Genomic DNA, 144,179 nt, shown 5'->3' on the forward strand with positions numbered 1-144,179 from the left:
CACTCATTCTTCACATTTCTGTTCTTATAAAATTCTGCTTTTACATCCCACAGTGCATGCTATACAGCTCTATGCATTCGAATAAAAATGCTCGCTCGTCTTGCTTTGCGCTCATGTCAAATTTACCATGGTAAACTGAGAATACAAACATGCTCAATGTATAGATACATAAGGAAAAGCCCCAACAAGCCATGACGAAAATTTAAAACCGATGATAATAATTATTAGTGTGGCAGCTGTAAGCATTGATAAAGATATATGTTGCTACGCCGGAAGGCGAATAACGAATGATAGAAAAACTCCTTTCAATTTTTTTGTCAATCATTAGAGAGACTCTGTCTTTAGTTCTCGAGCAGAGAAGATGTATTTTTGTAAGGTGTGTGAGGTAGCCAATTGTGTTGTTTGAATAATAATTATTATTTGTGCAAAACCAAGAACGTTTTCTTTTCTTCCGTGCATTATCTCAAAGTCAGGTCCACAAGCAGCCTGCATTCGGAAGAAGAAGCCTGATTAAGAACTGCTATAGACACGCTCAACAGATAAATATTCATGGCGGAAGAAGATGAATATAACCAAGGACATCAGAAGTAAGTTCACGTTAAAATGGACTCAAAGGAAACAAACTATAAAAATCCAAAATTTGAGTATTAATTGAAAATAATTTATTACTATTAATCTCTTTATTTATGTACCCCTTATTATTGTCATTGCCATTTATATATGTGTATATAAATTTGCACAACTGGCGACCTGGTGACATGACATTGAGAAAGCCATGAAACCAGTTGTGTAAATTATTCAAAATTATTTATGACATTGTATCAGATTTTTTTTCACATTGTCATGTACATCATCATGACTGGGAGCAAAATAGCCAGAACCAAAAATTCTTGTGGAGAAAATCAGTTCAAAAGGGAATCAAAAGTGAAACCGGAATTTATAGAAAATTTTGGAAATACGCTGTTTGTTTCATCGCAGCAAAGGTAGGACCACTATGCAACCGCTTGCTTAGCTATGCTTGGTAGCATCTCCTGCGTAATAATTAGAAGAACCTTTCCTTGATGAAATAAATCTCATGTGAACAGCCTGGTATGAGTGTGCATAGGACACAGGCTGTTCACCTGAGATTTATTTAGTCATAAAACACGCCTGAAGAAATTGAAGAATCACAGTACCTTTCCTTAATTTCCTTTCCTAAATGCATTGTAGTGATTTTTTCAGAAATTTTTCGTAATGAGTAATGAGAGAAAAGTTTGAAGTTTTTTGTGTTACAGCATTTCGTGCATCATAAAAGTAGATTAATAATGCTTGATGACACGTAAATTGTATGTTTAAATTCACAAAATAATATATTTAAATTTTCTGTTTTTCAAAAATTTTAATTGTGATATTCAAACAAAATGGCACAAAAATCAGTTTCCATTATTGTTGACAATGGCAAAAGTGCAATGAGCCAAAATGGCATACAATTGCAGGATAGAACATCTGAAGTACCAACTCCATGTCTTCCAGAATTAGACATATTAAATAATTCAGAGATGAACATGACCGAAATGAAAAGTGCTAGTGAGCTTTCGCAGAGCTCTAACTTTGATGATACATTGATGACAATAGATGAAACTACATCACGTATCTCCACGAGCAAACATCCTGTTCGCACAGAAAAACATAGAAAGCACAGATGACACGATTTTTGATGACACTTTACCGTCACCCATCACACAAAGTTCAAATATTGATTTGCAGAGTGTAGTTGTCAACAACCAAAGTACATTAAATAGCAACCAAAATGACGAACTTGCCGTAATACTTCAAAAACTGGATAGTATGAACACCAATTTCCAAGCAGACATACAAAATACAAACATCAGTTTGCATGCAGAAATAAAAATATAAACACTAATTTGCAAACAGACATAAATACAAAATTTGACAGTTTGTCGCAAAACCTTACCGTAGTCACACAAGACATAAACCCAAGGCTGGCGCAAGGCACGTGTGAAACGTGCGGCCGCACGGGGCAGCAAATCTGCCACCTCCCCCACTTTTTTTTTTTTTTTTTTTTTTTTTGGGGGGGGGGGGGGGGGGGGTTGGGATGGGGGGGGGGGGGGGGTAACTCACCATTCATGCTGAAGAGGGGATTCAAAACCAAACCCCAGAGGGAGTGGCTTCGGGAACTCTGGCATGTCGCCTCGACTACGTGCCGGCCGCCCCTGTTGCACAAGCGAAGGGAGGACTAATTTCTTTCTCATCACTGTGGTAGCACTGTCATGCTTACGCCGGAGGAACAGAGAGGGGGAAGCAGTCTGGCATACATGCCAGTATTCTTATGAGTGGAGTGCTGAGAGCCTGTTCTGCACTCTGCGTTTACTCACAACTAAGTTTGCAGAAGAGGAAATCTAATTCGTAAATTCGAATGCAATGTTCGATATTGTGGTTACATGTTAACCCTGAAGCAATTTTGCTAAGCCCTTCAATGGCAGTTTCCAAGTGTTTTATTCTCCCCGCATTATGGAAAAAAATGGTTGAACATTACTACATCAAACATGTCCAACACCTACTATGGCTAAAAGTATTCCAAATGGGTAAATACGCTGTGAGTAATTACAAGGGATAAAGACATTGATAATAAGCCTGGCATAAGTTTGGTTTCGATGTATTTTTGAAAATTTTTGCTATCTGTTTCTGAGTGATAGTCGGACGTTTTTATTTTTGAGCCATGAAACACCTGCCTCTGTCTGCGTGAACAACAATTAAACTCTGACCGGCACTTTTGTTTGACAATACTACTCACACACTATCACTTTGCCAACATTTATATACTGTATAATGCGTATGAATCCATGTTTCATCTTAGTAAACTATTGGTCGCTTTGATTCTGATGAAAACCTGAGAAAGTGTGGTCTTTTAGCAACAATGCCCTCTCGTCCGCACAAAACAAAAATCCATAAATACAAAATTGCTTCTAAGAGTTTCCTTGCTAGCTTTAAAGCCCATTTCTGTTTGACAAAAGTTGTGCAGTTTTTGCAAAGTTAGTATTTCTTTCTACTGTTCGTAATGCCATAGAAATTGCTGCCTGATAATTCTGTGAGATCAAAAATTCAGTATAAATTTGAAAACTTAATAAACCACAGAATAATGTAGATAGAGAGGTAAAAATTGACACACATGCTTGGAATGACATGGGGTTTTATTAGTACAAAAAAAAAAAAAAAAAAAAAAAAAAAAAAAAAAAAAAGTAAAGTTCACAAAATGTCCGACAGATGGCGTGTGAAAGATCTCTTGCGTGCGTCATTTGATGGTGATCATATGCTCAGCCATCGCTTTCGTCATGCTTGGCCTCCCAGGTCCCCAGACCTCAGTCCGTGCGATTATTGGCTTTGGGGTTACCTGAAGTCGCAAGTGTATCGTGATCGACCGACATCTCTAGGGATGCTGAAAGACAACATCTGACGCCAATGCTTCACCATAACTCCGGATATGCTTTACAGTGCTGTTCACAACAATATTCCTTGACTACAGCTATTGTTGAGGAATGATGGTGGACATATTGAGCGTTTCCTGTAAAGAACATCATCTTTATTGTCTTACTTTGTTATGCTAATTATTGCTGTTCTGATCAGATGAAGCGCCATCTGTCAGACATTTTTTGAACTTTTTTTTTTTTTTTATTCTAATAAAACCTCATGTCATTCCAAGCCTGTGTGTCAATTTGTACCTCTCCACCTACATTATTCCGTGATTTATTCAGTTTTCAAATTTATACTGACTTTTTATCACCCAGTGCATTTATCCATATCATCGGTCACATATTGTGAGCTTCTTGCTCCTTCTTCTTGGGCGCTAGTTTAACAGTAGCCTCACTGTACCTCGTCACGTGACCTAGTTCCTGGCACTACCACGTCACCACTTCGCCTTTCCATGCAATAGGTATTGTTGTTTTCTCTATGACAAAAACTACAAAAATTCGTTTTGGTAGTTGGCCGAGGGTGCAAATTTCGTGCAACTTGGGATGTAATAGGTAAGTGCTTTTCATATAACGTACAATTAATATTGCACATGCACATTACTCATAAGTCAGAATCAAGATTGCAGAATAGGAAAATTTATTTTTCTGATGATCTGTTACTTCAAAAATTGGCAAGTCAGCAAATAAGCAGGCATCGTCCCAATAGCTAGAATGAAAATAAAGCGAAGAAAAGTGAAGTGATACAGCGATGACTAATTTGTTACCCCTTATTCCATAATCAGACATGAAAGAAGTGACACATGGAAATTATGACAGATGTTGAGTGTCAGTTCTTTGAAATGAACAACCGCAGTGCAGTGAGTTAATATATTTCGACTAGCATTAGTACCCGTCAATGTCTGGGTGTGTATTTATTGTATTATTATGTTACTCCATTTCCTAATTCTCCCTGTCTCCATTTTCTTCTGCCCCACTCTTTGACTGTTTCACCTGCGTCTGTAGTGAAATTCGGCCTGATATTCAATTTCACGCGGCTCAATTCTTATGACTTCATCTTCTGGACAGTGTATCCTGCAGTAATATAATTTTCCTTTTACGTGCAGTCGAATATCAGGAAACTGTCAACAGTGAAAAGCTTGTATGACTTCTTCTCATCCTCCGTTCGACGTTGGGATGTCTTGAGGAAGTATCTGCCTAACCTGTCACTGAAGCCACTGAGCGATACTAGGTGGGAAGTCACATCGATGCACTTACTCCCCTGAGGTTTCAAATTGGAGGCGTTTATGGTGCACTGGTTCAGATACCAGAAGAATTCGATGGCATGACTGCTCATGAAGCAACGTCACTTGTGAATCAAATAGAAAATTACACCTTTCTCACTTCTCTGGTAATCTGGTATGACGTTCTGCTACACATCAGTGTAGTCAGTAAGACCCTCCAGACCATTAACATAAAAGTTTCTGAGGCCGTGGAAATGCTTGAAAAACGAAAGCATATTTTGAGACCTGGAGAACATAAGAAAAGTTTGTGTCTTTCTTGACAGATTCCAAAAAATTGGCTACGGAATTATGGCTAGAAGATCTAATGTTACCACGCATAAGTGTTTCCCGGCGACGAAGTAAGAAGCCAATACACTTTACCTATGAAGGAAGGGATGAGACAATAGATGACCCAACGTTACAAGATTGAATTCTACTATTATCTTTTAGATATAGTAACCACATCTTTGGATGAGGGATTCAATCAACTGAAATTTCATTGTGATTATTTTGATTTTCTCTACGACATCGGCAAGCTGAAGAATCGCCTCCTGACAGCCTGGACACAAAGTGTAGAAACCTCGCAGCGATTTTGCAAGAGCATGAGTCACGCGACATTGATGCACTGGAGTTGTGGGAGGAACTAAAAGTGCTTTCAACATTGTTGAAACCTGAAATAGGTCCAAAAGAGACTCTGAAATTTATAGGAAGACATAATTTTTGCCCTATGTTAACATTGCTCCGATAATTCTCCTAACACTCCCAGTGGCATCTACATCTACATCTAAATCTACATCTACATTTATACTCCGCAAGCCACCCAACGGTGTGTGGCGAAGGGCACTTTACGTGCCACCATCATTACCTCCCTTTTCTGTTCCAGTCGCGTATGGTTCGCGGGAAGAACGACTATCTGAAAGCCTCCGTGCGCCCTCGAATCTCTGTAATTTTACATTCGTGATCTCCTCGGGAGGTATAAGTAGGGGGAAGCAATATATTTGATACCTCATCCAGAAACACACCCTCTTGAAACCTGGTGAGCAAGCTACACCGTGATGCAGAGCGCCTCTCTTGCAGAGTCTGCCACTTGAGTTTGCTAAACATCTCCGTAACGCTATCACGGTTACCAAATAACCCTGTGACGAAACGTGCCACTCTTCTTTGGATCTTCTCTATCTCTTCCGTCAACCCGATCTGGTACGGATCCCACACTGTTGAGCAATACTCAAGTATAGGCCGAACGAGTGTTTTGTAAGCCACCTCCTTTGTTGCTGGACTACATTTTCTAAGGACTCTCCCAATGAATCTCAACCTGGTACCCGCCTTACCAACAATTAATTTTATATGATCATTCCACTGCAAATCTTTCCGCACGCATACTCCCAGATATTTTACAGAAGTAACTGCTACCAGTGTTTGTTCTGCTATCATGTAATCATACAATAAAGGATCCTTCTTTCTATGTATTCGCAGTACATTACATTTGTCTACGTTAACGGTCAGTTGCCACTCCCTGCACCAAGTGCCTATGCGCTGCAGATCTTCCTGCATTTCACTACAATTTTCTAATGCTGCAACTTCTCTGTATACTACAGCACCATCCGCGAAAAGCCACATGGAACGTCCGACACTATCTACTAGGTCATATATATATATTGTGAAAAGTAATGGTCCCATAACACTCCCCTGTGGCACGCCAGAGGTTACTTTAACGTCTGTAGACGTCTCTCCATTGATAACAACATGCTGTGTTCTGTTTGCTAAAAATTCTTCAATCCAGCCACACAGCTGGTCTGATATTCCGTAGGCTCTTACTTTGTTTATCAGGCGACAGTGCGGAACTGTATCGAACGCCTTCTGGAAGTCAAGGAATATAGCATCTACCTGGGAGCCTGTATCTAATATTTTCTGGGTCTCACGAACAAATAAAGCGAGCCGGGTCTCACACAATCCCTGTTTCCGGAATCCATGTTGATTCCTACAGAGTAGATTCTGGGTTTCCAAAAACGACATGATACTCGAGCGAAAAAACATGTTCTAAAACTCTACAACAGATTGATGTCAGAGATATAGGTCTATAGTTTTGCGCATCTGCTCGACGACCCTTCTTGAAGACTGGGACTACCTGTGCTCTTTTCCAATCATTTGGAACCTTCCGCTCCTCTAGAGACTTGCGGTACATGGCTGTTAGAAGGGGGGCAAGTTCTTTCGCGTACTCTGTGTAGAATCGAATTGGTATTCCATCAGGTCCAGTGGACTTTCCTCTGTTGAGTGATTCCAGTTGCTTTTCTATTCCTTGGACACTTATTTTGATGTCAGCCATTTTTTCGTTTGTGCGAGGATTTAGCGAAGGAACTGCAGTGCGGTCTTCCTCTGTGAAACAACTTTGGAAAAAGGTGTTTAGTATTTCAGCTTTACGTGTGTCATCCTCTGTTTCAATGCCATCATCATCCCGGAGTGTCTGGATATGCTGTTTCGAACCACTTACTGATTTAACGTAAGACCACAACTTCCTAGGATTTTCTGTCAAGTCGGTACATAGAATTTTACTTTCGAATTCACTGAATGCTTCACACATAGCCCTCCTTATGCTAACTTTGACATCGTTTAGCTTCTGTTTGTCTGAGAGGTTTTGGCTGCGTTTAAACTTGCAGTGAAACTCTCTTTGCTTTCGCAGTAGTTTCCTAACTTTGTTGTTGAACCACTGTGGGTTTTTCCCGCCCCTCACAGTTTTACTCGGCACGTACCTGTCTAAAACGCATTTTACGATTGCCTTGAACTTTTTCCATAAACACTCAACATTGTCAGTGTCTGAACAGAAATTTTCGTTTTGATCTGTTAGGTAGTCTGAAATCTGCCTTCTATTACTCTTGCTAAACAGATAAACCTTCCTCCCTTTTTTTTATATTCCTATTAACTTCCATATTCAGAGATGCTGCAACAGCCTTATGATCACTGATTCCCTGTTCTGCACTTACAGAGTCGAGAGATTTGAGCGCGCACGGTGGCTTTCTGGCAGTCGTTCTTCCCACGAACCGTGCGCGACTGGAACAGGAAAGGGAGATAGTGACAGTGGCGCATAAAGTGATCTCCGCCACACACCGTTGGGTGGCTTGCGGAGTATAAATGTAGATATAGATGTAGATGTAGAAGAGTGTCAAATTTCTGTTTTATATCCGTAATGTCATTGTTTACTTCGGAAAGTACGTCTTGTTTTGTTGTTTTTTCCACGTCTTTAAATTTTACATTCACCTCCCTGGGAAAATTCTTTGTCAAATCACTGATCTGCTGTGTGACTGTATCCTGAAAATCTCTTAAAACTTGTTTCTGCTCTTGGTGTATGTGGTTTATGCAGGACCGGCGCAAGCCCAAGCGCCGCCCCGTGCGAGGTGCTAAATTGCCCCCACCCCCTGTTTTTTTTTCCCAAAGCATTTGTGGAATTTTACTAAAACAAATCTGTAGGAAATGTCAGCAATCAATTGAAATTTTTGTTTTTACTTTTCAGACCTACCTAGGATTCGGCCACTGAGTGGCCAGTCTCAAAGCTTTTAATATGTGCTTACATCTAAACCGTCATGTTCACAGTTACGTTCTACATGAAGGTATAGATGTAAACATAACTCAAAGCATTGAGAATAGCCACACTGTACCCGAAATCTATGTAGATCTGGAAAATAAAAACAAAAATTGTGACTGATTGGTGACATTCTCTACAGATTTGTACAAAGCAGTCACTGGGCACTAGCTCAAAAATGGAGTCAAACCTAATTGAAGAAATCTAGCTAATTTTAATAAGTCTTGTGAATTTACAAAAATGTTCAAATGTGTGTGAAATCTTATGAGATTTAACTGCTAAGGTCATCAGTCCCTGAGCTTACACACTACTTAACCTAAATTATCCTAAGGACAAACACACACACTCACGCCTGAGGGAGGACTCGAACCTCCGCCGGGACCAGCCGCACAGTCCATGACTGCAGCGCGTACGACTGCTCGGCTAATCCCACGTGGCGTGAACTTACAATTTACGTAAATAAAAATTTTTTAATTATTGTGAACAGATAAAGTATTCAACGGAAAACAAAATATATTTACAATTTAACGATAATTTGTTTTGAACAATAATATTTACAATAACTATTTAATGTTGAACAAAATAAGAAACAACACAGTAAATAACCAAGACACTGATCATAATATAAAAATTTAAAAAAATACTAGACAAATCGAACCTTCTTGGCTTTTGCTTGAGCAAACTCTTTCACACGATCTGTGTAATTTAAGTCCTCGCAAGCTCGTGCTCAATCGATATTGCTGCAAGATTATTCAAACGAGTTTGGCTCATTGTTGATCGAAGGTATGTCCTTATCAATTTCAGTCTTGAGAAACTCCTCTCTCCACTCGCAACTGCTCCCTGCCACCGTTAGATGAGCAGTTGCAAGCAGAAAGTCGTATACTCCTAGCTCACTTATTTGTTACATAGTTTAATTCTTAATTTCTTTGCGTGTTTTTGGTACTTGCATTGTTTAATTCATAAATTTTGGGCATATTATAGTATTTGAGAGTTGTAGCAACACGTTTTAGTACCTGAATAGTGTAAAATCGCATAGTCTCCTTCCGCCGCCGAACGGTGTGTCAGCAGTGCGCAAGTAGCAGCATTACTGCATATACTAGGCAATCTCGTATTTTAATAACAGTTTAAATTTTGTGTTGATTTGTTTGTGCTCTCTGTACATTAGTTCAGACGTTCTTTGCACAACAGTTTTTAGCATGGATAGGGACTGCAACTGCTGTGTTTGGATGCAGGCTGAGTTGGCATCCCTTCGCTCCCAGCTTCAGGCAGTGTTGGCTTCGGTCACACAGCTTGAGGCTGTTGCCAATGGGCATCACTGTGGGGGTCCGGATGGGGGTTTGTTGGGGACGGCCAGCTCGTCCCACGTTTCCCCCGATCGGGCTATGACTGTGGCTGCCCGGGATACTGCCCACATTGTGGCTGATCCCTCACCTGTGGTAGAGTGGGAGGTCGTCTCGAGGTGTAGCAGGGGGCGAAAGACATTCCGGAGGGCTGAACGGAAGGCCTCTCCAGTTTGTCTGACGAACCGGTTTCAGGCGCTGTCTCAGGCTGATACTGATCTTCGGCCGGACATGGCTGCTTGTCCTGTTCCAGAGGTTGCCCCTCAGTCTGCAAGATCCGGGCGGTTGCAGAGGGTGGGCTTACTGGTAGTTGGGAGCTCCAACGTCAGGCGCGTAATGGTGCCCTTAGGGATATGGCAGCAAGAGAGGGGAGGAAAACCAATGTGCACTCCGTGTGCATACCGGGGGGAGTCATTCCAGATGTGGAAAGGGTCCTTCCGGATGCCATGAAGGGTACAGGGTGCACCCATCTGCAGGTGGTCGCTCATGTCGGCACCAATGATGTGTGTCGCTATGGATTGGAGGAAATCCTCTCTGGCTTCTGGCGGCTATCTGATTTGGTGAAGACTGCCAGTCTCGCTAGCAGGATGAAAGCAGAGCTCACCATCTGCAGCATCGTCGACAGGACAGACTGCGGACCTTTGGTACAGAGCCGAGTGGAGGGTTTGAATCAGAGACTGAGACGTTCTGTGACCGTGTGGGCTGCAGATTCCTCGACTTGCGCCATAGGGTGGTGGGGTTTCGGGTTCCGCTGGATAGGTCAGGAGTCCACTACACGCAGCAAGCGGCTACACGGGTAGCAGGGGTTGTGTGGCATGGACTGGGCGGTTTTTTAGGTTAGATGGCCTCGGGCATGTACAGAAAGGGCAACAGCCTCAAAGTGTGCGGGGCAAAGTCAGGACATGCAGGGACCAAGCAGCAATTGATATTGTAATTGTAAACTGTCGAAGCTGCATTGGTAATGTACCGGAACTTCAAGCGCTGATAGAAAGCACCGAAGCGGAAATCGTTATAGGTACAGAAAGCTGGCTGAAGCCAGAGATAAATTCTGCCGAAATTTTTACAAAGGCACAGGTGGTGTTTAGATTGCATGCGACCGGTGGTGGCGTGTCACTGTTAGTAGTAGTTTATCCTGTAGTGAAGTAGAAGTGGATAGTTCCTGTGAATTATTATGGGTGGAGGTTATACTCAACAACTGAGCTAGGTTAATAATTGGCTCCTTTTATCGACCTCCCGACTCAGCAGCATTAGCGGCAGAACAACTGAGAGAAAATTTGGAATACATTTCACACAAATTTTCTCAGCATGTTATAGTCTTAGGTGGAGATTTCAATTTACCAGATATAGACTGGGACACTCAGATGTTTAGGACGGGTGGTAGGGACAAAGCATCGAGTGACATTATACTGAGTGCACTATCCGAAAATTACCTCGAGCAATTAAACAGAGAACCGACTCGTGAAGATAACATCTTGGACCTACTGATAACAAACAGACCGACTCTGTAAGCGCAGAACAGGGTATCAGTGATCATAAGGCCGTTGCAGCATCTCTGAATATGGGAAGAAGGACTGCCAGAACGCCTCCGTGCGTGCTCAGATCTCTCTGATTTTACATTAGTGATCTCCTCTGGAGGTATAAGTAGGGGGGAGCAATATATTCGATACCTCTTTAAGAGCAGAATGATACAGTAGAGCAACAAATAAAAGCGATTAAAGACACACACACACACACACACACACACACACACACACACACACACACACACACACACACACACAAACTTGGAAGCTACACAAATACAGTTAACTTCCGCAGTAAAGAACATCTCTACCATAGTAAACAAACTGGACAAGGATTACGAAAATATACCAGCAGCAATAGATGAACTCACTTTGAAAGTAGCATCAGTTGAAATCGAATCACTCTGTGTCAAAAAGGAAAGAGACAAAATTAATGAAAAGTTATCTGACGTAGTTTCACAAGCTGAAGCAGGTACTTTAGACAAAACCAGTACTGCAGCGGAAAAGGTAGTGAAGGAATGTAAAAAAATCAATAATGTAGTTGAAAAAGTTATTCAACAAAAGGAAAATGACATTATCGACAAAGTGAACGCCAAATTGGAGGCTACAGAGCACAGGATACGCAACTACTTAGGTGAAACTGATACAGAGACACAAGTTGTACACATAAACAAAGTGCCAGCCACAGCAAACCAAAGTAATGTATGCACACAGATCATTGCAAACCCAACAAACAATGCAAATAATAATGAAAGACCACAAAGTGTAAGTTTACATGGCATGACACCAGAACCAGTAACTACAAAAAGTGTAAACAATTATGACAGCTATGCAAACACAGCACAAAGTGCAAACAGCTTGTCCACTATATTTGCTGACGAAGGCCTACTAAGACACCGTCAATTTCAAACATTTACAAGCGAAAGTAAGAAGATGAATCCTGTTTTGTTTACTAGTGCTTTTCGACATGTGTTTTCTAGAAATTGGGCGGAAGCGCAAAAGATCAGGTTTGTTGCTGAGTACACGCAAGACAATGTACTTTTGTGGGCGACCAAGGTAGCTGAGCGTTGTACCACATATTTACAATTTGAATGGGCATTTCTTGACAAGAAATGGTAGGAATAAGAGATTTAAACAAAACTTTCCGTATAACAGGAACGATTACCATCCACAAGCTAATGTCAATCCCTCCTTTCAAAATCATGCCCCGCGTGTAAATGAAAACAGTCAGCCGCATCGGTGACCGGCGTGCGGCAACAACAATAACATTCAACACGCTGTACCGCAGCCAACCTTTGTGCACCAAAATAACAATACAGCAACATTTCACAACAGCCATATGAACACACAAGAAAGCGTGATGCGAACTGGAAATGACACACACCGGAGAAACAATCACACAGTACAACCGACAGAAGTTGTCCCGTGTACCAAAGTAGATAAGACTACACCACGGGAAAACGCGAATCGGTTGTAGTTGAGCCCCATACTATAGCCTTATAAGCGATGGGGGCAAACCAGATTTGCAAACATGTTTTGTACGATTCGATGAGCAAGGAGACATAAAGGGCGGTGTATACTAACATGAACTAAAATCAGCAAAAAATACACTGGAAGCACAAGTGCAAGCAGTAATAAGAGTGAAAATTTTTGGTATAGACACTTGATGCAGGATCCACGACTAATTTAATGTCTGAAGCATTTTTCACTGAATTAAAGAGACAAAATAAATTTCCTGTTCTGCCAGTGCAAAACTGCAAAATACAAACCGCTAAAGGGGGCAAAACCAAATTAGTAAAACACCAAGCTCATATCACCGTGAACATTGACAAATTCTCTGTGCAGTATAATTTTTTAATAGTAGACAAACTTATAGTCAACTGCTTGATAGGTATGGACACATTTATAACCTACAAAGCTCAAATAGACATACGTAATGAAGGACCAAAGATTTTCTATCAGCCTCATTACAACACCAGAGAGGTATGACAAAGTTAACACAGAACCCCATGTCACTGTACAGTATTCATATCCCACCATGTATTTTGTGAACAAATGTGATAACGAACACAAGACCAACAATGAAGTTAACCAGAAATTAGTAGAACAAAAATTGAATGAATCAAATATTCTAGATGCTACACAACAACAGGAGCTTTCTGACTTCCTTTTTAAATATGCAAGTGTTTTTAATAAGAATCCAGGAGGAATCAAAGAGTATGAACATAAACTTAATGTCAGTCTTCACAAAACATTTTGTGTTATGTGTTACCCTATACCGTCGGCAAAGCATGAAGCAGTTAAGCAGGAAATCAATAGAATGTGCAAATGTGGAATCATACAGCCATCATTTTCTCCATACTGCAGCTCAATTCTACCAGTTAGCAAACCTGATGGATCAGTATGACTAGTTTTAGATGCTAGAGGCATAAACAAACTCCTTGTACCAGTAAGAACAAAACCAGATAACTTAGATGAACAACTGCTAAAATTTCATAACACTGAATATTTCAGCACCCTTGACCTTAAAAAATCTTACTGGCAAATAAAGTTACATGAGCAAAGTAGAAAATACCCAGCATTTATCTGCAATGGCAGGAGTTATGAATTTCAAGTTCTACCCTTTGGCTTAAACACTAGCGCAGGCATATTTATATCAGTTTTGGACAAGGTCTTAGGACCTGAATTGCTCAGTAAAGTTACAATTCATGTTGATGATATGTTAATAGCCACATCAACTTGGGCAGAACACATCAGTATAATAGAAAAGGTATTTCAGAGATTTACAAAGTACAGAGTAACAGCAAATCTAAAGAAATCTAACTTTGGCAAAGAACAAGTAAAATTTTTAGGACATGTTGTATCAGAACAGGGTACATTACCAGACCCATAGAAACTAATTGCCATGCGTAATTGAAAGCATATCTAGGACTAACTTCCTTTTTCCGAAAATTTATATCACAGCAGCTTATGAATAGCGACGCCCTACTTAACCTGTTGAGAAAGAATAACCCTTGGTTATGTGATGAGAGGTGCCAGTAGGACTTTACCAAAATTAAAAATGCATTAATATCAGCACCCCTCCCCCATGAACCATGGACCTTGCCGTTTTGCCGTTCGTGGGGAGGCTTGCGTGCCCCAGCGATACAGATGGCCGTGCCGTAGGTGCAACCACAATGGAGGGGTATCTGTTGAGAGGCCAGGCAAATGTGTGGTTCCTGAAGAGGGGCAGCAGCCTTTTCAGTAGTTGCAGGGCAACAGTCTGGATGATTGACTGATCTGGCCTTGTAACACTAACCAAAATGGCCTTACTGTGCTGGTACTGCGAACGGCTGAAAGCAAGGGGAAACTACGGCCGTAATTTTTCCCGAAGGCGTGCAGCTTTACTGTACAGGTAAATGATTGTGGCGTCCTCTTGGGTAAAATATTCCAGAGGTAAAATAGTCCCCCATTCAGATCTCCGGGCGGGGACTACTCAAGAGGACGTTGTTATCAGGAGAAAGAAAATTGGTGTTCTATGGATCGGAGCGTGGAATGTCAGATCCCTTAATTGGACAGGTAGGTTAGAAAATTTAAAAAAGGAAATGGATAGGTTAAAGTTAGATAAAGTGCAATTAGTGAAGTTCGGTAACAGGAGGAACAAGACTTTTGGTCAGGTGAATACAGGGTTATAAATACAAAATCAAATAGGGGTACTGCAGGAGTAGGTTTAATAACGAATAAAAAAATAGAAGTGTGGGTAAGCTACTACAAACAGCATAGTGAACGCATTATTGTGGCCAAGATAGACACGAAGCCCATGCCTACTACAGTAGTACAAGTTTATATGCCAACTAGCTCTGCAGATGATGAAGAAATTGATGAAATGTATGATGAGATAAAAGAAATTATTCAGGTAGTGAAGGGAGACGAAAATTTAATAGTCATGGGTGACTGGAATTCGAGAGTAGAAAAAGGGAGAGAAGGAAACACAGTGGGTGAATGTGGATTGGGGGTAAGAAATGAAAGAGGAAGCCGCCTGGTACAGTTTTGCACAGAACATAGCTAACATTTGGTTCAAGAATCATGAAAGAAGGTTGTATACATGGAAGAAGCCTGGAGATACTAGAAGGTATCAGAGAGATTATATAATGGTACGACAGAGATTTAGGAACCAGGTTTTAAATTGTAAGACATTTCCAGGGGCAGATGTGGACTCTGACCACAATCTATTGGTTATGAACTTTAGATTAAAACTGAAAAAACTGCAAAAAGGTGGGAATTAAAGGAGATGGGACCTGGATGAACTGACTAAACCAGAGGTTGCACAGAGTTTCAGGGAGAGCATAAGGGAACAATTGACAGGAATGGGGGAAAGAAGTACAGTAGAAGAAGAATGGGTTTCTCTGAGGGATGAAGTAGTGAAGGCAGCAGAGGATCAAATAAATAAAAAGACGAGGGCTATTAGAAATCCTTGGGTAACAGAAGAAATATTGAATTTAATTGATGAAAGGAGAAAATATAAAAACACAGTAAATGAAGCAGGCAAAAAGGAATACAAATGTCTCAAAAATGAGATCGACAGGAAGTGCAAAATGGCTAAGCAGGGATGGCTAGAGGACAAATGTAAGGACGTAGAGGCTTATCTCACTAGAGGTAAGATAGATACTGCTTACAGGAAAATTAAAGAGACCTTTGGAGAAAAGAGAACCACTTGTATGAATATCTTTTCATCCTTCGTAGTTGTGTTTATCCTTATACTATATACCTCTTTACTTCTGTATGCATCCTCTTTGGTTTGAAGCTGGCACAGTACTTACAGTAGAATATATTTGGCTTCCCTCTGACAACCATGCCTCCATCCTTGCTATCCTCCCTGTTTATGTTTCCCTATTGCTTCATAACCTGGGTTGTGAGTAACTGAATCCACTTTCCCTTCTTCCCTTTTTTCCCCTCTCTCCTCCCTGACGAAGGAACAAAGTTCCGAAAGCTAGGAACGTAAATTTTCTGTTCTGTTTTGTGTATCTATCGACTGTACTGAGCTAAGGTAAGTACTGGCCAGCCCCTCTATCTCTTTGTTAGTATTTGTTTCACACCTTTATATGAGATTTTCCATTAATCATTTATAAGTAATGTCATAGTTTTATAAGTAATAAATTGTAATATGTATATTTTGAATGAAACGTGTATAGACTCAAGCAATTTTCCTGTTTTATAAGCAAAAAGAGACATTCAACAAGTGGGAAGTGTAAAAACAGAGCTTCATGTGAAGCGAAATGCAAACTGGAGCTGTATATGAATCAGCTGTGCGTGCTCAACAATGCATGTTCACATCAGTACTAGGGAAGGAACCCTGACATTGCGCAAGCGCAACAGGCTAACTCGCAGTGCAATCAGCTAGGAACACGAAGCTACACAAGTGTCAAACTCAATTTCAAAATAAATGTTCACACGTAACAACTACATTTACTATCAGGAACGAAGGAATACAATATTACATTTACATCAAAACGCGAAGTTGCGTCAATACTAAAATATATACATTATAACTAGAATTAAAAGAAATGAAACATGCAGCTAACAAAAGGATAAGATACTGTAGAAGATGGCAAAGTAACTTTCTTTGCAGGGTAAAGGAATAACAGGAATAAAAATGCAAGTGAATATATATATGAACAAATAAGAATGAATTATGAAAAAACATCTGCCAGCGAATGTGATGACCGAGTATATGAGTAGCCTATGAGCTACGAAACACAATTAGTTTTTAAGTTAGTTATAAGTTTTTTATATTGCAGTGACCAGTGCGTTGACACGGCGCAGAAGAGGAGATTTACGACGGGTGCTATAGGTACCAAATGAAAAAATGAGCTGCACCTCAAAGAAATGATTTAGTTATTAGTATGTCTGTGTGTATATTTAGGTCATCAAGCAAATGAAGAATAAGAATATACACCGTCACAATACAACCACGAAACATTTTTCCAATACCTACTGACTACAAAGTGCACATAAACACAGAGGCATGTGACCTCAAATAAAACTAATCAACTCATATCGCATCACATACGAATATAAACAACAACATTTCCACATAATCGTAAAGAGGTAAGCATGACGTAATGCAAAACCTTTTGCATTACAAACACAAAGCTACACATAAGCAATCATAAGCAACACTATGGTATATAGTACATGAGTGGTTAATACATTTCGGTTCCATGAAAAGGGAGTTCCCTGATAAGTGATTTAAGAAAGGACAAACAACATTTCCTTAGTAATACATAAACCAGTAGAGTAGAATTCCTTATTCTTTCTCCAATACATGAGGAGTTGCCAAAGTGTAGTTAGGCCAGCAACGCATAATGTAGAATCATGATGTAAATGCCTTTCCATGTTTCTCCCTAGGAAAATATTAAACTCTCATAACTGATGTATGCATGACCAGAAAATAAAATGTGGATACATTAACGCATATGTAGCAACAGAATATAATGGAAATTTGTATTTATGTACAAAGAATTTTTTTTTTGAAGCTAACAAACTATACTAACAAGCAACTGTAATTGAAAAAGGAATTTTGTAATGTTTTAGTATTTAAGAATTCTCTATGTTTGATGCAAATAATGGGTGGAGTGTCAGCCTTAGATGTAAGCCATTGTAATATGCATTGTCATGTCAAAATATTTGTGTGAATTTTGTGTTTATATCAAGCCATATGTAAATGATGAACTTGAAGAACTATCTAAAAGGGAAAAACCTCAAGGACTAAAAGCAATTCTCACAACAAACTGAACGACGAAGTATATAGTGGGACCCAAATGCATGTGCAATAGTGCAACGAAGCAATTATGGTAATGTCATGCTATGCAACATCTGATATATTAATCAGCAAACTACAACTGTGCAAGCATCGCTTACCTTGATGTCGGGTGTTGATGTGCAGTGTTCACCCCACTGAAAATAAGCATATGACAGAGAAGATCCTTCCCGAGGTGTTTCAAAGGTGAATTATCTGCTGCAGCATCAGTTCTTGGAGAATAAATGCACTTGCACTTGCATGTGATGGGTGCATTTCAAGTTCGGAGCATAACTTTTAACAAATGAAGACTGAGAGATGCAAGGCATTAAGTGGACCACAGATGATCAATAATATTGCACGATATTTCCTGAAGCGTAGTAATATTGAATGTGTAGGTGTGAGATTGAGAAACTCTGCAATAATATTGAGAATATCAAAAACTTTTGAAATATTTTGCACTGCCCGGAAATAGTGAGCCATCTGTGGGCAGTACTGGGCAATCTGTCTCATTTGCTCTAGTCTTTGGTGTGCAAATTTATATATACATATACATATGTAATAGAGGGAAACACTCCACGTGGGAAAAAATATATCTAAAAACAAAGATTCTGTAACTTACCAAACGAAAGCGTTGGTACGGTGATAGAGACAATAACAAACACAAACACACACACACACACAAATTTCAAGCTTTCACAACCCACGGTTGATTCATCAGGAAAGAGGGAAGGAGAGGGAAAGACGAAAGGATGTGAGTCTTTCCGCTCCTGGGATTGGAATGACTCCTTACCCTCTCCCTTAAAACCCACATCCTTTTGTCTTTCCCTCTCCTTCCCTCTTTCCTGATGAAGCAACCGTGGGTTGTGAAAACTTGAAATTTGTGTGTGTGTGTTTGTGTTTGTTATTGTCTCTATCAACGTACCAATGCTTTGGTTTGGTAAGTTACAGAATCTTTGTTTTTAGATATACAGGGTGTTACAAAAAGGTACGGCCAAACTTTCAGGAAACGTTCCTCACACACAAATAAAGAAAAGATGTTATGTGGACATGTGTCCGGAAACGCTTAATTTCCATGTTAGAGCTCATTTTTGTTTCGTTCTTTCACCTACGCTCAATGGAGCACGTTATCATGATTTCATATCGGATACTCTACCTGTGCTGCTAGAACATGTACCTTTACAAGTACGACACAACATGTACCTTTACAAGTACGACACAACATGCACGATGGAGCTCCTGCACATTTCAGTCGAAGTGTTCGTACGCTTCTCAACAACAGATTCGGTGACCGATGGATTGGAAGAGGCGGACCAATTCAATGGCCTCCATGCTCTCCTGACCTCAACCCTCTTGACTTTCATTTATGCGGGCATTTGAAAGCTCTTGTCTACGCAACTCCGGTACCAAATGTAGAGACTCTTCGTGCTCGTATTGTGGACGGCTGTGATACAATACGCCATTCTCCAGGGCTGCATCAGCGCATCAGGGATTCCATGCAACGGAGGGTGGATGCATGTATCCTCACTAACGGAGGACATTTTGAACATTTCCTGTGACAAAGTGTTTGAAGTTACGCTGGTACGTTCTGTTGCTGTGTGTTTCCATTCCATGATTAATGTGATTTGAAGAGAAGTAATAAAATGAGCTCTAACATGGAAAGTAAGCGTTTCCGGACACATGTCCACATAACATATTTTCTTTCTTTGTGTGTGAGGAACGTTTCCTGAAAGTTTGGCCATACCTTTTTGTAACACCCTGTATATACATATACATACATAAATAGCAATAACAATAATAAGGGGTACATAAATGCCCAAATTTTGGATTTTTATAATTTCTTTCCTTTGAGTCCGTTTTAACGTGAACTTACTTCTGATGTCCTTGGTTATATTCATCTTCTTCCGCCATGAATATTTATCTGTTGACCGTGTCTATAACAGTTCTAAATCGGGCTTCTTCTTCCAAATGCAGGCCGCCTGTGGACCTGACATTGAGATGATGCGCGGAAGAAAAGAAAAATTTCATGGTTTTGCACAAATAATAATTATTCAAACACACATCTTACAAAAATAAGTCTTGTCCACTCGAGAACTAAAGACAGAGTCTCTCTAAAGATTGACAAAAAAACTGAAAGGAGTTTCTTTTATCATTTGTTATTTGCCTTCCAGCGTAGCAAAATATATCTGTATTGACACTTATAGTGGCTGGGCTACTAATTATTATCGTTGGTTTTAAATTTTTGTCATAGCTTGTTGGGGCTTTTCCTTATGTACCTATACAATTGCCTCCGCACTGTGCGGTGACATGCAATGGAGGCGCAGTGTTTTGTATACACTTGTAAAGCTTAAATTTAAGTTTGTGCCGAAGGGGGTACAATGACCTTTATTTGTCAGCGTATTTCTCTTTGTATTTTTGGGTTGGATATGTCAGCTTGTTTTGATTATACCTTATCTTAAAGGAAAACACATGACTTAGATATGGAATAATAATTTACCAAATATTTACATGAGGGCGCTCCAAGAGCAGTTACTTGTGTCTTTGGCAATATTGTTAGTGTTTGTACGCATGTGCGCTAAATATGTTTGTTGACTGTGCAACAACTGTTAAATGTTCCACATATTATTGGGTACGGTCATCCGCACTTCCACTTGCACTTTTCGTGTAATTTTCTCTCTGAGTACCATACTATCAGTCGAATAATTTGCTGTGGCATGGTCTTCCAGTCAATATTATTGATCATCTGTGGTCCACTTAATGCCTTGCATCTCTCAATCTTCATTTGTTAAAAGTTATGCTCCGAACTTGAAATGCACCCATCACGTGGAAGTGCACATGCAAGTGCATTTATTCTCCAAGAACTGATGCTGCAGCAGATAATTCACCTTTGAAACGCCCCGGGAAGGATCTTCTCTGTCATATGCTTATTTTCAGTGGGGTGAACACTGCACATCAACACCCGACGTCAAGGTAAGCGATGCTTGCACAGTTGTAGTTTGCTGATTAATATATCAGATGTTGCATAGCATGACATTACCATAATTGCTTCGTTGCATCACGTGCAAAATTTCAGTGGGCTGGGTACGTAGCATACTACCAAGAGTCTGAAAGCAAAACAAAGTGAATTCAGTGTGCAACATATTAGGTAAAAATTCGGAATGTGAGCTTCAGGTGAAAGTGAAGGAATTTGGAGTCAAACCTGATCCATACATTTATCAAGAATTAAAACAGTGCAAAACCAGGAAAGGGTATACAAATTTTCAATGGGGCAGAGCATCATACTATGTTTAACCACTGTCACATTTCCCAACACTTAAGCACAAAAAAAAAGAAAAAAAATGTTCAATGTGGTGCATCATTTACATTGCATGTATGCAAGTATCTGTATGAAGATCAACAAATATTGCATGCTAGCGTCACAAGTACTTAAATCACCATGGAGGCTGCTCGATTTGCTCCTGTCAGACAATCACAGGACATGACCCATGATGTCACAGAATATAACTGTTTTGTTGTCCAAACTTGTATACACCAATGAAAAATATTAAAAATCTCAAGTTCAAAATCGAAAATACTAAAAGTATTGCACATGCAGCAAAGCTAACGTAAGCTGCATTAAAAAATCTGTAAGATTTTATTTGGAGTTAGCTTTTGTTGTTATCTAGTAGTTGTTTATGAAAAAGAATGGAGATATAATGTGTAAACAGTTTACAGCACCCCATTAGGGAAACCTCAAACTGCACCTGATCCAGCCTAATGGAGAAATCTCAGCACTTGAAACTGTAAATAAAAATTTCTAGAAAATTGGTAACAGTTCCTCTGGATTGTCAGTGAAATTTGGACCAAAACACTACATGCAGTTCTATACTGCACACCATCTGGTCACATTAGTAGAAATAATGCAATAGTACTAATCAGTAAATGAAACAAAATATTCTAAATGTTTATACTGCTAAGTATTTGAATTAGAAATCAGATTTTACATATAATCTTAAACGCTTAAGCTCTGTAACTTTTGCATTATGACTACTAGTATACTTTGGTGATGAAAATGTAAAGTAGTTCACATTTCCTACTTTCATTCATTACTACCTTATGATAGCATTTTGAGGCAACTCTTCGTTGAAGAAGAACATGTGTATCCTACAGAAGATTGTAATAAAGGCAATATGTAATGGCTAGTTTTGTACCTTTTCCAGACAGCTCAACAAACAGTTGTGCTTGCTGACAACGGCCTCAATACATTTACTGCTTTGAAGTTTGTTAACAATGAATACAATTAGAGGAAAATAGTAACATACATCACTATAACACTTGGAGAAATAACCTGCATTATCCATCACTCTGTCTTTATGTGGTACAGAACAGAGTAAGGTACTCAGCCATAACAATCTTTGCAATCACTCAACCAATGTAAAATATAGGTTGGAATAATAACAATATAAGGAAAAGGATAGACTACTATTCACTCTAATGATGATATGCTGAGTTGCACATAGGCACAATGAAAATACTAAACAATGGAAATTCCAGGTAGGAAAAGATAGACTGCTACTTACCGTAAAGAAGGCATGTTAAGTTGCAGACAGGCACAAGTAAAAGACACTTACACAAAACTTTTGGCCACAAGCTTAATCAGCAAAAGAGAAACACACACCATTTGTACACACAAGCAAGTACACTTCACGCACATATGACCGCCAACTCTGGTGGCTCGGCCAGAATGCAACTATTTCAACGGATGGAAGGAGTGACCTGGAGGGGGTGGGGAAGAGCTAATAGTGTTTGGGTGGGGTGACAGTGGAATGCAGGGACTAGAATGCCAACAGGTTGTGGGGCAAGGAAGTGTGGAAAAGCGGATAGGTGCACTGGCAGAGGGCAGCAAACAAAGAGTGTGAGATGAGAATGGGGAGCAGATGATAGGACAGAGGGATTGAAACTATTGGTTGGAGGGTGTGGGGACAGTATGTTACAGCAGGCTGAGGCCAGGATAATTATAGGAGTGGAGTATGTATTGTAAGGACAACTCCCATCTTCAGACATGCTAGTGGTGGAACCCTAAAAGAGACAAGCCTGGATCTAGAGCACAGGCTGTTCACATAGTGACAGTTGCCTTTGTGAGAATTTCTGAGAAGTCAGTCCGTAGAGATTCACGTGAGCTGCAGATTCTGAAGACATTAGTGTGCCACATCCTACATAAACAACTTCTTTTCCATGCACACCAAGTTCAGACTGTGCAGTCCATCCAAAACATGGATTACAGGCTCATTATGACTTAGCTGTTGCCATGCTGGCTGAGATTGGGGTAGATGATGACTATGTGGAATGTGTCCTTTTCTCAGGTGAGGCTACATTTCATTTGAGCAGCACTGTCAACCAACACAGTCCTACGATCTGGGGATCCAAAGATTCACACGCTGTTTTTGAGACCATCAGAAACAGCCCTAAGCTGAATGTGCAGTGAGGTCTTATGTACAGCAAAATCATAGGACCTTTCTTCTTCAGTGAAACATCACAGCCAATACTTATGTTGAAATGTTGCAGTTATTTGTTGTGCTACAGATTCAGGATGTTCTGGACTTAATTTTTTAACAAGATGGTGCACCACCCCATTGGAAGTTAGATGTCTGTCCCTATTTGGATACAAAATTTTTGGGAAGACGGATTAGGCATCATGATTCTCAGCAACTGGCCTCTGCAATCACTGATATAACATCATTGGATTTCTTCCTTTGGCATTATGTCAGGGACCAGGTTTACCAAACAGCAGTGAATGGTGTCGCAGTATTACTGGTGGTGTAATATCTATGTCTCACGAAATGTTGACCAATAGATGGGTGGAATTGCAATATTGCCTGGATGTTCTTTGGGCAACGAAAGGAGCCCACCTCAAACAAAATGTACACAAAACTTTAACACAATACATGCACTTCGAGATAAACGTTTTGTGTGTGTGTGTGTGTGTGTGTGTGTGTGTGTGTGTGTGTGTGTGTCATACGTTATGCATGTTTGTAATCAGGGAAAGACTTCTGGGACACCATGTATTATTCCTACTTTGGCCACTGTCAGTTACTTTGCTGCCCAAATATCAAAATTAATTTAGTACTTTTAGTTCTCATTTCTTTATCGAACTACCGCAGCATCGGCTGATTTTATTTGACTACATTCCATTAACATGGTTTTACTTTGGTTGATGTTCATCTTAATTTCTCTTTTTCAAGACACACACAAAAATTCTTACAGGTTCTTTGTCAGCTCTGCCAGAATTATAATGTTCAGCATATCTCAAAGTTTTCATTTTTCCTCCATAACCCTAAATTCCACTTCCAAATTTCTCTTCAGCTTCCTTCACTGCTTCTCAGTGTGCAGATTGAATATCATTGGGGAAAACTATATCCCTGTATCTCTCCCTATCAACTACAACTACCCTTTCATCTCCTCTCACTCTTATAACTGCAGTCTGTTTTATGCACACATTGCAGATAATCTTCCAGCTGCGTGTATTTTATGTGTTTCATATGGAGAGGACACGTACTCGTCATCACCAAATTTGTCCAAATTTATGGTACATGTAGGGTGTGGTGAGCCATGAAAGTGCCCCAAGTGGAAACTCCAGATGGCCAAGCGTTTAGGAAATAAAAGGAATTTTGATACGGATCTATCACAATATGCACCTTATCAATTGTCCCTGTGACAATGTGTTTAGGAGGCAGAGTTGGGCTCAGCAGTAAGAGATCGGATTCGCATTGAAAGGGTCACAGCTTCAATGCTGCCCGGTGGCAAATGTTTTTGTCCTCTTTGGCAATGCGCATACTAATGTCATCGCTATTAACCGCAACATCATATAGGTTATTTTATTAATTTATATAGGGACAAAAAGTATAGGCAAAGGATGAAATGCAGGACTGCGAACATTTTCGACCAAATCTTGCGCATGTTACAAATGCTGCCTTTTTGCAGTGACATGGTTTTTTTATTGTCTCCATAAAAAAACGAACTTGATTGACATTCTGAAAACAGCTTCTTTCTTCACACAGTCCAGCAGCAAACCACAAGTAATGCAGCATGTTACTGAACACGTGTGAGGATAGATGGTGATGTATAATGAAATGTAGTTTGATGCAAGCATCTCGGGAAGTGATTTCTTATTTCTTCTTCTTCTTCTTTCTCGATGAAGTGCAGTTTTGACATTTTTTATTGGGTTTTTTACCTGACAATAAAATATACATCCCAGGCATGCACTAGTTGCATACATTTGGGGGGCGTGGAATTACTTTAATACTGCACAATGGCAATCCGACTTCATCTTGGAGCAGTTCATCATAAATTTGCCAAGGGGCACGAAAATATTTGCCAGGGTGGAGTTGAACCCGTGACCCTTTCAATACAAATCCATTCTCTTACTGCTGAGCCAAACACTGCTTCCTAAACATCTTGTCACGGGGACAACTGATAAGGTGCACATGGTGATAGATCTGTATCAAAATTCCTTTTATTTCCTAAATGCTTGGTCATCTGAAATTCGCACTTGGGGCACTCTCATGTCTCACTACACCCTACATGTACCACGAATTTGGACAAATTCAGCAATGGTGAGCAGGCATCCTCTCCTTGTCAGGTGTATTCCAGTCACGATTGTCAAAAGTGTTCTCTAAATCTGCAAATGCTATAGACACAGATTTGCCTTTCTTTAACTTACCATCTAAGTTAAAGCATAGGGGCAGTACTGTATTGCAAGTTGTTATATTTACTTGGAGCCCAAATAGATCTTCCCTGAATCTGGTTTCTACCAATCTTTCCACTCCTCTGTAAATAATTTGTGGTAGTGTTTAGCAACCATAACTTATTAAATCAATGATTCTATAATATTCACACCTTGCAGTGACTTGCAGCTGTAATTACTATGTTAGACTTGAAGTCTGATGGTATTTCTCCTGTCTTGTATTTTGCATATTGGGTGAAATAGTTTTGTAATGGTAAATTCCCTCTAAGATCTCAATGATATCATCTCATCCAGATGCTTCATTTCAGTTGAGTCTTCCAGTGCTCTGTCAAATTTTTCTCACAGTATCCTACAAAACATCTGATCTTCATTTTACTTGGTCCATCACTGCTCCTATACAGTAAGGGAATATCTAGAAAAAGAAACTGCCTCACCAATTAAGACTGTTTTTATGAAATGTGTAGAGTAAGAAAATATTACATAATTTTATCTTTTGTTAAAATGACATGTGAAAAAAAAGAAAAAAAAATCAAGGAATGTGTATTGTAATTAATGAATGATCCAATATCTTTTGTACACTGTTCAGTCCTAGATTCACAGGACCAATAAATAAATAAATCTACTTCCTTCTCACTTACCATAACATTGTCTTCCAAGTTTGTTTCCTTTCTATGAGTCATCATATGTAAAACAAAAAAAGGTAACTTTAGAGTAATATAAATGATCACCATGTTGCCTTATACACTACTGAGAAAATGTATTATAACTGCAGACTGCCTCATTCCAAATCACAGTGAGAGACTGCAATCATAATCCATTAAATATGTGACTCATTAAACAATTTTTCAGTTCTCTGGTCAGGCGAATAATATTGTAGTATATTTATTAGTAAACCAATTAAATCAGTTTCCGTATTGTCAGGGATAGCTTAGGGGTAATTAAGTGGCTACTAAGATGACAAAGATTGATTTTTAGAAGTTCCACATATAAAATAATTGTGTGGTGTGACAGAACAGCAGCAGAATGTGAAATGGTACATAATCTTTAACTTCTCAGTGTTATGAACAAAAGTAAGTATGAAAATTATTTGAAACTGTAAGCTCTCCCATTTGAAATTTGGATGTATTATTGTTTATTTAGTTGTTTGGTGATTAGACTATTAAGGGAGATGATTTACAGCACATCACTTCAGACACAGAAATAAACCCTAACTATTGTTTGTAAAGTGTCTGTAATCAATGGCCATGAACTTGCTAACTATACTTGGTCAGGTTCTGTTATAAAAGACAACACAATGTATATACATCTACACAGGAATGGCCCAATTCAGCACGTTGAAACATATCCCAAAAAGTTTCATGCAGGTACAATACACTGAAAGAAATGCAATGGCAAAATTTTAACTGTTAAGGCACACTGTAGTAATTTTAAAACATGTTAAAGTTACTCATTTTTGATGCTCAAAGAATCACAGTCTGTACAGTCCTTCCTGCCTGGCACTCAAATCAGCAAATAAGTAGTTGCAGCCATGACAAGAGGACGCACAATGTCCAAAGTACAGACTCTTAAGCACTTAAACCATTCAAAGAAAGTCTCATTTCATTAATTTTTGGAATAAATTGCAATTCATACCAACAGCTAAAATGTTGCAGAAGTAATTGTTACATAAGTGACTAGCAGAGAAAAGAAAATCAAGGCAGAGTATGATTTTACATTACAGACAACTTTCATCAATTGGAACATTAATTTATTGACATTAAATATTTTATAACAATTCCTATAGCATAGTTCTTATGATAAATTTTGAATAATGTATATTTCACTAAAAAGGAACAGTTCCATGTTTATTTCCTGTAGTTGTCACAAAAATGTGAAGTGTCTATTGGATGAAAAAAACAAACATTTTCCTTACACCACACACATGTGATAAAAGAAAAAAATCAATACATTTAAGCACTTTGCAGTAACTATTAGTTCTATTTTATGGAGTAAGAAATGGTCATGGATGTTGTTCTGTAAATTGTGCTGTGTACCAAGCATATTTGATGAAATTCGTGAAATGTGGTGATGCAAACCGACAATGCAGAAATGACTTGAGTTTAATAATTCTGTTCCACTGATAAACCTGAAATGACAAAGAGATACTGGAAATTATATTGTCTGACAATTTCCTGAAAAATGCTTTACACTGTTGAAAAATTTTGTTGAACAGAGGCTGAATCACACTATTAGTTCCAGATGTAATCTGAATTATATTAACAGTTTCATTGGCATCATCCTAAAGATGGAAGAATTATGTCCAGGTCAAGATTCCAGCAGAAGCAGTGAATTATTCTCTGCGAATGGTGAGAAGACATTTAGGATGTAGCACTGAAAATTATTCTCTCCCATTTTTCCAGATTTTGCTACATTGATTACAAGTCTCTTGTGAGTAAACAGTGGTTTTTAAACATTCTTGGTCCTAATTTGCATTGATGTTCTGGAAGACAGAGATAAAGTTGCAGAAACAGTAATTTACTGATACTTATCACTGGCTTTGTTGTGTATGTGTTTCATTGACTGCTCAAGTGACTGTCTTGTCTTTGCTCAAAATGACAAAGTGCAGTTTGTACGAAACCTGAATGACTGGCTATATATGCAGCTTTTAGGGAATAATAAGGAGCTCCATCTTCACATCAGCTATGAATTTCTCTAAGATATTACCTATTAATGACATCTCTATGCGTTTACCTGAGGTAAACTTCATAATTTTGCGACTTCCTCTTCCATACACTTTACCAAGTCTGTTTAACAAGATCAAACAAGCCTGAAATCAGTAATGTTCACATCACTTGCAACTCAGAGTGCCCATCTCATAGATCTTCCTTGGTAACCGTGCACTGACTCACGAGCAGTTCTAAATCTTTTGAGTAGTTTCTCTTTCTCACTTTTGTGAGTTTCATTTTGATGCATATTTAGTACTTCGCGTAAATCTTTCTTCCATTTATTCAATTTGTATTCAGATTTTACTACATGAAACCAGCTTTGCACACCGCTTAAATTTAAGTGTTCTCTCCCTCCTTCATTTAACAAAAACTCTGCATCGTTTGTCACTGAAAGCTATTACTACAAACATTTTCTTTTGTTTTGGAAGGTTTTTTAAGGGCTTTAATTAGCACAACAATCATCATTCTAACCACAATTCACAGAACTGTCCAAGTTATTTCCTGTTTCTTTAATGTTACCACAATTTCTAATGAAGTGTCAAAATCATAAGAATGAATGTCTAAGAAATTAACTAATAAATAACACATATGTAGGTCTAGAGTAAAAGTGGGTGATTTCAATTGCATACCATGTTTATATTTTAGCTTTGGAAGGTTGAAACTTATCAGTAGTGAATGCACATGCATCAACAAAGAAAAACGAGGATACAATTAAAGAACAGTTCTACGAAGACTTGGAAAAAGTATGCTGTGCAGTATCTAAATATGACCCAATGCTAGTAATAGGAGATTTTAGTGCAAAAATAAGGAGGAATGAACATCCACATGGAGTTTCTGGAAAATATTTATGACATGAAGAAAACAACGAGAATGGAGACTTACTATGCCAATTCACAGCATGAAATAATACGATTACTAAAAGTATCTGCTTCTCACATAAAAAGATCCATATGGGTACTTTGACGACTACACTCAATGGAGTAATCAATCAGATTGACCACATTTTAGTGATTGTACACCACTCCACATCAATTATGGATGTACAGAGCTGCAGAGGACCAAACTGTGACAAACTATTTTGTCATAAAATCGGTCATGAGATAGAAACTGTCACTAACAAATGGTAACAGAATAGGAAAGAGGATGAAATCGAATACTGACAAACTGAAAATCCCTAATGAGGTAAAAAAAAAAAAAAATACCAAGTAACACTAAGCAGAAAGTTGAGCAGTGAAGAGACCGCAGTAGGAGTAGACAAAAAGTGGAACAAAATTGAAAAAGTCGTTAAAGATGCTGCAGAAGAAATAGAAGGCATATGAAGGAACAGAGGAACCCAGGACTGGTTTGGTGAAGACTGCAGGTCAGCAATAGAGGAAAAGAAGAGGGCAAGAACAAAAGTGCTACAGAGAGAAACCAGAAATAATGTGAAACAATATAGAGATTTAAGGAGAAGAGCTAACAGACTGTGTAAAAGAAAGAAAAGAGAGTGGACTAAGAAGAAATTTCAAGAATTAGAAAAGTTAAAGGAACAGAATGAAATAAGAAAGTTCTGTCATGCTGTAGACAAAATGAATAATAGATTCCAGCCAAAACTAATGGTCTGTTTCAGTAAAGATGGAAAAATGATAAGGGAGGAAGAACGGATAGTGGGAAGATGGGCAGAATATTTCAAAGATACACTAAGCACCAGCCTAGAAGATGAAGAGACAGCTGCATAGGAGGGAAGAGTGGAGCTGGAAGTAGACAATGATGCCAATGAGGCAAGAAAGCCAACACTACAACAGGTCTCCCAGGCTGTGCGCAAGTCAGAAAAGAATCAAGCCCCTAGGGAAGACAGCATAATCCCTGAATTAATAAGAACTGGTAGTAAGGCCATAACAAATGAACTGCACCCATTAATATCAGATATATGGGAAACAGAAACTATGCCAGATGATTGGAAAACTGAATAATAATCCCCATTTATAAGAAACGGGACAGAACAGCATGCGAAAACTATAGAGGTGTGACACTCCTAAGCACAACTTATAAGATCTTCACAAGCATATTAAACAAAAGGCTACAGAAGTACACAGAAGTGCGTAGAAGGCATATTAGGGTAATATCAGTGTGACTTTCAACCAGACAGAGGAACAACTGATCAAATATTTGTGATAAGACAAATGATGGAAAAGTTCTATGAATATGAGATAGATCTGCATTTCCTATTCATCGATTTCAAACAAGCCTTTGACAGCACAAACCAGCAAGAACTATGCAGAGTACTGGAAGAAGTTGGTATATGTGCTAAACTAATAAGACTAATCAGAATGACAATGACAGAGAGAAGAGCGAAAGTAAAGGTCCTTAGCAGAACAAGTGAAAGCTTTGACTTTAATAAACTTGTGAAGCAAGGTGGTAGTCTCTCCACTGTCCAATTCAATATAACCCTGCATAGATTATTAAATAAAATCAGCAAAAGAGGCACCATATTTATGAAAACTAACCAGATATGTGCATACACTGACGGCATTTGTTATAATAGGAAGAAATATCAACACACTCCAAGAAACATACCAGGCAATGGAAACAGAAGCCTTAAAAATTGGCCTCATAGTAAATGAAAACAAAACAAAATGTATGGTAATATAACAATCTGAGGCCAGAAGAACCACTAAAGACCTAACAGCAATGGGAAATGCTTCAAAGGAGTATCCCTCTTTAACCACTTGGGAGCCATGATAACAAGTGATAACACTATTGGAAAGTCTATAAGGGAAAGAATACAAGCAGGAAACAGAGCTTACTTAGGAAATATGCAACTTTTCAGAAATAGCCTTGTTACAAGAAAAACAAAACTGCTAATACATAACTCCCTAGTCTGGCCAGTTATCACACATGGGTATGGACGTTGGCAGAACATGATAAAAATGCACTAAGAACCTTTGAGCAGTAAATAATACACAAAATCCATGGGCCAATAAGGGAGGAAGGAGGCTGGAGGATACACTACATTGCCAAATTAAAAGAGTTAATACAAGGTATGGACATAGTAAAATTTGTGAAATCACAGCGAATACAATGGCTAGGACATGTGGAGAGAATGGCAGGGGATATAATTCCAAACACAATGATGAAAGGTGTGATCCATTCAGTTAGGCGAAAAGGGAGAGCTAGAAAAAGATGGATTGATGACATAATAGTGGATCTCACCAGTATGGGAGTCCAGGGGTGGAAAAGAGCAGCAAATAACTGAGAAGTGTGGAAGAAGATTATTGAAGAAGCCAAGGCTCACCAAGGGCTGGAGCACTACTGAAGAAGAAGAAGAAGAAGAAGAAGAAGAAGAAGAAGAAGAAGAAGGTTGAAAACATTAATTGTAAACCACATCACTGTGAAACTCTGGAACCAACACAAAGACAGATGCTACTAGCAAACATATGCCAAGAAATTACAAGGAAAATTAATTCAATTTTATCTCCATTGTCAACACTTACAGATATGACAAAGGCAACTGCTAATTATAATGGATTTTAAATGATTTGCAAATTTGAGCAAATAACTGTGAATAACTGTCAGGGAAACTACCAACGAAAAATGAAATTCGCTTTACAAATTACAATTTGGTTGTGCCGTATTATCTGCTTACTGATGTGCCATCAATCACAGATGTGTACTTGCTGTGTTGCACATGCACTGTATACTATAGCTACAGCAGAAATGTACCTTTCCCTGGCCCCTGGAGAATTAGGAATTTGGCAAATTTAAACATTTTTTAAAATTACTTGCAGTGTGTCTTAGCAGCTAAAATTTTGACATTGTGTTTTTTCCTGTATTAAAAATTCAGGACAGGTTTTGACATATTGGATTGGGCAGTTCCCTCGTTAGTTTATTGCTTCCTAACAGTTAATGTTCTACCTACGCCTTCCGCACACACACTTTGTTAATCTACACTGATAATTTTTCATTCCACAGAAATTACCATTTAATTAATCTTAATATTTTCATCGACACCAGTTTCAACCTTTACTATAGTCTCCTATAGCACATTAATTCAGAAAATTCTAATTAGTAACTTCAGCTCTATTCGCATTGGAAAGGCTACCACTCGCTGCTTCTGTCTAATAACTACTTGACTTCTTTAATACAGTTCTTTCTCTCAACACAGTCAAGCAAAACTACAGTGTAACCATGAGAAATCATTTGGGTTATAAAACTGTAGTTATATCTTAAGAAAGGAGTAAACATCCTCTCATGGCTACAACTATATGCTTAGTTAAGAACTATATTTGGTCAGCTTTATGCTTTGTCTTGGCTTAATGACGGAGGTATTTGTTTGGCATAGAGTTTTATGCTTAAATGTGTGGAAAAAAAATCATGAGTGTTGGACTTTTATTACAAAAAGTAAAAGATTTACACACAAATCCAGTGCAATTCAGGAAGTTATGAACCATGGACTTTTGCAGTGAATGAGAATAATATAATAGCTCATTCAACAGTCATGGACACTTAACCCTTTATGAACTGGCAGAACTCAAAAGTCCTGGACGATTTTGTGAGGAATTCTGTAACACAGCAGGTCATTGGACCTATAATGACATAGTTCCCATTCCACACAGCGTGTGCTTCCTACACAGGATGTCCGCATGGCCTGTAGACCATTCCCAAGCCTATACATCAGCCTGGGATGTGAAAAGCTGTATTGCAAATGGCTGCTGGTGTGCAAAACAATGCTGCAAGGTTACGTAAATAAAAGTAAGATATTTGTTGACCAAGACCTAGTGTACACAATTGTGAACAGAGTATATTTTGAAAATAAGTGAATATATTTTTGTAAATATTGCTTGTAAAATCATAAAAAAGCACCTAAGAGCATTAGAGTATTAAAAGAAAAGTCTTCCCCCCCCCCCCCCCCCCCCAAAAAAAAAAAAAAAAAAAAAAAAAAAAAAAAAAAAAAAAAAATCAGGTCTGAAAGGTTTAATATGTAAATATGTAATGTTTTAACGCATCATTTTCTGTTCAAAAACTATGTGCCTATCAGTTTCAGTAAACACACCAATAATTTTAAATACAATGCAATGTGCAAACTGAAATCTTATGAATGCAGGCAAAAAATGATAACAGATTTTCAGACGTTTATTACAAAAACTGAAATATGAACAAACACTTTGTAGGATATCAAATTAGTTAGCCTATTAAAATAGCTTAACACTGAAAATTATCTATGTCACACACAGTTACTTTTGCCTCATTAAAACAAACTTTATTATTTTCTGTACTCCAACAAACAATTCAGTTCAGCACGGATAGCATGACATGAATTATGTAACAAATAACCAGTGATAGTTTTATAACTGTGTCATTTTTATAACTGTGTCTGGAGTGTTCCTAATTCTAAATTGAAACTGTTCCAACTGCACTTTTACTCAATGATATGTTCATTCTTCTTATTTTTTATACTCTTTAAACATACTAGGGGTTATGCCCAAATTTTGGGGCTAACTAGTTGACACGAGTTTATAACTGACATTGCTGTGCAAGTTGTTAAATACTCCAGGTCTCTGATTTTACTCTGCCTACTTGTGTCAATTTTTGTGTTAAACATTACTTATGAACATCTTTTAACAAATTTGTTGCAGTAAAGTATTCTTAATAAACACACTTTAAAACTGCTTTACATCACAAATATTATGCCCTAGACAATGTGGAAGGCTTTGATCCATTGTCATCTGTCCGATCAGGAGTAGCAGCATTTTCATTCACCAGTCTTTGACGTTCACGGAACATACTAACTCTCATATTTTCAATCTGGTGGTAACGACACATTTTTAGAAGTGCTAAAACAGCGAGCCCCACCCAGCAGGCCCATGACGCCCATGCTCCAAACTGTGCTGTCCCCATCTCAATGTGAAAACCTGTTGTATCAATGTGGTCTTTTTTGTCAATTGCTTTTCCAGCAGCAACCTCACACCTGCAAACAGAAATATATGTTTCAGGCTTATAAAACTGAAAAAAAAAATATAGGAAGATATGAAAGCAGTAAACATGAGTGGACAGATCACACAGAAAATTTTCCTCTTGGTGAGGTTACCAACAGCACATGTAGACTGCAATTTTTCTGACCACTTTTGTTTATTTTACTACTAATCCCTACATACAATTTTTAGAAAGGCAATATGACATTTATAAGCAAATTTTATATTTCGTTTAATCATACTTTCCATAAAGAAAGCAATGTTACCACCAATAACAAAATCTGCAGCCATCACTAATTATTTTACTATTCTGGGTGAAAACTCCCAAGATATAGTCATAACGAGTCTGTGACTGGTATTTAAGGGGGGATTTGTTACTACTTATTCCCTGAGATGCCAAGACACTCAAGTCAAAGATGACCTACTGCGAAATTCAATGTTTGTCTCCAGAAAATGTCAGTCATTGACTCTCATTTCTGATATAGGAGGCAATGGAAATTTTTCATTTGCGGGTACAGCTGCAGCGTATATGCAACATAATGCGATTCCAATGCTGGTATACAAACACGGGCATGTAGGCAAGGGATTAGTGTGACACTCGCATCTTTCCAATGTGCACGTGGTAAATGTGGAAATGTAAACTATGGTGACTTTATTACCAAATGCATCCAAACAGGACCAATGTGCTGTTATTCTTTTCTTGGCAGACAAAGGTGAAACACTGATAGACATCTGTTGGAGAATGAAGAATGTGTATGGAGCAGCACATCTGTCAAAAATCACCAATGCAGATTGGTGCATGAAACTGAGGTACCATTTAATCCAATGTTATACATTTGAAGGAGACCAAATTTTTACCAGATTTGCATGACATGACAGCTGAGGTACTAGACCTAATTAATTCCACGTATTACGTATATTACAAGGATTAAAAAAATATCACACCTTACATTTTAATTTTTACAATTTTTTTCCTAATAACAATGTTATTTTTCCTATAATTTAGTTGCTTCTGCAATAAAGCTTAGGTCTACTACATAAGTATGTACTACTGCAAGTTACAGAAAAAAAATTAGAGCAATGCTTTATAAACTTTAGGAAATATTTGTACCTGAATTCTGAAAAATACAACTTGTGGGAAAATGTGAATGAAGATATGAGTCCAATTAAACTGTGCTTCAGAATATTCCTGAAGCACAGTCTTCATCCTGAAGCATTTCTTCGTCTTTGCATTCCTTTTAGCATTTCTTGCTTCTTTGGTAACTTCGAGAGCAAATCTTTCAGCTTCATGCACCCACTGTCTGTCACACGCAAGCAATTGATCTTCCATATTAGAGCCTCATTTTATGCCTAAATTTCTCAGGACTTCCAACCTTCCTATCACTCTACCACTGAAACATATCACTGCATCTAGTACACCAACTTCTAATGTATTTAGCCCTACAAAAACATTCTTGGGTAATCTTTCACATATGCAATGGTTGAAACTTTCAGTTGTATTCTGAGTGCCTACATGAATACAGCTCCCATGAAGACATTTACTAAGCAAAACAGGGTCACTCAGGTCTCTAAAAATTAGATTCATTTCATTCTTCACAGGCTCAGGAAGAGAATGCTTATGATGGTATATTTGACCTCTTTGTTTTGCTTTTTGGTAACCACACCATTAATCTGCTCCTTTAGGGCAAAGTCCATGAACAGGGTGGTCATCTATGGACAACTTATGAAAGTAGGTGGCCCATGCAGCTTTTCTCATTGCTGTAACATCATTCAGAGGTGCAGTTTGTCTAATGGCCAGGATCTACACAGAACAACTAATTTTGATGCTAAACCATTCCTGCTGCTTTGTTGTTCAGATATTTCCAGACAGCCTACACCATCACACTGTCTACAATTCGCCACTTCCTTTATCAAAGGAGATAAGATGCCCACATCAACAACAACAAAACCACAACAAACAGTGTCATTGTTAACACAAAAATTTGAATCACCAGGAGGGGTGCCATGTAGGAGAGCTGGAGAGCTGATACATAGGTTACTTTCAGAAGTGTGGCTTGCTTTGTTTGTGAGCTGGTTTCCATGGAATTTCCTTTTATTGAATTTCTCGATGCATAGCATAGTTCGTATTTATTGCACACTAAAGGATAAGTACTTCCACAAATATATGTAGCACCTGAGCAACAAACATTCAGTAACATGTGAACAAACATCTTAAGCGAAACAAAAGTAAATACTAGCAAAGGTAATCATTTACAGACACTAGAAACCTACACTGTTAGCAACATATACAATGTATCATACGCGTAATCGCTGGAAACAGAAAGTTCACAGTTCTTTTCAAAATAATACTGCTTTCTGTAACAGAAATGAAGGGGGAATGGTGGCATACATGACCGTGACTTTAAAATTTGGTATATATAGGTCATTTTTCATTTGAAGCCTTATAATCTATACATAAATGTAATCAGGAAAGACAATAGACTTTAATAAAGTCATAAAAAGCTTTCGATTTTTCCACCTTTTATAAGTACCCTGTATCCTTAAGCATATGAATTTCAAAATTCCTTAGGTGTATCAGGTTGTGACTTACATCTCAGTATTAAAATAAATCTATAGTCTTTTATTTTTGTAGCCTCTCTAAAAGATTCACACAAATGTAATCACAATGACCACTAAACGATTAAGATGAAACACACACATGTAATTTAGTGTAACCTTAACACTTTCAAATGATACGAGTCTGCAATCACTGAAAAGTGTACAGGCCAGTCTTTCTGCTCCCATAAATTTTCAAATGTAGTTTTTACATTTAAAACCACAGCATTACCACACTTTGTCAGTTTCAATTCATTCCTTGAAAATTTATTTATCAAGGCACTGGCCATCAGTATTTTGAACAACGAGCACATCTGCAAGAAAAATTCACAGCTAGATGCTATGCCAGCAGTACTTTACCCGCTAGCTAACACATTTTTTACTTTCATTCAGGCACATCAGTATTTTGTTACAGTTGATTCTCTACAACGAAGATTATTAGTGCTATTTTAACTGAGCTACACTAGTCATTTTGTTTCTGAAAGGGCTTTTTTTTCTTCTTGTTTTCTTCGAGGCCCAATTGGCAACAAAATGGAAACCACAGTGAAAATGAAAAATGTTTTATCTGCAACATTTAGATATACCTCTTGGCTACTTCTCTACACAGTCACTGCTTCGAGTTAGACATTTGTCATAGCATAGTACAAATTTTCCAATTACCTTGCCATAGACAGCAGGTGCATGCGCTTTTTGCCAATTCTCTATGTTGGTCTGTAGCTCATTATCAGTGTCAAAATGATGTCTATCTTGCTAACCCAACACCTCCCTTCAAAAACACTGCTTAGTGCCTTTGTTGCAGCTGCAGTGTGCACTCAAGCCTTGTCATGAGGGAGGACTATGATTGATGATAATGTTACTCTTTGCTTGTTGCATATTATCCTTCATAGGTGTTGAAGAGTCATGCTGTATGAAGCTGAGTGATGGTCATGCCACATTCCATGAATTCCACCAACAAAACTCCTTTTTGGTCCCAGAACATGGTAACCATACACTTTCTCATGGAGCTTTGCTTGCACTTCTTTGGTTTGCTTGGGCAGTGAGAAGACATCTACTGTTTGGATTGCTCTTATTTTTCTTTATTTTTGAAATGGACCCATGTCTTGCTCCTATGACGCATTTGTTCAAAATATCTTCTCCTCATCATGGTAGTGCTGGAGAAACAATAAGGTGACACCCACTTGCTTTGTTTTGTGATGGTCAGATAGCATATTGGGAACCCATCTCACATGGAGTTTGCAGTACTGAAGTCTCTCACTCACAATGTTATAAAGAGCTGACATTGAAATTTCAGGAAATGAATCACTGAACACAGACACTGTGAACCTATGATTTTCTCAAATAACCCAACTCAGTCACTGAACAAAATTATCAGCTGATATTTGCTTCCTTCCCTGACTGTCTGGATCATGAACATCTGTACATTTTGCTTCAAAGTTCCTGCACCATTGCCACACTTTGCTGTCACTAATGGAAGTTTCACCATGCACGTGACTCATTTGTCGATGAATATCAACTACTCTGCGGCCTTCAACATGAAGGAATCGAATGGCAGCATGCACTTCACACTTGGTGGGAGACACTATTCTTGTAGACATGTTTAAATGCTCACTGTGCTCTCAGAACTGGCATGTGTGACATAACGCAATCGATGGGCACACAAGAGATACTGTGCAACACATCTGCACAAAGCTCCATTGGATTTTCACTGTGGTTTTAATTTTGTGTCTGATTGGACCAAACGGCCCTCATATACGTCAACGGTACATGTCAACTAATACATATTAACTTTATTGATTAATCACAATCTTGCAATTTTTACATTGTTATAACTAGCTTTGACTGCCATGCCAACTTCTGACATACTTCTTTCATGCTACTAGTTTCATATAAATTACTCAGAGATAATGTCTTGCATGTTAAACATGGAGTAGCAGTTTCAGTGACTGTTTACTTATTGAACATTGTACACATTAACCAAAGAACTGATTTGCCACAAGTTTTTTTAATCATTTTTTAGACTCATCACACAAAGTGTGTTTGGAATGACAAATTAATGATGGTTTCATACACCAAATAGTGCACGCTTATCAGTGTGTTTGCTTTATATGAATGTACTACATCCATGACTTTCAGGAAAGATGTGAGAAAAGCATGAGCTGTGTTTCCACAATCACCGTTTTCGGAATCTACGTTGTATGACATGGGGGAGATCACTGTTTTCAAAAGATTCTACAGTGGATCTGTTAAGAATCTGATAGGGATTACATTGGGCAGCTGCTTCTTAACAACACTGATACTAACATCTATATCACTTGTTTTAATACAGGTGTGAGACTTAAACTGGGCAATGCTCCTGCATTTTCCCTTGTACATTGAAAATGAAGTTAATTATTTTTGCCTTTAATTTGTTACCCTCAATTTCAGTCTTTGTCTTATCTGTGAGTGTCTAGGTTCCTAACTATGAGACCACTAACAGCCTTTATATACGAACAAAATTTCTTTGGAGTTTGCAAAAGATCTTTCTTTTGATAAAATTCTGTTACAGTAGTCACTGAAGGCATTAGACGCTGCTCTGGTACCAGTGAAGTGCATTTAATTCTGCAGTTGTCTGTCTACATACTCGTGTTTTGTTTTACGCCCATTATGAACTATTCTACTAGGTGCTTATCTATCCAGTGCACAGTCAATTATTCTTTTAACGTTGAACCACAGTTCTTCTACCTGCACCTGTCCAGAGTTAATGTTCCCAAATCCTCTTTGAGATAAGATACTACAACATTTTTATCCCATTTGCTGAACATATAAATCTTCCTACCTGTTTTAAATGCCATTGGTACTGTGGTATTCATTGTAGTAATTGCTTCATGGTCACTGATATCAGTTTCAGTGAGGACATGCTCAAAGAGGTTAGGTCTAAATGTTGCCATTAGAATCAATAGACAATGAAACTTCATTTAAACTTTCAAGGGACTTATGAGAAGTGGTATAATTTTTAAGGGGAAAATGTAAAAGGTGGGAAATTACTTGTTCATTAAGTAATGAAGTTTTTCTTAATTTGGTACTATGTTTAGCTGCCAACATGACATTTCCTGACACTTTAGCATAACAAACTGCACTAAAAATGATGCATTCTGTAGAGAGAGAAAAATAGTAGCTACCAAGAAGCTGCCACATTCATGTAAGCGTCTTAAAAGCTAAGGTGCTGTATTTGGCATTTCATATTCGTACCTGCGTGGTTTAAAAAAAAAAAAAAAATTAAGTGTTACACCGTGTTAAGAATCTCTCCAATATGCATCATTTTAGTGCAATTCATCCTGCTAAAGTGTGGGAAAAGTGACATCAATGGCTGAACACAGTATCTGAAATTTATATAGCCTTTTTGTAATTTATATTGGAAAGCAAGCTCAATTTGCCATGACAACTTTTATTTCACATTCACATTTGTTGGATTCACTCACTCGCAACCAAATTGCCATTTTCAAACCTGTGGCAGCCTAGCAAAATCACATGCTGCAGCTCTTTGGCCAGTGCTACTGCTACACTGCAAGACATTCACTAAGCGTGTTTGAGCTATTGTGATGTACGTATGATGTAAATATGTTCTCCAATTCATTTATGCTTAGTAATCAAGTCCAAATTCATGGTTTTGTGACCTCCATTATTTAAGGGAGCTGGAACGGGAAATTTTTTTCCCCTCATTTTCAGATTTTTATCTCATTATAAAATTTGTAATTTTCTGAATAAAATGATATATATATCACTCATAAACTCACATGGGAAGTATTTTATTTTTCAAATATAATCTACACCGGTTGAAAATGTTAAAATTTTTACGTGCAGTACTTCAAGATCTAATAAAATTGGTAATTTTTTATATATAAGGCTTGGATTGCTGTGTTGTAAAGGTTAAATTACGTGTTTGTATTGGTAGCACTGTCAAAAACAGTATTGTATCATTTCATGGTATAAACACACATTGTATGTCAAAATGCTAACATTTTTCCGAGGAAAAGTGACGAATAGATCAGTAAAGTATGATGCCAAAACGAAGTGTTTTTTAAGAAACTTGGGGTTTCATGGCAACAGATTTTCAAATAAAAGGAAACACTGTGTTCAACATGTGGTGTGTGAAGTTACAGACATTGAAATACAGGCAAACTCATCAGTATCTAGAGAAACACCCATTAGTGCATCGAAGATTAAAATAAAATGTTGTGATACACAGTTTTCTCAAAACGAAAGTGATATAAATGGTAGGTTACGTTATATTCTGATAGAGTTACACATCCTAACAAGGGTGTTAGGTGAATGTGTGTGTCGTAAAATATGTGGAGGGCCAGTTAGTTCACATGAAGACAGTGAGGTATCAAATGGATTAGCCAGGAAACTTGTCATTAATTGTGCCAGTTGTAAATATACTCATTCATTTTGGAATTCTGATTAGTGTAAAGATAATTATTTTGAAGTAAATGTTACGTGGTTTTATGGATTGAGAGCTATTGGCAAAGGACACACTGCAACATAAACAATGTGTGCCGTGATGAATATGCCATGCCCACCTTGTAAAATCGACACGTATGCAGGATTTATTGGAGCTGCTGTGGAATCTGTTGCGTGTGAGTCAATGAAGGGTGCTGCAAATGAAGCTGTTGAAATAAATGATGGTACGACCAACATACCAGTAGCTTTCGATGGCATTTGGCAGAAGCGTGGCTACAGTTCTAAGAATTCTGTTGCTACAGTGACCAGTGTGGATGCTGAAAGGTAATACATTTCCAGATTTTAAACAAACATCATTGTGAGTGTAAATCAGACAATGAAGAAGGGCATACCTGTGACAGAAATTATGGAGGAACAAGTGGTGGTATGGAGGCCTCTGCAGCTATTGAAATTTTTAGTCGATCTCTAAACGAAAAAGGAGTTCTTAGGTGATCGAGCATATAACAGTGTAGTAGCTGCTCAGCCTTATGGTGAGAAGATCACCACAAAACTGGAATGTGGTGGTCATGTCCAGAAGAGGATGGGCATCAGGTTGAGGAAGCTGAAACAAAGTTTGAGAGACAAGAAACTTTCTGAAGGTAAAACCATAACAGGCAGGCTGACAGACAAAATGATTGATGAACTACAGCAGAATTATGAGATGGCTATTAGAAATAATACTGAGGATTTGTTGAAAATGAAGCAGGCAGTATGGGCTACCTTCTTCCATAGACTGTCGAAGTGATGAAACACCAGTACACCACCTTTGCCCTCCTGGACCTGTTTCATGGTGCAATTACCGCAATGCCCAGTACTGAAACAGTTCATACAGGCCATAAACATTCCATCCCAGCAGCAATCATGGTTATCATAAAACCTATTTACAGAGACCTGGCAAACACTGAACTACTGAAGACGTGTCTGCATGGCCAGACTCAAAATCCCAATGAAGTGTTCAATAATCTTATATGGACTCGCTTACCAATGTTTTTGTTGGAATGAAGACACTAAAGTGGGGGGGTCAATGATGCTGTTATTGCTTTTAATGATGGCAACATTGGTAGGGTGAAAGTGCTACAGCATATGGGAACTAATCCTGAAGCAAACTGCATCAGAACTTGAACATATGGACAAGGTTCGCATTGATAAAGTGGAGTATGCAGCACAATTGGCCACTAAGGAGTCCAGAAAGAAGGAAAAACTTGGAAAAATATCAAGAGGATGATATAGAGTATGGTGCAGGGTGCTTCTGAGTGACTAAAAATAAAAAATTAAGCATATATTAAGTGAGTTACAGTCTTCTGAAACTTTAAGAGACCGTTCCTGAAAATTTACATCTTCTGTTGCATTTTTCCCTAAACCTCAGAAACCTCTTCAACTAGAGTATTCAAATTTTCAGGGAGTAATAACATACATGTCCTGAGTCTACTGAACTAAAAGAACAACATACTGTTATATACAATTAAAATTATTTAAGATAACATAAAAAGCTATTTACAATTTGTACAGAAACCAGATGGCAGTTATAAGAGTCGAGGGACATGAAAGGGAAGCAGTGGTTGGGAAGGGAGTAAGACAGGGTTGTAGCCTCTCCCCGATGTTGTTCAATCTGTATATTGAGCAAGCAGTAAAGGAAACAAAAGAAAAATTCGGAGTAGGTATTAAAATTCATGGAGAAGAAATAAAAACTTTGAGGTTCGCCGATGACATTGTAATTCTGTCAGAGACAGCAAAGGACTTGGAAGAGCAGTTGAATGGAATGGACAGTGTCTTGAAAGGAGGATATAAGATGAACATCAACAAAAGCAAAACAAGGATAATGGAATGTAGTCTAATTAAGTCGGGTGATGCTGAGGGAATTAGATTAGGAAATGAAGCACTTAAAGTAGTAAAGGAGTTTTGCTATTTGGGGAGCAAAATAACTGATGATGGTCGAAGTAGAGAGGATATAAAATGTAGGCTGGCAATGGCAAGGAAAGCGTTTCTGAAGAAGAGAAATTTGTTAACATCCAGTATTGATTTAAGTGTCAGGAAGTCATTTCTGAAAGTATTCGTATGGAGTGTAGCCATGTATGGAAGTGAAACATGGACGATAAATAGTTTGGACAAGAAGAGAATAGAAGCTTTCGAAATGTGGTGCTACAGAAGAATGCTGAAGATTAGATGGGTAGATCACATAACTAATGAGGAAGTATTGAATAGGATTGGGGAGAAGAGAAGTTTATGGCACAACTTGACCAGAAGAAGGGATCGGTTGGTAGGACATGTTCTAAGGCATCAAGGGATCACCAATTTAGTATTGGAGGGCAGCGTGGAGGGTAAAAATCGTAGAGGGAGACCAAGAGATGAATACACCAAGCAGATTCAGAAGGATGTAGGTTGCAGTAGGTACTGGGAGATGAAAAAGCTTGCACAGGATAGAGTAGCATGGAGAGCTGCATCAAACCAGTCTCAGGACTGAAGACCACAACAACAACAACAACATAAAAAGTACACAAAATTTTAACCGTGTAATTAAAGAAAAGTATTTCAGAAAGCAGTGGCTGAAATGCAATTATTGTAGTTCAGTAGACTCAGAACATACAGTTTAATGTCCTGTAAAAGTTTCATGTCAGTGGCTACAGTGGTTCCTGAAATACAGGGAAGCCAAGTCACTAAATTTAACATCGTTGGGATAGGGCATTCCAACACCCCTTAACCTGGAGCACCAGTACTTATGTCTATTCTACATTGGTGACCCCACATCAAACAACTTTATCAGCTATGAATTATTCTATGTTCAACTCATCTTGTTTGTAACAATAATGGAGACATCTTACAACCTTAGTGTCAAGAGACAAGTTAATACAGGATAGTGATAGGACTAAAGACCACAACAACAACAGTGAGTCATATGGTATTGTGTTCAGTGCTTTGCATCAGCAGCGACAACTCGTGCCTTTGGTTAAAGCTGAAAATGACATTTTGTTCAGCAGTGTAGTTGGTGTCAATAAGTACCCATATGAATCCAAATGATGTGAATCAACTACTGATCTTCTGCCTGCCTCTGGTGATGAATGCAACTCATTCACATACCAGCAAGATGCATTTCAACAAACTGTCTCCGACAGACACGGAACAACATCTCTCAATGGTGTCACGCCTACCACAATGTGTACAGTTCTGCCAAATTCTTTCACACTGCAAAGTGGAGTCCACTCATTTGGGCCACACACAAACACTTTCACAGGATTTTCCTCTGCATCCTGGTTTTCACATGAAAGCTCATCCGCTGTTGCTCTCTGTCCAGCTGTGGCACTACAAGCATATCAGAATTTTGACTATCAAACTTTTCTGCCACTTTTCTGGCTGAAACAACCAGCTATGTGGTTAGCTATTTTCGAGTGAATTCTCCACTATCACAGCATTTCTGATGACAGCTCCATGTTTGTCACAATACTGTGCCACCTTGGTGAACAAACCAGCCTCATTAGTGGTGTTATTTCGTCACCCCCGGCTACCTACATATAAGAATCATGACAACAGTGCTCATCCAGCGTCTAACACAAATTCTGGAGCAACGGTTGCGTCAGGTTATTTACAATGAACATTTGGAGACCAAGGTGCCTTCACAACTCTGGAGATGTCTCTGAACACCTGAACACTGACTGATGCAATAATCAAGCCAGTTCACACACCATATGGACACTGTGGATCATACAGCTACCTCCCCAGTTACAGTTAGCAATTATTTCACATGAGAATGAGCCACCAGAGAAATTGATTTTAGCAGACAGAATCTTATTTGTGTTACAACAGTGAAAGTGCGTTAATTCACTGAACAACAATACAAGCCCTGCCTCAGTCAGGAACCACGTCACGATGCACAACAGCAGAAAGCCAAAAGATTCCAGTGCGCACAAACAGTGTTGAGGATGATGTCACATGCACCTGCCTGGGCAGTGACCTCCAACCAGCCAGAGGAAATACATGGCTGGCTAACACCAACACACCACTCGCCGACAAGACGATGTGACAATGCCTCTGTTGGTTTCATGGACATTTCAGTAATAAAGCACACAACTATAGAGAACCTCGGGAGCACCAACATGGTATAAACACTCCAGATCATTGCACCAATTCAAGTCACCTACTGCCTCGACATGTGAGTCAATCTCATTGCACACCGTCCACCTGCAGTTGACTCTACATCCTGGATCAAACCTGCAACCAGTATTTTCTTGTTGACAATGAGTCTGAGGTGAGTGTAATTCCATATGAACTACCATTAATGGAAAAAAAAAACTATTGGCATTTAAGATCTGTGCAGCAAACAATTCATACACTGCAGTATATGGAACATGTCTCAAATCTTAGACTTCAGGTTAGCAGATACATTCTCCAAGCAATTTTTCATGTTGGCATCAATGAACCAGTATTGGGGGCTGACTTTTAAAAGACATTTTCATCTCTTGCGGACACACACAAACAGTATCAACAGGTACTTGCAACACATTACTCAGTGATACTTTGACATACAGAAGGACACGCTTCACCTACATGAAAAAAGCCACACTATACTAACAAAATTTATGCATCTACAGCCAAGCTCACCACCACACAAACATAGGTGAAACAATTCAGTCAGGAGCAGCATCGTCTTTCTGACTATACCATCACAAATGAGGTAGCAGACATTGAGCAGTGAGCAGCAGTCTCCCACACACCATCAGTACAGCCTTCAACAGCTTAACAAGCACCAACAAAGGTCAGTCCAGTGCTTTCTTCTTCTGGTACCTGTGCACTTCTTGTGTGCATTTCTGCCAACCTGCCAGATTCATGTGTGCACTTCAGACAGTGTGTTATTAGTAACTAAACAGTTCATAAAATAAATACCATGCCAGGCTTGCCAGCCTGACTCAAGGCACCAACGTTAGCTCCGGATAAATTTAGTGTGTCTAAGTAGGTTATATACGAGTTCCTGCAAGCTGATATTGTCAGACAGTCCAATAGTCCTTGGGGCTCACTCATCAGGGTCCTACCAAAGGAGGACAGCACCTATAGACTGTGTGGCGACTACTGGACTCTTAATTCTTGCATGATACCGGATAGTTATCCCATCCCAAATATCCAAGACTTTGTGGATTATTTGGCAGAAACCTCAGTGTTCAGTTTATGGTGTTGCAAGAAAGCATATCAGCAGATACTTATGAACCCACAGGACATTCCGAAGAAGTCTATAACCACCTTTTTCAGAATTTATGAATTCCTTTACACGCTGTATGGACTTAAAAATACAGAAAAGACTTAGCAAAGATTCATAGACAATGTCCTTTTCAAATTTCCCTTCTGCTATGCTTACTTGAATGATAATTTGGTCTTCTCTACTTCCCAAGAGGAACATGATGAGCATCTCAAACTAGTTTTCAATAATTTACACAAACTTGGCATCAGCATCAACAATGATAACTGTCTACCGAAACAGCCTCAAGTTAGATTCTTTGGCTATTTGGTTTGCAGTGACAGCATACGGCCTACACTATGAAGTATCACACTCATTTGTCACCTACTGCAATCACAGCCACAGACCTTTCTGAATTACACCATTTTCTTGGAATGATAAATTTTTATTGTAGGCACCTGCCTAATGTAGCTGCCATCCAGGCACCTCTTACAGATGCATTAGATGGTAAGCACACCTCAGGAAAAAAATTTTAACTGGACCCCACAGATGGAACAAGCATTTGAAAAAAATTAGAGACTGTCTTTCTCAGGCTGCAACTCTGGCAGACCCACTCCCCACTGCCCATCTGATGATCATCTCTAATGCAGATGATTCTCCCCTACAGTCAGTAGTAAGCATCAAACAGCAACTGAGCTTCTTTTCCGAAGAGTTAAAGTATTCCCATTGAAAGTGGTCAGCCCATGACAGGAAACTATTCGCAGTGTACAAAGCAATACAGCAAGGGCAGATCTTTAACAATCTATATGAACCATAGTTCCCAAGCAGATTCTATCAGCAATTCAGCAGAAAGACTGCTGCCCATGACACTTCCACCATTTGATTACATCGTGAAAGTTACAACAGACTTCCAACATTTTCCTGGTAGGGGCAATGTCGTGGCTGATTTGCTTTCACAAATCAATACTCTCTCAGTAGTCACTGTATTTTATGGAGTACAAGATGCACCTTAGTTTTTAAGCAATTTTTTAAGAAATGAAATTTTTATCATTTTTATTATTAGACTGCAAAGCCAAAATAAAAAATCTTAATTCACAAAATGACCTTGAAAATCCATACAAATCATCCCCTGAACTTTTTTCTTCCTCCTCTTCACATCATCATTGTCCTCTTCATACAAAAGATGGCTTTCGCTGCCACTGAGAACATTACTTATGCCGCACTTCTTGAAAGATTTAACGATATGACTGTTTTATCTACTGACACACTTGTTGATTGTAGGTCATCTGATAGTTGCCCTCGGTGTGAATTCATGCTAGATTTCATCCATCATCTATTTTTCCATTCCTCTCTCAGATACACCTTAAATGGTTTATTTATGGTGACATCATGAGGTTGCAATTATGAAATAAGTCTTCGCAGAATGACAGCAAGCTCTGTATTTCCATCCCTCTATTTCTCTTTCACAGAATTTTTCAAGTGACTATTAAACTGATCTAGCATAAGAAGAGATTTCTCCTTCAATAAAGCATCTTTCCTTCTCTTCCATACTATTTATTTATTTTATTTTACACTTCTAGTTCCACTGAACCAAATTGAGGAGGAAATCTCCAAGGTCATAGAAAATGTCAGTCCGTGAAACTACAACATAAAAGTAATAACAGATAAAATAAAATATTTATGTACCCAAAAAAAGGCAAGCTTTAAGATTATGTAAAACCAATCAACAATGTAACACAGGAATCAGCTTAATTTTTCAAGGAACTCCTCGACAGAAGAGGAGTGACCTATGAAGAAACTCTTCAATTTCGATTTGAAAGCAAGTGAATCACTAGTAAGATCTTTGAATTCTTGTGGTAAACTACTGAAAATGCATGCAGCATTACACTGCACACCTTTCTGCACAGGAGTCAAGGAAGTGTGATCCAAATGCAGATTGGATTTCCACCTAGTATTACCCAAGTGAAAGCTGTTAATTATTGGGAATAAGCTGATATTGTTAACAAGAAATGACAGTAAAGAACATATATATATTTTGTGAGGCCAATGTCAGAATACCCAGACTAATGAACAGGGGTCGACAAGAGGTTCACGAACTTACACCACTTATTGCCCGAACCGCCTGTTTCTAAACCAAAAATATCCTTTGAGAATGGGAAGAGTTACCCCAAAATATAAAACCATACTCCTTAACTGAATGAAAATATGCAAAGCAGATTACTTCTCATGTTGAACTATCACTTACTTCAGATACCATTCGAATAATAAAAATGGCAGCATTAAGTCTTTGAGCAAGTTCTTGAACTTGGGCTTTCTACGACAGTTCACTATCCATCTGAACACCTAGAAATTTGAACTGTTCACTTTCATTAATCACATATCCATTCTGTGAAATTAAAATGTCAGGTTTTACTGAATTGTGTGTTAGAAAATGTAAAAACTGATTCCTCCCCACTGTCAGTATCACAAAGGATTATTTTGGAAATCAATCTCAGAAAGGCATTTTCCAAGAGAGTTATACGATTCCCTGTAGAAACTAAGTTTTTATTTAATTCGCCAGCAATGCTCAGAAATTAATAGTTAAATACTGTATATATATTTGACTTATCAGTAACAGAAATGTGTTTTCTACGAACTTTGTACTGCTGACCAGACACTTCCCTCACGACTGACCATATGGTTTTAATTTTATCCTGTAAAATTAGCTGTTCTACTTGTGTACCACATACTCTTTGCCTTCCTAATAACATTTTTAAGCACCTTACAATATGTTTTGTTATGGGCTTCTGTAGCTTGATTGTGACAACTTCTAAAATTTTGAAATAATTCCCGCTTTGTTCTACATGATATCATTATCCCTCTAGTCAGCCAGGCTGCCTTTTGCTACTAGTATCCTGTTTAGAATGTTCTAATGGAAAGCAGCTTTCAAAGAGCATAAGAGATGTGTTAAGGAAAGCATTATATTTGTCATCTATGTTATCAGACTATAAACATCCTGCCACTCTTGTTCCTTAACAAGATTAATTATATATAACATTTGTTTGAGTACAAAAACCTTTTCATGTTAAAATTTGTAAATCATTGTCTGAAAGGCCATTCACCCTTTTACTAACAGAATGCCCATCTAGTAATGAAGAATGAATAAAAATTCTGTCTGTGGCTGTGATACTGTTCCCTTGCAACTTGATTGGAAAAAAACAATCTGCATCAGCTCATATGAATTTAGGACATCTTCCAACATCCTTTTTCTTGCATCATCATATACAAAATTTATACTGAAATTACCATATATAACTAATTTCTCGTACTTGCAATAAAGTGAATCAAGAACCCTCTCTAGCTCGAGCAGATATGCTCTGAAGTTTTGGCATTGTTTTGCACTTGAAAATTGTCATTGGATTGAGTTTATTACCATCAGTACAACATGAAAGGGCAACACCATAGTGTATTTTTTCATGTCCACATGTTTTTATAGTTACAGTTTTAGCATCTTTCATGGCAACTGTTGTTGTACTCCACACACTAATGTCAGAGGAGTTTCATCCATATTCACTATTTGGCTTAGTTCCACGCTAGTTGTATTTCGATGCTGAATAATAAAGCAATGGAAAGATAATATTTTCTCTTCATATTCTTGTGGAATTTTCTGAGATATTTTGGTCTTGGTTTGTCTGCTAAGTCCATGACGCTTCATAGACCTGTAGCACCAACCAATTCTACCCTTAAATCCCGTCAGATTCCACTGTAGCACTTGCTTCAAAGCATGTATTTAAATTATTTTGGTATTAATTTCAATACCATTTGGGTGATGTCTTTGGAATCCATTTCAATTCGTCATCATCTAGGTTTGGCAGTTTCGCATTCAGTGCTCTATTTGTGCATTAGTCTTCCTCATTTTTTATTTTTTATTTTTTTTTCAGTTCTTCTTTACTAGCCCACCAATCACAAATAGTTTTTTATGTTGGTGGAGGACCGAAATGCTGCTCAGCTGCTCTGCTTCCATGTTGTTCTGCGCATATTATTACTTTCAATTTATAGTCCACATCATGTGAATACCTTCTATTTTTTCCATTACGAAACTTGTTACTAACAAAAATATTATACAGTCACTTATAACACAAATCTCTGTCAATCCAAGTTCACTGGCACCATAGACCGCAATGACGCATCCGAGACTAGACAGTGCTCTAGGTTTTTGTTGGCAGAGTGGGAGGGAGGCATTGTTAGCAAGCTTTTGAATTCCCATAACTGATGTTTGTTGCATTGGTGCACTGTTGCTCAGTTGAATCCAGTGTTGCCATATACAGATAGGTTTCGCACAGTGTCAAATGTATCATGATTTTTAAGACTGGCGAGAAGTTTAAATTGAGCGCTGGACATTTTTACATTAATTTCAGTATAAGACGCATTTGAAATTTGGAAGTAATTTTTCAAAGAAAACATTGTCTTACAGTCCATAAAATATGGTACTGATTTTGACAAGCTTGCAACAGTGCAGCTTCAAGAGACACAATAACACAGACTCTTGCACAATAACACCACAGCTGAATGACACAATGTTCCTGGCTCTTCAACACTAGTACTATGTGACGTCTCACAAAACCACCTTTGTTTACGAGTATCACTGACTATGAGGTGAGCCATTTTTGGTAACAGGGCTATCACACCCTGGGATCTGACCTACAACAAAGTTTGTCACAGACTGCTTTGTACGGCCAAATATCAAGGAAGGCCGTATATCGTAAATGCCAGCATATACTGCATGTCAACACTCCAAAACAGGATGGTGTGCACAACAACAACACGACTGTTATTCTACTTGTAACAGACTTTTCAGCATGTCATCTTAGATACTGTTGGACCCCTCCCAAATTCACAGAGTTATCAATGTATTCTTTCATCAACTGACACAGCAACATGTTGGGCTGAAACTACACCAATTCTGGACATCAGTGTCAAGACCATTGCAAAGACATTTGTCATTCTACAGATTTTCCATTTTGACTGCCCTGCTACAATAATGACAGATCCAGGCAGACAGTTCAAGTCAGCACTTTTTACTGGGGTATGTCACTTACGCAATGTTCAGCACTTTGAACAACAGCTTACCATCCATAAAGTAATGGACTGTTAGAGCACTGGCAGCACACACTTAAAACATCTCTTGTGTCATGGAGGGGAATGGACTGATGTCCTGCCATCCAGATTAGATCACTTCCACATTTTCAGGAGATGGGATTCTCACAGTCACAGCTGCTACTTTTGTTGCTTTGGCACTGTCCTCTCCTTCACTTCAGCCTCCACCACTCGCTAACCCTGACCTCCACTACTGTTTTGGACGACCTCACCTTGTACAATACCATCTTTTTTGACTGGTATCAACCATGCAAACACCACCTACTCAACACAGAGAGAAATGGTCCAACCATGCCACTACATTAATAGATTAATAACGAGCCACGGCAAGCCTGGTCACACGTAACTGCACAAAAATGAGATATACAACAGAACCGTCCACCCCCTGTGTGCTCTGCACTCCCAGGAAGAGGCTCTGTGGTAACTCAGCAGGGATTGCAAGTTGCAGCATGAGGAAATTCTTTGGCCAGCACTATGGCCTTGCTGCAGAATCTTAGAGTGAATCTGTTCGAAGCTACTGTAGTTTATGCACCTTCTCTGATATATTGTGATCTCCATTATTTAACCAGGAGCATTCTCACATACATCTACTCTACAAACCTCACTTAGATCTCAGGCTACACTACAGATCAATCTGCCATCATAGGCGGGACTTCAGGGAGTGAAACTTACTGGCAGATGAATACAGTGTGCTGAACTGAGACTCAAATCTGGGACCTTTGCTTTTCACAGGTAAGTGCTCCAACCACATGAATTACCAAAGCATGATTCATGAGCTTTCCTCCCAACTTTACTTCCACCAGTAGCTCACCTCCTACCTTCCAGAAGTTTGAGTCTAAGTGTGGCACAAAGTTTTAATCTGTCAGGAAGTATTGTACAAATGCACATTCTACTGCTGGGTGAAAATTTCATTCTGGTCTCAGGGGATCACACGCTAGCCCTTAAGAGGCAAACACTTAATAAAACATTAACAAGCAATTTCATTTATTATATGAACTTCAAATTGGTCTTACATAAATGTGACAATGAACAAACACGTATGGTAGGATCTAATTTTTAACAAAAATCCAGAATTGTGGATAATTTACATCTTTGTTAATTTTTTCAATGTGGTTTTCCAGTTTATAAACACAATGGAAAGCTTTTAACATCTCCAGCAGAAATATTGTTTCATTATTATTGTCTTCACTGTTGCATTTACATCTGCAACAGAAGGAACCTCACTATCGTCATTACTATCATGTCCAGTGGTTGGTTGGTTGGTTGGATGGGAGGGGACCAAACAGCGAGGTCATCTGTCCCATTCTATTAGGGAAGGATGGCGAAGGAAGGTGGCTGTGCCCTTTCAAAGGAACCATCCCGGCATTTGCCTGAAGCTATTTAGGAAAATCATGGAAAACCTAAATCAGGATGGCTGGATGTGAGTCCAGTGAGCTAACCGCAGTGCAACTTCACTCAGTGTGTCCTGTGCTGTAGTCATTTGTCTGTATATGCAAGTCAATCATTTATTTAAAATATACCCTGTCAGTAGTGACAACATTTTCATTAGCGTATAGAAAATCTTGTACTGGATTCTCCGACTGCAGCTTTTCCCACAATGAAACAAGTTGAATTTCCTTCATGTGCTTGAATGAATCCCATTTTATAAAAGCAGTTGGAAACAGTAGACTCTTCAACCTCCCTCTCTGTCTTGGCAATATAACCCAATACATCTAACAATGACACACTGAAGGAGGCTAGATCTTTTCCAGCTTCCGTCAAATTTACCACATTCTTAACAATAGCTTCAATGTCTTTCCTATAAGAGGTTTTGAAGGCATGGACAATTCCCACATCCAAGAACTGCAATCTTTTTCTGCAGTTTGGTGGCAGGACATCGCGTAAATTTATATGTTTTGATGTACAGGGCAACTTACTACAAAAAGGAGAATTTTCCTCTTACAAGTTCCCATTCTTGCATCCGTACTTTGCAATTACGTCTAAGTAATTATGATGTCAACCATGCTTTGTTATTGGCAATGTCATTTATTTGCAATGTTTTTTACATTTTTAAAACAATATGTTTTTTATTTGCCTATCACATATGGTTTCATTTTTCAGAGTCAACAGTATTTGTACCTAGCATTACTGTAAGGCAAACTTTACTAGGTTTCCCACCATGGCAATTTTTGCCTTTCATTGTGAGTGTTTTGTTTGGAATGGTACTGAAAGAAATACCAGTTTTATATATACTGAAGACAGTCTTTAGTTTATACAGGGTGTTACAAAAAGGTACGGCCAAACTTTCAGAAAACATTCCTCACACACAAAGAAAGAAAACATGTTATGTGGACATGTGTCCGGAAATGCTTACTTTCCATGTTAGAGCTCATTTTATTACTCCTCTTCAAATCACATTAATCATGGAATGGAAACACACAGCAACAGAACGTACCAGCATGACTTCAAACACTTTGTTACAGGAAATGTTCAAAATGTCCTCCGTTAGCGAGGATACATGCACCCACCCTCCATCGCATGGAATCCCTGATGCGCTGATGCAGCCCTGGAGAATGGCGTATTGTATCACAGCCGTCCCCAATACGAGCACGAAGAGTCTCTACATTTGGTACCGGGGTTGCGTAGACAAGAGCTTTCAAATGCCCCCATAAATGAAAGTTAAGAGGGTTGAGGTCAGGAGAGCGTGGAGGCCATGGAATTGGTCTGCCTCTAGCAGTCCATCGGTCACCGAATCTGTTGAGAGGCGTACGAACACTTCGACTGAAATGTGCAGGAGCTCTATCGCGCATGAACCACATGTTGTGTCGTTCTTGTAAAGGCACATGTTCTAGCAGTACAGGTAGAGTATCCCATATGAAATCGTGATAACGTGCTCCATTGAGCGTAGGTGGACGAAACTAAAATGAGCTCTAACATGGAAATTAAGCGTTTCCGGACACATGTCCACCTAACATCTTTTCTTCATTTGTGTGTGAGGAATGTTTCCTGAAAGTTTGGCCGTACCACTTTGTAACACCCTGTATACTTTATAAGTTCTTGTAATCTGCCGCAGCCACTCAGTAACTATTTTTATGTTTACAATGTTTCCTTCACCACATACAGTTTTAAACACCACATTACATATATCACTTCTTACACCCATCGATCCTCCGATTAGATGTGAAGAGTCTTCGATTCCAAGACTACTGGCTGCCTTCAGCACCTTTTCATCCCGTATCATATTGTTCAGGGGGACATATAAAGCACATGCTATCTGAAACCAGCTCTTCCTAATTTCTTCCAGCTCTGCATATTTAGTGTAACTAGCATATTTAATCTATTTTGATTTTAGCCCTCTGTTACTTGCACTTTCCAAAATAAAGCCTTTGTTTTAAATAATGGTGTTCAGCAAAGACATAGGTACCCCAAAATTCTGTGTTAATGCAATGCATGTTCCATAACAAACTTCAACTCTTTCAAGAATTTTTACTTTCTCTTCCATAAAAAGGGTTTTTCTACCTCTTTTGTAATATTTTCCACCTTAAAACTGCAACAGCAAACACTAAACTTCTACTTGAAACAAACAGCTGCAATGTTGATTACTTACACAACACTCTGAACAAAGCTACACGTTACACATAATTAACTCTTGGCACTGTGGTTGATGAGAGTAACTGTGTCAATTGAAATTGACTCATCTCGATCTGTAACAACAAATTTGTCAGCACAGCCAACATAGTCAACTTTGGCTACCAGGTGACACTGCTCAGTGCATATGCGAACCATAAAAAAAAAAAATTATAATATTGCTTACAAATACTGGGAGGTAGATGTCCTCTAAACAAGATCATAGTCACAGTACGAAGTTAATACTGAAATAACGTGGCTACAATAATGTCATCATACTACTTTTTATGTAGCATACAGGACTGAAAGTTACTGAGTGACATGGTGCAGTGGTTAACACACTGGACTCTCATTCGGGAGGATGAAAGTTCAAATCCATCTCCAACCATCCTGATTCAGGTTTTCCGTGATTTCCCTAAATCGTTTCAGGCACAAATGCCGGGATGGTTCCTTTGAAAGGGAACGGCTGATTTCCTTCCCGATCCTTTCCTAATCAGAGCTTGTGCTCCATCTCTAATGACCTCGTTGTCGACGGGACATTAAACACTAATCTCCTCCTCTAGTACTGAAAGTTAGAGTTGGTAGTGACAAGAAAGAAGTGAATGTTCATCTTAAGTCACACCTTCTTGTAACTTCTATCAAAACAGTTACTGTCATCAGTCACCAAGCTGAGAGGAGCTTAGCAGTGGCAAGAGAAAAAGTACTGTTGTTGTTGTTGTTGTTGTTGTTGTTGTTGTCTTCAGTCGTCCAGAGACTGGTTTGATGCAGCTCTCCATGCTACTCTATCCTGTGCAAGCTTCTTCATTTCCCAGTACCTACTGCAACATACATCCTTCTGAATTTGTTTAGTGTATTCATCTCTTGGTATACCTCTACGATTTTTACCCTCCACACTGCCCTCCAATAATAAATTTGTGATCCCTTGATGCCTTAGAACATGTCCTACCAACCGATCCCTTCTTCTAGTCAAATTGTGCCACAGACTCCTCTTCTCCCAAATTCTATTCAATACCTTCTCATTAGTTATGCGATCTACCCACCTAATCTTCAGCATTCTTCTGTAGCACCACATTTCAAAAGCTTCTATTTTCTTCTTGACCAAACTATTTATACCTTTTTAAATTTTCTAAACTACCTGCCTGATTAAGGGATCTGACACTCCACGCTCCAATCCGTAGAATGCCAGTTTTCTTTCTCCTGACAACGAAGTCCTCTTGAGTAGTCCCCACCTGGAGATCCGAATGGGGGACTATTTTACCTCCAGAATATTTTACCCAAGTGCCACAAATTGTTCCAATTTTTATTGTTTCAGATCTACAGATCAGAACATCCAGGGTTCAAGAAAATTAAGCATGTAAAATTTGTAAACAATACTTGAAGGCCATTGTCAGCATCATTTTATGTGAAGTACATTAATTTTTTCTCTGTGAATGTTGTATCATAAAGTGCAAATCATACCAAAATTATAAATATGTTAACATACAAACAGGTGTGAATTAATATTGGGAACATAGCAAAATTTGACAGTAGTGAAATAGTTGGGAAGGGCAGAAAAACATTAACTTCTGAATGTAAAAGTGGGGTTATACTAGTTGGAAATGGCAGAAAAACATTAACTTCTGAATGTAAAAGTGGGGTTATACTACATATCCATTATAAGTGGGCTTTCAAATATCTATCCTGGGTTTTCTCAGAAATGTTAAATTGCACTGATCTGCACATAACCTTCTGTTACGCAATGTCTGAGAGTGACAGCATTAATAATGACGAATGTGGAACAACAGAACAGGAAGTGATCCACACCATTCAAAAGCTGAAAAACAACAAGGCAGCAGGTGAGGACCAGACAGCAGCAGAGGGCAGAAGCAGACTATACAAAGAAATTTATAACTTTGTCACAATGATCTGGAAAAGTGAAACATTGCCTGAAGATTGGAAAATTGAAATAATCTGTCCCATGCACAAGAAAGAAAACAGAGTGGAATGTGGAAATTACGGAGGAATCAGTTTGCTGAATATAACATACAAAATCCTGTCAGTGATTATTCTGGAAAAATTTAAACATTACGCAGAAAACATTATTAAAGATTATCTGGCTGGATTTCGAACAAACCATTCCACAACTGATAATTTGTTTACTATACGACAGATCTTTGAGAAATACTGGGAATTTAACAAAAACATCCACTGTCTCTTCATTGACTTCCAGCGAGCCTATGACAGCACCCACAGAAGTAGCCTCTACAACATGTTACAAAAGTTTAGTATACCCAGTAAAAATCATTAGGATGATACATCTGTGCATGGATTGCTCCCAGGCAATAGTGATGTTCAGGGGATCCATATCACCCACCTTTCCAATTAAACCAGGCTTACGACAAGGAGATGCTCTTTCATGTGTCCTCTTTAACCTTGCATTTGAGAAAGTGGTCCAGGAGAGTAATGTACACCTATACAATGGTCTCCAGTTCAAACACAGTGAAGTAAAACTCCTGGCTTATGCAGATGATATAGCGTTTGTGGTGTCACCGCCAGACACCACACTTGCTAGGTGGTAGCCTTTAAATCGGCCTCGGTCCGTTAGTATACGTCGGACCCGCATGTCGCCACTATCAGCGATTGCAGACCGAGCGCCGCCACACGGCAGGTCTAGAGAGACTTCCTAGCACTCACCCCAGTTGTACAGCCGACTTTGCTAGCGATGGTTCACTGACAAATTACGCTCTCATTTGCCGAGACGATAGTTAGCATAGCCTTCAGCTACGTCATTTGCTACGACCTAGCAAGGCGCCATTGCCAGTTACTATTGATGTTATAAAACATGTACCGTCAAGAGCGATGTTCACCAATTGTGGATTAAAGTTAAGTATTCCAGCAACTACGTACGTTTTTTGCTAGTATAATTTCCTTGACCTGTTCCAGACCTCACGCCAGCCTGCGTGAGCTAAAACCCGTGCCTTTCGGCTTCCTCTCATAGTGGGTTGGCTCTCTTGCCAATCCACAACAGTGTTGCTGAGTGGAACTGAAAGACACGTGCAGATTTCTCAGGCACAGTGCGAGCAAAATGGGGCTTTTGATTAACCAGGAGAAAACACAATATATGGAAATAGGTCGAGTCATAAACCCAAATCATTACTTTGAAATTGACTAATATTCTAAATCCAGAAAAGTTTTTCAGTTTAAATACCTTGGATCATGTTTCAACAGTAAAAATATCATAACAATGGATACAAACGAAAGAATAGCCTCAGGGTCAAGATGTCTGTACTCACTAAGCAACCCATTGAATAGTAAAACTGTGTCAATCATCACAAAGATGAAGATATACATCCCTATCAGCTGCCCCACAGTACTGTACAGTTCAGAAAGCTGGATGCTCACACAGAATGAAAGAGAAAAACTCAATGTTTTCGAAAGAAAAGTAATGAGAAAAATCTGGGGATCCATGTTGGAGAATGGCATATGGAGAATTCAGAAGAACAATGAAATTCACCAGTTAATGAAGCAACCCACTATCATACAGAAATTAAAAAGTAGGAGACTGTAATGGGCTGGACATGTGGCTAGAATGGAAAACAACAGAAACACCAAGAAAGCATTTGAAGGAACTCTCCAGGCAACAAGACCACTGAGCAGACCTTGTACAAGGTGGAAAGATGACACAGAGAAGGACATTTCAACATTATGAATTTCTACAGGGTGGAGAGAGACTGCGAGAGATGGAAGGTGGTGGAAGCAGATCTTTGATGCAGCGCACGGTCTACTGGGCCTGTGATCACGGGGGGGGGGGGGGGGGGGGGCAGTTTTTAGAGAAGGCATTTAGTATTATTTTGTAGGATGTATTGTTACATCACTTACAAAGCTAACTGTTCCAGTTGACTGTGTGATGATTAAAGTCAGCTGTAATGATGATAGTACAATTAGTGAACATATGTACTAGCAAACTGAGATTTCCTTTAAAGCTTTTAGTTACACCCAGGGATGATTTTGGTAGTTGAGAGAAAGAATCAGTTATGCCCACTCTTGATGCTAAACCTTGCCCAAACTATTTTGCACACTGCAAATATACTTCTTGGATTTTCCACCAGATAGTATTGTGTGAATTCCACAATATTTCATTGATGAAGCTGCTCGACATCTACAGGTGGTGGCAGTTGCTGCTGTCACTGCAGCAAGACGTGACTGATGATAATCACGTGGCAGCATCAAAATTTATCGTGCCAGGAGCAGGCAATATGCTTGCACAGGAAGACGCTTGCAGTTGGATAATAGTACCACCCCTAATGCAGACTGCTGGGAGCCACAGAAAAATGTTTCGCATGTACACTGTGGACAATGACTGTGCTGTCGGACACTTGTGTTGTTAAAAGCAGAATAAAATCTAAGCAGTGCATTGTGCTGAGTCATGAATCAGAAGTTCTTTTTTCAGTTTTGATTTAATGCAAGCCAGTGTTGGATTCCAGGTAGTGCTTAGTTGAAAACTTGCAACCCTGTTGATAAGGTTGTCTACTGTGTGGATATGTATGGCCTCCAAAACAACAGTCCCAGAAACATGATGCCAGGGACAAAATTTTGGTCATTGTGTAGAACACGCGAAGTCCCATGTCTATACAAAGCTCTGCTACCGCTGATTTATCATGTTGCCCCAGGCCTGTATGGTGGTGGTGTTCAACACAACATCCTTGCAAGTTCAGCACGTCTGTCCAATACACAATTTTCCACAAAGACATGGGATCTTGTGGACACCACTATCCCAATCCTAGATGTCATAGCTGGCATAGAACAGGCAATTTTGAAGCTTCCCTATGATGTTGCAGAAGAGATTAGGAGGGACACCTGCCGAGTTTTAACATAAGCCCCAACAAGAAAGTTTAACATCAGCTCAGCAGAAAGGAAGGCTCTGTGAGACTTGAGAGCAGACGAAGACCTCGTCATGGTACCTGCTTACAAGGGGAATACCACTGTCCCCTTCTCACGAGCTGAATACAACAGCAAGATGGAGGTGCTGCTCGTTGAATATCCTTCTTATCACAAGTTAAGAGAGGATCCAACTGGCAAGATATAGGGAAAAACATTAGACCTTCTTAAGAAGAGTTCTATTGCTTCTGAAATCATGAAGAGCCTACACCAAAAGGCTGAAGCTCCCCCAAGACTCTAGGGTCTACCACAGATACATAAGGATGGGTCTCCTCTTTGTCCAATAGTAAGCAGCATTTGAGCTTCTACCTATTTTCTGGCCAAACACCTTACTACACTCTCATGATCTCTCAGAGGTAAGTGTGACCACCATATCCGCAGTTCAGAGGACTTCATAAGATGCCTGAAGACACTAAAGCTACAACTGTCAGATCTTTTGGTTAGCTTTGACTTTGTATCTTTATTTAAAAAAGTACCCCTGCAGGACTCATTAGAGCTTATCAGCAGCCAGTTTGAGAAAGACATTGCGGCAGTGTTGAAACATGTGCTTATGGTAACTTACTTCTTATTAGAAGACTCGCATTTTGAACAAGTGGACAGTGTCACCATGGGAAGTCCTCTATCCCCCGTGGTGGCCAACTATTTTATGGAAGACTTTGAGGAAAAAGCACTACAGTAGGCAAGTCTCAAACCATCCTGCTTCTGGTGGTATGGAGAAGACACATTTGTGGTGTAGCACCTTTGAATAGATACATCACCTGCATTTCTCTGTCATCTGTACTTGCTCCATCGAAATATAAAGTTCACAATGGAAGTGGAAAAAGATGGCATTTTACCATTTCTGGATGTCATGATGATAAGAAAAGCCAATGGTACACTGGGGCATAGTACATCACAAATCAGCTCACATGGAGGTATATTTGCAGGTCACAAGTTGTCATCACCCTACACAATGCATTAGTGTCTTATGCTCCTTGGTGCATAGAGCACATGTGGTCTCAGATCCCGAAATTCTACCTGGTGAACTACAACACCTAAGAACAGTATTCAAATAGAACGGCTATTCCAATAGATAGATACACCACGCATTATGTTCTATGCAAATTCAAAGCACGAATGTAAATGAAGATGCAGAGGCACCCACTGCATTGGCATTCTTGTCCTATTTTGGTGAAATGTCTTCAAGAATAGATAGAATGTTCAGAAGGCATAAGGTCAAATGTGTTTTTCAGCCGCCACCAAAATTGAGGAATTTATTGTGCTCGGTCAAAGATGACCTTGGCCTTAGGAAATGTGGCATGTACAAGATCCCATGCCAATATGGAAAATCTTATTTAAGGCAGACACGTTGAATCATGCAAGAACATTGTGTCGAATGCCATCATCACAAAAGCCTGGGGCAACCTGATAAATCAGTGGTGGTGGAGCACTGTCTGGAAAAGGGTCATTGCATGTTTTACATAAAGACTGAAATTTTATCTTCAGCATCATCTTTCTGGGACTGTGTTGTTAAATAGGCCATATATATATATCTGTGTGGCAAGCTATCTTATCAACAGGGATGCAAGTTTTCAATTAAGCGGTGCCTGGAATTCAGAACTGGCTGCCATTAAATCAAAACAGAGAAAACATGAATTTCTTATTCATGATTCAATGCAACATACTGCTTAAATTTAATTCAGCTTTTAAGCACATGAATGTCTGGCAGCACAGTCACTGCCTACAGTGCACATGTAGATGGCCTTTCTGTGGCTCCCAACAGGGGGCACTAGAAGCGCCACTGTTCTCCAACTGCGAGCATCTTCCCACACATGCATATTGTCTGCTCCTAGTCTAATAAATTTCAATGCCCCTGCGTTATTATCATCAGTCAGGTCTTGCAGTAGTGACAACAGCAACTACCACCACCTGAACATGTCATGCAGTTTCTGTGACGAAATATTACGCAATAAGATCCGGCAACAAACCCAAGAATAGTATTTGCAACAGATCCATCGATAAAGCCTGGAAAGTCACAATTTGCATGTTGTTTCAATTTCTATCTTAGTGAATTTGAGTTTCTCTTCTATTGCTAGGAACATACCACCTCAATTTCTCACTGTCTGTCTTTTGGTATACGTACACTTAAATTTTCCCCAAAATCTTACTTCGATCAAATTTAGAGTGTTATACTTCACTGAAATTCTACAAGCGAGGCTAACCTTCTCAACCTTTCCTGCCAGACATTAGTGGAATGATATTAGCATTACCTAGGAGCCCAGAGACAGGCATTGTTTTTTCCAACGTACACCACAAACTGTAGTTGGCTGCACCCCGTTCCTTCAATGGCTGTCTGAATACCCTCTTCAATATGTGGAATGAGGCCTTCAGGCGTACACACTGAATGCATCTAGTGTTCCTTTCAATCCCTTGCTGCAGTGGGGTACCATTATGCACAATATGTCTGAATTGCCAATGATTAATGAACCACTACTCTTTTGCTCCGCATTCCACTAACAGGAGGAACAGCATATTTGCCAATAGGTGAAATGTTTGATGATCTTATATACAACCCTGATTTGGTTCCCAGTGATTACTATCTCCAAAAAATAATTAATATTTTCTTAATCAAAATGTTAGTTTGAACAATTTAGTGCTTTTGTAGTCATGGTCCCACTACAGGTGGTACGTCTGAGGCCTCCATCAGTGTTTGAACTGATCAGCTAAGCCTGTTATAAAGAGATCTACAGTTTCATGTGGACCCTGAACCATAGTGCTAATCAGAAGAGAAAAGAACGCTACCGGCAGATGACAAATTTTTTTTGGACTGACTAGAGATTGAACCCAAGGCTTTTGGTTCTTAGTCTGGCACTCAACCATCAAATCCAACATACATAAAATGAAAGAAAAGCTATTGTCATAGTTTTCCTTAAAGACATCTGACTTTTACACACTGTCTTTTTGTTTTTAAGCGTTTTGGTGGTGGATTCTATGAAGAGGGTATTCAGAAGCTCACCCACTGCAACAATAAGTGCATTAATGCAGTGAGAAATTACGCCTCATAGCATATAAGCATGCAAGGGAAGAAAGACTAATATTTAATGTCCTGTTGAGGACAAGCCCATTACAGATGCTGCATAAGCTCAAACAGAGCAAGGATGGGGTAGGATACTGGCTATGTACCTTTTTTGAAGAAGCTATTCTCACATTTGGCTTACTCAATTTAGGGAAACCATGGAAAAATTGAATCAGGACAACTGGATGGGAGTTTGAACCCCACTCCCTTCAGATGTGAGTAATGTCTTTATAAACTCAGTATTTCACTCAGTCTTATTGAAGTAACTCTAATATGAAACAATAAAAAGTCAGTACATGTATAAGTGTCTTAATGAACAAATATAAGTGGCTTTCTAAACAACCCTCATGCAAGGATGAGTTTAATAATCCTACATTATTAAGAGCCTTCATGCACTTAATTTTCCAGTTCTTTGCAAAAGTCAAAATTATTGAACAGCCATTCATGTTTTCCTCTGACAATGGGATGAGTGTCTGTCTTGTCAATATTTCAACTTAATGAGAGTAAATGCAGACTCAAAAACAAAATGCTCGATTATTCCTGTTCTATCTGCTCCACATGTCACTTGAAAAAAAAAAAAAACAAATCCATAAAGTGTATAAATTTGTTAATATCTTTGAAAAATAGGATATTTTGTATAAATTTCAGATTCATTTCCAGAACAGGGTGTAATGGGTAACATCTACATAATACACCACAGGCCACCTAACGGTGTGTGGTAACACTAACTGATCCCTCCTTCCCCGTTCCACTCTTATGCTTTCTACTGGATCATTTACATACACTGTATGCAGTAACTGTCCTATCTCACTTCCTAGGGGTAATAGCGTAGAAGGTACCTGTCAACCTGTGTAATTTGGTTCCTGGAAAAGTTAACTGTGACAATACAAAAGGCACATAGAATGTCCACTGGGAAGCAAGTGAATGTTACTCTTGTTTCCTGAAGGCATTACTTTTGGTAGTAGTTAGCAATGACTTAGCAAGTGGACAATCTCTTTGGTGGGTAGCGCACAAAGGAAATTTTAAGACAGTGACTTTTGTTGATGTTATGTCCTAGCCAGTAATGCCACCCGAGCCCGCTGCCAAAAGGTTGGCAGCATCAAAGTCCGGACGCCGTCCACATAAGCAGCGCCAGCGAGACAGCAAATCGCCGCAAGTCTGCGCGCGCCACCGCTGGCTTCTGGCTTCTTAAGCGCTGGAGTCGCGAGCGCTAAGACAGTTCTGTATTCGCCGCTCAGTTGTATACTCGCCACCGAATTGTGTACTTGCTAGTCAGTTGTGTGTTCATCGCAGCAGAGTTGTTGTTTGTCGTCAGCCGACGCTGACCTATCCGCTCCGACTCGAACTAGACAGATTTCTGTAGACACTGAGTTCACTACTGTGTCTGTATCTTCGTTAATAAAGATAATCAGAGTGTTTGGGTTTTCATCTTTCTGTTCACTGTTCCAGCGGACTGGTCAGCCCGCTATTAAAAGTGTGGCGGTGACTTCGTAAGCCGTTTCTACAGCGAATTGTTTGTCGCTACGAACACCGCCACAAAAGTTGAGTTGTTGGCCATTGCAGGATTACCTGCAGGGTTATGGTTAAAATTAGATGTTGACAGTTTTGAGTATTTCTAGTATATGAAACTGATCACATTGGAAAAATATAGTCTTGTACCAGAATGAGTACTGTTGATTTCATACTACTTTTAATAATCCTCTCTTGATGAAGATTTTCTCTACTTCCCCTATCTGGTACACTGTACAAGTTAAATTACCGGTAGCTACTCAATATTCAATATTGACAGTTGAGTCATCTCATAAAAGGTAATGACATAAAGACAATAATATGTACTGTGAAATCTAAGGAAAAAAATGCAAAAGCTATAAATTTTCTTTGCTGGACACACAATGAAAACTCAGGAAATGAACCGGCCTTTATGGAGTGAAATGAAGGGTCATGTGACAGTATTTTTCAACCAAAGGGTCACTGACAACCAATACTGATATAAAATACAACTACCAAAACAATACAAACAGACTTCACTACCAGGAAACATCGGTTGATCAAGTGTTCCACTCAATAAACCATGACAAAGTGATCTGGTAAAAAATAAAATAAGACTCATACATTTCTGTATCTCTAGATTTCAAAATTATTGTGCATGGTTATTTAAAAACAACTGAAGTGGCATTTTCCTCTACCAGGTACAAACAATACTGTAATTTTATCTATAACGACAACAATTATTTATTGCAGACACTACAATAATTCCTTCCTGACTAGTTTTGGTGATCAGACAGGTACAATAGAGTGGGGACTACCAGACAGTCTACCTTGGCCAAAGTGACATTTCATAGTGAAATAACATTTTTGGGAGGTTTCCTGTGGTAAGAGCTGGAAAAGCAAGGTACTAAGTAAGATAGTATCACAAAATACAAACAAAATTTATTTTTTTCAGAAATAAAAAGAGAAAAAGGTATGTAAATCAGTCAACTTGGTTACTACTTACGATGGAAATCTTTTTGTCATTTCATCACACCATACTAGAAAGCCCAGAGTTATCATCAGTGCAGCTATGATTGTCATAATACACAATACTGTACTTGTAACAACATCCACAAATGCTGATACAAATGAACTGTAAAGAGACAGACAAACACAACATTAATTTTTAAAACTAACAGTTACTGAAAGCACGCACGTGCGTGCCCCCCCCCCCCCCCCCCCCACACACACACACACAAATAAACAAGAAGTCACATGTTTTGTCCTTGTAGAAATAGAGTGTGGGACACAAAACTGTCAAAACTATTGTCCAAGTGTAAAAATGGCACAGTTTCCACAACATAAGATGAGGTATATGAAGATGGCACCTGTTTGTTCCGACACGTCTGAAAGAACAGATACCATTGGTGATCTTGCAGCTCTTGAAGAATGAGCTTACAATGAAATCCAGACCTTTAGCTACTTAAAGGTGTTAATAAATATCAACGGGAACAGTTGAAAATGTGTGCCCCAACCTGGACTCGAACCCAGGATCTCCTGCTTACCTGGCAGATGCTCTATCCGACTGAACCACTGATGACACAGAGGATTGTGCGACTGCAGGAACTTATCTCTGACATGTTCCCCGTGAGACCCACATTTCCAACTTACTGTCCACACACTACATTTGTAGTGCCTGCCTACTATATTCATTCGGACACATCCGAAAGAATAGATACCATCTTCCTACAGATAAAGCTTAGCAGCCAGTGATCTTCTTCAGTACAAATGCACTCACATTGGCTCAACTCCTTTGGGAATTGGTAGATTGACTGCCACGAATAATGAATTAGTGGGCAGGGGCACTACAAATGTAGTGTGTGGACAATAAGTTGGAAATGTGGGTCTCACGGGAAGCATGGTAGAGATAAGTCCCTACAGTCACACTATCTTCTGTGTCCCTGGTGGCTCAGTCTGATAAGAGTGTCTGCCATGCAAGCAGGAGATCCCAGGTTCGAGTCCCGGTCGAAGCACACATTTTCAACTGTCCTCATTAACATTTATCAATGCCCATAAGCAGCTAAAGGTCTGGATTTCATTTTAATTTCATTACGCTGAGGTAAGTTAGTGATACAAATATCATAAGTGATAATGAGAACAAAAAAAGTTAAATAAACTGTTTTCTGTTCCATAAAGTTCATAAATTTAAATAGTACACAGAGTGATAAAAATGACATATATAGCTATTACATGTATTTGATCACTGGAATGAAATCAAAACACATGTGCCATAGGGAAACTTCGTTGTAATCAGTTTCACTTTTGAAGCAAACAATTAGACCCAATAAATGATAAAGTATTTTTTTTGTGGTTTGTAAAAAAAATATGGTTTCTATAGATGCAAATTCCAAGAAGTTTCAACTGTAGTGATTTCAATAGCCCAACCACTATAAACTTGTTGGAAATTAAAGTTATGGTTCCACTGGGGCTGTAAGAGTTATCAAATAAATAAAATTTATTTCTATAATGGCACAATTAGTCTGTTTCACCCTTACAGGCCATTACCAAGAAGTGGCCACAACATCATTTCACAATTATGGAAACAACACAGCACTTGCACAACCTTCTTATTAAAGCTGCCAAATATGTCAACTTTTATTCTCATTTATCAGGTCTCCTGAATCATACCAAAGAGAACTAGCTGTCAAACAGATACCTGACTCAACTTAAGATTTAAATATGGCAATTCCTTGCACTATTTTCTCCCATATCATACTCTTCCTTTATACCTTAATAACTGTACAGGGTGACAATTATTAAACTATATGAAAAAAAACTTAAATTAATCACAAACTATGGCATGCACACACTTTATTCAACATGTAAACATTGCTACATATTTGGATTTAGGTTACAACACATTTTGATATGCCTGCCATCATTGGTGGTGATGTGGCGCAGACGAACAGTGAAATTCTGTGTGACCTGCTGAAGTGTTGGAACATCAATGCTGTTGAGGACTTCCTGAATGGCTATTTTCAGCTCGGCAATGTTTTTGGATTTATTGCTGTACAACTTTTCTTTAATATAGCCTCACAAAAAAGAGTTGCATATGTTCAGATTGGAGAATATGGCAGCCAATCAACGCCCATGCAGTCGCCTGGGTACCCCAGAGCCAGAATGCGGTCCCCAAAGTGCTCATCCAGGACATCAAACACTCTCCTGCTTTGACGGGTTGAGCTCCTTCTTGCATGAACCACACCTTGTCGAAATCAGGTTCACTTTGGATAATGGAGATGAAATCGTCTTGCAAAACCTTCATGTACCTTTTGGTATTCACCATGCCATCAAGGAATATCTCACAAATTATTCCGTGACTGGACACTGCACACCACACTGTCACTTGTTGAGGAGAAGAAACTTCTCGATTGCAAAATGCTGATTCTCAGCCCCCAAATGTGCCAATTTTGCTTACCGGTCGACACACCCAAATGAAAGTGGGCTTTGTCACTAAACCAAACCATACAGTGCATACTAATTCCCATCATGCCCTGCAGCCAACCGTGCAGTTTGAACATCTAAACGCAAACCATTCAGAAGTTATGATTTATTTTATTTTATTTCATATAGTTCAATAACTGTCACCCTGTACATACTGTTTTTCCACTTTTCTTGGTCAGAATAATTATACTTTTTTACTTGACTCCCTTCAGATTCACTTCACTTTCACTGCTTAATCTCTGTAGTAATGCACATATTATAGCTATCCTTTTCTCTACTAACTTTGTTCATTTTTTTTTTTTTTTTTTTTTTTTTTTTTTTTTTTTTTTTTTTTTTTGCAACTTTTTCTTTTCTTTACAAAACTATGCAAGTTTGCTTGTATTTGTGTTAAGCTAATGTGTGACGGGTATCAAAGTCAATGAATAACATGGATACAGCCCGACATCTAAGTAGGACTGAGAGCAAATATTTGTTCATATTTATTCCACAACCATTGGTGATAACAAGATGTTACTTTATATTTTACATTTAAATTAAATGTTTGGTTTAGGATCTCACACTATTATAGAATTCTTCTACGTCATGAACATAGTGGTCGATTAGTAGGTTCTCTGCATACCTTTCAAGGAATTGTATGGTTGGTCTCTCACTGCCAGGGGTAGTTTACTACAAAGCTGTCTGCTAGTATATTTGAAAATATCATGGGACTGACTTAATCTTGTATATTCTGAAGTCTCTATTATATTTCTATTCCTTGTTCCATAATTGTGGACAGAATTTTTGCAAGTTAAGGTCTTTGGCATTTTGTTTTAATTGAAAAAAAGGAAGATTCATGGTCAACGTCCAATTTCGCAATGAGGTCATTACAGATGGAGTGCAAGCTTGGAGTGGGGAAGGAAATTGGTCATGCCTTTTCAAAAGAACCATCCCGACATTTGCCTTTAAAGATTTAGGGAAATCACAGAAAATCTATATCTAAATGGCCGGGCGTGTTTTGACCCTCGTCAAACTGAATGATATAGTGGGAATTAGTGAAGTTCGGTGGCAGGAGGAACAAGACTTTTGGTCAGGTGATTACAGGGTTATAAATACAAATCAAATAGGGGTAATGCAGGAGTAGGTTTAATAATGAATAAAAAATAGGAGTGCGGATTAGCTACTACAAACAGCATAGTGAACGCATTATTGTGGCCAAGATAGACACAAAGCCCATGCCTACTACAGTAGTACAAGTTTATATGCCAACTAGCTCTGCAGATGATGAAGAAAATTGATGAAATGTATGACGAGATAAAAGAAATTATTCAGGTAGTGAAGGGAGACGAAAATTTAATAGTCATGGGTGACTGGAATTTGTCAGTAGGAAAATGGAGAGAAGGAAACATAGTAGGTGAATATGGGTTGGGGGGAAGAAATGAAAGAGGAAGCCGCCCTTGTAGAATTTTGCACAGAGCATAACTTAATCATAGCTAACACTTGGTTCAAGAATCATAAAAGAAGGTTGTATACCTGGAAGAATCCTGGAGATACTAAAAGGTATCAGATAGATTATATAATGGTAAGACAGAGATTTAGGAACCAGGTTTTAAATTGTAAGACATTTCCAGGGGCAGATGTGGATTCTGACCACAATCTATTGGTTATGAACTGCAGATTGAAACTGAAGAAAACTGCAAAAAGGTGGAATCTAAGGAGATGGGACCTGGATAAACTGAAAGAACCAGAGGTTGTAGAGAGTTTCAGGGAGAGCATAGGGAACAATTGACAGGAATGGGGGAAAGAAATACAGTAGAAGAAGAATGGGTAACTCTGAGAGATGAAGTAGTGAAGGCTGCAGACGATCAAGTAGTAAAAAGGCGGGGCTAATAGAAATCTTTGGGTAACAGAAGAAATATTGAATTTAATTGATGAAAGGAGAAAATATAAAAATGCAGTAAATGAAGCAGGCAAAAGGAATACAAACGTCTCAAAAATGAGATCGACAGGAAGTGCAAAATGGCTAAGCAGGGATGGCTAGAGGACAAATGTAAGGATGTAGAGGCTTGTCTCACTAGGGGTAAGATAGATACTGCCCTACAGGAAAATTAAAGAGACCTTTGGAGAGAAGAGAACCACTTGTATGAATATCAAGAGCTCAAATGGCAACCCAGTTCTAAGCAAAGAAGGGAAGGCAGAAAGGTGGAAGGAGTATATAGAGGGTCTATACCAAGGGCGATGTACTTGAGGACAATATTATGGAAATGAAGAGGGTGTAGATGAAGACAAAATGGGAAATAAGATACTGCGTGAAGAGTTTGACAGAGCACTGAAAGACCTGAGTCGAAACAAGGCCCCAGGAGTAGACAACATTCCATTAGAACTACTGATGGCCTTGGGAGAGCCAGGTCATGACAGAACTCTACCATCTGGTGAGCAAGATGTATGAGACTGGCGAAATACCCTCAAACTTCCAGAAGAATATAATAATTCCAATCCCAAAGAAAGCAGGTGTTGACAGATGTGAAAATTACCGAACTATCAGTTTAATAAGTCTCAGCTGCAAAATACTAACGCGAATTCTTTATAGACGAATGGAAAACTGGTAGAAGCGGACCTCGGGGAAGATCAGTTCGGATTCCGTAGAAATGTTGGAACACGTGAGGCAATACTAACCTTACGACTTATCTTAGAAGAAAGATTAAGAAAAGGCAAACCTACATTTCTAGCATTTGTAGACTTAGAGAAAGCTTTTGACAATGTTAACTGGAATACTCCCTTTCAAATTCTGAAGGTGGCAGGTATAAAATACAGGGAGCGAAAGGCTATTTACAATTTGTACAGAAATCAGATAGCAGGTATAAGAGTCGAGGGGCATGAAAGGGAAGCAGTGGTTGGGAAAGGAGTGAGACAGGGTTGTAGCCTCTCCCCGATGTTATTCAATCTGTATATTGAGCAAGCAGTAAGGAAACAAAAGAAAAATTCGGAGTAGGTATTAAAATTCATGGAGAAGAAGTAAAAACTTTGAGGTTCGCCGATGACATTGTAATTGTGTCAGAGACAGCAAAGGACTTGGAAGAGCAGTTGAACGGAATGGACAGTGTCTTGAAAGGAGGATATAAGATGAACATCAACAAAAGCAAAACGAGGATAATGGAATGCAGTCAAATTAAATTGGGTGATGCTGAGGGAATTAGATTAGGAAATGAGACACTTAAAGCAGTAAAGGAGTTTTGCTATTTTGGGAGCAAAATAACTGATGATGGTCGAAGTAGAGAGGATATAAAATGTAGACTGGCAATGGCAAGGAAATCGTTTCTGAAGAAGAGAAATTTGTTAACATTGAGTATAGATTTAAGTGTCAGGAAGTCGTTTCTGAAAGTATTTGTATGGAGTGTAGCCATGTATGGAAGTGAAACATGGACGATAACTAGTTTGGACAAGAAGAGAATAGAAGCTTTCGAAATGTGGTGCTACAGAAGAATGCTGAAGATAAGGTGGATAGATCACATAACTAATGAGGAGGTATTGAATAGGATTGGGGAGAAGAGAAGTTTGTGGCACAACTTGACTAGAAGAAGGGATCGGTTGGTAGGACATGTTCTGAGGCATCAAGGGATCACCAATTTAGTACTGGAGGGCAGCGTGGAGGGTAAAAATCGTAGAGGGAGACCAAGAGATGAATACACTAAACAGATTCATAAGGATGTAGGTAGCAGTAGGTACTGGGAGATGAAGAAGCTTGCACAGGATAGAGTAGCATGGAGAGCTGCATCAAACCAGTCTCAGGACTTAAGACCACAACAGCAACAAACTGACTCCAAGTCCAGTGTACTAACCACTGTGCCATGTCACTTGGCATTTTATTGAGAAGAGGCACGCTTTAATATAAAGTTCAGGTACAGTTAATACAATCAAATATATAAAAACAAGTAATAGATCACAGATAAATATTCCCAACATCCTGAAAAGTAACTTCCAGTAGAAAACTAAAACATGACAAGAATAACCTGTCACCACATCAGAGTAACAGTAAACCCAAGACTATCAATCCCATCGAAACAAGTAACATAAGAAGAGCATATATAGGTTGTAAAAGAGCTGAAAGGAAGTAAGTCTGCTGGCCATGATGTAATGACAAACTATCTAATCAAGCAGGTAACGTTATTGGACAATGTTATTCTGAGAGACTGTTTTTCCGTATCAGCTTCAATTAATCAATGTAATGTCTGTGTGCAAAAAAGAAAACAATAACTACTCTAATAATTATAGACCAATATCTACTATCAGGTTTTTGGAAAATATTGGGTCATTCCATGTCAATTCAAGCAATTTGAGAAAATGTTCCAGCTGATAGTATCAGATTTGGCTGAAATTTGGCACACCAATGCTACCAAGTCTGGAACACTCATGTACAAAATTTTAAGTTCCCCTGTCAATTAGTTCCAGAATTATGGCTTGTGGAAAAAGGTGGCGTGACCCAGAAATTGCAACCCACATCTGGCAATATATCTTCAGACCCAACTTCAGGTCTTAATAACTTTGGAACTATTCCACACAGTCCAGTGAAATGTTTACAACCCAGTAACACCCATTTAGAGAACACACTCTATGAATCAAAACACCAACAACTTATTTCTGAGGGAAAATAAAAAATTCCAAAATGTGATTAAAAAAATGTAATATGTTAAAAGGTACATATTGTAGGTGCCCTCTATGCCAAATTTAATTCACTCAAAAAGGGTATAAATTTTTTGTGGTAAGCTTAATGTGGCCTAAACACACACAAAACTCATCATGCCCATATCAGTTACAAAAACTGAGTTACATGCACACGAAAATACAAAAATTTGAAAAATTACCTGAAAAACACGGATTTTCTAAGTGTGGTAGCACAAAAGGAAGAAGTGATATCCAAGCCAAATTTCAAACACTGCATAAGTAGACCATAATATAATATGTGGCAAAATTTCAACTTGTTATTGCAAGATATTTGTGTACAATAAAAGTTGACAGAGATGTATTTGGTTACATTTCTTTTAACACGATTTAGCAAGTGATAGTGATTATGCAGACAGCTTGTTTCAGATAAATCTGCAGCAATTGTTGGGAACCATTACACAACAGAAAATTAAACAATGGTAGTTTTCAGGAACAGAATGAGTCATTGTTAGGCAGGAACAACAAAGGAAACAAGCAACAATTACAGGTTACTCATGTTTTTAAGATTCTAGTTCAGACTGGTCAGTACTGTTGTGGAAAGTCAGTATGGAGGCGGAAGAGTGTACTAGTGGTGCTTTTGTTTGAACAACTTGCAGTATTGGTAGAACACAAGCATCTGAATGTCATAAAACAACATATGGAACAAAATGTGGCATTCGCTTCGTACTGTATTATCTGGATGAATTGGACCAAGATTTGTTGCTATGGAGATCCAGGATACACCCTATGGGCAAAAGAAGTACAGTTCCAGGAAACTTTAGTGTTTGTTATCATCATATGAAAGTGTTTCTGGATAAGTCTTCTTTCCTACACAGAAGTTATTTTGATCCATTTTGGATTCATAAGAAGACAGTGAAGTGCAGCCTCAAAGAACTTGATATAAAATCAGTATTGAAAGTGAATCAGTGCATGGGACTTAACATGAAACCAGGGCAAAAGCTATGTTCCAGGTGTGTTGCACTGCTAAAAAATGAAGAATATTCTGATAATTTACATGACAGTGACTAAGAGTATCAGCCACCTACAACCACAGTGGATGAGCAATTAAATACTTCAGTGACTGCTCTTGGTCTGTCTCCCATGAAGACACACAAAGTTGGGAAAAGAGACAGGCCCAGCTATGGCAGAAGAAAACTACAAGAAGCTCAAATAGAATTAAAACACAAATTAGCTGCCACACTAATGGTGGAAGAGGAAGAACTATCAGCTCCAAAGGAACAGAAATCATGCCAGAAATGCTCTGATTTGGACAAAATTGTGCATGATTTGAAAGAAAAATGTTCCATATCCACATGCCAGAAAAAAAGTAGCTATTCTTACCCTCGCACCTTCCAGCTGGTCTCTTGACTACTGCAAAGGAATTCAATGTTTCTACATATATGGTAAAGCAAGCTAGGAAAATAAAAGGAACCCAAAGAGTGCTTCCACAACTTCAGCAGGTTCAGAGTGAGCAATTGAGTTCAGAAATAAAGGTGCTAGTGTTGGAGTTTTATGAAAATAATGACTACAGCCGAATAATGCCTCAAAAAAAGACTATGTAACGGTGAAAATGGGAAATGTACGTGTACAGATGCAAAAAAGACTGTTGCTATTCAACATATCAGAACTATATGTAGAATTCAAGGAAAAGTATCCCAATACCAAAGTAGGTTTATCACCTTTTTTCAATCTTCAGCCAAAATGGGTTGTGCCTGTAAGTGCAAGGGGCACACACAATGTTTGTGTATGTGAGACCCATCAAAATTTTCTCCCGGCGTATTTGATAATCAAAATATCCACGGGTGAACTGCCAGTCTACAGTTTCCAACGGGCCCGTTGGACACTGTAGACCGGCAGTTCATTTTGATTCTGGTCTGGATTACAAAGGTGCAATGAAGCTGTTAGTGTGTGACATCAGTTCCTACCATTGCATGATACACAGGTGTGAAAAGTGTCCTGGTAAGGCAAATCTTACAGAACACATGAATAACAAACTGTATGGTGAACTAACTCCTTATGCATGACGATGAACTTGTTTCTTATAAGCAATGGACACACATGGATCGCACAAGTCTTGACACAAAGCAAAGTACAGTGGAAGATCTTGTTGAAATCTGCTGTCAAAAACAGACAAACTGACCACACACAGCTTCACAGCAACAGCACAGTCAGCTTATCTCCAGTTTTGTAAGGATAATTTGAAACAAGATGAAATTATAGTAATATTAGGCTTTTATGAAAATTATGCATTTATAGTTCAAGATGCCATCCAAGGATATCAATGGGACAACAGTCAAGCAACTCTGCAGCCATTTGCGATTTACTATAGAGGTGAATTGGGTGATGTGTCTGTCATGAACCTCTGCATTTTTAGAGACTGTTTAATTCACGATGCCACTGCAGTTCGTGTCTACATTCGCACTGTCATGGCATATGTAAAAAAACAAGCTGCCTCACATACATTTTGCAAAATATTTCAGTGATGGGGCAGCTAGTCAGTACAAAAATTGTAAAAATATCAAAAATTTATGCATCACTACCACGATTTTCAGATTCACGCAGATTGGAATTTTTTCGCAACAAGTCATGGTAAAAATGTATGTGATGGTATTGGTGTTACCATTAAGCGCATGGCATCACAAGATAGTTTGCAGCACCCTACAGAAGGTCACATTCTAACACCTCTTCAATTAGTTACCTGGTTACAGAAAAATATCGCTGGCATACAATCATTCTATGTTTTGAAAGATGAGGTGAAATCAGTCGAAGAGTTGCTAAAAAGCAGACTAGAACACATTAAAACTATTGCAGGTGCAAGGAGCCATCATCCCTTCTCTCCAGCAGACTCTGACAATGAGCAGATGAGCAGACTATTCGGTTATAACTATAGGTTCATGCACAACGTGTGTCTTCACAGTGTGTCTGACTCAGGATTCAGAAGCAAAAGTAGCAACATAGAACCAGGTTGCTATGTTATTGCTGTTTATGATGACAAATGGTACTTAGGATATGTTGCAGAGTACTGTGAAGCAGAAGGTGCTGTATTTGTGAACTTCATGGCACCAGCAGGACCAGCAAGATCATTTCATTGGCCACGTTTGGCAGGCAGGTGTTGGATGCCTTTTGAGCATATTCTTATGACAGTTCCAGTTCCTACCACAGTATCAGGAAGACAATTTGCCACTCAATGTACAGAGTACAGTAGCTAAAGTGTGGCAGAACTTCTGTTCGAAGCACAATCAACTGGTTTTTAGCAGTTAAGGTGCAGTAAACATTAATTATAGCTTGTGTTAATTTGTCTATATGTTGTTACTTAGTGATTAAACAGTTGTGGGAGAGGATAAGAAGAGGCAGAACAGTTTACGATATGGTTTTACAAAACTCTTGTGGAACAATGGGCACATCACCGAATACATCTGTCAACTTCCATTGTACACAAATGTCTTGCAATAACACGCTGAAATTTTGTGATATGTATCATTATGGTCTACTTATGCAGTGTGTGAAATTTGGCTTGGATACCGCTTGTCCCTTTTGTGCTACCACACTTCGAAAATACATGTTTTGCAGGTAATTTTTCAATTTTTTGTATTTTCGTGTGCATGTAACTCTGTTTCTGTGACTGATATGGGCATGATGAGTTTTGTGTGTGTTTAGGCCATATTAAGCTTACCACAAAAAAATTTATACCCTTTTTGAGTGAATTAAATTTGACATAGAGGGCACCTACAATATGTACCTTTTAACGTATTACATTTTTTAATCACATTTTGGAATTTTTTATTTTCCCTCAGAAATAAGTTGTTGGTGTTTTGATTCATAGAGTGTGTTCTCTAAATGGATGTTACTGGGTTGTAAAAATTTCACTGGACTGTGTAGAATAGTTCCAAAGTTATTAAGACCTGAAGTTGGGTCTGAAGATATATTGCCAGAAGCGGGTTGCAATTTCTGGGTCACACCACCTTCTTTCACAAGTCATAATTCTGGAACTAATTGGCAGGGGAAACTGATACTTTGTACATGAGTGTTCCATACATGGTAGAATTAGTGTACTGAATTTCAGTCAAAGTTGAGACTATGAGCTGGAGCCCCTGGTTGAACTGATATGGAATGACCCTATTAGAAATGATCATCCTCAACAGGTTAATTGGGTCTTAGAAAACAATGTAATAACTCCACCACAACATGGAAACCAAAAAGGGAAATCAAAAGACAACAATTGAAGGTTTAACTGGATTGATTGAGCAGCCTTTAGATAAAAAAAAATAAAAAAAACAGTATCTGAAGTTTTCCTCAATTTATCCAAGGCATTTGAATAATTTATCACATAGTCTTGCTGAAGAAACTAGGGATGATGGTATTTGTTGGTATGTAGTGGTCTGAATCTGTATCTCAGCAATGGCAGATAAAATTTAGGTTAACTGAATCCTCTGATACTGCTCTGTCAACTCTGAACCAAAATGTGACATTTCAGTCTGAACTAGACCTCAGGCTGCCCTACAAATCACACTGTCACCACAACCTATACACCAAAAAGTAATTTAGATGCAAAAGAAAGACTGCCAATGTACTGTTCTCTCTTTTATTGTGCACACATGACATTAAATGGCGCAATATCATTCATGTGCCATAATACCATCATCTTCGCAGGAACTATATGGACAAAGGAGGAGTAGCTGTATATGTAAAAAACAATGTCTTGTTCACGGCAACAGATGTACAAAGATTCTGCTTTGAGCTACATTTTGAAGTATGTGCTATAGAGGTGCCAGACACTGTCTCCAGATTAACAGTTGTGGCAGTTTACAGAGCACCATCTGATAATTTTAAAGTGTTTGTTAAACAATTAGATACTCTTTTGTTGTACTTAAGTAGAAAAAATATGGGCATGGTAGTTGTTGGGGATTTTAACATAGATTTCTTGGTTAATTCTCCCTGCAAGGTGGAGTTTGAAAATCTCTTGGGCACGTACAACCTTGTTCCCGTGGTTAGCTCGCCCACCGGAACCACAACCTCTTCCAGTACTCTCATTGATGACGTTTTTGTTGATCAGAGTGAAGTCAACCATATTAATATTGAAATGGTTATAAATGGTCTGTCTGACCATGATGGACAACGAGTTACTTTCAACAGCTTGGGAATTCCTCTGAGTGACACCTCACTTAGATGGAAAACAGTAAGGAAAATAAGTGAGGAAGCTATTCAAACGTTCAGATCATGTCTTCAGCATGCTGACTGTTTATCTAGCAGAAACTGCTAATTCAAAATACAATTTATTCACAAATGAGATAGCAGGTACCTTTGAAAGTGTATTTCCAAAAAAGTCATACAGAGACCTGCTAGGTCTGCAAAAAAAACCATGGCTCACTAAGGGCATCATAGCTTCCTGTCAGAGAAAAAGAAAACTCTACATAGCATCAAAGAATTCTAACAACCCTGCTCAGCTAAAACATTATAAACTCTACTGTAAAATTCTTGCCAAAGTAATTAAAAACTCTAAAAGTATGTGTATAGCATCTGAATTTACTAATTCTGAAAATAAAATTAAAACAATTTGGAATGTTATAAAGAGAGAGACAGGGACTGTAAACTACACCAAAGACAAAAATATTGTTTTAACTGTTGACAACTCAGAGATAACTACTAGTGAGGAAATTGCTGAAATCTTTAACCAACATTTTTTAACTGTCCCAACACAGATAGGTTGCCATGGTTTTGTAGATAAAGCTGCCTGTATAATGAAAAATAATTTTCCAGAACCTTTCAGCCAAATAAGTGTGCTTCCCATTACTGCCAATGAAATCAAAAAAATCTTACAGTCTTTGAAAAATAAACATTCTGCTGGTATTGACGATATTTCAAGCAAGCTGTTGAAGGCTTGCTGTAGTGAAGTGGCCAAAGTTTTGTCTCACATCTGCAACACATCCATGCAACAAGGAGTGTTTCCAGACAGAATGAAATACTCTGTTGTCAGGCCCCTGTACAAAGCAGGGGATGCTACAAATGTGGTTTTCAAAAGGGAGTTTCAATAGATAACTCAATTTTCTCATTCACAAATGATGTTCTAGAGTCTATAAACAGCAAGAGGCTGCCAATTGGTGTCTTATGCGAACTATCAAAGGCATTTGACTGTGTAGATCACCAGATACTCTTCAAGAAGGCCTGTCATTATGGAATTACAGGACCTGTAGGGAACTGGTTAAAATCGTACCTCGAAAATAGGAAGCAGAAGATTATTCTAGATGTTTCAGATAGTGTATCACAATATATAGTGGACTCTGAGTGGGGAATTGTGCAGCATGGAGTGCCACAGGGATAAGTGCTTGGGCCCTTGCTGTTCCTCATATATGTTAATGACCCGCCTTTATCCATCAATAAGCAGTGTAAATTTACAATGTTCGCTGATGATACGAGCATTGTGGTGGATAATGTGTCAACTACTGACTTAGAATCCGAGGTCAATGATATCCTTAAAGAAGTTCTGGGTTGGTTTAGTATTAACTCCCTTTCAATAAACCTGAAAAAAACCAATTTTATCCAGTTCCAGACAACCCACAAAAACCCAAAAGAAATAGTTATCACACAGAATGATCAGATGATAAAGCAAGTGTAATTATCAAAATTCCTAGGCGTATACATGGACAGTAGGCTGAACTGGGAACATCACGTTCTACAAACACTAAAACGGCTGACGTCGGCAACATTTGCTTTACGAATTTTGTCACGCTTCAATGACATTACCATCTCAAAGTCAGCTTACTTTGGCTATTTTCATTCAGTGATGTGTTATGGCGTCATCTTCTGGGGCAATACACCTGCCGCAAAGAAAATCCCCACAGCACAAAAAAGAGCAATAAGAATCATTTTTGGTGTACCCCCACGAACCTCATGTCGAAATCTTTTTAAATGACTTGAAATACTGACAGCAACATCTCAGTACATATATTCACTGATGTGCTTCATAATAAATAACCCCACTCTGTATGAAACGAATTGCCTACATCATGAACATAACACCAGAAGAAAAGAGGATTTCCACTGTGAGTTAAAGAACTTGACACTTATTCAGAAAGGGGTAAAGTACGCTGGAACGAAAATTTTCAATTCCCCACCCAACAGCGTCAAAAGTATAAGGAGTCGTACATCAGTATTTAAAAGTAGCTTGAAAAATTATTTACTTGAGACCTCACTTTATTCACTAGAGGAATTCTTTCAGAGAAATAAGTAAAACCCAGATTGGAAAGATGTTTTTAAATTTTTTGACACTGTTTACTGTTAAACTAATGTAATAATGCCCTAATGTAAAAATTCCTGTTTTTCTCATTTCCATTTTTGGGTCCCTTTTAAACCCAAAGTGGGAAGTTTTGATTACTGTTCAAGGTTAAAATAAATGCAATAATGCTCTAAATATGAAACTGCTGTCTTCACATTTATGTTGACTAGTTTTTAAGCTAATAAGTATGACTTTTGTGCACTGTTATTAATACCATAACAATGTCTTTATTCTATGTATTTTATTATGTATATTGACACGTTCCACATCTGAGTGATTTGCTCACATGTACAGATCTATGGAACAAGTATATAAATAAATAAATAAATCTCACAGGTCAAAGCCTTCAGTCTGGTATCTGTAGACTCTACTGATCTTCATATATCATCACATTTTTAAATTCTATAGTAATTATCAGACCTTACTATGAATTTGTGCTGGAAAATAATGTTTTATACATACTTCTCTATATACTGTGTTGGCTATCATACATATAGCCAAACCTGGAAGCAAGATTACTTTGCTGGCATATGTACAAAATGTAATTTACATGACCAATAGCACCACAATTCCATTTATATATATTTTATAGTTTCATTAATGCCCCATCTAAATAATGTACATTTGTCAGGTGCTTTGAAAACATCTCTATGAGCCTATTCTTTGCTGATCAAATTGTGTAGTTATTTGAGACTACTTTCACATCAGACTCTTTCAGAAGAAGATTATTCTTGATTTTCTGAAACTGTTTCAGAAAATACTGAAGCAAGTAATCCAAAAATCTAAGCAACTTTATTATGAGAAAATGATAATTACATCAGGCAACAAAATAAAAATTTTATTGAATTTAGTGAAGACAGAGACAGGTGTGGCCAAAAGCAAAGAGCAATAGATAGCTCTAAAAATAAATGAGGCACTGATAAGTGCATGTAGTGTTGCAGACCTCTTACCCAAGTATTTTGTTTCTGTTACTGACAGATTGGGGATATCAGGTTCAGTAAACAGGGCAATGGAGTTGAGACCAGTCTTTACAAATAACGTCAGTAAAATGGAAGTGACACTCACGTCTCCCAGAGAAGCAGAATCCATCATAAAATCCTCAAAATCTAATAAGTATTCTAGTGGTTATGATAACATGTCAATAAAATTAATCAAAGAATGCTTATGTGAGTTGAGTTCTATCTTAAGTTATTTGTGTAATCAATCTCTTATCAGCAGAACATTTCCAGCCTGTCTAAAATATGCTGAAGTCGAGCATTTTTACAGGATGGGGGATAACGAGATACCATCAAACTATCGACCAATTTCACTTTTGCTGGCTTTTTCAAAAATATTTGAAAAGGTTGTGTTCAAGTGACTCCTTAAGCATGTGACTGCATATAATATATTGTCCAAGTCACAGTTTGGTTTCCCTAAGGCTTCCAATATAGAGAAAACTATTTACATGTACAGTGAGAATATATTTAATTCATTAGATAACAAATTAGAGGCTGCTAGCATTTTCTGTGACCTGTCAAAAGCCTCTGACTGTGTGAATCACAGCATTCTCTTAAGTAAATTAGAATGTTATGGTGACACCGGCAGTGCTGCAAAATGGTTTGAGTCTTACCTAACAGTAAGCAGTCACACTTCTGATTGTGAATTAATTACATGTGGTGTTCCTCAATGTTCCACCTTGAGTCTATTGCTTTTTCCTTCAGTGCATTGGTGACCTCTTGAATGTTATATTTCCACATGCTAAGTTTGATTTGTTCACAGATGATACAAACATTGCAATAAGTAACAAGTCAAGTACAGATTTAGAAATGGTTGCTCATCAAATTTTCACTGTTGTTAAGGAATGGTTTGAATCTAATTTACTATCATTAAACTTTGTAAAGATCCAATATATGCAGATTGAAGAGGTTGACAGTAATAAATTTCTGGGATTACAACATGCTAATAAACTCATTTGGAAAGGGCATCATATTACGGCGTAACTCATTAAACCGAGGAAACGTTTTTAGTGTGCAACAGCTTGTAATAGGAATCATTTGTTGTGTAAATTCACAAATACCATTTAGAAACCTGTTCAAGGAACTTGGTATTCTCACCACTGCTCCTCAGTAAATTTGTTCTTCAACGAAATTTGTTGCAAGTTATATATCTCATTTCCAACCAATAATTCAATATATAGCTAGTATTGATACTAGGAATAAGAACAATCTACATGAGGACCTAAAGTCACTTACCTTGGCCCAAAGAGGGGACCAATATTCAGGAACACACATTTTCAATAAATTGGCAGCAATCATTAAAAACTTGGTTTTAGATAATGCACAGTTTAAACAGAGTTTGAAAGTTTACAATGGGCCACTCAGGTGCAGATGTTGGCAACACCTATGCACGTACGATTAACAGCAAATGTGTAATTACTTTTGACAGTAAAAACAGGTAATTATCTTCACTCATCCACCTCCCCAGCCCCATGTTTTAATTTTAAAAAATCATATGAAACATTGATTCACAATTTAACTGGTTCACCATCTTAAGATTTCCCTGGGAGCTCTTCATAGTTTTACCAACTTTTTGATAGCCAGCTCCCCCTACTCTACTGATGAATGTCTTAACACGGACTGTTAAACCAGCTTAATAAAAATGTCTTAGATTTCAGTTCTGACAGCACTTGGTTACAACAATCATTATTTTATGAATGATAAATTTATTAAAAGTGCATAACTATGTTTCATTCCGGCACTGTATTAATTCTGTAAATATTAGCAGCTTCAGATAACTGTAGTGTATTCACCTATTTTGACAATCTCCTGGCAAGTGATCAGGGTAGTGTTGTTATATTCAAATGTTTTATGTTATACTTTCTGACTTGTTCCACGCCCACAAGAATTATCTCGTTTTTGAGTCTATGGAAGGAAAATTGAATCGAATATAATCTAATTTAGGGTGCCTTACAACGGGCAATTGTAATTTCCTTCCGCAAATAAAATGAGCAGTTTCTGCACAATGACACTGGCATCTATGAAAATTAATGAACTATTTTCCCTATTTCTTCATTTTGTGTCGAGCTACTTCCTCATTATTTGATCAACTGTGATGATCAAGTTCTTAGTGTTCTTTACCTCTTACTCAAGTGGTACAAGTGTGAGTTTCACGTGTATATTGGGAGTGAAATAAACGTTAAATTTCGTACAGCTTACCTGTCGATTCCCTTGTACATGAACATCGACAGCCGATAAATCTGAATAGCTGAAGTCACAAACAGCGTCACACCAACGAAAATGCCGTAATTACAATATGCCTGCGAGGCCCAATCTACACTGAACTGTCCGTCGTCCTCTTGCCAAATCCCAGTGGAAAACAACAGGCAATGCCCTCTAAACAAATCAAAAACAAAAAAAATAGTATATTTCCTTTTACATGGGTATTCCAACAGGAAAAGACAAATGCAATATGTACCTAAATTCATCCTGGTGCATGCTCAACGGCACAGTCATACATACTGACAGTATTAAAGCGATTACATAGCCAGCAATCTGACTAAGTAATGTGAGGTTTGACAATGCCATGGCAAAATAAAAAGGCTACCAATGGTGTGTTCTTCACTGTATCATTCAAATAAGGCCTCTGTGTTCAGTAATGCTAATGATGAAGTATCCAACAAGCGCCAAGTTATTAAACAGAGACTGGGGTATTCTCAGAAACCAGCACGCAATGAAAGCAATTGAGATTCATTGCCGCAATTTCCTACATCACGCAACAACTGTCATTCGGTTTGTTTTTGTTTACAACTCAATCAGTGCCTTTTGCTTGCATTGCTGCATGGTGTACCAACATTTGACATTAACACTCCCCGTCGTGTAGGCTTAAGTCGAAAACCACCTTAATGTTTCTGTGGCTCAAATACAGCTACAATTTTTAAACTGTATAAATCTGCCTCGGAATCTTCTAACGAGCAATCGTGATTTTAAATAGTTTAGGTGTTTATACCGGCGCATTACAAAAATATGAAGTCCAGCGATACACCTCATTATAAACATCTCTCCTGAAGGCGTCATTTTTGATACGGTTTGTTGTGTTACAATGGCAAAAGTGCGATGTCAGTCACTACGTTTACATGTGACACATCTTCCGAAAGACGAAAACAAAATTTCGGAACCCGTTTTTCGCTGTTGCGTTTAATACATGTGAAGGCCTGAAGCGGATTTCCTATTCCAGCTAAATATGGAGCCCGAAAAACAGCAGTCACAGTTTGTGATTTAGTCATCGCAATCGCTATTTATCTTCAATTAGACGAGGAGTAAACAGCTCCAGTCTAATATTTCTCCTTATCCTTCAGTGTGCAAAAAGGCATTCCGTCCATATAAGCAGAAAATTTGTTAAACCAGTCAGTCCAATCAAGTTTCAAAACCAGTCGCGTTTACATAGGAGTGAAAACCAGAAGCGGATTTCCAAAATCGACTTTGAAATGTTTACCTGACCACCGAGAAGAGACATTGGGGAATGGGTTTACTAAATCCGGTTTTGGGAGCCCCATGTAAACACGATGTCAGAGGAACAAAATGGGACAGAATAGACAGTCAAAACATTCCACAATGCATTTCAAACCGTGTCTTTCACGCAGACCCTCACCGGAAGTGGTGGGTGGGGGGGGGGGGGGGGGGGAGGGGGAGGGACGTCAGTGATAATATTTCTCCGGAAGAAAGGTTTAAATGTAAAACCGGGTTCAGACACGCATCTAATGTGGCGCCATAGTCTATGGCCTGCTGTAGTGGCATAGTGAGCTACTGTTCACACTGTGCGCCATAGATACTGTGTAGTTGCACAGCTTTCAGTATGGCGTCAACTGAAATTATATGGGCGGGTATGAATGTTATGGTGCAGGTTATGGGCTTAAATACAAGGAATACGAAACCCAAATGTCCGGTCCGAAAATAAATATCGCACAGGGATAAATCAAGGGAAATAAATACATTTATTAAAGTAATAACACTCAGACATGAAAATGTTGTCTGCAGTGGCAAAATAACCAACAGCTGCCACGTAAATATCATCTGCAGACACGCCATTGTATTCATTGATACAGGCATTTTGAATAATTAAGTTTTAGTTTAACAGCTGCTACATCACACTCTGGAGATATATCCTGCATATAATCCACAATTTATACAATGCTTGAGGTGACAAATTACGAAGTTGATACGACTCGCTTTTTTGGTTACATATATGAAGTTTGTTTATTTATTCCTTCGTGAGATATGTAAAAGGTTTACACACAAACACACACACACACACACACACACACACACACACACACACACACACACACACACTGCTGCGGAAAATCAAAGGTAGATTGCTGTTCTTGTAGTTTTAGAAGCCGAAATTGAATGGAAGATGAAGTAAAGCAGCAGTTACTGCACGATAAATGCGACAGAATGCTCGTGTTTCGGAATATTGCCACCAGGGAGCAGTGGTCCTAGGAAAGTGTCACAAGGAAGTGGAACGAAGCTAAACTTTTTGTGGCGTGGCAAAAGTTGCGTCTCTCATGTTGTGCCACTAAAACCTGGGAGTTCACACATGCAACTCCAATGTAACTTCAGTATGCCACTATCTGTGGCGATACTTTTGTTGTGTGTGTGTCTGTGTGTGAACCCAGCTCAATGTTGGTGGGGAAGCACGGTATTGGCATCTACTAACATCGGAAATTAACATATTTTCGCCACGCCCAGTCATGTTATGGGTTATGGTACTGAATTTACTGCTTTGGCGGCTCTTAGTCTTTATTTTTATTATTTTGCTTTGTTTTTGCGACACCATGCAATTTTTCCATGGCGACATGGACATTTTTTACACTTGGTGTGCTACTATAAGAGGGGCCAGATATCAGAAAGCAAAGAACTATTTATGTTTTATACTAACTAAAAAATGCTGATCGCTACTCAGTATATAGAAAAGAACATAAATTACTAAAGCAATTTTTATCAAATAACTTTTCCTGACTGAAAAGGTCAGCCCTATTAAAGAAAACTACAGTTGTTTCTGATGTTATTTCCTAGACAGAACAAAAAACCACAGTGGTCAGGTAAAGAGGATCTATGTGTTCCCTCACGAATATTGATCGATGTGTTTCTATGTACATATTTTCAGTAGCAAATAATTTATTTATATATTTATTTATTGCTGTACATCTGACTCCACTGTCTTGTGAGTCTAAATTCTGTAAATTTCAGATTAACGTTAAATATGTAGTATTAATGTCTACAACTAACATCTTCAACTGTTTTAAGATAAAAATATAGAAAATAAAGAAAGCAGGAAAAGTGAAGAGAAAATGAAATAAAAAGGGAAAAAAAATCAACACCACATGACCCTCTATCCCTAATTAGTTACAACAGTGAACAGCAACCTTAGAATTGCTCAAGAGATAATTACACTACATCTAAGTTCACGCATTTATTAAACTACTACCAAATGGTCTTATGTGATGCCACTGCACTTGAGCCTTTGCATTACCTTTGGATTCTTATAACTAATTTCCTGTTTTTCCTTTTTTTCTCTCAACTGTGCACTGGAAATGAACCCATTACACTGTTAATTTTTATGCAATTTATAAAATCCTATAAATGAACACATAGCATCATTAATGTACATGTCATCATTCCATTCCAATTCATACACGTCATCATTCCATTCCCACTCATCATCGTCTCCTTCCGAACTTAGAAAGTTTGAAGAGCTTTCCTCAGCACTGTTCCACTGTTGAGCTCCTTCTTGAGGTTGTCCTGTTGCAGTTGTTCTTCTTGTACCGTTATACTTCAAACTTCATTTGTATTTACCTTCTTGGTTACCAGGTATATTAGCCCATTCTTCATCATTAATATCCCTATGCTCCCCATTGTAAAACTTATACTGCAGTGTTGCTGAAGTAAGTTCCATCCTTCTGTATTTTGACCTACCCTGCCCAAGTTCAAATTATCCAATCTGCTCCTTCTTTCTAGTTAGTGCAAACTACAGTGAAGCACTACATGTTCAGACATCCCTATTTCTCCATGGTCACCAAGATCCATTACCCTTGTCCCTATTTTGTGTATATGGGTAGGATATGGACCCTGACCAGAGTTTCTGTGCACCATTCCCTTAGTTGGTTCATCTAGGCACATACATAGTCTGACTTTAACATTTGTATGCATACATACCGGTGGTCATTCCTGTCATCTGCTCCCCCAACTGGGAGCTGTATTTTGTTATTGATATTTTCCCCTGCAATCATTTGCGCTAAGTTAAGTCTGTCTCAACTTAACAAGTAATATGCTACTCTGTATTGTACCTGAATACTGATGGGGCAGATCCCCAGTATCACTGGAATATACTCAGTAGATGTTATCCCAAAAGGTGTAACAAGCCTGAAGAGTACGATCCTCTGTGCTCGTCTAAAGATGAATCTACAGTTCTTGAATCACAGGCTGCAAAGCAAAGTATAGCACTGAAGATGGTATTGTAGTACACACCTATGGAATGCAACAGCTGCTTATGGCTCATGGCTCCAGCTTGCACAAACTTCTGCATAATTTCCAGTGTGTTTTCGGTGGATTGCTTAATATTCGTCATAAAATTCCTCCTTCATCCAATTGCCATCCCAAATACCTAAAGATCTCTCTGTGTGATGTAGAGGGGTCGCTAATCTAAACTGTACGATTTCTAGTCTTAGGTAATTGGTCATGGAGCAATGTATACGTTCTGTTGTGAATTTCTAGGGCTACTTTATTATCTGAACATCACCTCTGCATCTGTTCGAGTGCTCCACATTCCTTTTCCTCGAGCTTCACCTGAGAGTCAGCAGATACCATCACCAGGACATTGTGTACCCCACTATCCCACTGACAGTTTTATCTTTGGTGAGGAGAAAATAAGAGGTTCAGTAGTGAAGTCCCAAAAGGCAGGATAACTTATGGAGTCTTGCGGACAGTCTTTAGTTTCTTTTTAATAACTTATTGTTTTCCTATGCACCCCTCAACACTACCTGTTGCACAGACCCCTTGGGACCCAAAGATCCCTGAGATAGTTAAACTATGCAGGCCACAAGTGACTGTTGAATGTGATTGCAATGTCAATCATGATTGCTATGTGTACTTACTTCTGGAGCCATCGACAGTTTCAATGGCTCTGTTGATAGTGTCACCAATGGATCTGCCTTTCTGGAAACTGTATTGGCACTGGCTCAGCCACAGGTGCTCCCCATTGGCCTACAATAGATCACACAACAGGTGCTCCTGGACCTCAGCCAGACTTTTCATCAGATATATCAGTTTGTAGCTCTTGTGAGTAGTTGGAACCTTATCTGTACCCCTGTTGAGTATTAAGCTTCTGACACTTTCCAGTGTGAGGGACTCTTTCCCTGTACTAAAGCTTCATTAAAGAGAGATGTTAAGCTCGGCACTCTAAGTTATCATATCTTCCTTATGACTTCAGGGTATATTCCATCTGGACCTGGAACCTAATTATTCTTTAAGTTCATTATCGCAATTGCTACAGCCCCCTGTTCAAAAGGCGTTACCACAGTTTGGTCGTTGTAATGCAGCTCAAAGACTTCCCTGAACGTTCGTCATTATCAATGTTAGCGACATATAAGGTAAAAACGAGCCAACCAGGTACTATGCTGAGTCCTCCCATCCATGTCACATTAACACCTGCTCTTCCGATTGTGAACATGACCGTTGGACCACAAACTTTCTCTATAATGAACCTATATGGTTGCCCCCATACATCAAATCAAGTTAAGTATTGAAGCACCTTGCACCCTGTAACTCTTGCTGCTGCTGAACTGCTAGCAATTGTTATACGTATGTTAGTGGTCACTCCTGCTCACCCTTTGCATGCATGTAGGGGACTGTCGCGCTTCGTTCAGCGCTATTTAGTTTGTCTAGTGTATTGCCTTTCACAATGGTATTCCTGTCTCTTCGGATACACTACTGTGCACACAGACTTAACTTTGCATTTGCATCAGCTGTACGATGAGAAATTCATTCCAGCTGTAATGTACAACTGACTTTATTTGATTAATGTGTCGTTTAATACTACGTGAATATTGCATATAATTACTTGAGAGAATCAACAGGTAAGTAGGTACTGAATTTTTGTTCAAGAGTGACCATGTGTTTATCGCACAGCTAAGCTTTCATGGCTACAATACAGTAAATATTAAGTAAAACATAGCTGACATTGGCCTATTATCACCTGCTATGTCCATGGTCTTTTTAGGGAAGCAGGTATTCTTCAATTTACAGAATAGGGCTCCTGAAAGAATGCTACTCGCACTCCCTTTTCTTCAAATATGTTGTCCATTTTATATATTAGCAGTGAGCTCCTCCGAGCATTCAAATGTAGTTGACTTAACGCACCAAGTGTTTCAAAATGAGTATTGGGGGTTTTAGGATTTGTAACATTTACTACATTCAATTTACAAGTACAAATAATACATCAAAGAGCAACCCAAGCAGTTTTGTTTGTGTGTCTGTGTGCAAAGGGAAGAGTACACGACAACCAAGAAGAGCATGTGGAATGAGAGGGAGATTTTTTCACCCATAGCCCCAAGAAATGTTTGGAAGGCTATTCGTGAATTAGCAGTTCCAGTGACATCTGTGTGGAGACTTATAAGAAGATATGTACAGCTACGTCCTTATGGTTTGCAGCAGTCACAAGTTCTAGAGCTCATAGGCTAAAAAGTTTATGCGCCAACTTTGCAAACAAAATGTTGCTGCATGATGATGAAGATTTTCTGTATTGTGTCGTCTTCAGTGATGAATCGACATTTCACCTAAGTGGAAATGTGAACACACTTAATGTACGCTTCTCAGGGTCATCAAATTCACACTAGGTGGTACTGTTGCAACGAGATCCCCTAAATGGAACTTTTTTGTCCCATATCCAGATGGAAAGTTTATGGACCTTTCTTTTTCAGAGAAGCAACTGTAACAGGTGTTTCTTATCTTGATGTGCTAGAATATGGCTCTTTTCTCAACTGAATGAAATTTAACCACAGAACTTTATTTTGGTGCACGATGACGTGCCATCTCACTGGCACAACTTAAACGACACTGTACCCATCTGCTGCACTGGCCATAAGGAGCCAGATGACAGTTTGTTTTACATGATCTCAACGTTCACACGATCTGACACCATGCTATTTTTACTTTTGGGGTTTTTTAAAGGACCATTGGTGCTCCCACTACCAGCTGAGCTACCCAATTTAAGAAACAGGGTTGAAGCAGTTGTTGCACCAATTACTCCAGACACACTGATTAAGGTTTGGGAAGAACTTGCCAATCGAGTCGATGTGCAGCATTTGACAAATGATGCTCACACTGAACACTTGTAGGAAATACAGTGTGAGTTGCTCTTTCATTTGATATATTATTTATAATTGTAAGTTGAGTGTAGTAAATGCTACAAAGCCTTAAAACCCCTACATTCATTTTGAAACACCCAGTACCAGACGTATCCGGCATATACACAGCACTTTGGTGCCTCTAGGGATGGATCAAAGTACACTCATTCACAAAGTTCACATATATTCTGTGTAAATCCGAGGTTCCTCTCCCCTGTCAAAAACCTGTAGAAGCAGATTGCTCAACTCTTTTATTTTGGTCAGTAGATTGTGCGCATTAAGTATTATTATCTCTGTAGCTTCTGGTGTAGGGTATGTTACTGTTTTATAAGGAGCAATCAAAAACTTTCATTTGAAGGCCATAAAGTCCGGAATCGCTATGTCAATCAGGCAAAACCGCTGTGAACATTGAGGCAATCATCCCACAGATGCACCACTTTGTAAAGCACCCTGTCCTGCTGCATGAAGAAGTCGTTAATTACCTGCTGCACAGCCTTGTCCAACAGCAATCGTCGACCCTTCTACGCCTTTTTTAATCCATCAAAGGGGCGACAATCACATGAGACGAGATTATGATTAGAGGGTGGGTCCTCAAGTGTCTCCCATTTGAGTTGATGTAACTGCTGTGTTATGACTTTTGCTGAATGGAGGAGCACACGTCGAATTGTAGCCAGCATGGAAGTCAACACACCGTTCCACATGTTTCGGGAACTAAATGGGAATTCTTGAAGAACACTATTGAGAAAATGTATAGAACCAGCATTTGAAGCTGACTGCAAAACGATTTTACTGCCACCAACATACATTTCTTGTAAGAAGCAGAAAGATAATATAGGAGAAATTAGGGCTAATACAGAGGCATGTAGATAGTCGTTTTCCCTCGCTCCATTTGTGAATGGAACAGGAAAGGAAAAAAACCAGTAGTAGTACAGGGTACCCTCCGCTAGCCACCGCACGGTGGCTTACAGAGCATTTGTTTAGATGTGGGTTGGTGGTTTTCAACAGACATGCTGCTGTTTACACATTTTTCATTCTCCAATGGATGGCTACCAGTGTTTGTTTTTCGGCAGCTAAGAATAGGGCAACAACAGGCTGGGTCTGTTTGGATGCATTTAATAATAATATCGCCATATTTTGCAGTTTCGCATTTACTATGTTTATGTCGGAAGGACCACATGCAGCCCAATGTTTGTGTTAATGGATAAACCTGTATATGTTAAGCTCATTACCACATATTGCCTCCTTAATACTAGGTATTAGTGCACTTTTAGCCTGTAGTGGGAACGTTGTGCCCCCAGTTACAGTATTAGATACAGAACACACCATTTCCCCATATATGAAATTTACCATACGTACAGCACACTCACTATTAGTGGTACCCAATGATATATTTGTAGGCTGAAATGAAAGTGCTATTGTATTCTTTCTATCACTTGTGCATCTAGTATCACGTATTGATCCTACTCATATACAGTCTCCTGCTGGAGAGCCTCTAATTCTAATCCGTTTATCCTAATGCACCTTTTAACTGAACAATGTTTGTTTCAGAGATAGTGCGAATTCATTTCTGGCTTGGAAGAACAACTCATAAATACTATATATATATATATATATATATATATATATATAGGAGTTTAATTATATCTGTTCTTAGGCTAAAAGTGTTTCTTCTGCTGAAGGCTATCAAAGAATGGTCCATTGGTCCATGTGACCCTAACTGTCTGTGCCACTTTATACCACACCACCAGTTCCTAGCTATAGTACATGTGGATTTGTGCCTTCGTCTTTCTTGCAACATTCTGATGCTTGTATATGAAAAACCATGCATCACACGATGTTATAAACGAGAAGGGAATAGTTTTATTAGCCATGGCCATAATCGGTCCTCTGAATTTCTCATTGAAATAAAAGCATATACATTAGACATACTGTACGTACTCCACAGCAAGGCTTGATCTTGTATGAGCATGGAATACACACAGGTTCCTCGCATTTCTTGGGACAGTCGTTGTTTAGGTGTCCTGCTTTGCCACGGTGAACACAAACCTTGTTACTTATACATAATTTAGTAGGGTGTCCTAGACTGTAACATTTAAAGCATTTGGGCTCTCTATAACATTCAGTGTCATGACCTAACACAGAGGTTAGCCCTGTCCAGCAATATGCTCCAGACTCTCGGAAATATGTCTAATACACAATGTACTGAGGGCTTGTATTTATGGACCATTTTAAATCATAGCTTGGCCTCACCACTGAATTCACTTTTTGTGACATGTGTTGCTAGATTCAATACATAAATCTTATCTAAAAGGTCTTCATTATTGATGTCTGTCGTTTGTTGAAGCAACTGAATATCTCGAAAATGACGCATCACACGAAAAAAATGTTCTACATGAAAAGAACAAGGTAGGTTCGAAAAGTTTCTGGCCTGACAACGTTTTAAAGTCGTAAAAATAAAACAATGATGCTAATTTCCAACGTAAATCACTTTTTATTTCAATATACTTTTCACATCTGTGAAATAACAGTTCTATGCCTTTCAAAATGTAATCTGACTCTTTATCTGCCAAATGTCCCATTACAACAGCTTTCACTTCACTGTTATAACCGAATTTCCTTCTTGAAGATATTTCTTCAGTTTGGAGAAGAGATAATGCTCACATGGGGCTAGATCTGGACTATAGGTTGGGTGGTCAATCTCCTGGAAGCTACTTTCCTTTACTGCAGCCTTCTCCAGTGACAGCGCTAGGCGAAAATTGAATGTCAGCGACGAATCAGTTTTGCAAGGCCACTTTCACTTCTCAGTCAGAAAGAAAATGTTAGAGTAAATAAGCTAAATTCTACACTAACAATAATTATACACAAATTTTATTATTATAATATAAAGGATCATTACAATGACAAAAATTACATTAAACAAACACAAACCAAAATAAACCAATTTCCCGGCTTTTTGCCTCACTGAATTTTTTTTAAGATTACATCATAGTTATCACCAACCCCTATGTTGACTTCAGTTGATAATACCAACAACGCAGGTAGTCTTTTTTGGCACATCATGTTTCTTAATTATGTCTTAATCAGTTTAAACTTTGAGAAACTTCTCTCGGCAGAAGCTGAACTGGCAACAACTCCGAGCATTATTCTTCCAAATTATTTTCTAATATATACTGAGAAGTTGTTTTGCTTCTTTGGTTGAGTCCTGTAGGTTGGGTTTTAAAATTTGGAGTTCCTCATAAAGTTCGAAAGGCTGTATGTCACTATTTTCGCCTTCTCGTAGTGTTGTACCTAATTCATTACAATATTTGTGAAGGTCGTCCTTGGACAATGATTTCAAATAATTCATATCGTAAGTAAAACCAAACCGTTCAAAATATTCGTTGAGCACTTTGAATCGACAATCAGTGTTGACTATATAACGTCTATTATTATGTTAAAAATGCTAACTCTGCAATGCTTTTCAGCAGATTGTATAGGTTCTTCAATTTGTTCATAACCAAACATTCGTTTTCTTTGTGCAATTTTTTAAAACTGAGACCCAATTTTGTAATTACTTTTCCTACAAATAATGGAGCCTCTGTAATGCTTGTTTCAAATCCCGTGTTAAGTAGTTCTCGAATCCAGTCAAGAAATGAACGTAAAGTATCAATAGCAACTTACAAGTTCACTTGAACCGAATATTTGCTTATATTGTCGACACATAGTAAAATCTCATACCACACGTATATTGCAACAATAAACTCGAAAGTTAACATTTCCTTCAAGATTGCTTCACAGTCGCTTAGAGTTTTGGAGTCATCAGTTCTATTTTTCAGCTCAATCACACTTTCGATGACATCATCAAATTGCAAAAATATCGCTTTTACAGCTCCTATTCTGTTTCAGACAGAGATTTCAATGTCCATTTCAGTTTAGTTTTTATAAGATCCCAACTCTTCCTTGGCTTTGTAAAAAGCACATAACATTTATTGACGAAGCCAAAAAACGTTTAAGCTATTGTAGATGTGTTAGTGGCATCTATCAGAAGCAAATTCCAACAATGGCATCCAAACGATGCGAGCAAAGCTCGTGGATTAATATTGAGTATTCTTGTTCTAACACCTTTATTTATGCCAACCCTATTGGCACCATTATCATGTCCGTGTCCTCAACAGTTTTAGATGTCTAGTCCATTTTTTCTAGTTCCTTTAAAATAGCATTTGTTAAATACTCTCCCATTGTTCCTGCAACGCATAAACCCAAAGAAATGTTCTTCTATTTCTACAGTTGAGGAATTAGAAAATCTTAATATTCTTGACAATTGTTCCACACAGCTAGAATCCCTGGTACAATCGAGCATGAAGGCATAATATTTTGCTTGTTTGACACTGTTTATTACTTCATTGATAACAGATTTGGACATTAATATAATTAATTCATTTTGTATGTCTTGGCTTAGAGAATGATGACAAAACTTTTTTTCATTAGTATGTTTCAAGTGCTCTTTTAGTGTTAGATCATATTAGGATAACGATTTAAATAGGTCTATAAAATTTCCATTATTTCCGCTATCGTTCAGGTTAAATGCCAGATCGGACGAAGCTAAGTATTTTGTAATATCGATCAGTCTTTGAAACAAGTTATACCAATACTTTTGTGATTCCCTAATCAGTCTCTCGTTTTCCTTATCTATTGTTTTTCCATATTTGATTTCTAATCATACATTCCATGTATCCTTGACTTTGTTCATGCCTTTGCAATATCCTACTCAGATCTTTTCAGTCACGATATCCCTCTTTTACTATATGTGTCTGCAAGTGTAGTAAAATCAAATTTAGTAAAATGTCTTTTATTTTTTTTTCATCAGATTTCTCTGGGTTTTGAATTAGATCACCATGCTGCAAATCTGGTACTGGCAATTCCCACTTTCTTGGATCTAATTCAATAAATGACTGCCTTATATGAATGGTTTGTTCTTTATTATAACTTTTGAAGTCGTTATTCAGCTCACAATTTCGGATCACAGCAGTTTCACCCAACTCTGATGCTGTATCAGAAAGGGTAAGAGATTCATTCGACCCTGAAGCTGGTTCTGTTTTAGAAACTGAAGACACTTGGATGAGAGCTTCGTTGGAGGCCTCTGGAACAGTTACACCTAAAGTTTTCTTAAGAAATTTCATCATACTTGAACTCATAGCTTGGTTGATACAATGGTATAAGTTTTTCTTTTTCTTTTTGATGCACAAGATTCCCATTTTTCCCCTATGTCTCTGTCTCTTGAGGGCCCTCCAGACATGATGACCTAAAAAACAGTTTGTGCTAAGTACATCGATAAGTACATAAGGGTACTTAAAGACTCAATGTCATAATATAGAGCGAATAGGCTGTTCGATTATCATACTGGCAGAATATTCTTTCTTATTCTGTGATGTATGATAGCAGGCTAATAAATACACCAAGAAATGTATTTGTATACTTACTTACTGTAGGATGTGGTTGCTTTAGCATATATGGCTGAAACTGGTACAGCCTTCAGATACAAGGGACTTGTTCACTTGTACCAATTCGATAACTTGAAAAAGTGTGAAGTGTCACTTGGTAGGATTGGCTTCAGAGAGCTCTCATTACTGGCCAAGTTAATGCCCCTGCCTGTATTGTCTCTTCCACAGAGCATTGTTGCATTTGCTTGTTGTTGGATCGAAGTGTCAATTCAGAAAAGTTGTGCATACCAAGTGGGCTGTGAATATGGTATATAGAAAAGTAAGTGTATTTTTCGTTTAACATGCATCGTTCTTTAATATGGCGATCAGCTTCCTCTCTAAATATATAATTTAATTATTTATTTTACAAAACTTTTTAGTCTGTATGAACGACTTTACAACAAATCAGTCTCCTTCGAGTTCCATGCATTACTACCACCTACTGTGCATGCACTGATTTGCGACAGTTATATCCCACGTGGGTTGTGTAATGTAGTAGCCAAGCCAGAACCAGTCTGAAGTCCCAAACTTGTACGCTTGCCACGCTGCCACTTAGGTGTACACTTGACAGCAAAAAAAGTGGGTCACTGTCTAATACAACTAACATAACGTAGCTGTGTTGCAGGTCCTCTAAACACCAAAACCCCGAGGGGTACAGTCGTTTGACTACACACAATGGGTACCGCAAGAGACTACTAGAGACCAAAGGTCTTTGTGGCAGTCAGTCTAAGTGTCTACTAATACCGTCATACAAAATACATTAAAAAACACGTTCTTAGCGATGAGACTCCCCATAACACTGATACACTAACCTTAACTACAAAAAGTGACATTCCAAAAGTTCTGAGAAAATGGATTATTTTACATATATCGTACAGTAATCCTTAGTCAAAATTAAATACTTGAGACAATATATGGAGTTACAAAGCTGTACGGCAATTGGAAAAAGTTTTTCGCTCTCGAAAAGGTTTTCCATCCACGTGCTGAACGTCGCTCAATAGCGAGTGTCTCTGGAAACTGGATATTGGACGAACCAGCAAAAAAACGCGATTAATGGCAACAAGCACTCTGCGGAAACCTCAACATTAACAGCGAATCACCAGTAACATCATTGTTCTCGTAACACATCAACAGCTACGTGTACCAAAATTGAACTTTAAATGACATGACCAACGTCGTCGTTCTGGACCTGGATTCAAACCCAGCACCTATAGCCATTGCTAACTAAGCTAAGCTTTGTTTTTGCCTTATTGAGACCCGATCACTAGGCATAAAGAGATGTGAAGTATAGACGTTTGCACCAGTATCAGTTGTCAATTCAGATCCTGAAAATAAGTGAACTGGGAATCTGTCATAACAGTTACCTTCCTGGGAACTGCCCTCAACGACGTGTGATATGGTGTCATTCACTAGGAACGAGGTATGCTCATGTTTAAAATGGAAATCCCATCATGTAAAGCTTGTGACAGGGATGCGAACCCAGCACCTAATCGGATTGTTAACGAAGTACGTAAAATCAGAAGTTAAATGTCAAATGTATTCACCAATAGCGAGATGTTGGAACCTTAAATGACAATAGAATTGTTTTTGCCTGACTGGGATTCGAACCCAGCATCTAGCGCCGTCGTTTTCTAGCCAGGAACAGACGATAAATAGCTATTGTTGGTTCACCAGTAGCGAGATGTGTGCATGTTTAGCTAGACATCAGGCGACGAAAAGTTCTGTGCTGAATGGAATTCAAACCCTGCACACGTGGTTATGAAGACACTTTAACTACCAAATTCTTTTCGAATAATAGGTAGAATTGGCATGTTTGTACTTTCAGTGATGTGATGGAAAATACTCTGCTGGCTAGAAGTTGAATCCACAACATATCGTCGTTGGTAATCACAACGAACACAACCAAATCCGTTTTCGCCAGTACGATGGAGAGGAATGTTTGAACTTGAAAAGATGTAATTAAACGTTTGATCTTGTAACGTTATGATAAAAAACTCATCATGTGGCTGTGAGTTGAAACGAACACGTTACAGCTGACAACGCATGAAGAGACGTTGAAAATGCAAGTATTTTTCACTAGTAGTGACTATTCTGTGCTGATTAGGATTCAAAACCAGATAGGTGCCTTTCGAAGAGGCCTAGAAGAGTTTGCAATCTTGGGGAACACAGTGAAATCGAATTCGAATCCCAGTCCAGCACCACAATTTTCATCGTCTCAGTTTCAAATAAAGGAAGAGCCTTGTGAACGTACATGGCCATTGGTTCATTAAATGAAATACGTTTTCTAGTTAACGAGGGCTTGCTGGTGACAGAGCCTCTGCCTTCCGGCGTTTCTCCATCTGTCACAGCTCAAACGAATGCCGCTCTGCCCCAGTCGGCAGCGAAGGGATGTTATCTTTACTGCGGATATTGAACTACGGAGCTTACTGGCGTTCTGCACTTGGCGTTACTAGGGGTGAAGGAGAGTTACTTGTGTGTGTTAAAAATCTACGCCTGATGTGAGATGTGAACCTACACATTTTACACATCAATACAGGATTACTCCACCAGACCACAGAATCCTCTGCCAAGCACATAATTATGAATTGCAGAGTATTCATTTAGATGTAGATGCAGATGTCAAAGGACGGGTAACAGGAAGGAGGGCGGGATCTGGGAATGGATAGAAGTGCAGAAGCGCAAAATATAAGCGTGAAATGCTTGCAAAGTATTGCTTAATTAGATGTGTGCCACAGTTCGTTTTATCTTAGGACTGAGAGATAAGGAAGGACTGTTTTCAGAACGAAGAATGGGTTATAGGGAAGGGGAGATCAAAGAATACGGTTTCATAGGTGTTGAGAGGAATGATAGAGGGCAAAGACAGCAGCAATTAAAAGAGAAAATGTAGCAATGGGAACTGCTAGATTTGTTTATAAAGTTTTGGGGGAATGAAATAGAAGGGCACTTGCGGCGATAGTGTCAGAGAGAGAGAGTGGAGACAGAATAGAGGAGATATTAACCACGAGTAAACATAATATGAAATCGTTTGTGTATTGTGTGGAGGACGGAGGGTGTATTCATGGATGGAGGGGAAGAGAGAGATGTATTTGAAATAGCAAAAACTACTGTGACAGAGTCCATCTACGCTGATTAGTTTGTAAGTATCTAGACAGGGTATAAATGAAATCAAAGTAGAATATTTAACAAACTGTATATTCAAAAGAAACCCACTTGAATTAAAAAGGGAACTCAAAGGAAAACTAACCCATATTGTATCTTTTCTGTTGCCATGCGATCTTCCACTAGCTCCCAATGAGGAAAAATGACGAAAAAGAAGACATAACAAAACATTTTAAGGACTCTAATATTTTATCCAGAATCTTTCATTATTTTGTACTTCTATCATGCGTCTTGGCATAGAATGTATGGGCCGTCAGACGCAAAAGTCTGAAGAAGCAGCTTCCTCCCAGGCTTCCAGGATGCAGTCCCAAAGAGCGTCCGCAGTAGTTGGTTGGTTTCGTGGCCAGTTCTCCATTAATGTTCTGGCGACCTCAGCCCACATGTTTTCCATGGGGTTCATATCAACCGCCCATAGCGGCCAGTTCGTGACGTTGACGGCAATCGTGGAGAGCCGCTGCTGAACAAATGCAGACTTGTGAATGGGAGAATGGTCCTCTTCCAATGTGACGTCTCCTTCTGCGTACAGCATTCACACTTACGGAAGCATCACACTTTCCAATATGTGGGCATACTGCACGCTGTCCAGAGTTCCTTCTGTCCTATGAAGAATTCCCGCCCCTCTCGCAGAAATCCAACCCCAGCAGGAAACAGACAGCCGGCCACTTCTTCTCGTTGTGGTTACATAGTCGCGTCGATGGCGAGTCCCTTGCGGCCTGTAAACGATTCGTGGACCGTCGTTATTGGTGGGAAACACCTTCTCATCAGTGAAAATGACGTTGTCCCACGACGCCCTCAGATAGAGCTCCGCAAAATCTAGCTGGTATAAAACTTTGTCTTCGCTGAGCTCTTGTTTCACGGCGGATTGTCGTGCATACAGTCCAGCGTCCCTCAGCCTTCGGCGAATCGTGTCACTGGAGCTGGGGAAGTTGATCTCCCGCCGCAACTGCCTCGCGTTCAGAAGGAGATTATCTCTGCTCCTAGACGCTAGGTCCCCATCTTCCTGCTGTGAGGTCACTCTCTTCCTGCCTAAGCCAGGAGCCCTGTTGGTGGTGCCTCTTTCAAGGCAGATCCTCCACCATCTCGTTGCGTTGCAGTGGTATGTGGTACGCCATACCGTCTGCTAGCTTCTCTGATGGAACATCCTCCTTCTTCAATGAGAGCGACGACTCTATCTCGAATATACCCCTCCCAGTGAGCCATTACGGCAGACAGCCTGATGTGTATTTCTGCTTGCCGTTCTTATACTGATGCCAGGAGAGGAGGTAAACATTTACGTCAAACGGAGCGGCAGAGGCAGAGGCATGCCGCACAGCAGTGCTCGCTCGTCCTGGGCTGTTGGCCCACCAACGCCACCGCCAGCTCGGTCACTTCCGTCTCGCCTCGGCCAGCCTGGGTGGCCCGTAGCTCGCGAGCCGCGGCTAGTACAGACCCGGGCCGCATGGCCACGATCTCCCCTTGAAGGATCAAAAGTTACACCTAACCTACCCAAGTCTGTAGTACAAACTAACGCAGTTACAGCTGTTATGCTATAACATGTGCAGGCACACCTACAGTTGACGATTTATTCAAATATTTGACGAACAATACGTTCAAAAATACATTCATTTTAAACATAGCTACCACAAAATATTTCACCTAGCTAGCAATAACATGACGCAGGAAACTATTCTTTCTTGTAAGCGCTCTGCATTAGATGTAGCCTTAAGAAAACGTATATTCAACCACGACAACTAAGCGGAATGTAAAAGTAAACAGGTTTGGCGGCAGCTTCTCCAAATAATAGTATATACGCAGTATATAATACACGTTTTGCGCACTTATAACATGTACTCAGTGTCTCTGAAACAATACGTGCTGCACGACGGAAATTACTTTCTGCTGAGGCACTTCATTTACATCTCAATGATGCACGACTACTAGAGAACATTGCTCTTTACGGCAGTCAATCCACTTGTAAATTAACACCATGATATCGCAGATATTAGGCAACACGTTACTAGGGATGAGAAAGGCCTTAAGGTTTGCAACTAAACATGCTACACCTAGCTACTACTGAATAAGAATCTGATTATTAACGTGTCTTCATAACCATGTGTGCGGCGTTCGACTCTCAGTCAACATAGACGTTTTCGTCACCTTATTTTTAGTTAAACGTGCGCACATCTCGCTAATTGTGGACCAACATTGGACATTTCTCGTCTGTTCCTGGTTAGACAACGACGGGTTCGAGTCCCGGTCAGGCAATACAACTTCAGTCGTCATTTAAGGTTCCAACTTCACTACTGGTGAAAAACTGTGATATCTACATTCTGATTTTACGTACTTATTCAACAATCCGACTAGGTGCTGGGTTCGCATCCTTGTCACCAGCATTACATGGTGGCATTTCAATTTTAGACATATGCATTCTTTGTTCCTTGACAATGCAACAATATACAACGTCTTTCGAGGTTAATTAGCAAGAAGGTAATTTTCATTTAAAGTACAACTTTGTGTACAAGTAATTGTTGATGAGTAGTGTAAACAATGATATTACCTGTGATTCGCTGTTAATGTTGGGATTTCCGTAGAGTGCTTGCCGCCATTAATCACGTTTTCTTTGTACTGCTTAGTATTACATGAAGTTGATGCGGAACCACTCCCCGTTGAATGTTGAACGACGTTCAGCATGTGTTGGGTAAACCTTTTAGACAGCAAAGAACTTGTTTCCAATGGCCATACAAGCTTATAAATCCATATACTGTCTCAAATATTTAATTGTGCTTAAGGATTACTGAACGATTTATGTGACAAAATTAGTTGTCCCATAACATTTGAAATGTCACTTATTGTAATTAAGTTTATTTTACAAACGTTAAGGACTGTCTGATTTCTTCCGCACTATCATGGTGTTACTTTACATCTGGACGGACTGTCATTAAGACCAGTGTTCTCTAGTACTCTCTAGCGGTACCCATTGTGTATCTTACAATGACTGTACCGTGGAGGGTTGCGACGATGTGCAACACAGATACGCTATGTTGGTTGCATACATTCAGGTGCAGCTTACACGTTGGAATTCAGGCATGGCCCACTTTTTTTGCTGTCGAGTGTACACCTTAGATGCATCTTGTAATGGGGCTTAACTGTCATAATGTAGCCAGATGACCCTAGATAGATACTACTACATTTGTACAGAAACAACTAAGTAGCTAAAATTTTAACAGCTTCAACAACTTGTTTGTGAGGCCCTCATAGGCGCGAGGCTGTCAGCAGTCACCGACGACTAACGTCGCCACTAGTCTTCAGTCGGTGTCGTGTGCATTGGCTCATTGTTGTGGAGAAGACGAACACCACGTCACAACCTACCTCGCCTCTTTAGTTTGTTGGAGTCATGTAATTTGGCAGAAGTAAATCATAGCACTCTGCATTCACAGTGGCTTTCCTTTCTTTGAAATCTGTTATGGGAGTTCCTCTGGAATCCCAGAAGGTTGTTGCCATGACCCTTTTTTGTGGTCTGAGTGTCCTCCGCTTTTCTTGGTGGAGCTACACCTGGTTTATGCATTCAAGAGGCTCTCTTTGGACAGAGGATCATAATAATGAACCTTAGTTTCATCCCTTGTAACAATGGATTCCAGTATTTTTTCTGGTTACCACACCAGAGCTCCAAAAACTTGGTGCAAAAAGTCACACACTCCCCCTTCTGCACTCCAGAGAGAAGTCTGGGCGCCCATCTTGCACTGACTTTTTCAGTGTGCAAATGATCATCCATTACCCAGAAAACTGTTGTTTTAAATAACCCAAACCTTGCTCCAGTTTCCTTGTCTTTCAAACGCCTGTCATTCAGAATTTAACTTTCAACAGTAGCAGTGGTGTCCTCAGCTACCACCTCAACAGGGCGACCAACAAGTGGATGATGAGGAATGTTATACCTGTCTAGACGAAACTGTAAGACCATTCCATCACTGTGAAGTATGAAGGGAAAGCATCAACATAAACATCATCCGAGTGGATGCTGATTTCAGCTGGTGCAAGCCCCTCTTTTGTCAGAAACCTTATCACTGCACGATACTCGATTTTATCCACTGCATCATTGCAGCACGTAATGTCTTACTCAAACGAGTATTACCATTCGACTGAGGCTAGTAACGGGCTGCAATTCGTGTATGCATCTAATGACAGATGTAGCTAGCTCAACTCCAAGGAATTTTAACCTTTGTGCTCGTATTCGGGGTCAGGCTGGAAACTTATAGAACCTACCACGTTAATATTAGTAAAGGCGACATCTTTCCATGCTACAACTGGCCACCACCTAAAAATCTCTCCAGCGTCTGTGAGGCCAACTTCGTATTTTCAAAAGGGGAAACCCCTAATTTTTATTGCATATTCTGCATCGAAAAATATTCATGGTTTTTCCCCATTCATGGTAGATGGCGATGTAATCGACAAATATCAAGTGTGCCTGTTTTTGCACTTAAGATCCAATGCATTTGATTTTACATTTCGTTTAGGATGTAAATGTAAACAAATATGTCCTAACGGCAGGTACTGATATTCAAACGTTATTCCAGTGTTTCTAATGTGATTGTACAGCACAAATAATATGGCTAGACACTGATATTTCTGGTAAATAAGCTACTTGTGCGGTAACATAGTTTTCTGTTGTCTATGGGGTTGATATGGCGAGACCCCAAACCATCAGAACGCTTGATTTCAATGGCCTCCCTCGAAGGCTACAATCGAGGTGACTGATTTTGATGCATGTTTCCACCCATCTGCCCTAACTCTCACACTGGATGCTACATGGTTACCATAGCCATTGTAATAAGGTAAATGTCCATGAAGTGATAGTAACAGGCGCACCTGCCATGGATATGTACCGAACTCAAGCACCCCAAAGGTGAGAGGTAAGGAGACTCACCAAAATCAGGCATCCCAGCGGGAACAGAAAACTATTAAACCACTTTGTTGATCCTTGAGCAGGTTATACATAGTTTCTACAGCTAACCATATTGTCCTGTTCAATCAAATTTCAATGCTTAAGTTTATTTCGGACATAAATATCAACCGTTAGAACACAGAAGTATACATTTACACCATAAACAAAATGTGGAATCAAGTGTGCTGGTTCTTAATTGCAAAAACAGGCACACTTGTGGAATGAGATTTTCACTCTGCAGCGGAGTGTGCGCTGATATGAAACTTCCTGGCAGATTAAAACTGTGTGCCCGACCAATACTCGAACTCGGGACCTTTGCCTTTCGCGGGCAAGTGCCCTACCATCTGAGCTACCGAAGCACGACTCACGCCCGGTACTCACAGCTTTACTTCTGCCAGTATCCGTCTCCTACCATCCAAACTTTACAATAGCTCTCCTGCGAACCTTGCAGAACTAGCACTCCTGAAAGAAAGGATACTGCAGAGACATGGCTTAGCCACAGCCTGGGGGATGTTTCCAGAATGAGATTTTCACTCTGCAGCGGAGTGTGCGCTGATATGAAACTTCCTGGCAGATTAAAACTGTGTGCCCGACCGAGACTGTCTGGACTTTGTTTAGTGTAGTCAGTCAGTGAAAACAACTTTGAAATGAGTGCAAATAAATAGATGAAAACTGTAAACATCAAAAAACATAATTGTCAAACTATAATGTTCCTTGGTTTTCCTTTCTTGTTGCATCGGATCTTAATATTTACTGTTTTCTAGGTGAGCATGCACCTTTATAAATAGTGCATATTATTGTTTCTAATTAAAAAAAAGAAACAACATTCTTAAGCCAGTTTACAGTGGCAGTTCGTATGGGAACGTCTCTTAAATATTCTGAAGTTAAGTTTCTTTGTATTTATTTCAGAAATGGATATCAGGAGGTTCTTTGGACAAAAAGTCTTTCCTGCTACACAGAAAGGAACTTGCATGACTCATTAAAATTCCAGGTCCAAAACCTTCAAAACTGCATCCCACAACTTCCAGTTTATTCACAACACAAGCTTCTAATTTCACGTTATCTGTTGAGCAGAACCATTGTCAGTCATGAGACGTGTCATTGCCATAATGTCCTTCCACCATTAGTACTGAGTCTGCTGATATCACTACTCCTGACGCTACTGAGTGGAATGATGTCAACCCTCAACTTCAACAAGTTGGATGAACTATATTCAGTAGCAGTTAACAAAAGCTTTGACATAGGCGAATGCATAAACCACTCCGTTACTAACAAACCTATGTGCTCAAAATTGGCTCCATGATTTCATAAAGGACACTGATGAGAGAAAACTATAAAAGGCCTTTTCAAAAAACTTGGCTATAAAGGCACTCATGGTTGGTATATTTGTCCAGATCGAAGGGAGTGCTCTATAATTTCTATACACTTCTCAACCCGTTTTAAAAAGAGGAATAATTGGTGATTTTGTGATAAAGCCTCACTTTGCCTACAAACACTTTCATGAATATGCTTGTGGCCATGAAAAGAGCAGTTAGTATCTCTAACCTACAAATAAGACCAAAAGTTTTTGTGAGTTCTAAGAAGTGAGAAAGTAAAACGTGATTGAACGGTTAGGCAGTGGTATCACAGTGCTTGTAAATACCAATAGAAAAAACTGTAATCAGTTCTTGCTACTTTAATATGTTGTATTTAGAGGGCAGTTTTCGGGTGAAGGAAATATTCAAGATTTACTTTTGTTTAAACTAAGTGCATGTGACAATACCTCACTCTGATTTCAAAACAATTTAATAAGTACATGTTGTTCTGTGTTACAACGAGATTGTTGATGAGATAAACAGGTCAACAGCCTTTCCGTTACTGGCTGATGAAGCGGCTCACATTAGTAGGAAAGAACAACTGTCATTGTGAGCACAATTTGTAGAGGAGAAACTAGGCTTTACAGTAACAGAAGAACAGCTAAGTACATTGTATACCGAGGGAATTTTTTATTTATTTTAAAATTTGTTGAAAATTTGGACCTTGATATGAATATGTTGATTGACTTGGGATTTGATGGATATTGACCAATGACAGGCCATGCAAATGGAGTGCAGCCGTTCGTTTCTACTATGCATCACATAGACTAAACTTAGTTGTCAGTGAATTTAACAGTGTCCAGGAAATTCTTAATACTGTCAGAACAATAAAAGCAGTTATTAGCCCCTTTAGAGAAAATGTACGACGTAGGAAAACAATACCTAAACATCAGACATGGTATTCGAAGAAAGCGACTTGGTAACGAAGGATAGTCTCAGTCGCCTATCAAATAACAGTGAAAACAATGAAGACTCTGTATCACATGCCACTCAACTAGCTACCAAAAAAATCAATTACATTTATTATTTGTCTATACACTATATCAATAAATTCCTCATGTCTAGAGCTAATAGTGAACAACACTTGACCTATTAGCCACAAACAATCCAGAGCTAATAGAGAGCATCATGACTGATACAGGGATTAGTGATCACAAGGTCGTTGTAGCTAGGCTCAATACCGTTTCTTCCAAATCCACCAGAAACAAACGAAAGGTAATTTTATTTAAAAAATCGGATAAAGTGTTACTAGAAGCCTTCCTAAGAGACAATCTCCATTCCTTCCGAACTGACTATGCAAATGTAGACGAGATATGGCTCGAATTCAAATATATAGTAGCAACAGCAATTGAGAGATTAATACCTCATAAATTGGTAAGAGATGGAACTGATCCCCCATAGTACACAAAACAGGTCCGAACGCTGTTGCAGAGGCAGCGGAAAAAGCATGCGAAGTTCAGAAGAAAGCGAAATCCCGAAGATTGGCTAAAATTTTCAGACGCGCGAAAATTGGCACGGACTTCAATGCGAGATGCCTTTAATAGGTTCCGCAACGAAACATTGTCTCGAAATTTGGTAGAAAATCCGAAGAAATTCTGGTCGTATGTAAAGTATACAAGCGGCAAGACGCAGTCAATACCTTCGCCGCGCAGTGCCGATGGTACTGTTACCGACGACTGTGCCGCTAAAGAGGAGTTATTGAACGCAGTTTTCCGAAATTCCTTCACCTGGGAAGACGAATGGAATATTCCAGAATTTGAAACACGAACAGCTGCTAGCGTGAGTTTCTTAGAAGTAGATACCTTAGGGGTTGCGAAACAACTCAAATCGCTTGATACGGGCAAATCTTCAGGTCCAGATTGTTTACCGATTAGGTTCCTTTCAGATTACGTTGATACAATAGTTCCCTACTTAGCAATCATATACAACTGCTCGCTCACCGATAGATCTGTACCTACGGATTGGAAAATTGCGCAGGTCGCACCAGTGCTTAAGAAGGGTAGTAGGAGTAATCCATCGAACTACAGATCTATATCATTGACGTCGGTTTGCAGTAGAGTGTTGTAGCTTATACTGTATTCAAACATTACGAATCACCTCGAAGGGAACGATCTATTGATACGTGATCAGCATGGTTTTAGAAAACATCGTTCTTGAGCAACGCAGATAGCTCTTTATTCGCACGAAGTAATGGCCGCTATCGACAGGGGATCTCAAGTTGATTCCGTATTTCTAGATTTCCGGAAAGCTTTTGACGCCGTTCCTCACAAGCGACTTCTAATCAAGCTGCGGGCCTATGGGGTATCGTCTCAGTTGTGCGACTGGATTCGTGATTTCCTGTCAGGAAGGTCGCAGTTCGTAGTAATAGACGGCAAATCATCGAGTAAAACTGAAGTGATATCAGGTGTTCCCCAGGGAAGCGTCCTGGGACCTCTGCTGTTCCTGATCTATATAAATGACCTGGGTGACAATCTGAGCAGTTCTCTTAGGTTGTTCGCAGATGATGCTGTAATTTACCGTCTAGTAAGGTCATCCAAAGACCAGTATCAGTTGCAAAGCGATTTAGAAAAGATTGCTGTATGGTGTGGCAGGTGGCAGTTGACGCCGAATAACGAAAAGTGTGAGGTGATCCACATGAGTTCCAAAAGAAATCCGTTGGAATTCGATTACTCGATAAATAGTACAATTCTCAAGGCTGTACCTGGATGTTAAAATTACGAACAACTTCAGTTAGAAAGACCACATAGATAACATTGTGGGGAAGGAGAGCCAAAGGTTGCGTTTAATTGGCATGACACTTAGAAGATGTAACAAGTCCACTAAAGAGACAGCTTACACTACACTCGTTCGTCCGCTGTTAGAATATTGCTGCGCGGTGTGGGATCCTTACCAGGTGGGATTGACGGAGGACATCAAAAGGGTGCAAAAAAGGGCAGCTCGTCTTTCATTATCACTTAATAGGGGAGAGAGTGTGACAGATATGATACGCGAGTTGGAAGGGAAGTCATTAAAGCAAAGACGTTTTTCGTCGCGGCGAGATCTATTTACGAAATTTCAGTCACCAACTTTCTCTTCCAAATGCGAAAATATTTTGTTGAGCCCAACCTACATAGGTAGGAATGATCATCAAAATAAAATAAGAGATATCAGAGCTCGAACAGAAAGGTTTAGGTGTTGGTTTTCCCCTCGCGCTGTTCGGGAGTGGAATGGTAGAGAGATAGTATGATTGTGGTTCGATGAACCCTCTGCCAAGCACTTAAATGTGAATTGCAGAGTAATCATGTAGATGTAGAAACTCCAGCATACTGACGCATGTCCCCACTTATAGTGCAGATACGACAACACTGACTTACTAACCAAAGCAGAGACAAAGCAATGACGAATTCATAATCATTTTTGAGTCAGTAAAGGACGATTATAAGGAACTTGACACAGATACAAAAAACCCAAGATTGGCTCGAAGACAGACCTACAGATGCAATGTGAATGTCCAATTTCTATCGCGCAAAGACTATTATATCGACCCAGGGTTGAATGTCGCCACTACAGTGCAGAGATGGAGGAGTGTCGGATTGTGGAGGCGGAAGTGTTGGTCGAGAGTGGCTAGGAAAAGTCCGCTGCGAGATACAACATACTTTAATCGTCTTGAATTAAAACGCTGAGTGTTGTGACGCCCCTGGATATGTCTACTGCTGGCTCATGGTCCACGGGGAAAGCCAATGACGTCAGAAAGCCATGGTGGTGTGATGGATGATTGATTTTCATGTACTGTTTACCTCACTCAGTTGCATGTGCTTAAATTAGCGCTATGAGCAGTGCCAGTGATTTGTATGTCCTCTGAATCTCTGTAAGAAGTCATGACCACTGGGTTAGGAACCTGTCGTAGTGTGGAGGGATGGCAGTGGTACCGCCTTGGCTGTGAACTGCTGCCCCCCAAGGCGCAAATTCGGTGTTGCCATGGCGCCTGAGGAATGACTCCCCATTGTCACCTAACAGTAGTGGATTTAGAATTGCCAGCATGTCTGGTGGAGCTAGCTTCAGTTACTGACCGGCCCGTATCATGTGGGAAACTGACGGGAACCTGATGTCGTGAAAGGGGCTGCCAAACTGTACATAACTGTGCTGGAATCAGAGGGTGTTTATAGCGATTAGTAGCACACTCGTTGTGTCATTTCACTGCTTCCAGGCATGTACAGATCAAAACTTTGGTGTCTTAAACAGTGTGGAAATGTACTAAACGCTGGTCCATCATTGCAGAGCCCATCTGCAATGTCACCATGATTGCACGACTTCACCTGGCCGCCTCGCAATGTACAAACGGGCTCCCTTGAGCAATTACGTATCAGCCACCTCTGTGCTTGCCTTCTTGTCTCACACATGGCTGCCATGGCGCTGCTTCAGTTTACTAACGCCCAAAATTTAGCGACGGCGTTACAAACTTTCCCCCTTTTTTGGGAAGAACTGGGCCCCAGGTCTAAACCCGTGACCAGCCTGCAAAACAATACTTCACCGCGAAGTTATGACATAGATTATTTACAGTTCTTCCTCATACACCAAACAACAAACTCCGAAAGTAGGGCAAATTTCCCTTACAGTTCTCAGCCCACTGGTTCCTTTGGTCCTTACGCTACTACATATAATCTCCGTTTACACCTTAGTTACGCTTTAACCATTAAGAAACGATTTGCATAAATATTCTCTTATCGCGCCCTTGCGGATTCCTGTCTTTCTAATCATAATTGACTACAGCTTACAATAACTCTCTCTTATTACTGTATCTAGTTTTTGTGCTCACCACTAATTCTCGTGAACAAGTGACTAACTAGTCCAAACGTATCAGATATACCGGGGGATCGCAATGTCGTGTGGCCGTCTGCCTAAAGCAGATGAAGGTTGCACAAAACAGAGTAAAAATTAAAGTGGTCCTTCTGGGTGTGATGTTTATGGTCTTGATCTACATCTACATCCATACTCCGCAAGTCACCTGACGGCGTGTGGCGGAGGGATCATGTGCTGCTGCTCCTCCCGATGTTGCTGAACATGTGAAAGCATTTTCTCCACTGAGACACGTCCTTTTTGCGTTTCTACAAGTCGTTTCAGGGACAGGATTAGGTTAGGATTCAGTGTTTCATTCAGTTAGGTCAGATTACTCACAGGAAGAATCGCTAGTGGCTCCTCTGGAAAGTACAACTGTGGCTGCGTAGTGTTCTATTTGGTTTCCCTCATAACATAAGCTGATAGGTGTACTATAATATGCTCCATTAAATAATTATTCCACTCCAAACGATCAGCTCTCCTGAACTTACCTTGTTTGTAGCCGTTTGTTACTACAACTTTGGTACTGTAGCACTGCGGCTCAAGTACATCACATAGACAGTCCTGACCTTCTGCTTTAGTTACGTACAATTGCATCTTGCACATGCTGGTACTGTATGTGAAACGTCCCCTTTCAACAATTCTTACACGACTGTGCTTAAACTGACATAAAATATTTTTAGCGCAACGCAATCTGACTTTCAAAATTCCCTACAAAAGAATGGCCCTGACTAACATTAAACTATACCTTTCACAAATCACTTACCTCACAAAAATCTTCGCTGCTCAAGCTACTGCAATACAGCGAGCGCCACTACTGCCAGCTAAATAAAAGATTCAAACTATGGAAGGCACTAACTACTGATAGGGATAGTTAGCAAATGAAAGATATTAATAGAGAACGAACAATGTATTTACCTTGATATCATCACAAGTCATAATATATATATCAGTTCATGACAAATTACAAACCTCCGCCATCTCTCTCCCCACATCCACCACTGCTGGCGGCTCACCTCCAACTGCGCAACGCTACGCGCTGTTCACAGCCAGCTGCCTAACACTACAATGGCGAGTATTACAACAATGCAAAGCAGCCACAGACTGCACACAGCACAGCCAGTGATTTTCATATTGAGCGCTACGTAACGTTGCCAATAAGAAAACATAAACAGCCTACTTACATAGCCCCCATGCTCCCCACAAAAAATTTTACAAATGGGATTGGGCAGTGGCCAATACAGATTTGAAAAATTTTTCATAATTACAATAACAAAGAAATCAAATGCACACACTTATTGATATTATGTTGGTCAAAAGCTAAAATTTTCTCACAGTCCATAAAGACAGTCCTAATCGTACATAACAGTAGAATAGCAGTGTTTTTTCTCAAAGTCTGAGCAGTAAAAGAAAATGCACACGGAAGTAGTGGATTTCCATGCAGTCTTGAAGAAGTAGTGTTGTCCTTCCAATGGAAAGACAGTGCTGACTCTTGATATGCATACAGGTAATGGGCCACAATAGAGCAAACCCACAGCAGAGTCAGTCGAAATTTTGAAGAGTATTGGTAGGTAGGTCATCACAGAGCAGACCCACTGTAGTCCTGGTAGAGATTACGGTATTGGTGGGCCACCAGAGGTGCAGACCCACTGCAGGCCTTGTAGAAATAATGGTATTGGTGGATCATCAAAGATGTAGACCCACTGTAGTCCTTGAAGAGATAGCCAGCAGCCATCTGTTGTGACTGTGCAGGTGCACAATCACCATTGAAGAGTCTTGCGGATAATATAGCAAGTCCATAACCACCACTTGTGCACTCACAAAGTTTTTGGAATTGTCCTTAGAACCAGCAATGCTGTTATCCAGTCCCTTGCTGAATCATTAACACACGTGCAAACACTATCAGTCCCTACTTCTCACATATTGTCCATGTACTATGACCAACAGAAACGTGTGCAGTGAAATGTAACTTAATTTGAAGAACTGGTGTCTGTACACATTATAAATTTACAACATGAAAATACAATTACAAAGGTACAAAATACATCATTAAAGAACATAACAATACAGATAACATTTGTAGTAAAACAGGCGTTACAAAAGAATAGAAATAAACATATACCTCAGTGTTACAAAAATAGTGACATAAGTACATACATAAAATAATGAGAATAGTTTTCGAAACATTAATTTCACACATGAACATTGAAACAGAACAGAATTGTAAACAACTTTACAAAGAAAATAACATATTATTAATGCAACTTATATTTGAGGATAACAGTATTCCTCCTCATAGTGAATATAGCTTAGTATTAGAAGAGAAAAAAATTCTATGAAACAGTACACAGAGACAGGAAGAAAACAAATACTCAAGGGTACACAAACACATAGTGGGATAACACCAATAGGAAAGGACAGGGTTCGTTTTCAGTGTAACATTTAGTACTGCAGTCCAACCCAAAACTTCATATATCTTTCCTCTTATTTCATCCTTTGTTTCCATCAAAAAAATTCTATCTAAGCATGCTTTCTGTATTTATATGTTCACACATTTCTTACCTCAACATTTATTTCCAAGAAAATTCTACCTAAACCTGTTTTCTCAATGCATTTCTTCCAATTCATCGCAACTCATTCTCTTAGAGGCTACCCCCTCTTAAGCTAACTTAAATCTACTGAGCTCAGATGCTAAACTAAGGGACGAGGCAATGCAGCATCACATAACAAATCAACACAAACAGCAATGCAAAAAAAAATGCAAATTGGCAAAGCTAGCAGCATAAATGAGCAAAAGTCAAATTCAATAACACTATGCCTGGCAAACAGCAGCAACTTATACCTAAACATGACATAGCGCAAGCAGAAAAAATATTACAGTAAAAACAACAATGCAGATAAGGGAAATGTATATTCACATCTTAATATCTATGTAATTAAAGTGGTGCACCACAACAACTTATTGTAAAAGAAATATTACCATGTACTTGAAAAGAATATTATGTATGCAGTTACTAGTTCCTTCTTATTGTTCTTTCCTTTCCAAGTGCTCCTTTTTTAAAGAATGTGGATCATAAAATAATTATTTAATAGATCTGTTGACAGAAAGTGTTCACATTAGCAAATGCATTTTATTTTATAAAAGCAATGCTGCAACACAGCTGGAAACCAGATATCAAGTGAAATAAGCAATTACGCAAACCAAAGCATAAAAACATCATTCAATAGTCATGTGGCATTTCGTAAGTCAGTAGCTCTCAACTCTCATAGAAAGACACTTGTCATAATCAGGTGTGCAGATGTACGAATATTTCCCATCAATTCATAAGCATTTCAGCAATTAGCACAAAGTGCGAGTAATCATATGTTTTCAAGTAACGAGGGTGTCGCATTAGCGATGAAAGGCACACCCTAATGGCTTGTTCTCCAGGTGTTTTCCTGTGCTCTGAAAGGCACGCGCTAATGGCTTTTTCTCCAGGCGTCTGACACAGCTGGGTGCCCGCGACGCATTACGTGCAGGTGGTCACTTAACTTTCGTACGGAAATATTTACGACAGCAATTTTCGCTAAAGTGACAGTCTCACATAAAAATACTTCACAGGTCAAGAATTAGCGTTGCAAATCTGTAGAAACAAAATCCTATGAATATAACAGTGTCCAAAAAATGTTCAGTGGCATTGTGATACATTCACACATGATTCACACATGTCATAACTCTTAATGTACGATTCTTGGTTTCCAACATCCTTTTTCACAAGTCAAGAGTCCCTACCCACTATTCATTACTCCTCACCTTATTACACATATACGTATCCATCGACACTCGTCAATATTTCGTCATTATAAATATGAAGCATAATCAAATAACTCATATAGTAGCCTCAGCCTATTAATCGTAAACATACCTCAGCAGCATAATACACATCGTCGTCGTAAAAATAACATCATAACACCTCGGTCAAATCTCAAAATCGTCGTAGCTTCCTCCAATAATTAAAAAAATTCTCTGGCGAGTATTACAACAATGCAAAGCAGCCACAGACTGCACACAGCACAGCCAGTGATTTTCATATTGAGCGCTACGTAACGTTGCCAATAAGAAAACATAAACAGCCTACTTACATATGTACCACCTGGTTTGGCAGATAGTAACTGAGCTACATTGGCTCCGTTTCCTTTTGCAAACTGCCTGCCTCATCCGCATGAGCTTGCAGCTACAATATAGAGTGCACTGTTTATCTACGGAGTGTGATGGTTGTGTCACGATTGGGGAAGTGAGGCATTGCCGCGTGGAGTAGTGAATTGGAACCAGTGGTGCTGGCACAGCGATGTCCTCCTCTCTCTGGGTCAAAGTGTAACATGGCTCGAATTTGTGGTGAAGCAGACTGACTTTTGGCATTGGGAAGTTTATTGGTGTACAGTGGCTTTCTCAGTAAAGAGCTCACCCAAATTTTCCAGACTGGATTAATTTACTGCATGGTAATCTAGCTGCACATGATAACTGATTCATGGCCGCAGAATTAAGCCCCCTTGTTGCTTATTTGCCAAAAGTGAATTCTGGCTTAGAGAAAAACCCACTTCTTGTCTGAAAGGTTAGATTGCACTAATACAAGTGAGCGCGATTGTTTCAACTATGTAAAAGTCTCATGCCCCCCCCCTCTCCACCTTGTCTCGTTACTGGTACCTTTGTCAATTGAAGAGGAGCCAATTGAGTTGAGTTGCAGATTTCTGGGTGTTTAGGTTTCTTAGTCTATGCAAGGCAGTACATCTGGAATTATTTTTTCTATTCTACCATGTTTTGTGACACCCACAGCAAGTGTGTACCATGATGCTGACTCTTCTTTCTGGGAATGTTGAGCTTGCTGTGGTGGCTCCATCTTAGACGCACCTTTAGTCTGCTCCAGCATCACAGGCAGTGTTGTATGCCACCTTATGGGACTCCTGGACTGTAGAGTCTTCACAGCTGTGCTTCTACAATACATGCAACACTGACCTGTACCACCTTTGCCAAGGAGGTCACTGCTCGCCAAGTTACGTAATTGTAATCTATTAACTGTTACCTGTAATTTGTTTTCTTCATTATATAGGCCTAAGCGGTCGGTGAAGATATCCATTCGCTAACATAAGTAATTGTAACTGCTGTTTCCCTCAATGTAAGAGCCTAAACGGCCAGTTATTCCATGCCAGTTTGGTACCCCTTGTTTCAACACTGTAATGTGTTTTTAAACTTGGAACAGATTTTTTAATTACTTTGGGAAGCTACTCCTGTTGTAGAATGCTCATAGTTTTGATTTAGTAGGTTATTTAATGTAGCAGACCCCCCCCCCCACCCACCCCCACCTTTCTTTTAATGTCAAGGGTATACTGACGTTTAAGTACTAGCGCCGTAAGGAGGTATGAATAATGTGGATTATTTTGAGGTGTGTAGATAGCGGATACTTTCACCAGCAACAATTCTCACCTCTACGTTCGCACCTCAGTCTCTTGCTATGTTTACCACTTTAATAGTCTAAATTATTGATATATTAAATCTCCTTTCTCGAAGAAAAGAATGCTCTGTCTATCTCTGTGATAAAGAACGCAGTATAATAAATAATGTCGCCGTTATATCCTATATCCGGAGACAGCAGGTTACGATGTATCCAGATATCATTTTTGGGATGAGCAATTTAGAAACGTGTCTGACATACACGCAATACGATCATTCAGAATCATGTGCGGAAAGAGACATATAATTGAAGAGTGAAAAATTTGATATTGGCTTAAGGAAAGATTAGAATACAGATACATGTTCATCTTTCTTTTGGTACATATTTCTTTTTGGTGCAGGCATGTTTATATTGCATCTTTGCCCCACAAAGAGTTCCAGTACTGACTAAAATACATGCAGTTTATGACTAAACTAAAATAAGATCTATCACAATTGTTCCCCTACTATATAATGGCGTTGTCCATGTTTGCAAGACAATATTATACAGTAGTGTGCATTTATAAATGTAAATAACATTAATGATCAAATTTCAAATGAAAGTACCACTTAGACTGCTTTTTGACCTGGCTAGGGATTAAATCCCTTTATTTGTGGCCAAATTTATACCTTATTTTTCTCCTGCAAGTGTCAGATTTATTACAATCAGTTTACATGAAATTTATAAAATGTTACGATTTCAGTTTCTGAGAGACCATGACTTGACACAGGGCATGTTTTAATTAGAGTCTTTTCCTCTGTTATTGAGGTTTAACTGCCATCCATAGTTTGCGCAGCCGCATCTTCACACGTTAGGTGGTGTTTGTTGTACAAATGCCTTGTGGTACCATCGATACAACTATGGAGAACAGTACAGCCCCAGGCCAATAATTTTGTTGATGACAACAAACTGCACATTGTTATAGTGTCCAGAGGGTAGTTCTATAATATACACTACTGGGTATTAAAATTGCTACACCAAGAAGAAATGCAGATGATAAACGGGTATTCATTGGACAAATATACACTCCCGGAAATGGAAAAAAGAACACATTGACACCGGTGTGTCAGACCCACCATACTTGCTCCGGACACTGCGAGAGGGCTGTACAAGCAATGATCACATGCACGGCACAGCGGACACACCAGGAACCGCGGTGTTGGCCATCGAATGGCGCTAGCTGCACAGCATTTGTGCACCGCCGCCGTCAGTGTCAGCCAGTTTGCCGTGGCATACGGAGCTCCATCGCAGTCTTTAACACTGGTAGCATGCCGCGACAGCGTGGACGTGAACCGTATGTGCAGTTGACGGACTTTGAGCGAGGGCGTATAGTGGGCATGCGGGAGGCCGGGTGGACGTACCGCCGAATTGCTCAACACGTGGGGCGTGAGGTCTCCACAGTACATCGATGTTGTCGCCAGTGGTCGGCGGAAGGTGCACGTGCCCGTCGACCTGGGACCGGACCGCAGCGACGCACGGATGCACGCCAAGACCGTAGGATCCTACGCAGTGCCGTAGGGGACCGCACCGCCACTTCCCAGCAAATTAGGGATACTGTTGCTCCTGGGGTATCGGCGAGGACCATTCGCAACCGTCTCCATGAAGCTGGGCTACGGTCCCGCACACCGTTAGGCCGTCTTCCGCTCAAGCCCCAACATCGTGCAGCCCGCCTCCAGTGGTGTCGCGACAGGCGTGAATGGAGGGACGAATGGAGACGTGTCGTCTTCAGCAATGAGAGTCGCTTCTGCCTTGGTACCAATGATGGTGGTATGCGTGTTTGGCGCCGTGCAGGTGAGCGCCACAATCAGGACTGCATACGACCGAGGCACACAGGGCCAACACCCGGCATCATGGTGTGGGGAGCGATCTCCTACACTGGCCGTACACCACTGGTGATCGTCGAGGGGACACTGAATAGTGCACGGTACATCCAAACCGTCATCGAACCCATCGTTCTACCATTCCTAGACCGGCAAGGGGACTTGCTGTTCCAACAGGACAATGCACGTCCGCATGTATCCCGTGCCACCCAACGTGCTCTAGAAGGTGTAAGTCAACTACCCTGGCCAGCAAGATCTCTGGATCTGTCCCCCATTGAGCATGTTTGGGACTGGATGAAGCGTCGTCTCACGCGGTCTGCACGTCCAGCATGAACGCTGGTCCAACTGAGGCGCCAGGTGGAAATGGCATGGCAAGCCGTTCCACAGGACTACATCCAGCATCTCTACGATCGTCTCCATGGGAGAATAGCAGCCTGCATTGCTGCGAAAGGTGGATATACACTGTACTAGTGCCGACATTGTGCATGCTCTGTTGCCTGTGTCTATGTGCCTGAGGTTCTGTCAGTGTGATCATGTGATGTATCTGACCCCAGGAATGTGTCAATAAAGTTTCCCCTTCCTGGGACAATGAATTCACGGTGTTCTTATTTCAATTTCCAGGAGTGTATTATACTAGAACTGACATGTCATTACATTTTCATGCAATTTGGGTGCATAGATCCTGAGAAATCAGCAGTGGCTGATTAACTACCAGAGTTATCATTTCTATTACATCATTCTGTATATCTGGAGAAGTTCCTTTAATGTGTGAAGATAATGACAGATGGTCTCGGATTAACTGATCTCCTTGAGCTAGTAAATCCAACAATTCTAGATAGTTGTGGTTGTAAAGGTTGGGGAGACTCTGCAGTTATTAGAGACAAAATAGTACAATGAACAATAATTTAAAAAAATGAAGCAAAATGCATCAAATTAAACAAAAACAGCTACTACTACCACTACCACCGCCAAATAATAATAATAATAATAATAATAATAACAATAATGATAATAACTAACTTGTTCAAGAAACGATGACAAATTTGTAGAATTTCAGCAGCAAGAGAAGAAGCTCTTATATTTTCTTGTACACAAGTGCAATGCGCCTGTCTTTTCTTTCCACGAATAAGTCTGTTACTCGGTCTACAAAAATCTGATCACTGGATAGCTCTCCAAGTAGTGTCTTTTCCATTGCTAACGTGCTCAAACACGACAGCCGGATGTTGGACATTGAATTCCTTAAATAATTCTTCACTCGTTTAAGAGCACTCATGCTTCGTTCACTGCTTGCTGTAGTTGCGGATAGGGTCAAAACAAAACGCAGAAACTTCCTTGTTTCTTCATAAACGGAGTCCAAATCACTGTTGACAATGTACTTTAAGAGGATTCTTGGAGATAAGTTTTTTTTTTCATCAGCGTTTATGTTACACAGTTCATTTTCAAGTTGTTCTTGTTTGAAAAAAGGGTACTGTTCTGATAATTGAAGCAGTTTCAACTTGGGGAATTCTTTTTGATAGTTCGAGAAACAGTTTCCGTTCAAAAGTTCAACAAACTGAATTTGGAGAAAGTCTTGAAACCCTCTTTCCATATGAACAATTTGCAAATCCAGTATCTCGTAAGTTAGTGCCCTGAGAGATGTCTTTTGACTGTCACAGAATGATAAGTTGCCATTCAAACACAAGCTGCATTTAATGCATTCATGATCTTAACTGTCGTAAGTTTCTCAAAACAGTTCTTATTTCGTCGTGGCAAGCAGTTACACTGGCAGATTTTAACTGAAGACCATTAAAGAGATGATCAAAGCACCCTCGGTAGAACCAAAGCAAGTAGACAAACGTCATCCATCCATCGTTTCATTCCCACAGCACAGCTCAAAGATTCTGGATCCCACTGAGAGTCTGTATCATCAAATATATAATTACAAACACTGTATAGCCCTGAGCAATGACTAGATGTTTTTGAAACTGCCCTGGAACGAAAGTTCCAGCTAGTGTTGATTGCATGTGGCAGTTTAAATCCTTTCCCAGTTAGCAATACAGTTCGTTTTGATGATTTGCTGAAAAACGAATGGAAGGCAGTAAGATCACTTACAAACATCCGTACTTGTCGTATGATTTTGGAGTCGTGTAACAGTACCAAATTCAGTTGGTGTGCGTAAAAATGAATAAACAGCGCATTGGACAGAACTGCTTCCATCAGTTGTTGGAGTCCTCTTTCTCTGCCCGCCATTACTGAAGCGCCATCATATGTTTGATTAACCACTTTTCCTTCCACACTCCATTCTTTCAATACTGCATGAATAATGTTTGACAAACTTTCAGCTGTTGTATCTCCAGAAACATCGTAAAATCCAACGAATCTTTCCTTAATTTTGTCTACAATACAGTACCTGAATATTATATTCTTTTGACTCTTGCACGACGCGTTTAATGTTTCATCAGCCTGAATCGAAATGAAACTGCTGTTCTGAATTTCAGATTTTATTTTCTCATTAACTACCAGAGTTATCATTTCTATTACATCATTCTGTATATCTGGAGAAGTTCCTTTAATGTGTGAAGATAATGACAGATGGTCTCGGATTAACTGATCTCCTTGAGCTAGTAAATCCAACAATTCCAGATAGTTACCTTTGTTGCTGGAGGATTCGTCTTCTCGATGGCCGCGAAAGGCTAGTTCTTGTTTACAAAGAAATGCAATTGCCTGAATAAGACGAGCCAATACTCACCTGCTGGATGCAACTTGTGTGTTGTATTTTATTGCTGTCAGACGAGCGGCTTCAGAAAGGGTGTGCTCAATTCTACTTTTGCCCTATAACTGAAATGATTCTTTGTTCTGCAGGTGACATTTTGATATCCGATGCTTCTTGTGCTTTCCTGTCAAAGTTCTTTATTGTACAAATGCGCTCATTGCATCATTCCTTTTCACCACCGAACAGAAAACGTATATAACGATATAATCTGTTATTAACTGCATTCGCAGTCAGCAAAACAACTTTTCGTACCAGGCTGTCTGAAAAGTGCGTTTTTGTTTGGCTTCACTTAAAACTACACTGAGTGTAGTAGTAGGTCGTTTGTCCTTCAATTCGTACTTTTCTTCGTACGTTAATGTAGAAAAAGACGTTTTTAATAAAAATTCTGTAAGTTGTTCAGTTGCTGGATCACTCACGTTGGTGACACAACGAAAATTTGCACAAAAATCACACAAGAATGACTACGAAAACAAACCCCGCGACTGTTCACTTCCGTGTTAAAAACCAGCATAGAAGCGGCAGAGACTAGTCTCGATACCTACCAGCAAGTGCAGCGCACCGGCCTTCGTGGGAGATGGAAAGTGGAGGGGAGCCGAGAACGCTCAGGCGCACACAGCCAGGTAAGGGAAGGGAGGCTGAGACTGAGAGCAGTCGAGTCTGAAGCAGGCAGATACATCAATACTCAGGGTGCGGCGGCGCGGGATACAAAACAGATGTCTTCGCACATTTAGTGCCCTTAGTAGAAAGTTGTTTATATTTTTGTTAAGAATTACTATTGCATCTTTTTTAAGCAGGAATACAGGGGAGACTAAGTCACAAAGTCTCCCCTCACGCTACGCCACAGGTCAAATCAGTACCCAGAACAACCACCTCTGGCCGTAATAACGGCCTTCATACGCCTGGGAATTGAGTCAAACACAGCTTGGATGGCGTGTACAGGTACAGCTGCCCATGCAGCTTCAACACGATACCACAGTTCACCAAGAGTAGTGGCTGGCATATTGTGACAAGCCAGTTGCTCGGCCACCATTGACCATACGTTTTCAATTGGTTGAGAGATCTGGAGAATGTGCTGGCCAGGGCAGCAGTTGAACATTTGCTGTATCCAGAAAGTCCCGTACAGGACCTGCAACATGCGGTCGTGCATTATCCTGCTGAAATGTAGGGTTTCGCAGGGACTGAATGAAGGGTCGAGCCACGGGTCGCAACACATCTGAAATGTAACGTCCGCTGTTCAAAGTGCCGTCATCGCGAATAATAGGTGACTGAGACGTGTAACCAATGGCACCCCATACCACCACGCAGGTTGATAAGCCAGTATGGCGATGACGAATACACGCTTCCAATGTGCGTTCACCGCGATGTCGCCAAACACGGGTGCGACCATCATGATGCTGTAAACAGAACCTGGATTCATCCGAAAAAATGACGTTTTGCCATTCGTGCACCCAGGTTCGTCGTTGAGTACACCATCGCAGGCGCTCCTGTCTGTGATGCAGCGTCAAGGGTAACCGCAGCCATGGTCTCCGAGCTGATAGTCCATGCTGCTGCAAACGTCGTCGAGCTGCTCGTGCAGATGGTTGTCGTTTTTCAAACGTCCCCATCTGTTGACTCAGGGATCGAGACGTGTCTGCACGATGCGTTACAGCCATGCGGATAAGAAGCCTGTCATCTCGACTGCTAGTGATACAAGGCCGTTGGGATCCAGCACGGCGTTCCGTATTACCCTCCTGAACCCACCGATACCATATTCCGCTGGCAGTAATTGGATCTCGACCAACGCGAGCAGCAATGTCGCGATACGATAAACTGCAATCGCAATAGGCTACAATCCGACCTTTATCAAAGTCGGAAACGTGATGGTACGCATTTCTCCTCCTTACACGAGGCATCACAACAATATTTCACCAGGCAATGCCAGTCAACTGCTGTTTGTGTATGAGAAATCGGTTGGAAACTTTTCTCATGGCAAAACGTTTTAGGTGTCGCCACCGGTGCTCTGAAAAGCTAATCGTTTGCATATCACAGCACCTCCTTCCTGTCGGTTAAATTTCAAATCCGTAGCATGTCATCTTCCTGGTGTAGCAATTTTAATGACCAGTGGTGTAAATTCGAGTTGATGTGTGTTTGGTTAAAGAGTTCAGTGCCAATATGGTGAAGCCATATAGTTCCAAACATGCTTACATCGACTATGTCATCCATCCCGTATCATTGGCATCATGTCAAGAGCTCATCATGTTCCAGGTATGTCCATAAATTACTTGCTTTAATCCCTCCTGCATAGTAAAGTTCGGCGTCCAGCGCCACTACAAAGAACGTTTTCATCGTTGTGGGCACATACAAGTTTGATCAATGCTTCACACGAGTGTGCATTCCTCATTCAACAAACACTAAACATATGATATGTGGACAGCTTTTCGTGAAGCCTTTTTTCGTTTCATATATGTTAAACATCCTTTTCTTGTACAGTTTTCCTTACATGTCTTTGTAAAAGTGCATAAAATTTTACATGACTTACATAAAGAAATTAAAGCATGATGTAAATTTGCTCCTTATAATTACACATAAATATCATTTTAATATTGGTGACACAAGAGGTCTAATACATTTTACTTATATATAAGTTTATACATGAATTAGTCACATAATGCATAATAATATTTAAGCACAATTGAATAACATTTAAGAAGTCGTTTTCACGTTCAGAATCCATAAAGTTCCATGAAACTTATTTCATATTGATTCTCATCATTAATAAATAATTTATGTTTACAACTTTTATGATAAGCTAGCACTCCCTTTAATTTTTGAACTGATGATGTAATCTTCGTTTAGATGAATAATTTGCAAAACATGTTACACGTGAGGACTGAAAAAACAATATACATATACGCAACCTGATGGTAAGATTGAACTACTACCATCATCTCATTTAACTGAAGCGTTTGTTATTCCAGATTGCTGATGAAAGGAATAAAAAACTTCACTCTCACATTTTCAACACGAGAAAGCATAATCATACTTAGTCACATCTCTCTCAATTCTACCAAGAGGTGGTCTATGAATCTCCAGGGAGTTATGATAAGGTATGGAAAGAAGCAGTTATCATCTTCTGTTGCAATCCATCGTTTACACATAACACAATAACTGAAAAAATATATAATCCTTTGGTATTACTGGTCTTTGCCTTCATTTCACAGCATTTTACATACTATGACATCTTTATATTCACACATAACATACAAATTACCACGTTGATACACATATATAACTATTCGTGTTGTGATGTGGCCCACTTCTTTTGGTACCAGGTACCTAAATTCTCTTTCTTGTCATTACTGGGACGTGTCGTTGCATCGTTCCCTGTAAAAAAAAAGAAAAAACTTAATATTAACCTATAAACTGAGTATGTAGTTGCTCTGAGGCAAACCAATGTACCATTCGCACTTATATATATTCTCATTCAGTATGCAAATGTTTTTCGTTCATTATTTTCTGATTCCCAGAATTCAATCCTCTGTTGTAAGCGCTCACATATCCACAGTATGTCATTGTTTTGACTCCCCTTCCCATATTCATACAATGAGTGCACATAAAATTAATACATATCCTCCTACACGAGGCACAGTGTCAGTACCCTCTCTCGTACCTTATTCAGAGTGCGATCGTATCCCCAGAATTATTCATTCTTTCATGTTGTGTACAGATTTCCTATACTATAGTGCTTACTTTATGTAGCATATAGCCATAACGTAGATTTTTGTGTGTATACTGTAAATAGTAACCTAGTGAGGAGATATCTTCCCATAGTTAGTTCATTTTCTTTCTTTCCATTTAAATATTTCCTTATTTTAGTTTTCTTTTCTTGTATTAATTTTATTCTTGTAGTGTAGACCTCAGGATTTATTTTAGTAACCGATTTATATTCATAATCTTTCAGATATATTGAACTTGATGAACAGATACTAATGGCAGCTGAGCATCTAGCATCTCAAGCAATATGTTGGACTCATTTTGTCTTTGTGCATACACCGAGGTCACTGTCCTGTGATGCAAATTTCTGCTCTGCTTGTGCATTGACTCCCACTGTTATGCTACATCATTTATTTCTTCCCACTACATTTACCAGTTTGTGGTTGAAGGGTGTGTGAATTTTAATAGTGAATTGGCATCATGGCTATTAAATTCAGCTTATTACTTGTTTCACAATATCCTTTAGTCAGTGAACACAGCCTTAAATAACTAATGACTTACCTTATTTCTGTTTACACAAGAGAGAAACTTATCCTAAAACTAAGTGAACGTCTATCATAGTTTATAGTGAAATATTTTCACTATCCTTAAGCACAATAACTTCATGAGTTGGTTTAACCTTTTGTCAGACCCATTTAGTGTACATATTGCTTTAGATTATTGTGTGGAGAAAAACTCTTGTCCTTTTCATTTACAGGATAAGCTTATCTATGAGATCCTGGATGAGGGACTCGAGTAATTACAAATGGGCCAATGTATAAGAGTTGCCATTTGCGGTTAAGTTTTACGTGTTTGGTAGGCTTTGGGTGCATTTGCAGTAGTACTTCTTGCCCTGTATGGAACTTGCAGTACACCCTAATCGTTTGTCATAAGATTTTTTTATCTGCTCCACCCTTCCTCCTAGATTAATCAAGGCTTGGCGTATTTTTTTTTCAAATTACATATCTTCCTTGGTTACTTTAGATAGAAGTTTTTCCCACTCATTCATTTCTGGTTTCTTAAACATTAAATCAGTTGGTATAAAACCTGTCGAAGTATATGACAAGTCATTAATGATTTGCTGAAATGGTGAGACGAACTCGATCCATTTTGTATGTTTCAGTGGTGTGCAGCAGCGTATAAATCTATTAAATTCCTTAAATCCCTTGCTATGGGGCTTGTCTCAGGGTGAAATCGTGATATCAGAATGCGTTTTATTTTATTTGTAGTCGTGATTTCCTTCCATCCGCTACCCATAACGTACGATGCATTATCATTTAACAGGCTTCGAAAGAATATTTTGACTACTTATTGAACTACCCTGAAACGGAAAACATAGTGGAGAAAATTTGCATTCCAATAGGTGACCCTCTAGTAAATGACCCAACATACGAAACTAAAACAGCAATTTGAAAAAAAAAAATTGCGAAAACCACCAAGCAGCTGGACTGTCAGAATACCATGGAATTGTAGGCATGTGGTGGTCATAAATTTCATGAGAAATTGTTTCATCTTAATCCTAAAAAATGTCTATATCGAAAAATCGGATGAGTGGAGGGAATAAAGCACTGTCCCTATACATAAGAAAGGAGATACACGAAAGTGCAGGAATTATGGAGAAATTTTCCTACTATCAACAGCATACTATAATATTGCTAAGATTCGCCCCTTATAGCGAGATAATAATTGGAGACTACTAGAAGGCTTTTCGAAAAAAAAAAAAACAGGTCGACTACCAATGAAAAAGTGTGGAACACAATATGATTATCCATTACTGTTCGTTAACTTTCAGAAGATCTACGATTGAGTTCACAGTAAAATGGTAGGGGAAATCATGGCAGAATATCTATTGTCTAAAAAGTTCGTCAGCCCGGTCAAAATGAGTATGAAGAAGACAGTAAGCAGAGTAACATACTGCAGCTCGTTTTCGGACTATTATGAGAACAGAACTGGACAGAAGTAAGGAGTTGTGCCATCGCCACTTAGTTTCAACCTTATCGTGGAAAAAGTACTAATAGAAACATCACAAATAACTAATTAAATATGCTCGCTTATGTAGATTATGTAGATTTAATAGGAAGTAATGGTGGTGAAACTGAAGCCCTTCGCATGAAACCTCCATCAAAACTGACTTAAAAATTAATGAAGAAAAAACAGAATACGTCATCACTCAAAGGGGGACATGACTACAGAATTTTCAGGAGCACACACAACTTTAAATACCTTGGTATAAATGAAAATGACCGCAACATAAGACATGTCGATACCAAATTAGACTACGGAATGTAAATAAAATTTACTTTTCCATCCGAACACTTCTATCCTCCAGCTTCCTGACCACGAAAACCAGGATGAAACACAATCATCTGACCAGTACTGCTGTATAGAACGGAGACATGGAAGCATGAGCAGAAAAGATGGCCACTAACTCTCAGTCTCCGAAGATAAAGTGTACAGTAAGTATATGGGCCAACGTTTGATCAAGCAATATAGAGACTGGTGTGGAGATCCAACTAAGAACTAATTAAGCTAGCCGACCAATTTCAGTAGTGAACATCGCGAAATCAAGACGTTTGCAATGACCAAACCATGTTTTCAGGTTGGACACTGATAGAATAGTCCGTCAGATATATGACAAGAAGATAGGAGGCTCAAGATCCTGTGGACAATCACGATGTAGATGGCAAGATGAGATGACTTTAGACTGCAAAGTGATAGGTATCTTGAATGGAAAATAGTGGTACAAGACAGCAAGAACTGGAGACAGATGGAGAGTGTGACATGGGATCATCACATCCCAAAGATGCAAATTGAGTGAGTGAGTGTGTGAGTGCATAACACTGACCAGGTGCTAAACATGCACAATAGAAACAAATAGGAGAAAATGATATTCACAGATCTTTGTCTCATTTTCTCCACGAAGTTGTTTGAGGATTTGTTATCTGTTACTGAACCTCCACTTTCAATAAAACGCTTACGCCACCAATAAATAGTAGGCCTACTGAGAGGATATTTACCATAATCTGTAAGAAACTTACGTTATACAGTTGTCGCAGTCTTCAACTCTTCAAAGTAAAACACACAGCGAGTATACTCAGTACCGGTAAAAGCAGCGATCTTCGTCGCAACCATTCTAGCGTACCAGGTGAGTCAAAACTTGATTAATTTACCTTTACGATGAAAATCATATGAATGATGTAAATCATATGAATAAGTTAATAGGAATTTTTAAAATTGTAAAGTTCTTTTTGATACACTCTGTACTAAGTCAAGTGCAGATACTGAAACAATACTGAGAAACAAAGGAGAACATAACGTGGAGAACATAACGGAAAATATTAATGTTTTGCCCTATATACAAAAATTAGGTCTATATCATGACCCATCTCCCCTCTCCCGCCCTGGTTAAATTTATCCGAGTGCAGATGGTAGTGAGTCAGATAATTTAACTGTCTGTCGCCTCGAAATCTTTGTGATCTTTTTGATTTGTGGATCAACATAAAACGCACCTTTCTGTAGTGATTCTCAATGCAAGATTAAAAAGAATGTAACTACAATCCACAACTATACACATCGCATTCTGCTACAGATGTTTTCCTCTTAGTTTCGTCACTACAAATGATATTAACAGCTCTTTTCAACAGCACTAATCACGGTGCTTTCTCATGGACTAAACCAAACTTAAACTGTTCAGACGGAATGGAGGTATATACTTTCGTAATTGAAAAATTCGTTTACAGTTATAAATTTTCGTTTAACGCATGTCTTATATTTCATTGTCCGAAGAAGAGTAGATAACTCTTCTTACCTATTTCTCTGAGATGGTGTTTTGTCTTCGTTCGACCGAGCGAGGTGGCGCAGTGGTTAGCACACTGGACTCGCATTCGGGAGGACGACGGTTCAATCCCGCGTCCGGCCATCCTGATTTAGGTTTTCCGTGATTTTCCTAAATCGCACCTGGCAAATGCCACGATGGTTCCTTTGAAAGGGACAGCCGACTTCCTTCCCCGTCCTTCCCTAATCCGATGAGACCGATGACCTCGCTAATTTGTCTCCTCCCCTAAACAACGCCCTTCCCCTCCTTGTTGTTCCTTTGGGGCGCCTCACACAAGCAACGGCTGCAGCGACCTGTCATCTCTCTACAGACCGCCCGAGTGTGGGCAAGCCCATGATCTATCACTAGTCGCTCGTGATTCACAGGCAATCTGATGAATCGCATGCTATGTATGATAATTTGGTTGCCAGGTACTTGCCAGCAAAGTAAAATCCTGGGAATACAGCTTTCTATGCTGGGAATACTGTTGCCCACATTCTGTTCAACAGTAAAGCCAAGATTCAACCTTTAGAATAGACTGGAATTTATTGGATTTCCTGCAATCTGGATGGCAAATTATACAAATGTGAATCAGGGAGGTGTGTAACCACTAAACTGACTGAACGCGAAAGGATTTGGAGAATAAAAAAGAAAGATTACACCTTTGCTGAACATGCTTTGAAGAGAATGACAATCTTATGTTTTCCATAGACCAAATAAAGGTAGAAAACAAACATTACTTGAAATTCTGGCTGTCAATAAATACCAGTCACAAAATAGTAATTTAATGCTTAACAATCAAATACGATTTCACTATTCTTCCTTGCTGAATTATCAGCAGTCAGTTAACACTTTCTCACCACAACATTTTATGCTCGTAGTAAATAGTATAACTGTTCCCCACGCACATTCCATTGACTCCGTCCTCTCCTCTACCCCCGACGCCCTCTCCTTTTTTCCTGTTTCTATTTTTATTTTATACGTCCATTTCCGAAAGACTAAATTGAGGAGCAAATCTATATGCTCGAGGAACGAGGTAATATACGAAATTAACATCATAAAAGCTAATGAAAATAAATAAAATTAGCACGAATCCTATGCAGACGACAAGCTGCCTGGTACTCGTATATATTAACATCAACAATATAACACTATATGTGGTTTAATTTGTTGCGGGGAACGCCCCAACAAAATAAAAAAAGTGAGTCATGAGAGAATTCTGTAGCTTACACCTAAATGTGCATGGATTATTGCTAAGATTTCTTAAAGTCTCGTGGTAGATAACTGTAAATGGATGCAGCGAAATACTGCACACCTTTCTACAAAAGAGTCAGGGAGGTGTGATCCAAACGCAGGTCGGATTCCTGCCTAGTATTAACTGAGTGAAAGCTGATATTTCCTGAGAATAAGCTCATGTTATTAACACCAAGAAACATTAAAGAAAGTATATATTGAGGGGCATTACATTCACCAGTTAATTTGTCCATATATCATAGTGGTCTCTGCTAGCACTCACTTGTATACAGTGTGTGGTATACACCGTGATACTTCTGCCAATGGCTTTGCAAAAACAGACATAATGCCTGACGGGATACCGCAATCACTGGTTATACAATGTTACTTATAATCCGTCTTGATTGCAAAAATGTTTATTCATATGACCGGGTTCGGTTCATCTAGAACCATCTTCATATCTGAAACGACAATGATACTACTTTACTACTTTACTATTTCACAAATGCAAACCTTTTTCATCCTCTCCAATCAACATCAAATGTACCAGACCGTACCTGCAATTTCGGTTACAGGAGTAACCCGTCCACACACAGCAACCTTCACATGCTGCGTCACTTTAAATTGGTTGGAAGAATGCACGTCATTTATACTAATTATAAAACTATTACCGACATGTGGCGTCTGGTAAATTTGTTACATTACATATGCACATACTGTATTTAAGTATATTTTTCTAATTTACTTTTATTTCTAACATTACTTAGTTAAAATCTGTAGTTGCCAAGGTTAAAAATCTGTACTTGTCAAAATTAAAATACGCAATAAAATTATCATTCTTGTACAATCGAAAACAGAGGGAGAGTGCTATATCCATGGGGCTGGTGTAGACTCGTTTTCCTCCATGGTCTGCTTCCGTGGTTCCCGCTATTTCGGTGTTGTGCCGCGAGCCATTCAGCCGTCTGATGTCCATCGCCGTGGGTACGAGGGCCGTGCAGGAAGGCGCCGTCAACGACGTTAAGCGCTACACGCATCTTCCAGCTTATTCACTGTCCACCATCTCTCATTCTTCGGGCTGGACTTCTATATGCAACAGTGATCATCTCAATAACATTACTTAGTTAAAATCTGTAGTTGTCAAGGTAAATACTAAAATAGGGATTATTATTGAACTTGCTTTGCTCGTTGAAGATTAAATCCGGATCTTTCTTCTTGTGTGTTATATTTCAACTTCTTCCAAAATGTTAAGAAACCGTCCCTTATGAGCTCTATGTAGGATGTCTAAGTTTTGTTCAATGTTCGTGACTAAGTGCTTTAAGGCAGCCATATGCACCTCAAACGCTGCTTTGTTTTGAGAGTAAGTGTGCTCCCTGAATCTGGTTTCAAAGTCCCTACCAGTCTGCCCTATGTATTGTTTACAGCAGTCATCAAATTTGATCTTATATACAACTGAATCGTGAAATTTATTCCTACTATTACCTATTTTATGCCGAAGCTTCAATTTTAGCGTGTTATATGCTCGGAACCCTATTTTAATGTTGGATTTACGAAAGCATGTTGTTGATTGGATAGGATGAAAAAGGTTTGCATTTGTGAAGTAGTAAAGTAGTATCATTGTCGTTTCAGATCTGAAGATGGTTCTACATGAACCGAAACCGCTCATATGAATAAATATTTTTTGCAATCAAGACGGATTATAAGTAGCGTTGTACCTGCCAATGGCCACCGTGGCCGATTCCGGGCGCCAGCAGCCAAGGACAGGGGGAAAGTCGGACCTGATTCAGCGCCGGCACGGTAGCTTAGCGTGTTCGGACAGAGGGCTGCGTGCTCTCTATAATAAAAAAACTGAGTCAAGGAACCAACGATCAATTTGAACGGATGTCTTGTGACGTCCGCCCAGACCAAATGCAACGAACTATATCGAACAAAATGAGTAAAAAAAAAAAAAATTCCGCGGCCATGGACGCATTCTGTAACCACGTGGGGGGTTGGCTAGTGGATGTCCTCGGCTCGCGTGAAGAACGGACACATATTACGAATGTCCTGATGGACAATGAGAAACATGCTGAAAATTCGTGGATCCCTGCAGGCACTAAGTTAGAGCGTAGAAACAATAGCGTCAAGAATTCGCACAGTGAGGCGTGTCACACTGTGGAAACGCGAAAAAAGTCAGCCTGATTTAAAAAAAAAAATGTTTGCCGGATGTAAGAATATTGGTTATAAATCGCGAACGCCAGCAGATTCTTAGACGAAGCGCAAACATAACACTAACCAGGCCTCACGCAGAGAGGACTGGTTAGTGTGGCCGGTTTCACAGCAACTAAGACTGGAATACGAGAGTAGGAAAAGGGAGAGAAGGAAACATAGTAGGTGAAAATGGATTGGGGGTAAGAAATGAAAGAGGAAGCCGTCTGGTAGAATTTTGCACAGAGCATAACTTAATCATAGCTAACACTTGGTTCAAGAATCATAAAAGAAGGTTGTATACATGGAAGAATCCTGGAGATACTAGAAGGTATCAGATAGATTATATAATGGTAACACAGAGATTTAGGAACCAGGTTTTAAATTGTAAGACATTTCCAGGGGCAGATGTGGACTCTGACCATAATCTATTGGTTATAAACTGTAGGTTAAAACTGAAGAAAGTGCAAAAAGGTGGGAATTTAAGGAGATGGGACCTGGATAAACTGACTAAACCAGAGGTTGTAGAGAGTTTCAGAGAGAGCATAGGGGAACAACTGACAGGAATGGGGGAAAGAAATACAGTAGAAGAAGAATGGGTAGCTCTGAGGGATGAAGAAGTGAAGGCAGTAGAGGATCAAGTAGGTAAAAAGACGAGGGCTAGTAGAAATTCTTGGGTAAAAAAAGAAATATTGAATTTAATTGATGAAAGGAGAAAATATAAAAATGCACTAAATGAAGCAGGCAAAAAGGAATACAAACATCTCAAAAATGAGATCGACAGGAAGTGCAAAATGGCTAAGCGGGTTTGGCTAGAGGACAAATGTAAGGATGTAGAGGCTTATCTCACTAGGGGCAAGATAGATACTGCCTACAGGAAAATTAAAGAGACCTTTGGGGAAAAGAGAGCCACTTATATGAATATCAAGAGCTCAGATGGAAACCCAGTTCTAAGCAAAGAAGGGAAAGCAGAAAGGTGGAAGGAGTATATAGAGGGTCTATACAAGGGCGATGTACTTGAGGACAATATTATGGAAATGGAAGAGGATGTAGATGAAGATGAAATGGGAGATACGATACTGCGTGAAGAGTTTGACATAGCACTGAAAGACCTAAGTTGAAACTAGGCCCCGGGAGTAGACAACATTCTATTAGCGCTACTGACAGCCTTGGGAGAGCCAGTCCTGACAAAACTCTACCATCTGGTGAGCTAGATGTATGAGACAGGCGAAATACCCTCAGACTTCAAGAAGAACATAATAATTCCAATTCCAAAGAAAGCAGGTGTTGACAGATGTGAAAATTACCGAACTATCAGTTTAACAAGTCACAGCTGCAAAATACTAACGCGAATTCTTTACAGACAAATGGAAAAACTGGTAGAAGCCGACCTCGGGGAAGATGAGTTTGGATTCCGTAGAAATGTTGGAACACGTGAGGCAATACTAACCTTACGAGTTATCTAAGAAAGAAGATTAAGGAAAGGCAAACCTACGTTTTTAGCATTTGTAGACTTAGAGACTTTTTGACAATTTTGATTGGAATACTCTATTTCAACTTCTAAAGGTGGCACGGGTAAAATAAAGGGAGCGACAGGCTATTTACAACTTATACAAAAACCAGATGGCAGTTATAAGAGTCGAGGGACATAAAGGGAAGCAGCGGTTGGGAAGGGAGTGAAACAGGGTTGTAGCCTCTCCCTGATGTTATTCAATCTGTATATTGAGCAAGCAGTAATAGAAACAAAAGAAAAATTCGGAGTAGGTATTAAAATCTATAGAGAAGAAATAAAAACTTGGAGGTTCGTCGATGACATTGCAATTCTGTCAGAGACAGCAAAGGACTTGGAAGAGCAGTTGAACGGAATGGACATTGTCTTGAAAGGAGGATATAAGATGAATATCAACAAAAGCAAAACGAGGATAATGGAATGTAGTCGAATTAAGTCGGGTGATGCTGAGGGAATTAGATTAGGAAATGACACTCTTAAAGTAGTAGAGGATTCTTGCTATTTGGGGAGCAAAATAACTGATGATGGTCGAAGTAGAGAGGATATAAAATGTAGACTGGCAATGGCAAGGAAAACGTTTCTGAAGAAGAGAAGTTTGTTAACATCGAGTATAGATTTCAGTGTCAGGAAGTCGTTTCTGAAAGTATTTGTATGGAGTGTAGCCATGTATGGAAGTGAAACATGGACGATAACTAGTTTGGACAAGAAGAGAATAGAAGCTTTCGAAATGTGGTGGTACAGAAGAATGCTGAAGATTAGATGGGTAGATCACATAACTAATGAGGAGGTATTGAATAGAATTGGGGAGAAGAGGAGTTTGTGGCACAACTTGACTAGAAGAAGGGGCCGGTCGGTAGGACATGTTCTGAGGCATCAGGGGATCACAAAGTTAACATTGGAGGGCAGCGTGGAGGGTAAAAATCGTAGAGGGAGACCAAGAGATGAATACACTAAGCAGATTCAGAAGGATGTAGGTTGCAGTAAGTACTGGGAGATGAAGAAGCTTGCACAGGATAGAGTAGCATGGAGAGCTGCATCAAACCAGTCTCAGGACTGAAGACCACAACAACAACAACAAGAAATGGCGAAAAAACATTGGAATAATGTAAGACCAACACCGGGAACAGCCTCGACGCTGAACACATGAGAAAAAAGTTAGTTCCCTAGTCACACTCCAGCCCACGCAAAGCAGAAAAATTTCGTTCCTGCGCTGAGAGGATTAGGCAAAAAACGACGATCAATCATTGGGTAGCATTGCAAATGTAGTCTGCCAATGATAACGTGAGAAGATGAAAACTGAGAGATGTGAACTAAGGCGAATGATCAGAAGTGAAGGGACGCCCAATGAGACAGGGTGAAAGTAAGAGGATATGGAGGATCTTCCACCCATCACCTACTTGGTCTGCTGACTTTGAATCTATCCTTACTCGAATCCTAATGTTCATCGTCTCTTTGTGGCTTATTCTTTTCCTATTCGATGTTAAATGGACGGATCCTTTCAATCCAGTTCTTGGGAATGAAACACTCGACTTAGGGTTGCAGTTTCCTCGCCTAACATCCGCCTTCCGACACCGCGGTAACACTGCTTCGGCCATGAAACCCACGGCGACCTGTCAACGTGATCAGTCCTGTTGAAACGTCCCCTTTGAACAATTGTACAGGGCTGTGCTTAACCTGACACACAATATTTTTAGCGCAACGCAATCTGACTTTCAGAAATCCCTACAAAAGAATGGCCCTTACTAACATTAACCTGTACCTTTCACAAATCACTTACCTCACAAAAATCTTCGTTACTCAAGCTACTGCAATACAGCGAGCGCCACTACTGCCAGCTAAATGAAAGATTCAAACTACGGAAGGCACTAACTACTGATAGGCATAGTCAGCAAATGAAAGATTTTAATAGAGAACAAACAATGTATTTACCTTAATAGTCATAATATATGTATATCAGTTCATGACAAATTTCAAAACTCCGCCATCTCTCTCCCCACGGCTCACCTCCAACTGTGCAACACTACGCGCCGTTCACATCCAGCTGCCGCTGCCCAAGACTACAATGGCAGACAACAATGCAAACTAGACACAGACTGCACACAGCACAGCCAGTGATTTTTATACAGAGGTGGCGTTACCAATAAAAAAACCTAAACAACCTGCTTACATAGCCCCCATGCTCCCCACAAAAAATTTTACAAATTGTTTTGGGCAGTGGCCAATAATGATTTGATAAAATTTTTCATAATTACAATAACAAAGATATCAAATGCACACACTTATTGATACAATGTTGGTCAAAAACTAAAATTTTCTCACAGTCTATAAAGACAGTCCTGATTCATCACAGTAAAATTACAGTGTTTTTCTTTTTTTTTCAAAGTCTGAACAGTAAAAGAGAATGCACACAGAAGTAGTGGATTTCCATGCAGTCTTGAAGAAGTAGTGTCCTTCCAACGGAAAGACAGTGCTGACTCTTGACATGCAGACAAGTAATGGGCCACAATAGAGCAAACCCACAGCAGAGTCATTTGACGTTTTGAAGAATATTGGTAGGTAGGTCATCACAGAGTAGACCCACTGTAGTCCTGGTAGAGAGTATGGTATTGGTGGGTCACCAGAGGTGCAGACCCACTGCAGTCCTTGTAGAAATAATGGTATTTGTGGGCCATCAAAGATGCAGACTCACTGTAGTCCTTGTAGAAATAATGGTATTGGTGGGTCATCAAAGATGCAGACCCACTGTAGTCCTTGTAGAGATAATGGTATTGGTGGGTCATCAAAGATGCAGATCCACTGTAGTCCTTGTAGAGATGGCCAGCAGACATCTGTTGCGATCTGTTGCGACTGTGCAGGTGCACAATCACCATCGAAGAGTCTTGCGGATAATATAGCAAGTCCATAACCACCACTTGTGCACTCACAAAGTTTTTGGAATTGTCCTTAGAACCAGAAATGCTGTTATCCAGTCCCTTGCTGAATTATTAACACACATGCAAACACTAACAGTCCCTACTTCTCACATATTGTCCATATACTATGACCAACAGAAACGTGTGCAGTGAAATGGAACTTACAAGTTAATAATTTGATGAACTAGTGTCAATTACAATTTTATGACATAAGAATACAATTACAAGGGTACAAAATACATCATTAAAGAACATAACGATACAGATAACATTTGTGGTACAGGCTTTACAAAAGAATCGAACTAACATATACATCAGTGTTACAGGAATTATGACATAAGTAAATACATAAAAGATCAGAATAATTATTGAAACATTGACTTCACACATGAGCATTAAAACAGAACAGAATTAATAATGTCTAACATCTTTACAAAGTAAATAAGATATTATTAATGCCAGTTATATTTGAGGATAACAGTATTCCTCATCATAGTGAATGTAGCTTAGTATTAGAAGAGAAAAAAAATTCTATGAAACAGGACACAGAGACAAGAAGAAAACAAATACACAAGGGTACACAAACACATAGCATAATAATACAGAAGGAAAGGACAGGGTTTGTTTTACTGCAGTATTTTGCAAACAAAACTTTCTTTACTTCTTGGAGATCTCCCTCCATACATCATTATTTCCAAAAAGTCCTATCTATACCTGCTTTCTGTATTCTATTCATATTTCTTTCAAAATAATTATTTCTCAGTGCAAAATAGTCATTTTTGCCAAATCTGTTTCTTATAGCTTCTCAATGCATTTCTTCCAATTCATCATAGTTAGTTTCTTATATAGTCTACCCCCTCTTAAGCTAACTTAAATCTATTGAGCTCAGATGCTAAACTAAGGGACGAGGCAATGCAGCAGCACAAAACAATTAATACAAACAGCAATGAAAAAAATGGAAATTTGCAAAGCAAGCTACAGTAAATCTAAATTACCAAGCAATTCAACATTACAACTAATATGAGGCAATGCGCAGCAAACAAGAAAAATAAATCTGGCTTAGCAGAGTAACACAAATTAAAATTCAGTAGCACTATGCCTGGCAAACAGCAGCAGTAAATGCTATAACGTATACCTAAGCATGACAAAGCTCAAGCAGAAAAAATAGTACACTAAAGACAACAATGCAGACAAGGGAAATGTATAATCACATCTTAATGCCTAAGTAATTAAAGTGGTGCACTACAAGAAGTTATTCTACCATAAAAATTACCAAGTACTTGAAAAGAATATTATGTATGCAGTTACTGTTACTAGTCCCTTCTCATTGTTCTTTCCTTTCCAAGTGCTCCTTTTTTGAAGAATGTGTATCACAAAATAATTATTTAATAGATCTGTTGACAGAAAGTGTTCACATTAGCAAATGCATTTTATTTTATTTTATAAAACCAATGCTGCAACACAGCTGGAAACTAGATATCAAATGAAATAGGCAACTATGAAAAGCAAAGCATAAAAATATCATTCAATAGTCATGTGACATTTCATAAGTTAGTAGAAATTCTCTCAACTCTCGTAGAAAGACGCTTGTCATAATCAGGTGTGCAGATGTATCTTTCCAAGTAATGAGCGTGTCGTATTTGCGATGCTTTCTCTAAAGGAATGTCAATGGCGAGGATAATGGCCTCTTTTTTTCTCCACCTAATGGCTTTCTTTTGTCAGACAACTACCTCTCAGCTGGGCGCCAAAAACGCATTACGTCAAGGTCACTTACCTTTCTTAACAAAATATTTACGACAGCAGTTTCCGCTACAGTGGCAGTCTCATATAAAAATATTTCACAGGTCAAGAATTTGCGTTACAAATCTGTGGAAACAAAATCCTGTAAATATAACAGAGTCCAAAAAATTTTCAGTGGCATTCTAATACATTCACGCATTTACATACATTTCATAACTCTTAAAGTACGATTCTTGGTTTCCAACAACCTTTTTCACAAACCAGAGTCCCTAACCACTACTCATTATTCCTTACCTTATTCGTTGACACTTCTTCAATATTTCATCATAACAGATATGTAGCATAATCACATAACTCATATAGCATCAGCTTATTGATCATAAACATACCGCAACAGCATAATACACATAGTCATCGTAATAATAACATCATAACACCTCAGTCAACTCTCAAAATCGTCGTAGCTTCCTCCAATAATTTCAAAACCTAAAATAAATTCTCTGCTCATGTCAAAAGTGTCATCTGCCTCAAACGCACTTCAAAAATCATGATCCCATACCAAATACATCATTCAAAGCTCTCATAGTATCACAATGATTCCGAAAAAATATGAACAGTTTACAAAGTACAGACAAAATACAGTTTCATAAGTGTGAAGTTATCCAACTGTGTAATTGCGTAAACATCTGTCACTGATGTAATAAAAAAGTGTTTGTTTCTCTGTTAAATAATCAGACAGCTGTGTAATTTACGTGTTAGAGAAATATGGTACCGATGTGTAAAGTTGTATAAGCAAATACCATATTAGCTAGGGCTCCTTGTGCTTGCCAAACACATGGTACACAAAGTAGGTGTGTACCCCCCTGAGGACTAATGTAATTATACCCTCAGGTGTTACAGATTATTGCAATGGAATAAAATGTATCACGGAAAACTTTCTTTGTAATTCAAAAACCTTTAATAATAAATGTTTTAAGTATAAAATTAATCACTCAAATACGTGTCCTGTAGCGCTAAATGTGCGTCTTGCTGTAAGATAATCTCTGTGGAAGTGTCGTAGTTATTGTCCTCCGAAAGCTAAGTTCTGCAGAAGTCAATGTACTTACCTCATGATAAACAAAAGTGAAATGCTTTGCGTATAGATATCTTAGTTATTACGCTTATTGTTGTGATGAAGAAATTACTGTGTTGTAACGTATTGTTGTACTATGGAAAAGGCTGTCTCATTGTAGCTATACCACAAAAGTTACTACTAAAACATGTTTTACTTTCCAGAATAATACAGAAAAACTGTGCAGATATGAAACAGAAACACCGCAAAAGCAGCATTGTAAATTGTCACTCATTAGTAGTGTCGTGATAAAATCGTGTAGCTGTCACATAAACTAATCACTGTCTCATCTGGTATCTCATAGAAAGTACCTTAAATCCTGAATGTATTTTCAAGTAAACCAAAATGTTGCATTAGAATCTCATTAGCAGTACCAGGATATGTTCTAAGTATGTAAGTCTTATAGTCGTTACGTAATTGTGTAACTAACAAGCAAGAATGTACACACACAATAACACTGTGTCGTCTGTTCTCAATAATAATGCATTCGTAATTTCTGTTTAAATAAGTTCTCTTGGTTCTTGACTGGATATTTAACTTCAAACATTGTTGTATGTTAACAGTTTCTTAAGTCTGACAAAGCATACTAGTAATGTAAAGTGAAAAGTTATATGGCAAAGACAAAGTTAAAAAGCAGATTATCTTTCAATAAACGGTTTTACATGTGAAATGTGGTGTAAACCTTTACTCTTCCTAGTGCACAGAGTTTCAACTTCAAAGCAATTATCATGTTGTATACATTTTTCTCAAGGCTAGCGTCTTATTTTATTTTTCTCGGAGCCAGCGGGCGCACGCAGCTGCCTGCTGTGCGAGTCATGCGAGTCATTGTCTGTCTCTTTGTTGGCGCGCGCCTTTCTTGGGATTAGGAGACCTAACTTCTACAAATTCACTCTGACGAGAAGGCCCTGCCCTGTTTGAATCCCGCCAGTTCTGATGCAATTCAGGTCTGTCGTTACGAATATATCGTCTGTCGTCATGTCAGTAGATTCCGTAGTTTCTTCCTTGTCCGTCACGTGGTGGAGAATTTCTCCCTGAATCGTAACTGTGCGCCGAACTGTTGCGTCTGAAGTTATTCTGCCTCCCTTGATAATAATTGTTTTGGTTCCCATATTGTCTGTTTCTCTGATTGTCTCTGTGATAGTCATTACTACGGAAATGCGATCTTTCTCTGTAACTATTATTACTCTGCCAGTGGTTGTCATATGGGTGGTGTCTGTTTTGGTCACGATTTGCGTTGTAAGAATAGACCTGTCGTCTCCAGTTATTGTTTCTGTCGCCACGGAATTGTGACGGATGTGACCTGTAGTGATTGTTTTCCTGTTTTCGCATCCCGCGACTGTCTGTGTCAATTTCTAATTCTTGTAACAGTCCCTGAAAAGCTTCAATGTCGTCTTTGCAACGTCCTGCTAAAATAATATGTCGTAAATGTTCAGGCAATTTGATTAAGCAAATGCGGATGAGTTCTGAGGGGCTGTATGGGTTTGACAGGTACTGATTCTTGTGCAACATGTCTTCAAAATATTTCACAAGACTGGAAAATTCAGATTGTTCGAAATGTTTCATCATTATGATGCTATGTTTTACTCGGTCTTGTGTAGCTTGAGATCAATACGCTGAGAGGAAGGCATGATAAAAATCTCCTTCACTGTGACAATCGTGAATGACCGATCACATTCTTACAGCTGGTTCATTCTCCAAGTAGCCACACACAAATTCTAACCTGTGCTCCAATGACCAGTTGGGAGGAAAACAATGAGAAAATTGATGAAGCCATGCTTGTGGATGAATGTCGCTGTCGGAATTCTTAAATGTTTTGAATTTACGTGTAGTAATGAAAAGCTTATAGTCAAAATCATCGTGTCGGCGAGTAGCATATCGGTCATTGTTATGTCGTGTCGGCGGTTCCATCTCAAAATTCGGTGTACCTTGCCAATTTCTTTCATAATTTCCGAAGTGCCCTGTGTTATTATTTTGTGGCTGTTCCGTATTTCTATGTCTTCCCATATTGGAGCGCGAGTGTCCTCTGAAATACGTAATTCTTGTATTACCTGTGTCAGCTGATCTTGTACTTCCCGGATTTCTCTTTGGTGTTGTGTATTAATTTGATTCAGATTTTGTTTCAGTTTCCTAATTTGTTCGCACTCTTCTGTGTCATTAAAGACTACCGGTTTTGTGTCATTCAGATTATCATCTACCTTCGTAGATAAATTATTTAGCTGATCCGAAAGTTCAACTACTTTCTCTGATAATGAACTAATTTCCTCCATGTGTCTTTCTGAACCAATTTTCAGAGTATCTACTGTGTCCTTTAAGTTTTCTTGAGTTTTTGCAAGTTGCGTAACTGAATCGGTAGATGCAACTGAGTCAATTTTAGCTTGCAGGGTCTCATGATTTTGATGAACAATAGTTTGCAGTTCTTTTATGGCTGCTTCGTGGTTCTGTAATGCATTTTCATGCCGCGAAAAAATAGGTTAAAAATGCTCACAAATTTGTGTTTTTACGTCATTACAGACTTTTTGACATTTCGATTCGATTTTATGTAACTCAGTAGTCAAATCTTCACGTGTTTGTTCAAGCGTGGTGTGAAGATTTTGTTCCATTGCGTCTAATTTTTGAAGATTTTGTCCCATTTGTCTCTGATTTTGTTCCATTTGTTGCATTAATTGCAATAGTAATGTATTAGTGTCTGGAATCTGTTTCTCTATGCTTTTTTGCAGTGCATTTTCACCGGCAACATTCACATTTTGACAAGCAGAAAATGTGTCTTGACTGATTTGAGAAAACGGTGAGGACCCAAAACCTGAATCTACAGTATTTGCGAGATTGTGTCCTGTCAATTCGGATTCGTGAGGCGAGCTGTTGCCGACCGGTCGATCGATAATGCTTCCCTGTTCACTAATTGTTTCACTGTCTACACCATTGTTTGCAGCCCACTCCATTTCCCTATGTACAATTACCAAATTACTACTTTGAACATTAGTTAATTCATTACTCGGTGGCGCTAACACACTGCTTTCGTCTTCACTGTCATTTCTCAGTTTACTCTGGAGCCTAGTATTATGTTTTTCACACGCCATTATTGTCACAATATTTCACACGATAACACAGAAAAACACAATTTGAAGAGCAACATAAGAGAACACATTAACATAGCACTGAAAATAATATCTCGTTAATTGCAAGCGCAGTTGCGAAATACTTGGTGCAAATCTACATGCATGCCACAACTGTTTTACTGTACAACAATGAAAGGCTGCAACTACAAAGGAGATTCTCTCTACAATTACGAGCTAGCAATAAACAAAATCTACACTAATTACTCAAACTACAAGAAAAAAATGAGAAGATTCCAGTGAAGTATCCTGGCAGGGGCTAAGGGTCGACATATGAAACGTCCCCTTTGAACAATTGTACAGGGCTGTGCTTAACCTGACACACAATATTTTTAGCGCAACGCAATCTGACTTTCAGAAATCCCTACAAAAGAATGGCCCTTACTAACTTTAACCTGTACCTTTCACAAATCACTTACCTCACAAAAATCTTCGTTACTCAAGCTACTGCAATACAGCGAGCGCCACTACTGCCAGCTAAATGAAAGATTCAAACTACGGAAGGCACTAACTACTGATAGGCATAGTTAGCAAATGAAAGATTTTAATAGAGAACAAACAATGTATTTACCTTAATAGTCATAATATATATATATCAGTTCATGACAAATTTCAAAACTCCGCCATCTCTCTCCCCACATCCACCACTGCTGGCGGCTCACCTCCAACTGCGCAACGCTACGCGCTGTTCACATCCAGCTGCCGCTGCCCAACACTACAATGGCAGACAACAATGCAAACTAGACACAGGCTGCACACAGCACAGCCAGTGATTTTTATACAGAGGTGGCGTTACCAATAAAAAAACCTAAACAGCCTACTTACACTGTGCCTCCTTGCAAAGTCATGGCAACAGGTGAGGGCAGCCGAATCGCGCTGCATAGCTCCGAGGCGAAGCGCCTACTATTCCAACGCTTGCTGCCGTCCTCACCACACGACAAATAACTACGAAGAATGGTGAGATGATTCATTACCTCCTCCTACCCCTTATAAACAAAGTCGTGTCGACGCCCAGTCGAATCGGCACTGAGATTTGTAATTCTTATCTGTAAAAGGTACTGTAATAAAAGCAACCACTTCATGTTTTAAGCCGGCCGAAGTGGCCATGCGGTTAAAGGCGCTGCAGTCTGGAACCGCAAGACTGCTACGGTCGCAGGTTCGAATCCTGCCTCGGGCATGGATGTTTGTGATGTCCTTCGGTTAGTTAGGTTTAACTAGTTCTAAGTTCTAGGGGTCTAATGACCTCAGCAGTTGAGTCCCATAGTGCTCAGAGCCATTTGAACCATTTTTTTCATGTTTTAATGCTCTAATTAATCTATTATATTCGTGCACCAATCCCTTAATCTCAGAACCTTATGCTGTTTGATTTCATTTAATTACTGATATCACTTAATTATTGGCTCCCAGCGTGGGGTGAGCTCCTTATTAATCTGCATGTCAGCTCATGTCAGAGATGGGAATTTTCAATTCTCTCCACTGTGGCACCCAACGTACGGCCATCTCATTAATAAATTCCTTGCTACGTCTTATCATACAGTTTTGAAGGACATGCTGCAGTACATTTACATACTTTTAATCTGTGAGAAACATTTATTTATTCTTAGCACCTCTGTATATTTCATTATGTTTGTGTTATTTTTTGTGTGAGATCTATAGCCGTTAAAGGTAATGCATCTCTGGAAAAACAACCTTTGTACAGCTATAAACTCTCTTTCATGTGGTGTAGACTGTCTATTTAGCCTGAGGGTGGTCAAGAAAGCAGAAAGCCGGATCACAATTAACTATAAAGTAAATACTGTATTTTGCGGAACATGAGTACTGTGTATTTCAGTTCTAACATGTCTACGTTGCTTCAAGTACAGACGAAATATTCTATAAACGCTATTCTACAGCTGTAACCAAGTACCTTGTCATTTCGTATAATCTTTCTCTCCTTCATACAGTTTATAACAACAGTTACGGAAATCAGTAGAGGTGCTACTGACAACATTTCTATAAACTTATCGAGATTACAAAACCATTATGCAAACACTTGCAGTTAAATTACAAGACTAATGAATGAAAGAGGAACCGAGGACTAATGAATTCATTTTCCATAACTCAAATCCTCTACAGAGTGGCGTTTGTAACACGGGTTGAATTTGCTTGGTAAAGCCATAGTGTGTGGAAGGTCGAAGCGAGTCTAGCAGCCTTTTTAGTAGTTGAAGGGACAACAGTCCGGATGACTGACTTATTTGGCTTTGTAACATCAGCCGACATGTCTTTGTTGTGCTGCTACAGCCTACAACTGAAAGAAAGGCGAAACTACAGCCGTTACTTTTTCCCTAAGGGCATATACTATAGTGTATGTTAACTAATGACGGAACCCTCTTAGGTACAATAATCGGAAGGTAAAATAATCCACTATTCGGATCTCTTGGCGGGTACTATTTAGGAGGTTGTCGTTATGAAAAACAAGAAAGCTGCATTCTATGGACTGGAGCGTGGAATGTTGGATCCCTTAATTGGGT

General features: G+C 39.2%; 1 protein-coding gene across 2 annotated transcripts; it reads right to left on the reverse strand.

Moving 5' to 3' along the window:
- Positions 1-33,466: 33,466 nt before the first annotated feature.
- LOC124795213 (transmembrane protein 179) lies at positions 33,467-84,006 on the reverse strand. 2 transcript variants are annotated; one of them, XM_047259129.1, is made up of 4 exons: positions 83,647-84,006; positions 83,388-83,564; positions 65,767-65,895; positions 33,467-34,319 (listed from the first exon to the last, which is right to left on the reverse strand). In XM_047259129.1, the coding sequence occupies exons 1-4, from the start codon at positions 83,754-83,756 to the stop codon at positions 34,037-34,039; spliced, it is 699 nt and encodes a 232-aa protein (XP_047115085.1). In that variant the 5' UTR covers positions 83,757-84,006; the 3' UTR covers positions 33,467-34,036. The 2 variants fall into 2 exon arrangements, with proteins under 2 accessions (XP_047115085.1, XP_047115086.1); XM_047259130.1 differs by lacking the exon at positions 65,767-65,895.
- Positions 84,007-144,179: the final 60,173 nt, after the last annotated feature.

This window comes from Schistocerca piceifrons, chromosome 4, assembly GCF_021461385.2.
Source record: "Schistocerca piceifrons isolate TAMUIC-IGC-003096 chromosome 4, iqSchPice1.1, whole genome shotgun sequence".
Lineage (NCBI taxonomy): Eukaryota > Metazoa > Arthropoda > Insecta > Orthoptera > Acrididae > Schistocerca > Schistocerca piceifrons.

Coding starts and splice junctions, on each gene's coding strand:
- LOC124795213 (XM_047259129.1), bottom strand. CDS start 83,756: ATGGCATTGTCAAACCTCACATTACTTAGTCAGATTGCTGGCTATGTA. Junction 65,896..83,387: donor ATGTACAAGGGAATCGACAG/GTAAGCTGTACG, acceptor GTCTCTTTACAG/TTCATTTGTATCAGCATTTG. Junction 34,320..65,766: donor ATGACAAAAAGATTTCCATC/GTAAGTAGTAAC, acceptor TTCTGTTTGCAG/GTGTGAGGTTGCTGCTGGAA.